Source organism: Lissotriton vulgaris, chromosome 2_1 (assembly GCF_964263255.1).
Source record: "Lissotriton vulgaris chromosome 2_1, aLisVul1.2, whole genome shotgun sequence".
Lineage (NCBI taxonomy): Eukaryota > Metazoa > Chordata > Amphibia > Caudata > Salamandridae > Lissotriton > Lissotriton vulgaris.
The window spans coordinates 371,312,301-371,456,479 of NC_141687.1; the positions used below are offsets into that span (position 1 = coordinate 371,312,301).

At 45.5% G+C, this 144,179-nt stretch overlaps 1 protein-coding gene across 1 annotated transcript; it reads right to left on the bottom strand.

The window, feature by feature from the left end:
• Positions 1–27,494: 27,494 nt before the first annotated feature.
• Positions 27,495–111,473, bottom strand: TSR1 (TSR1 ribosome maturation factor). The gene is made up of 15 exons (XM_086955184.1): positions 111,286–111,473; positions 104,129–104,232; positions 99,870–100,083; positions 86,409–86,543; positions 85,374–85,804; positions 73,141–73,291; positions 71,028–71,206; positions 69,224–69,420; positions 67,861–68,023; positions 67,627–67,737; positions 50,066–50,198; positions 49,851–49,967; positions 49,391–49,531; positions 29,058–29,132; positions 27,495–28,052 (listed from the first exon to the last, which is right to left on the bottom strand). The coding sequence occupies exons 1-15, from the start codon at positions 111,395–111,397 to the stop codon at positions 27,874–27,876; spliced, it is 2,442 nt and encodes an 813-aa protein (XP_086811310.1). The 5' UTR covers positions 111,398–111,473; the 3' UTR covers positions 27,495–27,873.
• Positions 111,474–144,179: the final 32,706 nt, after the last annotated feature.

A 144,179-nucleotide genomic window follows, 5' to 3' on the forward strand; every position in this document is an offset into this window, starting at 1 on the left:
ATGTGACTCTCTTGCAGCTTTCTTTGTAGAGAAAGTGGACAAGATATACCAGGGCATAGAACAAATCACAAAGGAAATTGACAACACCAAGGTGATTTTGCCTTCTACTGACATTGGCCGTGAAACTAATATTTCAGCCCCCATCATCCCGGTGAAAACAGAGCTGTCCTCCTGTACATTCCCCTCTGACGTAACATCTCCAGCTACTCTAGACAAATGGCCGCTGCTAGACTCAGACCTGGTTCGTAAACTATTAAATTCCATCAAATCAGGCTCTCCAAATGATCCATTACCTTGCTCTGTCCTGAAAAAACTTAATAATGGTGCCCTGGAGACAATTACCAATCTTCTTAATAAATCATTACAGGAAGAAACCGTACCGAAGGAGTGGAAACATGCAATGATTCACCCCTTGCTGAAAAAAGCAGGAACAGATCCCAACTTGCCATCCAACTTTAGACCTATCTCCTTGTTACCAACCTTTGCGAAAATATTAGAAAAACATGTTCACAGAGTCCTCACTGATTTCATTACCACCCATGATCTACTTCCCCTTCACCAGTCAGGATTCCGCACAGGATTCTCTACAGAGACGACCCTGTTAGGTGTAACTGAGAACATCCGTTTAATGTTGGACCGTGGAGAAACGGTTGCCCTGCTGTTACTGGATCTTAGTGCAGCATTTGATACTGTGTCACATGCTGTACTTGAGCAAACACTCTACGCTACCGGTATCAGAGGCGCTGCAAGCAATTGGATTAAATCTCTATTAGAACAACGCACTTTCCAAGTTTTCTCCCAATCCGCCTGCTCGGACACTATGATCCTTAAACATGGAGTGCCACAGGGCTCTATATTGAGCCCACTGCTCTTTAATATTTACATGAGTCCACTGGCCAAAATGATAGAAGAGACTGGACTACTCATGTTCTCTTATGCTGATGATTCTCAGCTTATTTTCTCTCTATCATCTTCTGATTCCAACAACATCTCGTCATTAAAGCTCGGCCTTACCAACATTGCAGAGTGGATGAGAAAAAACGTTCTCAAACTTAATGGCGAGAAAACAGAGCTACTTGTATTGGGTAAGAATAAAGAACTTTGGGGACCCCAACACTGGCCTGATGTGATGGGCACCCCACCCGACTCCAGTCAAATCAGCCCGCAACCTAGGAGTCATCATTGATGAATCACTTAATCTCAACCAGCAAACTGCAAAGACATCAGCCACATGCTTCGCGATTTTAAAGTGGTTGAAAAAAATCTGTTGGATGCTGCCCAAAAATACCCAAAAAACGGTCATCAATGCTCTGATAACCTCTAGGCTTGACTATGCCAACGTGCTATACCTGGGGGCTAATAAGGCCACAACCCGACGACTACAGACAGTGCAAAATGCTGCCGCAAGATTACTGTGGAAAATTCCTATTTCCACACCTACCACCAAGTATATCCGCGAACTGCACTGCTGAAAATCGAGAATCGGGTTAAATTCAAATCCTTATGTATTATGCACAGGATCGCAACTAACAAGGCACCCAAGTATCTGCAAAATCTTATACATCCTTACCGTCCTGCCCGTACCCTCCGCTCAGCTACAGCCAACCACTTTGTGATTCCTAAAATCAGGCTGGCGAGAATGGGTGGCAAATCTTTTTCATACCTCGGACCCTCCCTTTGGAACACCCTTCCATTAACCCTTAGGCAGGAAACCAACCACTTGAAATTCAGGAAGGCCTTAAAAACTTGGCTGTTTAATATCTAAAACCTGAACTTCTCAATGCACTGGATCTTCAGCGCCGGGAAACCCTTTGTTGGGTAGCTGTAGCGCTATAAAAATGAAATAAATAAATAAATAAATTATTACGAAAATTGAACACACAATATATTTACACTTGTTTCTAAGGCAAAACATATTTGTCTAGACCCAGATTATATATAGCCAAGTTTAAAAGTTCAGCACAGAATTCTACCCCCCGCCAGTCCTGGCGGGGGGGGGAAGGGTAGAATTCCACCCTTCTAGAGGGAGAAGACATGTGACCGGTAATAGTGTAAAAGAGCCCCAGCATAACAAAATGGATGCTGCAGCCACAGACACGAGTCTGACCTCCTGCTGCTGGACGAAACTCGGGCAGGGGAGGCCTGGACAATAGGTTTCCTGTCACAGGGAGGTGTAACCACCTCCCCAGACAGGCTTTAGTGTATTGGGGTTGGGTGGGTGCATTCAGTGAATGCTTTTCAGACAGTGCTGGGGGCACACTTGGTGTCCCTGTGCATACCCCAGTTTAAACCGGTTGCATGGGCACTCAGCCCCTGCTCTGGCACGGAACTGGACATAGGGGAAGCGGTGTAACCACCCCCTTCCCAGGTCCTCCCATAGGTGGGACCTTAGAGTAAGTCCAACCCTAAACTTAGTATAAGTATAGGAACCCAGTCCTTAGGACATTTAGATTATACCTGGACAAAACTCTGCAACAAATATCCTGGAACTTCGACATTCTATTTCGACTAGAAGACTGAAGAATCGCCCTTGGGTTAAAGGAGTGACTCCTCTGTTCAAACAGGCACCAAAGAAGCATCTTGCCAGTCTACATTTCCAAGGCTCGAAGGTTTTGCGACACAGGACATGGACTTCCAGACAACTCCGAAGCCTACAAGAGATCACAGCACAGCTGAGACCTGTAGCCATCACGAGAGACGTGGGACCGGAACTCCTGGACACCGTGCACATTTGCAAGTGCATCTACATCCCGAGGTTTTCCGAACTTGTGCATTTGGGCTACTCGTAGTCCAAGCCCTGAGCACCATCTGCACCGAAGATTGTGGGCCTATACTCCACGAGTGTTCCGTGGGCCCGCTTCTAGCATTTCTGCTCGAGGCCACTTCCCGATCCCTGGTCCGTCGACTGGTAGGTCCCCATGAAGGTAACTCTTTTGTTTCTTGGGCTTTCCTGGTTGCTCCAGACGTGCCCTGACTCCCCTCCAAAGGGTGAGTCCCTCAGACCTTGCTGGTCTGCTCCGAAGCCAATCTTTGCATTCTGCATGGGTTGCTGTTGCCAAGGCTTGTTGGGTCCAATCCGGATGCCAACACCGCAGTACTCAACATCTGACGTGGGACAGCTCAAATCTAGCTCCTGGTTGTCGTCAACGCCTCCTTGTCCTCGTGGCTGAAGAGTCAAGCTTCACCTCCTGCCCTTGAAATCACCCGAAATCGGTGGGCATCTGCTCATCGCCTTCCTGGTCACTGGCAAGTGACCCAAACTCTGTCCCCTCTGCTTTTTCAGATCTTCGATTCACCCTTGGATCCATCCGGATACTTTCCACTTGGTCGCCTGCAGCACTTCTTCGCTGCTCGCTATCGGAAACGACGCCGAAACCCGACACGAAAAGACACCTATGCACCCGGATTCCCTCGGTGAGGTAACACGAGTACTTTGGTGCTCCCGTGGGTCTTGACTCTCAAACTGTCCAGTTCTCAAGGGGTTTGCTCCCAGTCCACTCCTAAGTGTCCCTAATCTTTCAAATTCTAATTGCAACTTTCTCCATAGAAATCAATAGTGATTCGCGGTTGAGTTTAGACACTGCACGTGTCCCCCGTGGTTCTCATGCGTCCCTACCTTGGGTGGTTCCTGGTTGCCCCAGCGGTTCTACAGGCCCTAGACCTTGTCTCTATGTCTGCTGTGGTTCTTATACCACTTTCTTAGTATATGGTTTGTGACGCCCCTAGGGCTAAACGTATACTGTGCTAATTTACTGTGTTCTAAATAAGTATACTGTATGTACTTTTGCCTCTAGCCTCAAGAGACTAGAGGGATGTGTTTAGATTAAACCTCTGTGAAGGCCGAAACGTTATGCGGAGGTGCGCCTTCATCACGATTGAATAAACCACTGCTCACCGGCTCTTCTTCTGCGCCGTTTGGTATCCGTGATTGGGCTCCAGGCGAGAGAAAGCTGAGATATATATATATACACATACACACACACACACACTACCGGGGTGGTTCTCCTTTCATTTGGTCATTCACGAGATTATAGACTGGTAAAACAAGCTGCTTTGCATTCCTTCAAGACTTATCCTGAAGGCTGCTCTCCACGGCTACCACTAGGATAGCTTTCTATATAGGTTGTCTTTAAATCTACCATCAATAAGGGTCGTTTGGATTGGTGCAAGGTGCCCAATAGAATAGGGGACAGCATATTCCAGGCCAATTTCTCACATCCGGCGAATGACATTATTTGTGATGAAGTTGAACATGATTGCTTAGATGTCACGGATTTATGCACAAAGCCTAGACCTGATATTAAGGTTGAACGCCTGAATGAATCAGATTGTCATTTTTGTGGATGGCTCATATATGAGAAACAATGAGGGTAACCCGAGAGTAGCTTATGCTAAATGTACAATAAATTAGGTCATCAAAGCTTCATGGCTTCAAGGGGTTACCTCAACACAAGTTGCAGAATTGATTTCCCTTACCAGAGCATGCAGTTTAACTGCTCAAATGAAACTAAATATATTTACAGACAGTCAGTACGGCTTTAGGGCTGCCCATGATTTTAGGCAATTGTGGTCACAAAGAGGTTTCATGACCTCTTGAGGAACCCCCATTAGAAATGGGGTACAGTTAAGAAATTTGTTGAAAGCTCTCCAGACACGTGGATGTCAGCTGATGGGAGACCAGTGTTACCTGATCGTTTGTTGTTTCCAATGACAAAAAACTTCCACAGGTACAAACATTTAGGGAGAGATGCAACGATACGTCTCTTTAGACAGATTGAGGATGCTTGCAGAAGTGTGGCATTGATGTGTGACATGTCACAAATGAATGCAGGGAAGAGGACACAAATTACACTGAGTCACATAGGGAGATCAGGTGGTCTTTCAACAGAATGTAAATGGACTTCATTGAGATGCTTATCTTTACGGGCTGAGATATGTTCTGGTCATAGTATACATCTTCTCAAGATGGATGGAAGCCTACCCAACCAGAAGAAATGACAGTCGCACTATAGCAAACTGGTACTGTGCCGGTTTCTCTAGAATCAGATCGAGGTACCCACTTTAACAATGAGGTCCTGAAGATGATTTGCACAGCATTAAATATTGAGCTAAGACAGCATAGTCGCTATCAATCTGAGGCTTCAGGCATAGTTGACCAATTCAATGTGGTCACTAAGTCTCAACTAACTAAAGTTGGTGCTTCAACATCTCTAAAATGGCCAGATGCTTTACCTTTGGTACTGATGAGTATTCAAAGTATCCCTGATAGAAAAACTGGTCTACCACCTCATGATATTCTGATGGGCTGTGCAATGAGGCTACCTGCTGCACCTGCAAATACACGTGTGAACATCAGAGATGATATGATACTCGGTTACTGTAAAGGACTGGCTGATGAGGTACGTTCTGTTTCTTCCCAGATTGCAGCTGCCACTAAAGATCTATATCAAGAACAGTATCACAATCTCATTCCTGGTGATTGGGTTGTAATCAAGGAGCACGTTCAGAAGAGTTGTTCAGGACCTAGATGGAAAGGCCCCTTCCAGGTTATGTTAGCAACCAACACTGCTGTTAAATGAGCTGGAGTTTTAAAATGGGGCTATGCTTCACAAACCAAGAAAGTGAGAAATCTAAAAGAAGTTGTGCTCTTTGAACCTGAACGAAGAGCTTTTGTGGCTGCATCACCACTAGCTGTGAGACCCCAAAGAGCAGTTTTACCAAGAGCAAACCGCAGCAACAAGAAGAAATGGGAGAAGAAAGGGGGGTGGGGTGGCGGTGGGGGTAGGATTCCAAAGTGTTTGACACCAAACAACATGTTTTAATGCAGCCATTCCAAAGTTGCCATTTACCGCGAGGTTATAATGCACGTAAGAGTATATGTTATGGCTGTATCACAGAACAGCCTCCGAAAATAAATTCCAAAAGCTGCAGAGGGCCTCAGCTCATGCTTTGGCACCATCTCACACAAAACCAAGCACTGCCTTCAGGATTGTTAAGGCCTGCCATAGGAGTGACTTATATATGTCTGTCATTAAAGGTATATATAGGTAGCCTAGATCTTAGTAAGGGGTGCAAGCACCACCTAACCCAGGCTGCAGTAGCAGACCTGTGGTGCCATTTTGGAAGGCTTCCCAGGAGTGGCATGATTCAGCCCCTGGTAGGCCTCTGGGGTACCAATGCCCTTGGTACCTAAGGTACCATATATTAGGGACTCACAAGGGTAACCCAGTAACCAATCTCGAGTGTACCTAAAGTACATGCAATCAATTTAGAGAGGAAGCAGCTAGGCTGTGGTCCTGCTTAGCAGGGCCCCAGCCAGACTAAAGTTGACAAATCAGTGAAACACCAGCAAAAAGTGGGGGTAACCATAGTAGGCAGATCCTACTCTCCTACACAGGCAACAATATCGACAGATTCAAAACTTTACATCTTTTTAACCAAATATTTTGAGTGGACATTTATTGGGTCTTTGTTCGTGTCACTATCCTCTTACTCTTTTTCGGACTAGTGCTCAATGCGGCAACTGCTTTTAGGCAGCCGGGCAGTCCTGCGGCAACAGGGTCAAGGGTGGTCGAGATGCATGCCACAGATGTTCGAGAATCACTGTGGATCTGAGGAAACACAGAGAGTACAGCCCTCCTTTTCACTGCAAAACAATGTAAACTCTTTACTATAATCTGGAATTTCTAGTGCTGGGGCATGACAACGCTTTTATTTCAGCTCTAGGAAGGCTTTCAAACAATTGTTGTCGTAAGGAAGCGGATCAGACACATCCTTGTTTGTACTAGGGAAAAGTTTAGTATCCACGGTCTACAGTAGCCAACCATTAGCCAAAACATTCTGACTTTTTTCTGAGTTCGAGGTGGAGTCATCTGTAGAATCACTTCCACTCTCTCTGGTGACATGTTTCTAGCTGCTTTCTCCATTATGTGTCCAAGATATTAAACTTCTTTTTGACAGTTCTGCAGTTTAACTGGAGACACTTTATGTACATTCTCAGGCAGGTGATTCAATAACACAATGGTATCTTGTTTACAAGCTTCTTGTGTCTCTGGTGCCACAAGTAGATCATAAATGTATTGCACAAGTACTTATCTGTAGGGCATCTGTAATGACTCCAGATTCTTTTTCAAGATCTGGTTGAAAATGGGTAGACTCTCTGTATACCCTTGTGGGACTCGACACCATGCAAAAACTCTCTGCTGAAACACAAAATAAAAAAAGAACTGGCTAGCTTTGCACAATGGCACAGAGAAGCAAGTCTGTCAAAGCTCAATGACAGTAAACCATTCTGCAGTGCATGGATTTTGGAAAAGTATTGTGGCTGGATTTCATTGATTTTCCCAGAGTCTTGCACTATCCTATATTTTCGATTGGGTTTCTGTAAACCCATGATCAGAGAGTTACAAGCACTCCCAATATACTCCCTCAAAATTCCTATCTGCATCATGTCTTTGATTACAGGTGTTATTCCTGCAATTGTTTCTGGGGTCAGAAGGTAGGCGGTGTTCTTGGATACACTGCATTTGCCTTTAAGGTAATTCGGACTGTTTCTACAACTTTAATCTCTCCAATATATTTCCCTGTGAGATCCCACACTTCTGGATTCACAATTTCTCTCAAATCAGAGGGTAATTCTTCAATTGTCACAAATGGAAATAAACCTTCAGCTATCTTTTCTTGAACCATTTTAAACTCTACATCTTCATCTTGAGTCTGGAATTTAACTCCATCTGGTGAACAATAAATTGTACAATTTAACATGCACAATAAATCTCTACCTAACATGTTTACAGGGCTCGTATCACACACAACAAACTGGTTATTTCCCTTAAATGTACCTATTTTTACAGGTACTTTCTCTGAAACTGGATTTGTAATTTAGTTATTTGACACTCTTACAACAAGGATCTTCTTTCCAGAGAGGGTGGGTCTGGGACTTCCACAGATCTGATAGTGGATCTGGTAGCCCCTGTACAAATTAAGAAAAGATATGGAGCAGCCATTCACCTCACCTTCTATGAATGGACCACTTTGGTCTATCTCTAAGACTGCACCAAGTACACAATCTTCCTCTCCCCTCAGGCCCAGTCATTTAGAAATATTGATTCCTGAACGGTCATTATCGAAAACAGGAAATTGCTGGAATGTATTTGGTTTAGATTTTAGAAACGGTTTAATTCTAAGTTTTCTTTTGGCATTGGATTCAAATTAAATCTCTGGTTTCCCATATTTTGGGTTCTCATTTGCGCTTGTGGTACTTGCATCAACAGAACTTGTTTTTGTATTGGCGTCTGCAACTGTTGTACTGGCATGTTTTGCATCTGCACTCCTCTCTGCAATTGTACATTTGCATTTGCAGCATCAGGATTAAACCTACACTCTCTTCTAATGACCGACCCTGTTACACATATGACAAGGGGCTATCTTCTTCAGCATTGCAACATCCATACCTGAACCTGGATCAATTGGAACACCTCTGCCTCAACCTTGTGAAACACCAAACCCTCCTGGATTACCCTGAAATCCTGCTTGTGGAACAACAACACCCTGCATACCTCCTTGATTTCCTGCAAAAAAAAAGAATTCTGAAACCTTGTCTGAGCAAACATGAATTTCTCTTTAATCTTTTTATGCTTCCTCTCTTGTTCATCACAGCAAAATGTTGCATATCTCAGGATTTTATCAAGTGATTGATTTTGCCAGCAGTTAGCACTTTGTTATATAGGCGCACTGATCTCTGATCTGATCCCAATAACAAACTGAAATACAAAAATCTGCATGTCACTTTCATCAGGATAATCTCTTCCATTAATCTGTTGAAACACAACACTACTGCTCATAGTACTGGTTACGTTGTCTCTTGTGTAGTTAGTTTGATTTTCATCCAATTAAGATCTTTCAGAGGAACTTTGCCTTTCAGGAAAGTAGTCACTGCTTCATATTTCTCCATAGCTACAGGAGATGGTGCATTAGTGCATACCATTCTCGTTGGCTCTTCACATGGCCATTGTACAGCAAACTTACATTCAGCCCACAAATCACTTGGCACCACAATATCAAAGAATGTATTCAAATCAATCTACAGCACCTTTGAAATATTCACAAATCGATCAACTTGTGTATAACACTGCACAGAACACCAGGAGCCTTCACAGCAGCGCGAGACGCCATCGGGCGGTGCCGTGACGGGAACGGCTTGACAAACTCGGAGGCGGAGGCGGGAGCGGACCGGCAGAACAGCTTACCGGACCACACTCCCCAGCAGCCCCAGGGACAGCGCGCCCGTGACGCGCCAGGAGGCGCTAGAAAACGGCTGACCCCCGCAAAGCTCAGGGGGAACACCAGGAGCCTTCACAGCAGCGCGAGACGCCATCGGGCGGTGCCGTGACGGGAACGGCTTGACAAACTCGGAGGCGGAGGCGGGAGCGGACCGGCAGAACAGCTTACCGGACCACACTCCCCAGCAGCCCCAGGGACAGCGCGCCCGTGACGCGCCAGGAGGCGCTAGAAAACGGCTGACCCCCGCAAAGCTCAGGGGGAACACCAGGAGCCTTCACAGCAGCGCGAGACGCCATCGGGCGGTGCCGTGACGGGAACGGCTTGACAAACTCGGAGGCGGAGGCGGGAGCGGACCGGCAGAACAGCTTACCGGACCACACTCCCCAGCAGCCCCAGGGACAGCGCGCCCGTGACGCGCCAGGAGGCGCTAGAAAACGGCTGACCCCCGCGAAGCTCAGGGGGAACACCAGGAGCCTTCACAGCAGCGCGAGACGCCATTGGGCGGTGCCGTGACGGGAACGGCTTGACAAACTCGGAGGCGGAGGCGGGAGCGGACCGGCAGAACAGCTTACCGGACCACACTCCCCAGCAGCCCCAGGGACAGCGCGCCCGTGACGCGCCAGGAGGCGCTAGAAAACGGCTGACCCCCGCGAAGCTCAGGGGGAGCACCAGGAGCCTTCACAGCAGCGCGAGACGCCATCGGGCGGTGCCGTGACGGGAACGGCTTGACAAACTCGGAGGCGGAGGCGGGAGCGGACCGGCAGAACAGCTTACCGGACCACACTCCCCAGCAGCCCCAGGGACAGCGCGCCCGTGACGCGCCAGGAGCGGCTAGAAAACGGCTGACACCCCACTCGCCACGCGAGTCGCGTGCGGGAGAAGCCCGGGACAAGGGCGGGCCCTCCGTGGCCCTCAGAGGCCTGAGGAGACTGGACTGGGCCAGGGACCCTGTAGCGCCTCAACCTGACTGTCATCGTGCTGTGTGCACGTAAGACTTATTTATCATTAATTGTTAGTATTGATGTTTTAATACTTAACTGTGAGTAAGTACACTAGTGCGTATTAGTTTGTAAGTTGATAGCCTCATTGTTTATGATGTCTAAACCCAAATCTGATAAGGTTATGGTAGGCCTAGCGTCTATGGATAATTTCCTGGTTAGGAAAGTAAACCAGATTAACAATAATAGACGTGCATCGTTGGGGAAGGCCACTGTGACAGGGGACTTACTAGAAATACCCCCTGATATTACCCCGCCCATAGACTTTGTTGCTAATACCAACGATATCATCTCTATTGACCCCCCAGTGCCCATTACAGTGAGTGCTGAGGTCTATTCTGATCCACTAGTGCAGCTAATTGACGATACTGATGTTTTGAATGAGACCCAACCTACAACCCAACCTGAAATTAGGCCCATGAGAACCTGTAGAACAGTATCTCAAAAAGCTAATGGTAAACCTAATAACTCCAAGGCTAAAAAAAAGGATGGTAAGACGACTAGTGGCCCTGCTGCTATAACCCCTTTTGTCTTTACGGGCATTAATGGTAATGGGGGCCATCTAAATTCTGATTTGCTTGCCTCTTTAATAAAAAATCTTGAAGTTTCATTAACATCAAAAATTGAAGAGCTTATCAAACCTTTAACTAAAAAGATTGATAACTTAGCAAAGGAAGTTACAAGGCTGGGTGGTCTGTTATCATTACAGAAGACTGCAATACCTGGTGGTACAGCTCACTGTGGGGGGAAAGGGAAAGAATCTGTTGAAGCCAAAGACACACAGAATAAAGTTAGGGAGAATACTGTTATAGTGGCACCAGTAGAGCCTGATAGACCTAATATATTGGATGCCCCAGTGGTATCAGCCCCGCAGTCACAACCACCTATAACATCTCAAAACAGTAGAACCCTTAGTCACCCAAGGCATAATCGCTATTTAAACTTACCACCTGACTGTGCTCCATATGTGGCAGTGTTAACTAATGTCCCTCCTTGCGGCACACATCCTGCATCTCCTTATGATGAATCCCACAATTCCTAAAAAACAAGACTGTAGCGTGGCTTAACAAAAATTGTGGTTTTCCCATAGCATATTCAGACCAGATAATGGTAGTTAGACGCGTCAATTGGGTGGGACCTTCTAAAAAATCTAGCTCTGGAGACTGTATAGTCATCAATTTCAAACACCCTCAGCATGTGGCAACTGTTCTCTTGAGAGCTTCTTCACTGGTCTATAATGAAAATAGTATCTGTGTACGCCCGCTAGGCTACTTTTATGCGCATCTCTGTAAACCTACACCACAACAGAGCTTAACCAGGCGGGCGTTTGAACCATATACCCCTGTTCAAGATTCTCAATTCTTCTATAACATCATGAATCCTTGTAGGTCAGACGGACCCATTGATGTTTATAACAGGAGTAATAGTGTTGGTCCTTATCGTTATGGCACGGATCTAATTACACAGAACAGGTATGAAGCATTATCTGGCCTTGAGCTGTGCGACTGACGGATGGCACCTGCGGCTCAGGATACTGTGGCTACAGGTGAACTTACAAATATAAATTCAGATATCCCGGAGGTTACTAACCCAGGATGCCAGGCTGTTTCTTGGAATATTGCAGGTCTTGCGGTGAAAATGTGTGATGAAAATTGGGTGACTTATATCAAACAGTTTTCGATCATTTGTTTACAAGAAACCTGGGAGGTGGGCTGTAACCTTTTCCTGGAAGGTTACAAGGCTTTTTATGTACCCGCTTTGCCATCTTTAAGGGGTAGGCCGAAGGGGGGCCTTGTAACTTTTATCTCCATATTAATACCTTGCGGAGTACGTAGAGTTGAAGCCAAGCACACAGGTGTATTGGGCTTGGTCTTATCTGGAGGAAATGTCAGTGTGGGTTTGGTGAATTTCTACAATGCTACTTATGACAGTGAGGCTAGGAATGACATTTTTATTCTACATTCCTTTCTTACCAATAATATGAAGGACCTAGGTCATAATTTGTTGATTATGGGGGATTTTAATTTGCATCCCTGTATAGATCCTCTATACAAATGCTTACCAGAAATGTCTTGTGAACGTGCATGTTATCTCCATATGGAACACACTAAGGAGGGGGAATTGTGCAACAATCTAATGGACGATCTTGACCTTTCATTGGCGATGTCTTTTAAAGACCCTTTGTATTGTTTTGATATCCCAACCTTTAAGGGACATGGTAGGGGTACCTTTATAGACCATATACTGGCCTCTCAGACGATGCCAATTTATTTAGACTCTTTTTTGCATTGTCTCGAGCGAATTCAGTGACCATAATCCCTTAACAATCTGCTTGAAATGCCCTTGGGCAAAGAAGGGAAATAAGATCATTAGTCAAGGCAGTTTGGGAACAACTGACGGGAGGAGGAGGTTAAAATGGTCATTGGAATCTGCAGATATCCTCTATAAAAATATTGTTGAAAGCTTTACAGAGGACCTCAAAGTCTGCATGATTGAGGAGGGCGACCCCAGGCTAGTGTTAGAATCCTATCAAAATGTGTCGGAGAAGGTGTCAGCGCTTCTTACTGTCCCTAATAAAAATCAGGCTAAAATAGGCCCGAAATGGTTCAGCCATGACTGTACCAAAGCTGCTCGCAATTTAAGGATCGCTTTGGCAGCCTCACCGAGGAATCAGGAGGAGGTAAAAGCCTGTAGGAAAGAATATAAGGCTATTACTGTCGCCCGAAAGGAGCTCCTTAGGAAGGAGGCTTGGCAGGAATTACTTGATCCCTCCACCCTGAAGAGCAGCACCAAGTTCTGGGCACTGGTTAAAAAACCTTTTTTGACCGATGACCCGTGTGATAGACTCGCTTGTTGTATAACAAAAGATGAATGGGAAAGTCACTTTAAAAGCTTGTATTTTTTAGAGGGTGTTGGAACTAGTGCTGCTGCCCCCCTTGTGGTAAGCAGTAATATAACATTTGAAATAAGCGAGGTTCGGGTTGCCATTATGGGCCTTACAGCAAATAAAGCGCCCGGTCCTGATGGAATTCCGCCGGACCTTTACAAATATGATCCAGTTTTCTGGGCTCCAATTCTGGCTACCGTATTTAATGCTGCGGCCAGAGTAGGTTGTCCGGGAACGTGGGGATTATCAACCATAGTCCCTGTTTTTAAGAAAGGTGACAGGGGAAGTCCTCTTTGTTATCGACCAATATCCCGGATCGATTCAATGGTTAAAATTATGGGGAGAGTTTTACTTCAACGTTTAGTAAGCTGGGCGACTGATAATATGTCGACTTGCCAATATGGTTTCTGTGAAGGCCGCTCTACCATAACCCAATGCCTTAATTTGTTTCTTATTTTGAATAAATATACTGTTGTACAAAAAGGAGCAATTGACCTAGCCTTCATGGATCTGTCGTCAGCCTTCGACTGTGTCAACAGGGGGAGGCTGTGGCAGACCATGAGGGACAAAGGCGTTGACAGGGGGATTGTGGATTTCCTCGCGGACCTACATAATGACACACGAGCCAATGTGAGGTTCTCAGCGAATGGGGAAACCACAGGCAAGTTTAGTACTAATAAAGGAGTACGGCAGGGGTGTATCTTGGCCCCATTTCTTTTTAACTTTTATATAAATGACCTAGAGTCTGAATTGCAAAAGATAAAATCAGATTGTCCTAGAGCTGGAGAGAGGGGCATTCCTTTACTTTTATACGCGGATGACGCGGTTTTAATATCACGAACAGAGAAGGGTCTCCAAGCACTGCTGAATGCTTTTAACAATTTTATGTTTGACAGGGACCTTATGGTCAATAATTCGAAATCTTACATTATGCATGTTGGCCGTCAACCAAAAAAGAAGTTCGTTTTTAAATTAAATGATGTTGTGATCCCTGTTACTAATACATTCTCATATTTGGGTGTTTTATTTGATACTAAGCTCAGTTGGGCTCCGCATCTGGCCAGAAAGAAGGGTGAAATGACCAGAGTGAATGCCTCGATTTTTAATTTTGCCAGTAAATTGGGGAAAAAGCCGATGGTGGCCATGATGCAACTATATAGCGCTAAATCCATATCCACCGCAGTTTATGGCAGCGAGATATGGGGTTACACAAATGGTGAACAAATACAAATAACCGAAAATAATTTCTTAAAGCGCCTGTTGTGTGTCCCAGGTAGTACTCCGAATTTAGCTGCACATGAGGAGCTTGGCTGTCAGTATATTTCAGATATTGTTGGCTTGAAACCACTGTTATGCTGGACAAAATTATGGCTAAGCCAGGATATTCCCTTAACCCACCAGATATTGGAAGATCTTGTTTCAATGGATTATGCCATGTGTGTACCCTGGCTCAAATATTTGAAGTCCCAATTTTTGAAGCTTGGGCGCCCAAACATGTTTGAAAATCCAGGGGATATAGTCAAGGGTGATGTTGCAGCAATTAAGAGGGCCTTTTTTATGAACCGTAGTGCCCTAAGAGATGAAGTTGAGCTTTTGAAACCAAATGTTAGAAAGTATATCATGTTGAGAACATGTGACACTATGGAATTGTACCTAACAGGCTCCTTTACTTCCCATGACAAGTTTTTGCTGACTCGATTTAGATTCAACATCTTTCATCACATTTTAATCAGACCAAAGCTGGACATTTTTAAAAAATCTGCAGCACCCTGTGGCTGCGACGGGAAGTCTCCACAGGACATGCTGCATTTTATATTTTTATGTACATTTTATGAGTACCCCCGTAGGCGGTATCTTGTTACTCTTTTAAGGAAATTAAATTTTAAACAAATTAGACCCGCCCTTGTATATTTACAGCTACTGCATTCTGATTGTGTTCTCCAGGTGTTAGAATATCTAAAATTATCTGTGAGAATAAGAAAATGCCTAGATGAATAACTGTGATTTTCTGCCTGAAGTACTTTTTTGCATTTTTGTATATGGGCTCGACTTGCACTTGCACTTTCTTCGTATCGATCTTGTCTACTCACTCTGTTAAGAAATTCATATATCTTATGTACTTATTTTTTATTGACTTTGTAATTCTGTGATGTTTTTAAATGAAATGTATAATGTACTGTACTTTTATGGATTGCAATATATCCGAAATAAAGTCAATTTGATTTGATTTGATTTGAACACTGCACAGATTTGTCTCTTAATTTTGGAAAACTTTTCGTAAAAGCTGCAAGATCACCTCTGCTGCAAGACACATGGATATACGCTACTCCTGCTATTGCTCTCAGTGGATAAGCTGAAGCTCCTTCCTTATCCTTTTATTATTTTCACCAACTAACAAGTTTTGTTTTTCTTTTCATGCTTTCTTGCTCATTTGTTCCCTAATTTTTCATAATCGCTCCATTTAAGAACACATTTTATTAATTCTGTAATGTGCAACCACATTCCTGAAGAATGCATTATTTCAGTCATCCAAATTGAACTCTAACTTCTCTGCAAAGGATAACTTTTAGAAAGATCAACCTCATATTTTCAGTCCAACTAAGTCAGTTTATCATGGGTAACTGCTGCGGGTCTTGCATTTACACAGGTAAATCAATTATTTCTCTTGATATAGATTTAAATACTTGAAATCTAAACACTCCTTAATAATCTCTTCTAGTTCAACTTTTACCTGTGGAAGATTTAGTGGCTTCCCTTGCTCAGGTTCTAGGTTCACCATTTGCCCATTGTTCTCTTTCATTTTAATCCCTGCAGGTTCTTCAAACAAGTGTTTCCCCCGGTGCTATTGATGTTGTAAAAATTCTTCCCCATCTCTTAATGCTTGGACCATATAAGGTGGTCTCCATCAAACAATTTGTGAATTCTGAAAAGTCAGAATAAATCCTGATGAAGGAAAACCTCCTATAGCTCCTTGAGACTCTGGAGTCAGGTCAACGTTTATCGGGACATTTGCAATTGGTATAGGCTTTGTCTGCACAGTTGCTGGTTGCGGTATTTGCACCGGACCATTCGTAACAGATGTGGTTATCATAGGTGGAATAATGGTCCGTGGTTTAGCAACCCATGATCGGACAACCTGAAGTATTTGGAATAGTATTTCAACCTGCACAATGCTAGTTTCTACAGGGGCAGTGGCTATTCTACTGCTCATAGTGGCATAATTTCTAATACTAACAGTTGGGGTTGCATAGGGCAGGCATTGTGCTGCTAACATTTGTTCTAAAATATCATCCCCTGAATCCCTATCTGTCTCATTTTCTTTTTCTCTTTTCTCTGTGTCTTTCTTGACTTCCCTTTCTCTTGTATTTTGTGAAAATAGTTGGATTCAATCTAGTCCCTTCAACTATGGCTTTCCTGCATCGCTGCTGTTCTTCATCCCATCGAGCTAACGCATAGTTACGCATTGCTCTCTTTGGGGCATATGTATCATTGAAATTCGCATTCGCAAAGGCCGAAATTCGCCGAATTTCGGCCTTTGCGAATGCGAATTCTCAATATGGTATGTATAATGCAAAATGTGGTTCAAAATAAGGATTCGCAAATTTTGCGATTCCTTATTTTGCGATTGCATTTAAGGAATCGCACAATGTGCGATTCCTTAAATGCAATGTATCATGCAAAAAAATATTGCTAATTGTCCCTAAGGAATCGCAAATTACCACCAACTTCAAGTTGGTGGTAAGTTGCGAATTCCTTACAAAAAGCAATTTTTGTAAAAACAAAAGGTGCCATGTGACGCTCATACATGCCCTTAGGGCATGTATGTGCGCCATATGCGCACACATGTCATTTTCAGGGGTGCAGCAGGGTGTCCTTTGGACATCCCTGCACCCTTGCGAATATTCTCAATTTGCGATTAGCTAATTGCTAATCGCAAATTTCCCCTTCATTCCTATGGGCCTCCTGGCCCATAGGAATGAATGGGAAATTATTCCTTAATTGCGGTTAGCAATTTGCTAATTGCAATTAAGGAATCTTAGGAATTCGCTAAAAAGTAGCTGATTTCTACATACATACCATTTTGCGATTCTCAAATACCGATTTGCAAAAAATCGCTATTTGAGAATCGCAAAATGCTATTTGGATACATATCGCCCCTAGTCTTTCTCTGACATTTTTCCCTTTCTTTCTCTCTGGCAACTTTCTCCCACATATTTAAAGCTTCATATTGAGTGGGTATAGTGGGCGGTTTCATTTCTTACAATTTTTCTCTCAATTTCTCAATAATTCTAGTCTGAAAGGTACCGTATTTTGGACATTTTAATGAACCTTCCTTTAAAGTAATCTTGCACCATTGACGAAGCATAAGCATGTATGTAATCCAAATTCAGTTGTCATGTAATGTGTAGGAGGTCCGTCTTCACCTTCCAGTATTGGAATTGTAACATCAAACTATACAAAAATTTTAAATTCTTTAAAGAATTTCATGATTCTCAGAAAATTGTAAGGTAAAACAATCACAATTCAATATTTTGATTCTGTTCCTAAAGCGTCAGATTTCATTTACTCCAATCCTGTCACAGTTGCTATTTATAAAATGCCTGTTATCAAATCCCAATGCGATATTCACACAACCACTGCCTCATCAAAGAGCGGTACCCTGACGTCACCAATCACAGCACAAAAGTACACCAACCAACCCTTCCCAGCGAGAAACACGATGGAGTAAGATCTCACTCCTTGCAGCAGCTCATCCTTCTTTATGATTTCGCTTGTACTTGCACAAATCAATAAAAATCTTTTAAATGACAATAACAAAACATAGAACAGTTCTAGTTTGCTCTTCTAAAGAAAAATAGTAATTCAATAATGGAATATTAAGGTTTTAACACCTTCAGACTTTTCCCACACAAAATAAATTTCACATTTGCAATCAAAATCTCGGCCAGTGTGAAATTACCCTAATCCATGCAGCTTCACCCTTTGTGCAATCAGGTTCTGCTAACATCAACCAATATTAGTACAATCACAACAGTTCATTAGTGTCCCTGTCTCAATTGTGTAGGTGACGGCAACTCAAAAATTACACCACTAAAACCTGCAAACAAGAAATACCATTTGACAATGGCTACTTGAGCATTTTCAAACTTGTGTCAAAATCCCAGGATCTTAGTCAACGTCCAGCCTGAAACTCTTCAAATTCTTTAAAAGTAAACAATAAACATCTCCATTCATCAAACCATTCACTCTCATCTTAACCCCTTGGCCGCGGCATGAAGTCCGCCGCAGCGCTGGTGGGGGTGGGGGTGGGGGTGAGCGCGGCGCTGCCAAGCTTGTGACGGAACCACGCCGTCATGAGCCACGGGTGGCGTGTGCTCATGACGGTGTGGTTCCGTCACGTCCCCGCCCGCTCATTAATTCGCCCACACAGGCGGGGATTTAATGCCGCGTGGGCAGAGCGGCCGCAGCATGATGGAACTACGCCGTCATGAGCACACGCCGCCCGTGGCTCAGGACGGCGTGGATCCGTCATAAGCAGGCACTGGGGTTAGTAATACACCAGTAAACACAATGGCAAGCGACAGTGCATCACTCTATAAATACTCACACCTTTCCAGAAAAAAACAAGCAATGGAAATGCAATAGGTCTCGCATTAGAAAAGTTGGAGCTATTGGTCTTGTAAATGTTATAATTTGTTAACTTATGTTTATGTTTTTATAATAGCAAATGTATTAATTTTGTTATTGTAAATGCCAATATTTATAGAATTTGCAAATGTGACACCTATAGCATTATTAAAGCTACATGTTTATTTTTTCACTGACGTACATGTATTGATATGACAAATCCTAATGGCTTTTAAATTTTATAAATAATTAATAATTACATAATATGTTTGTAATGTATAATGGCACTACCTTAAAAAAAAAATTATGTGAGAAGATTGTGTAGCGTATTGTAATTTCTAAAAAAAATTAAGATTAAAAGTGTAATAATAATTTTTTTTTGTACTGTTGTAATAAAGTTTTAAACATTGATACATTGCATTTTTGCTGAGAACTGGGACTTAGGGAGAACCCTTGACAGCATATTTCACACGTTAAATATTTCACAATGGCACGAAACGCCATATTCATAAAAAGTGTGTCAGCCGTGAGCCGTAGCGAGGTTAGATAAATGTTTGATGGGAAAGGTCTCTGGAGAAATCGCATTTTTAATCAGGATTTCATGATGGCGCAATGGAACACTTTCTTCCAGACGGACCAGTTAACCTCTTTAGAGCCAGCAGGTCTGCATTTAGCACGTCGCCTGGGGCCACAGAAACGGTGAGAAGGGCAGAGGCGGGAAAAACGAGAAAGAACACTGGAATAACAGAGAGAAACAAGTCTGATGACGCGAGGCACAAATGAATAGGAAAGGCGCGATGCGTGGGCAGAGAGGAGGCAGGCGCTGGAGAGGGAGGGGGTGGGCTGCCTGCAGCTCGAGCGACCATATGGAGAGGGAGGGGGTGGGCTGCCTACTAATGTGACGTGGCGGGGTGGGGTGGGCGGGGGAGCGGAAGGGATTACTTTGAGGTGTGGTGCTGAGGCTCCAGTGGGGGCAAGGGGCACACAGCTCTTGGCATTGCTGTGTGGGGGGCTCAGTTTCCCATCAAACACCTTTATTAAAGCCACTGACTGGAGTTTAGGTTCCTGAAGAGATTCCGATGTCCGCTTTTTGTGGAGTGATGTCACAGGAGCCGGGATACTCACCACTCCAGCTGACACAGCTTCAGTTTCTGTCCGCCAATCGAGTAAAGCATTTCTTGTACCAGCCAATCTTCACCATTAAAAGTAAACACTTCACACAAAATCCATGTCAAATGCTAAACCGCACAGACTATGAATGTGTCAAATGCGGAGAATGGTTTCCAACATGCTAAGATGCTGGGAGCCAGCCGTGAACAGCATATCTTTAAACAGAAGCAATTGCTTTAGCCAAGCAATCAAAGAAAAGTTAGTCAAGCGGAAAAAAAGAGAACAGTTCTAACCATGAGCAGACAGTAATGCACGGGTGGCGACTGGGCTCAGGATTTTTCAGATTCTGCCAAAAACTCTGTGCAATTCAAAACCAGCTGTTAACGAGAGTGAGCAGGGCAACCTCGAAAATATAAAGCAGCATAGCGTACAGGTGTGGAGCAGCACAGGGACATACAAATCCCAGGCGGACTGAGAAGCGCGGCCTACGTGTCACGACGATAAAGCATCATTATTCTACCCACCAAGACAGCATTGCAATGGGCTACTCGTCTAAAAAGAAATGTAAATTAACGTTTGAAGGTTATTAAATAAAACACTACTTAGATAGCAATCAAACCGCTAGTCCATTTTTAAACGTAATCAGCACAGTTCTGAAAAAACACGGGAAAAGGGTGACATTTGAACATAAATTAACAGACTTTAGCTGCACCGGGCACTATGTGCATTTAAGCTTTAAATCTAAGCAGGCGCAGATCATTCTTCTGTTAAAATACGTAAGCAACACCTCAGATTATTACCCGTACATCTCCTGGAAAAACAAGTACTTATTTAAAGCGCGGACAACAGAAGAGGCACAATGTAAGCAGGAACAGAGAAAGGGTAGAGAAGTTAAGAGGGTGCGAGAAAAGATGGAAAGAAAGAAAGAAAGAAAGAAAGAGAAGTGGAAACGCGAGACACGGCCTGGCGGCCATGAAAGTACAGCCGCCCGGCCGTGGGCAGTGAATAAATTCGGGGAGGAGAAATGCCTGAGGCAGAGCGCACGCTGGGGGAAGATTGTGGGAGGGAGGCTGGTGGCTTTGATGTGCATTGTGCACGCGCTTTTTTCACGGGCACAGCATCAAATCGCCGCCGATGGTTAAGCTCTGGTTAAGCCCCAATATCTCTTGCAAGCTCAATGCGCAAGCACATTGACTGGCTCGACCTAAAAAATCAATCTTTGTAAACACAATTACAATAGACTGTGCATCACTCTATAAATGCTCACACCTTTCCAGAAAAAAAAAATCAATCTTGCTACTGTTCTTCCTCTGGCTGTGCCCCATATAAGCCTGTGGCTCTTTTAATAGTCATGTTGTACAGTGCGATGTCACCGGGTGGTGAAGGCCTTGAAAGGTAGGATTTGGCGCCCTCCTCCAGGGAATCAGTGTTGATATTGTGCCCGTCTTCCTTGGTGCTCATGAGGCCCCAAAAAAACAAAACCTGTTTGTACATCTCCTACTCGAAGAAGACTTCATGATCTTCCTCTTGGAGAACAGGTGCAGCTAGTGACTATAGTTCCATCAGCTCATCTTGTAGAGCTTTTGATTTCACTGGCTTCAAATGCTCATAGCAATTAGTCTTTCTGTAGGATCACCGCCATTTCAGCCTCAAAGCATCGCTTTTCCATTTGACCTTCAGTGCGAGGAACGGTTTTGTTTTCGTAGTCGGCGTGTCTTGCCTCGACTCCTTCTCCCACTCTTGGTCTCGATCACCTCTCGCCATCAAACATGCATGCGAGGAACATCCACCAACGGTGTCATTGTGTTAGGACCTGCGGGTCTCTCTTCATTTCAACCTCCCTTTGTTCATCAAGTGTTTTGTTGTGGAGGGTGTCTTCGGGGTCCTAGAGTACACATTTTAATCTATGTCCTATGTTTTTTTGTGGGGCTACCTTCACCTGACTTGTGTTCTTACTCTTTTGACATATTCAGTAGCTCTTCTCCTTCTGGTTCGAGGTCTTCCTCAACTTTAGACCTCTCTCCTTTCGCTACCTTTGCATCCATGTTGTATTGTTATCATCTTTGACAGACAGAGGTCCCTGATCGTAGGTTGGTCCTTTTTCTGCTTCTGCATTGTGGCATAATGTACCCACAGTGGTTAGTAGTTGTTCTCGATGGATCTTCCCTTGCACATGTCTTTTAACCATATCTCAATCAGATCCATCAATTCTTCCCTGAATTCCCCTAGACAAACCTGGCGCTCTGATTTCTACTTGGAGACCCATTAGTGGTACAAGCATTGGCAAAGCCAATAGGCTGTGAGAGCTATTGGCTTTGCTAATATTTTAGTCATGCTGTACACAGCGTGGCTGCTGCTTAACATGGCTAAAAGGTAGTGGTAAGGTGTAGAGAAGAGTGGCATATAGTTTCTTAGAATGGAGTAGTGTGGCGTAGAATGGGGTAGCACAGAGTGGCACTGTGTTGAGTGGTTGGCGTTAAAGAAGGGGGTGGAGTAGAGTGGCTTGCCAGATACTGAAGTGGCGTACAGTAGATTGGTATAAAGTTGAATGGCATGGAGTCACCACCTTTGGAAGAAATAAAGCACCACTTTATCTATGAAAGTCATCATATGGGGGGGGGCTTCCATGGTGCCTGCAATTCACTCCCCCTCCGGACAGATGTTATTGCCACTAGATAAGTTGTCTTGATGGTAAGGAGCTGGAGGAGACAATTATGCAATAGCTCGAAAGGAGCACACATGAGAAATGTGAGGACTAAATTAAGGTCCCACTGAGGCATGACAAAGGGCTTCGGTTGAAACAAGTAACTTGCCCTTTTAAGAACCTATTTACAATTGGAGATTTAAACAGTGAAGGTTAGTCTGACAGGGGTAGGGTGTTGGCTGAGGAACTTTGGGTTGCCCGGAGTCAGGCAATTGTGGCATGCAATTGTTCTACTCACAGAAGCCCCTGTACTAAGCTTGGACCTCAAGCCTAGTAGGACATCAGTAAGTGCCTCGTTGAAGGACAATAGGGGATCAGAGGTGGAAGCCCAGGGCTAAAGCACTTCAGTCAGAAGATTAGTCTTGACCTGCACAGAGTGCAACTCCAGTCCAAGGACCTCAGCTGCCCTCCTTACCACCATGGCATAGAACCCACCTCTTCCATAGTCAGAGTTGGCGGAGAGAGCATGCCAGCATCTGGGGATGTGTCCAGTCCACTGGCCTCCCACGTTCCTCATTCCAGTCCATCTGCTCTGTACCCTGGTGTTCTAAAGGGTCCATAGACTCCTACCAGTCCTCTCCCTTGTCTAAGATGTCAAGGAAACTGCTCAGGCAGCAAAGTAGAACCCCTTGTCTCTAGCGGTGCGATGTCGATCAGACTCCATGTTAGTAGAGGATAAGGATGGGGCTGGAGCCAACCGTGGGCACCAGCTGCTTCGTATGCACCAACTTAGTGTCCGACATCCAGGGGAAGGTTGCGTTTGAACGTCCAGCACCATCCCAGATCCAGAATCAGATTGCCGAGGCCCAACCGGCATCATGGCCAGAGCCAACGACGTCAAATACGATGGGCCCCCTTCTGATCTCAAACACATTCCTTGACACACGATGAAAAATGTTTTGAAGTTGACAAAAAGTTGAAGAAACCTGTCAAAAAGCGACAGAGGTAGCTTCTCTTGGATCGGTGCTTAACTGGTGTGGAAAGAAAAGAATTGATGTCCACGCTCCTGGGTGGCGCCTATACAGGTGACTGCAATGTCATAAACAACGCTAAAAACGCCATCACACAGAGCCGAATGGAGCCACCCAACGGCACGCTCGAGCAAAAGTTTCCGGATCTGGCCGGACGCCTGTGAAATTCTAATGTAGGGAATATGCAGCTTGAATTCTCCATCAGATTATCCAGATTGTGAATATTTCCATCAGCTGAGTCTGCACAAGGTGGGTGTACTGGGAAAGACTGGGAGAATCTTATGAGAGGTTGCAAACAAAGACCATACAAGTGCATTCTGACTGCCATTTTTACATGCAAAAACCACAGTTGGGGGACATAATGCAGAATAATGTCATACATTCACCCCAGTACAGTGACCTGGGCCTAAATCCATCGTTTTTTTGAACTCCACACCACCCCAGTTCAGACATGGCCATATGCAAATCAGCCTTGACCCTGTGCCTCATGGGAACAGTCCAGCCCGAACTGCTAAGCCATGTCTTTCCTGGACCGGAATCAAGCATCCTAGGACTGGTTTCTGGCTATCAGCCGTCTTCAGCCAGGATAGCTTGACTCCAGTGGTGTGGAGAGCATGGGACTCACATCTGAGCATACCCATCTCACTCGGGGTGACAAATGCAAAAACCACAGTTGATGGACAGAATGCAGAACAATGTCATACATTCACCCCAGTACAGTGACCTGGGCCTAAATCCATCGTTTTTTTGCTCACCAAGCCACCCCAGTTCAGACATGGCCATATGCAAATCAGCCATGACCCTGTGTCTCATGGGAACAGTCCAAAAACAACAATTGATGGACAGAATGCAGAACAATGTCATACATTCACCCCAGTACAGAGATTTGGGCCTACATCCATCGTTTTTTTGAACTCCACACCACCCCAATTCTGACATGGCCATATGCAAATCAGCCCTGACCCTGTGCCTCATGGGAACAGTCCAGCCCGAACTGCCAAACCATGTCTTTCCTGGACCGGAACCAAGCATCCTAGGACCGGTTTCTGGCTATCAGCCGTCTTCAGCCAGCGTGCCATTGGGATTGAACATAAAAACGAGGGGCTTGTGGTCAGTGCACACTGTGAATTTGATTTTCCACAGATAAAACTTAGTGTTTGATTGCCTAGAAGCACGAAAGTGCTTCTTTCTCCTCCACTGAGAAATTTTTCAGAGTTGCTCAGGGTGCGTGAAGAAAATGCTACAATGCGTTCTTTACCACTGATGACTTGGGATTGTGTGGCACCAAGACCTTTGTTGCTTGCGTCCGTGGAGAGTATGGTTTTTCTGCACGGATCAAAATTACATAGGTATGGTGCAAAAAGAATGGCATACTTAACTTTTTCAAAAGATAATTGGTGCTCTTCTTGCCAATTGTACGGTGTGTGTTTTTTTCTAAGTTCTCCAATGTTGTTGGTTAAGTTGGCAAAGTTCTTGAAATATTTTGCCATGTAATCCGCAAGGCCTAAGAAGGATAGGAGTTTTAGTTTAGAGGTAGGCGGAGGAGCTTTCTCTATCGCTTAATAAGGCACATCTTGGGTTTGAATCAGTCTTTAGAAATAGTGATCCCAAGGTAATCCCCCACTCCCACCCAGATTTGGCATTTTTCTTCCCCGAGTGTTAAACCCGCACATTTGAGTTTTGAGAGAACCTGTTTCAGAGAGTCATCAAGCTCTTCAGTGGTAGCACCGTAAATTAAGACATTGTCCTGGAAGCATAATGTTTTGGGTATGCCCTCCAGAATGCATTGCATATTTCTTTTTTAAATACTGCAGTCGCTGAGCCTAGCCCGAATGGCATCTGGCAAAACATGAATGATCCCAGGGTAGTGGTGAGAGTGGTGAGCTCCCTGGGGTCAGAGTGTAATTCCACCTGGTGGTATGCCATCGAAAGGTCAAGAACATTGAAGCAGGATGCTTCCCCCATGGTGCTCAGATTTTCGTGAATGCGAAGCAGAGGATGTCTCTCAACGAGTATATAATCATCAAGGTCCTAAGATCAATGCAAAGTCTGATGTCTTCTCCTTGAGCTTTTTTTGCCAATGACAACCGGGGAAACCCATTCGGAGCAGTCAACAGGTTGGATAATGCCTATATTTTGTAATCTGGCCAATTCTTTTTTGAGCAGTTCCCAAAAAGGTGTTGTATGGGTCTGGGATTGTGAACTACGGGTTTGGAATTCGGTTTAAATTTTATTATATGTTGGAAGTTTTTGAGAAGACCTAATTTAAATGTGAACATCTCAGGGAATTGATTACAAATCTCTTTGCCTGCCACAGAGTGGTCTATGGAGAGTGTCTGTTCTGGGTTATTTGGGTCAAGAGTTATTCCTAATTCTTTTTGATGCGGCCATCCGAGTAGTTTAGACCCTTCTTCAACTACATATACCTTACCCAAGGTGGAACGGTCCTTGACCGTGGTACATGATTTAATCATGCCTCTTAAAGGGATGTAATCTCTGGTACATCTACTAGGGGAGATGTCCGCAGATAGAAACTTTTTTTCCCCCTCGCAAAAATTTATTTTCCTGAAATTGGAGATATTGATGAAAATGAATGGCGAGCACGAGTCAGGAAACATTTTGATAACCTTGCCATTCAAACCAATATCACACTGGGGATAATGAACTTGGTTTACACTTATTGCCTCTTACTTGGAAAATAATTTTCTTTACTGATTGGGGTTTATTATCAGTGACCTTAATAACATCCTTTAGTTTTCTGGAAGAGCCACGACACACTCTAGCTAAATGCCCTTTTTTGTTACATTTTCTGCATGTAGAGTTCCTAGCTTGGCAGTTAGCATGGTTTGCCAAGTGGGTACTACTGCCACAGTAGTAAAATTTGAGTTAACTAGCTCCTTGATCGTGTATGTGCTCACGACTTTTCAAATTTCATTTTGCATATAGTATCTTCCACAGGGAGGTTGGCAATTTCTGATACTTTCTCATTATTGACTGGGTATTTAATTTCCTTAATTCACACATAGCAGTATGCCCAATGGATTTAGCAAACTCAATAGCGTCACAAAGATAACGTTTTTTCAACAGTTTCTCTTGTATTTTTGGATTATTTGTGCACCTTACGAGTTAGTCTTTTATGAGGGAATCATTGAGATCCCCGAATTCACAGTTAGCTTAGCCCCCTTAAAACTGCAACGTAATTAGTAATGCATTCTGGTTTACCTTGAACTCAGCTGAAAAACTTGTGTTGTTCTAGCACAATGTTCACTTTGTCTGAAAACTCAAGTGACTCAGGTCAAGTTAAGTTAAACTCCTTATTCAGACCTCCACTCATCCACAACAGACCGCCTCGGGTAAAACAACTCCACATTCTCTAGTCAGCTCTCCTAGTGCCAACATTCTAAGGCAGCCTCACAGGTAACGGTAGGGAAATACCAAGTGGAAAGAGGAAGGAGGGGGATGGGGAAGAAAACAAACAAGGAAGATACTTTTACAACTGATCGCTAAACTAATGCTAAACAATAAATATTTTAACATTGCTCAAGAGAATACAACAAGGGTGAATGCATAAAAATGTGAAGCAACATGAAAAGGCCTTTTCTCTGTACTTTAGATAAATTAGTGGAACATTGTTATGGGACTGGAGCTAATATATGAACAAAAAGAATGATTGCACTGGGCTCCCTGGCAAAAATGTAAAGTGGTAACATCAACTAGACTAGCGTTTTTAATTTCTGCCTCTGTTGCAGACATTTACAACCAGTCGGGAAGTAGGAAGATAAAAGAGCAACAACATTCAGTGTTTCTTCAGTATCAGACCTGCAGATTTGCTGGCTACCACAACTTAGAACTGCATGAGAAGGTTATACCCAGTTTCAGCCGAGTCACCAAAAAAGAAGACATAATCCACCACATTCACTTGCCCGATCTAGGCTAGGGTTAAAGCGCTTTTATTTCAGCAATCACCAAACTGCCCCATTTGAAAAGGGTACTGCATCTGTTAAATAAATACTCAAGTCCTGATAGAGAGACCATCTCGAAAGTGACAGAAGACATGATAGCTACAAATTTATCATGAAGGCACGGACGTTGAATACACACCTCCAGATCTTGTTTTTGAGTGGTAACCATTGGGACCCTTCCACACAGTGTTCTCCTGGGCGGTCTTAAAACAGTGGTCAATGAAACTTGTAGGCTCGTGCACCAGTTAACATTTCTTGGCCTGGTGAACAGTCCACAGACCAGAATGGAATACTATCAAGAGTCACTGGAAATAGGGAAATGTTCAGAAACTTATTCCATCTCAATCTCCTGCACATTCACCACGTTCTCGTTTCTGATCCATGGCACTGGCTCTTGCACATAAGGGTCATACGTCCATTTGGGGAAAACACGTTTATAAAGGTTCATCAGCACAGTGTCCTGGGACTTTAGCTGCCCATCAAAATGGCACTTCATGTGGCCATGGGTGCCTGCAAAAAAAAAGATATTCAAGGCAGACCATTACAAACTGTCTCTTAGCACAAATCCACCAATGATTTACATAAAAATATCAGAACTATGTCAGATTTATATAGGACTTGTACTGGATAGGGACATAAAATGGATGCCGTATCATACCCGCCACCATCAAAATCCATATTTACAATTAGGAAATTTTTACTTTGTCATATGATGTAAGAGGTAAACGGAGAGGGCAAGTGGGGCTTCGCAGAGATCAGTCTCAGCTCCATGCCAGAGAGCTATTTGGCTAGTGCCAGAGAGCTATTTGGCTAGAAGTGCCCATTTGCAGATAATACAATTATTTGAAATGCACTAATTATGGAATGAAAAAGTGGGAGGGTTTTAAAATAAGAGTGGAATGCAAAAGTCACTTATTCTACAGAAAAAGGAGCAGCGCGGTATGGGAGGTGAGATTATTAAATTTCAATTAACAGGAGTAGGCTGTGTGTTGGGGGCTCTGGAGGAACATTAAAATAAGTACGGAAATGGTGGTAAAATGTCTAACCTGGAAAGGAATGCAAAAGCAGTAGACACCAAAAAAGATTGAACTTCAATGGAGAAAGAAATGTTGAGAAACAGTGGTCTTTTTTAACCCAAAGAGGGAAAAGGTCAGGCGAAGGAATACCCATGATCTGTGTGTTGCAATTAGACAACAATGGGCAGACTGATGTCCGTGGGCTTCCTCAACGGAAGGTACAGTCTAGTTTTCTGACTTCAGGCTGCCTGAAACATGTGCGATATAGACTACATTTGAACTAAGGAGGAATATCTACCGATCAGAGCTATAAGTCTGACCTCTGTTGAAATGCCTGTCCAACGGCTGCTTGTAATGCCAGCTGCCAAAAACCTAATCTCAAGTGCAAGGTCCGATTCCAAATACCACTATCATAATGTTGACCTCATATGCTTATAATGTGAGCAGAAATTAACCATAATGCATTGAATAAGGCAGTAAACAAGGTAGCTTTACATACCTAGAGCCTCTTTGATGTGCCCTCGACGACCCCATTTTGTTCGGAGCTCTACAGGCTTAAACCACAGGACATCCTCTGCAAAGGAATAAGGATAGTAGTAAGGTACATCACAAATCAAACTCCACATAGTTAATGGCCTCCATTACCGCTGCATAATCCCACTCCAGCTGTCTATATCTACTGTACACAGTGACCTCAGACTACTAAAGATTAAATGAAGAAAAATACAAGATAATCGTCCTGTAGAAGACTGCCATCTCCATTTGATATTTATAGTTATGAAATCAGATATTTCACTACTGTCAAGATACTCCCCCTCTAAATCTAAGTCTTATTCAATAACGCAGTTTCCCTTCCATACAACAAGCCTAGTTTTTCAATAATTTGTTTTACAACATGACTCTGCACTAGGTAACCTGTGTCCTTCGTACTATCAGATATTCTTGCCCCTACAAACTGTATGCAGCACAGAAAATGAGCTGGAGGCCTGTCAAACTGAGGCGCATAAGAGATTTTTGGCCCGCAGCTACTGCCCAAAAGAACTGAAATATTCCAGGGAGAGAGCCAATTGTATGAGCAGAGAAAAATACCTGGCAGGTAGCACTAGTGTTAGACAAACACACACAAACCTTGACCCATACAAGGAAGGAGAGAGAATTTGCCTCATTACAACTTTTAACATAGAGGAAAGGAAAATAAGGGGGATACTGAAAAGACATTGGCAACTGCTCAAAACGGATATCAGTTCGGCTCCATTGATACCTGATTAGCCGTCAATCACCTTCAGGAGGGCCCATTCTATGAGGGATTCCCTTGTTAAATCTAGTCCTGAAGTAAAGACTGAATAACTGGTTATCCAATAAAACAGGTTTCCACAGATGTATTTCACGTAGGGCATGCAAATTCGGTATTAATACCAGTGAATATTGCTCCGCTTTTGACCCCAATCAAAGGGTTGTACACATGTCGCACAGACTTTGCTTGCACTTGAATGCACCTGTGGGCTCAAATACATTGGCAGCACAAAGCTCCAGACCTTTAATCGTATCCTCCAACACTTGAGGGCAATTGTTAATTCAGATGCCAATTATCCAGTTGTGCGCCACTTTGAATTAGTCCATGGAAAGAATCTTAATGATTTAAAGTACTTTAGAATTGATGCGGTACCAAAGAATATAAGGGGAGGCAACAGGAAAGCAAATATATCCTTTTATTAGACACTAGGATCCCTAATGGGATGAACACAGGAGAGGACACAGAGTTTCTGTAGATCCTTAACCTTCGTTCAATCCTACTGTGTACTAGCAAGACAATGAGATTTAGTCTTGTCGGCTCCCTGGTGTATACCTAGGTGCTGAATGTAATTCCATTTTCCATATGAAGGGACCCCAGTATATGGTCAGCATTAGGGTCTGGCGAATACAGCTGCCTCTCCAATAAACCTCGCATCTATGTACGGACAATCATATTCAGTTAAGTCAATTCCAGCCTAGAGTTTGCACTTAATGAATCCGGCACTTTCACTTTCAGGTTATGATCAGTTGGTTCTTAGTGCTTGGGATTAACAACGAATCTTAGTGATTATCACTTTTTAGATGACTTTTACATGCATTGATGTGTTTAAACATTATGTCTAGATTACCATTTGAAATATGTCATCCGTTCATGTGTTTTTTACTGAGACCTTATGAATTTTAATGCTTTTTTCTAACTTGGAATTTTGATATGTTGGTTTTAATATCCTTTTATCCAAGATTTTTTTAGAAATTTGCGTTTTTGCACTTTTTTGCCCTTTATTTACACTTGAATTTTTTTACAGAGTACATCAGATTGTAATAGGAAGTTTTAAGGACTGAGGCCATTTATTGTGGAAACGCGGATATAACCACTTGATATGAGGTGAACTAGGGTACAGCTCTATGAATTAGATGAGATGCTGCGTTTCACCCGAACATATAGCAATATATGTATATATGGTTGTAGGAAGGATTATTTATTTACCTCCTATTTTTCAAGTGTACGTATTTATTTATATATAATGAATTTATTAGTATTTTTTGGTATATTTAAATTGCGATTTTGCACACGTATCTGTTATCCATTATTGGTCCAATGCCCTGAATACGTTTTCTATGTCTATACATCTGGTGACCTGTGTGGAGCTCTTTTCACAGTATATAAACACTCCTATTGGCCCTTTACGGTCATGTGATCAAGGCTGCGGTGACGTAGCCGAAACGCGTCATGCTGGTGGCAATGGGGAAATAAACCACGTATATTGCACATTTTTGGCGTTTGTGTGATCCGTACCTGTGGAAGACATCAGCGATTGCGGCCGAAGTTCAGGACTTTGGAACTTCATACACTAAGTACTACAGTTCTGAGAAGATACAACACCTGCGATAAGCTATAGGAATGCAGTACACTCACCTAAATGTGTTGCACCACATGACATCTTGATTCTTTCCTTAAACCCACCGAAGAAACCAGTTCAAAAGAACTAGTTAGGCTTTTCAAATATGAAATTTACCAAATTTACCAAAGCTTATCTCATGGGCAGCCTAGTAAACTTCAAGAATGAAAGGACTACAAGACTTCCAGGATGACTACCTACCCCAAATGGAAAACTTGAGGAAGGATGTAGATTCTTTAGGAGAGATAATATTAGACTATCGGAAATCAAAGCAGAGCCAAATGCTGCTTCTGAAACTTCCTTAACAGTGGAGCTCGACGTGCTACTTAACTTCACGGAATTAACTCTATGTTAAAACGAGGAATGATACCCAGGCATGTCTTGTAGGTAAAGGTAGTAGATTTATTCTTCAAGTTACATCACAGGTTCTAAGATACAGGAAGATGTTCTGATCCATAAAAGTGCCCCAACCAGGAGCAGCCTCCTCGCTGCTCAGCCCTTCCACACCAACTAATTCTCTCTTACATACAAACCCACTCAACATTCTATATGACCTCATCTTAGGCTGAGCAGCAAGGCAGAGAACCACTATAGGGAGAGTGCATTGGGTAAGTAGTACATCACAACACATCTCCCCCCTTATAATGATCGGAAACATTCAAAAGGACTGAATGTGATGAGATACACATCAGCAAAGGAGGATGCATTAATAACAATACATATATCACATCAGTCACCCCTGATAATGATCATATACACAAAAATGCATAGAGATAGTAAAACACACCTTGGACAGAAAAGGAGGATCCATTAGAAAAAAAAACATAACACATCCTTCTCCCTGATAATAATACAACAAAATGTATAAAGGTGTTAAAACTCATATCAGAACAGGAGGATGCATTAACAACAAAACATTATAACACATCCTTCCTCCTGATAATAATCATAGACAACAAAGAATGCAAGACAAGAATATACATTCATAAACTACACACTGCGGTTACAAATCCAACTCGCTACACGAAGTACACATTGCGCCACAACTAAGGCACAAGACTGCAGCAAAACAGGGATCTACAACCCTCAACTGCACAAACGAATGGCAGGACAGGTCTACCTCAAAGAAGAGGAATCTGACTTCACCCATACCAAGACAGAGCACTTATAATCCCAACACTCTAGAAACTGATATGGGTATCCTTAAACCCAAAGTAAGACCAGGGTATCCTTTAACCCAAAACACACTCAAAATATTCTATGGGTAACTATAAACCCAAGACAATCAGATTATGAGTATCTATAAACCACAGCAAACATTATTGGTTTCCCTAAACCCAAGGCAAATATATTTTGGGTATCTCTAAACCCAAAACAAACATATTACGTGTTTCTTTAAATCCAAGGCAAACGTATTATGGTTTTCTTTAAACCCAAGGAAAACATATTATGGGTTTCTTTAAACCCAAGGCAAACGTATTTTGGGTATCTCTAAACCCAAGGTAAACATATTATGGGTTTCTTTAAATCCAAGGCAAACATATTATGGGTTTCTTTAAACCCAAGGCAAACATATTATGGGTTTCTTTAAACCCAAGGCAAACATATTATGGGTTTCTTTAAACCCAAGGCAAACATATTTTGGGTATCTCTAAACCCAAGGCAAACATAATATGGGTTTCTTTAAACCCAAGACAAAACCTGGGTATCCTTAACCCAAGAAAAAAAAAAACTCAAGATATCCTTTTAACCCAACACACGCTCAGGAGATAGAACCAAGGGATGGAAAGTCAGTGATACAAGTCCTATTGAGGTCTCTCCCAGAACTAGTTGTTGCAAGTGAGGGAAAAGAGTGTGTCTTTGCTTCCATCTTGGACAGTGAATTGCAGCGAACACACTCAGGCCACAACCTCCACACAACAGGGACACACCTCCTTATGAAGCAAAAAGTGGGGAAGCCACCGCCCCACACCCTACACACCTCATCTAGATACAAAGCAACCATAGAACCAAAATAGAGCAAAGCACACATCGACACAATTTAGTACTATGCATAGAATTGAACATTCGAAATCAACAATGTGTTATGTTGCCACCAGTGAGCAAGATCTCCCTCGAGATGACAGATGGAACAAAGCACCGTAATGAGTGCACTTCTGACCTCATTGCGCTATCATCTTTAACAGGAGCAGTAATATTCGATGGGTAGGTTTCTCCAGTAAACCAATAGTTTGTCGCTCATTACCCAAAGAACTCGCGTTGTCCAATTCAATCAATATAGATAGCTTCCTCCACGTGTAGTCTGGATTGCGTGCCACAGGCAGATCCACAATCTTCTATGACGCAGTGCAAAGAGGTTGCAAAACCAACATCCAGCGTCCTTGCACGTCAAATCACGATAAGTAGCAACACTGCCAACGACATCAGCGCTGTGGATTTCCAAAGCATTGTTCATTTTTATATTGCGGCAAAGAAAGAAAACAGCGTGGTTGGCAGCGCAAACAGGACTCAAGGAGTAAGGAAGATGCAGCTGCCCTCCACAAGACGGCGGCACGCAGCACACGTTATGCAGGAAGGATCACAGCACGATAGTGCATGCTGCTTTCACAAGCAGGCAAGAAATCTATTACGAGAGAATCCCACGAAGAATCTCAGCAGAGCTCGAGATAGGATTGCGTGAAGAGACTCACGCGCAGCATATTTTTTTTAAATCGAAGACACATCAGTTAAACTGCCAATCCCCTAAACTTGCGCAAATTTGTGCTAAAAAAACAATACCCCACAGTTCTTCTAGTCACTTACAGCATACTTAGTGGTGCAGTCCAATTAACGAGGGTCAGCCAGTGAGAACAAAATTGTGGACAAGATCAAACAGCTCACATGTGAAATTTCGTGATGTGAATTCTCAACCATAATAACTCCAAAGTAAAGCTTGACCCAATTCAAAACAGGTGGCACACAATACCACAACACTTCTCTTGTGTGCTAAATATCTTACAAGGACACAGCAAGCAAATCCACACAACTTGGCTGGAAATCACACGCTGCCAGTACACTGCTCATCCAAGGTTGTAGATAAGAATTAAAATCAATGATGTTGCTAGTGCAAAATCGTTACAGTTTCCTTTCACTGGGGCATTCTCCAAAACTGTTAAACAGGAATCCATCATCCAAAACAGGAGGGTGACAGCAGGCTCCACAGAAGTAACAGCAGGAACTGGCAGGCCCAGACTAGGGCTGACCCTTCACAGATGGTGAGGAATGTCAGGAACTTTTGTTAGTCTAGTTACTTATGTGGGGAACACTCACCCTAGTTCAGGAAGCACTGGCACATTCACTATGGGGCTGACCGATCTTTGGTCACTGGTGGGGCTTCTGGAGTGCCAGCTTGCTTCTTTTAAATACGCTTCTTCAGTTTCTTAAGTACAAGTCCATCCAAGGTAGCTCACGTAGGTTCTTTAAATCGTCACCAGTGTTAAAACGAGGAATGATACGCAGGCATGTCTTGTAGGTAAAGGTAGTAGATTTATTCTTCAAGTTACATCACAGGTTCTAAGATACAGGAAGTTGTTCTGATCCATAAAAGTGCCCCAACCAGGAGCAGCCTCCTCGCTGCTCAGCCCTTCCACACCAACTGATTCTCTCCTACATACAAACCCACTCAACATTCTATATGACCTCATCGTAGGCTGAGCAGCAAGGCAGAGAACCACTGTGGGAGAGTGCTTTGGGTAATTAGTACCTCAAAACACTCTACTGTGATGTAAAGAGATTCCAGGGCCTAGCTGAGGTTGATGAAGGGCCTGACCTTGCAAGATTGAAGTCAGATTAGAAAGAGTCCATAGAGCTGGTTCACAAAGCTGATACAATAACAGAGATCATGTTACACTACTTTTCTGAAAATAGAGATATTCTGAGAAAAGTTAGGAGCGAAGAAAGTCTCATTCCAGGACTTCCCATGTTAATTACTTTAAGACACTCAGGTAGCCACACTATAGAGGAGAATGTCAAAGAAAGCAATCATTGATAATCTGAAAACAATGAGTACCCAGTATGGATGGACCATTCCAGTCACAATTACATTTGATAAAGAGCGTTTATTTCACAGATTGTGTAGGAACTGCATCCTTCCTTCAGATAGAGGTAAAAGAAGAAAAAAGACAACATTGTGTGAGACAATGCAAGAGTGTAGAAACGTGCCCCTTTTTGGCATGGTCACCCCCACTTTTTGCTTGGTATTTGATGCAATATTGACAAGAAGTGTACTGGGTTCCTGCTAACCAGATCCCCCGTGCCAGATCACTTTACTGTACAATTGTTTTCCCCAATTGGCAATACTTTTAGAACTCCCTGTAAGTCCCTAGTAAATGGTACGCCGGGTACCTATTATTATATTTAAGTTTATAAAGCGTGCAGCTACCCGTAGGTTTCCCGGCGCTGAAACCAAGTGAGAGAGGCAGAGTCGAAAGGAGGGCAATTACAGGTTAAATAACCACGTTTTTACCAGTCTGCGAAACTTAAGGTAGCAGGGTTCAGTACGCAACAAAAGGGGAAGGGAATTCCAAAGTGAGGGGGCCAGCCATGAAAAGGAACGGCCACCCATTCTGGATTTTTTGATTCTAGGAACCGAGAACAAGTGCTGATTAGATGATCGAAGACTGCGGGGGGGACAATAGTGCTGAACCAAGGAGTTAAGATAGGGAGAGGCCAGACCAGCATTTATTCTGTACATGAAGCAGAGAGCCTTAAATTTTGTGCGGCTTTCAATGCGGAGCCAGTGCAGAGTACGTAGGGAATTGGAGGTAGAGGATTTATTGGGGAGATTACAGAGCAGTCGCACCGCCATATTCAGGACTGTCTGTACTTTACGAATCACCTCTTTGCAGGCTCCCAGGAGAAGAATGTTCCCGTAGTCCAGTCTAGAGGTGATTAAAGCCTGGACTACGGTTTTCTGAGTATCCTGGGGGAGCATCCAGATGATCTTACGCAACCACTTAATGTTGGCAATACAAGTGGAGGAAGTTTTAACCACGTGGTTCTTCATAGATAGCTGGTCGTCAAAAATTACACTGAGGTTGCGTGCTGTTTTAGATGGAATAGGTAGCGTGCCCATTTGTGAGGGCCAGTGTTGGGGTCCCCATAGGGTGGTGTTATGGCCAAACAGAAGAAGCTCTGTTTCCCCCCGTTCAATTTCAGTTTGTTATCATACATCCAGGCTGCGATGTTACTGAGTCCTGCGCAGAGAGAAGAGGAAGAGGAGTGAGAACCCGTAGAGAGAGAATAGATGATCTGGGTATTATCGGCGTACGAGTAAATAGTGAGCCCAGCTTGCTCCGCAATAGTAGCCAACGGTCTGACATACAGATTAAAAAGCAAGGGGCTCAAGATGGAACCTTGCGGAACACCGTACGCCGATTTATAGGTTTGGGAAGCTGATGAGGAAGAGAAGACATGGAAGGTGTGATCTGAAAGAAAACTGGCAAACCAGTTGAGAGCTGAGCCGGTGATGCCAGATGATCTAAGGGCATTAATAAGGATGGGGTGGGAAACCATATCAAATGCGGCACTCAAATCAAGCAAAATGAGTGCCACGGTTTCCCCCCTATCCACTCGGCATCGGATGTTTTCAGAGACCCCCAACAGAGTAGATTCCGTCGAAAAACCGGACCTAAAACCGGATTGGGATGAATGTAAAATTCCCCTAGATTCAACATGGAAAGAGAGTTGAGAGTTGATATGCTTTTCCAGAATTTTTGAAAAGACCGGGAGAAGTGAAATAGGGCGGAAGTTTGATGGAATGCTAGGGTCAGCGTTCGCCTTTTTTAACAGAGGCACTATCATTGCATGTTTCCATGCAGAGGATACTGTAGCTTCTCTAAGGGATGAGTTAAGAAGATCCACGATGAGTTCAAGGGAAGAATTGTCCAGCATTTTGTAAGGGATGCAGCATATATTGTGCCTCCCTAAGGGGCCCCTCACCAACTCATGCGGACTGCCATTGCAGGCTGCGTGTCTTGGTGCAGGCAAAAGTGAAATTATTACATGGCACACAGCCATGTGTGCCGTGCCTACAGACCGTGCATGCAGGATAGGTAAGTCACCTCTACAGCAGGCCTTGCCCCAAGGCAGTGTGCCCTATGCTTGCTACATGTGTGGATATAACTGAATGAGCTAATATGCCCTTATGCAGGCCAGTCCAATTACTGCCAGTACAAGTGACCAGAGAAGCCATTTTAAGTACATATGATGGGTACGGGTCAATAACGAGTTCCAAAACTACCTGATGGCTTCACTGAAATTAAAGATGTTTGGTATCAAACATCTTGTATTAATAAACCCGCAATGATTCCAGTGATGGATTTATTAATACATGCACCCTGAGGGCACCTTAGAGGTGCCCCCTAAAATCCTACGAACTACTAGTGTGATGGCTGATTGGTGTAGAGCTACCTGCCACCACAGATAGATTTCGGACTCCCAGGGGTGAGAGCCTATGCTCTCAGGATGTCTGGAAGCCTGCTCTGGAGAGGGTGTTTTAAGCCCCTTCCATAGGGATGATCTGTAAATTAGCATTCCAAGGCAGGGAGTTTCAAAGAGCCCACAGACCGCCTTTGAGGAATGCCTGATTTGCATACCGGAGACGAGGAGATGCCACCCCTTCCTCCCTGAACCATTTGGCACCTGGAGAGGTGGGAAAATTAGCAGTCAGAAGTGTGTCTACCCTCAGGCTAGTTCCACCCCTAAGGTGGAGATGAAATTTAAAAGTCTACCATCTTGGTGATGGCACAATTGGGAACTCTGGGACAGATTATGCCCACTTCCCACAGGAAGTGGTCATACAGTGGGTGTAGTGACCCCAGGGGTAGGTAGTCCATTGGCTACTACCCTACACTTCCCTAACGCCCCTAAACCTAGTTTTATGGGAGCTCCGGACACCAGGAAATCAAATCCTGGTGGTCTGAAAGGAAAAGATGGACGCTGAAGAGCTGCAACAGCAAGAACAGAGGAGTTGCTTCTGACTTGGCGCCAACCCTGTAGGCTTGCCTGCTGTCCTCAACCATTGCGCCAGAGTGGTCCACAGGTTCACCAGAAACTAAGCCTACCTTGGGTTTGCCAACTGTGGATTTTCGAACGCCGCCAGCAGTCTCTTTGTGTAGGCTCCCTCTACCGCAAGTGTCTCCGGTGACAAAAACTTGACACCTCAGAGCACCATTGCACCGCCCAAGCCAGTGGACAAGAGGACCAACGGTGTCCAAAAGTCCCAGAGTATCATGAGACCCGAGTCCACTTGGTGGTTGAACCCAACTGGCTTTCCAGTCCCTGCCTGCAGCAACTTTGTGACCGGACGGATCCCCATTGACTTACACAGGGCACCATACTCTATATTGCACCTCTGCACCCGGCTGCCACGAAGCTGCCAGAGGTGACTTGTTGGTGCTGCCTTGGACTTTGGCCCACCATCCCCTTAAGTCCTGAAGATTGGTCCTGTCCGTCAATTTGAAGCACCTGTATGCAGTGTGTCTTTTTTCCATAGGATAACATTACCACTTCAGAAATTGAACTGTCACTTTTTGAAAACTATAAACATTTCTGGCTCGAAACTTACTTACATGACTTTGATGATCTTGGTGACAAATATTATAGAACGGTAAATATGTTCATAAATTGGAGTGGATCTTCTTATTGAGTTATGTGTACCATTTATTGAGTGTATGTGTATGGCACATGTCTAACACTCCTCTATGGGGTAACAGGGTTGCACTATAAAAATGCTGACTGATTTATTGATTGACTTTGTTGCTTGCCCCAGTCTTCCCTCCCCCCCCCCCCCCCCCCCCCCATTTCCCTCTCCCCAATTGTTGCTTGCCCCTCTTGTTCAGGCAGGAAAAAGAAAATGGTTCCCCACATTCCCACACCCCAATTTTCAGTCTTGCTTCAATGCCGTACAACATGGCTAAAATACATTGACAAAGCCAATAGCTCTTGCATAGGCGAGATGTATTGCCTTTGCCCATGCTTGTTTCTTTACTGACTGCTTTTAATGCTCATCCATCAACAATCATGGGTTCTCATGCAGTTGCTCATTAAAATTCTATCAAATAAATATAATGGGCAGTACCACTCCTATCCATTTCTGATTTTACGGCAGATTGTAAATCAAACTGGCACTGTTTGGTTTATTACTCAGGTTTCTTTAACTTGGAATTTGAGCAGGGCCATCAGGAACTCACTCTTGTGGAAATCCATCTCTTCTTTGGAAACCTCCTTCATTCTCGGTTGGTAATGCAGTTTCACGGGAGTAATCAAGAGGATATTCTGCTGCCATCCTCCTGAATGGTTTGAACAGGGTTTTGACAGTGCCTCAACTGGCCTAAAATATCAGAAATGTGGCAGCCCTTACTTCAGTAACTACTCAACATTATTTTTCTTTGGGAGATGCCCCTGAATCATAGATTAACTGAAATAAACATACTATATAACACTTCAAACTTTAAATATAAATGGGTGGTTATTTATATCCACAGAAACCTCCACTTTAATAAAGAAAAAAGGTTAGAGAAGGTAGAATCCTGTTGGTAAAAGGTATTTTGGAGAGATTCCGAGACACACACAAGTGACACTGGCAGTGCCTTATGCCTATAATAAAAATCGAGATGCCTTTCTATTTAGGTTATGATGCAAATGAATAGCAAAGGGTTATATCATTACCATAAGATCAGCGCCATGAAACCGCTAGGTAAACGTGCGCTATACAAATATTTTTAAATTCAAATTCATAAGAGATTTTAACCCTTTCGATGCTCATGACGAGCTCAGCTCGTCATGATGCACAGTCGAGCTGTGCTGATGACGAGCTGAGCTCGTCATGACACCAGCAAAATGGCAATTTCCAGCACAGGGGGGGGGGGGGGGGGGGGTGGAAACGCCTAGCAGCCAAGGTGTTAATTTAGTGTGGGACAGAAACCTGGATAGATGTATTTTTCTTCATTTTAAAAGTTTTATATAGCAGTAGCTTGACCTGTGGCTATCACAGCGCTTTACATATACAAAGGAAAGAACATTGCATTACATAGCAGGACATAAGAAAGCATAAAGATATAAGCAAAACATAATAATTAGGCATAGTGAAGGGTGGGGGGGAAGCAGGTGGTTGAAACAGTCAAATAACCACCTAGGCTTGATGGTCAGGTGAGAGGGGAGTCAACTAGGTTATTGAAGTCTAGGTTAGTTGACTTGTTCTGTAAAGTATTTGTTGAAGAGAAGGAGTTTCAGGTCCCTTCTGAAGCAGGAGAAGGAGGGGTTGCATCTGAGGTCTATATGGAGTGCATTCCACATCCTGGGTATGTTACCAGAAAAGGATTGGAACAGAGCGGTTTTCCTTTTCCATTTCTGGGGGATGAGAAGAAGTGAGTTGGAGCTTCTCAGACTTCTGGATTTTCCTGCTTTCGTCAGTTTGCTGTTTAGGTAGTTGGGGGGGAATGTGAGTGAAGGGATTTGTGTGTGTGATTCAGTCCAATTTGTAAATGTATCTACTTTCCATGGGAATACAGTTGAGGAAGTAAAGGGTTGGTGTATAGTCCAGTATGGAGAGGCCTAGAGATTGGACTATTGTCTTGAGATCATCCTGGGGAATGAAAGATTTAATTTTCTTCAGGTGTTTTAGTGAGTAAAGCGCACATTTTGTAGAGATTTTGAAGTGGTTCTTCATTGAGAAGTTCTTGTCCAGGGTAATGCCTAGTGACTTTACAGAGTAGGAAAGGACGAGGGAGCAGTTTAGGGCATCAAGATTCTTGAGCCAGTCTTGAATTGGTTGGTGGTTACTTTTCGGAGAGAACAGTATTAATTCAGTTTCGTCCGGGTTCAGCTTTAAGTGGTTTGCGTTAAATTGGGGGACTGGGAAGGTCTCAGCTAACACATTTTCAGTACTGTCTTGCTTCCAGTGCCCTGAGGGATATTTGGTGAGAACATAACAAAAGCGGAGTAAAATTTAGGCATTCTCCCAAAATTAAACTCCTAAGGGCAATGATGACGCTCAAAGGGCATTTAACACCTTAGCTGCGTGTAAACATTTCTCCCCAGTGCTGCGCTGTCCATTAGAACTAGTGCTGAATGGACGTTCAATGGTCGTGCGCAGCACTGGGGAGGTAGCGCTGCTGACGACCATTGGCCGTCAGCAGCACTTAAGGGGTTAAGGACCCGGCTTAATAATATAGTAGAACATGCGCTACTAGAAATAAACTAGGAACACATTTAACATAGACAATTGAGAGAAAAAAGTTGAAATTGTCTTTCACCATAAAATACAATCTAGGTTATGCTCTTATCTGACTGAGAAGGAGCAAAAATTAGAAAAATCTGGAACGTTTTATAAAACCTTGTACTCTGCAGCAAAGTACCTTCTGAAAGTACTTCATATCTAATAAGCATACAAGGAACACTGCTGAGCAGGTCAAAACAGTGGAAACGTCTACAATTAGCTATCTACAATCCAAGGACAAATGGAGTTCATGTCCTAGACAGCAAAACAAGTAACTTTAATAAAACTTTTGCCCACTCTTACTTCCCAAACTGATGGCTCCGTAAAACCATATTGCAAAGGTGGAGAGGGTGATGCCCTCAAAGTTCGAAGAGGATACTTCAAATATTCTTCGACTCAACACGGTTCACTTTGCTCCTCATTTAGACCAATAACTCCCCCTTATATCATGCAAAATTCTGCAGATATCATGATTCTTGGGCTTCAACAACTGATTCCAAACCAAATTCATCAGGATCAGTTGTGGTTTGTTAAGAGACAGGTAAATACACAATGTTGGATGTGTAGTTCACCCTGTTGAAAAGGCCCAAAGTAAAATAATACCTGTATTATTGGTATCCTCGAATGCCGAAAAGGCCCTAGACCATGCATACTAGATATTTCCTAGACTTGTTCTAAGAGAGATGGGTGTAATCCCCAACTAAATGAAGATGCTGGCTACTATAATTTCTTGTCAAGAATAGCACTGAACAGTCAGAAGTTGGGTCTAATAAAGGTGAAAAGAAGCACTAAAAAGAGATTCCTCCTATCCCTGCTTCTTTTTGCCTTTAGTACTTAACTGCCTGCACCTTGTATCAGAATATCTAGTGATATTCAATGCTTTACAAGTGGGCCAGATGCACATAAATTAATCTTGTTCACAGGCCGATTCTTAACATGAAGTCGCTAAGAGACCTACTTTAAGGCATGGATATTTCAGTTCCAAATATAGCAAAAACCTGGCAGGATATGAAATGTGTCTTTTAAAGACTTGAAGTTAACAATACAGGGTGATGAGCTGTCGCATCTTAAAGATGATTATGGTTTTCAGTGGGTCTTTCTTTATTTCTTTTCTAAGCATAATAGGTAACAATTAATCCATTGTCTAGAGTCCTGTTTTCCTCCAGGCACTTCCGCTAAAAGTAGACCCTCCCCCCCATTTAACTTTAACAAAATAAAACTTTAACAAAATAACTCAAATTTCGTATAGAAAGGTTCTAAAGATAGTCATATTAAAGTCCCTTTAGAGGGAAAAACAGCAGGGGGTGTGGCTTTACCAGACTTTAAAATACACTTTCAAGAAATCCAACTGAGAATGGTGTTTGTATGGCAATACATGGAAAAAGTAGTCATTGGGAGAAGACAATGGGAAGTTATGTGGTTAAGAGAGCTCTATGACCACCTAACATGTTTAAGCTCACCGGTAGAGACTATTCTCACAACTTGAGATGTTACTATTGCCCAGCAACTTTCCTTTTTGCCAGCCTCATGTGTGCTCATCCACTTCAAGCCAGATTTCACTTGGGCCCTCCATAACAGACCACTTGAAATACGGTGTAAAGGGGAGGGTAGATTTATATCCGATATGTTTCATAGAATCAGAATTAAATCATTTACGCAAATCTAAATTAGTTTTTCAACTAAGCGAATAAGAGCCTCTGCATTATAAACAGATAGGTCACTGGGTAATCCATTCAACTAGACGCGGGTAGCGATAAAGCCATGTTTGAGGCCCTCAATTTAGGGGACTAGCTCAAAACTGTATAAAATCTTAAATGCTATATCCTGTCCCGCTGAATGTACAATTTGAAGAGGGCAGGGGAATCACTATGCAAGGATATTCATAATAGCCCGAGAATGGGAAATTAAGAGTTTAGTCGCAAAATGGTGTAGAATTGGTATCTAATTCCAGAAAAGTTGCACCACGTTTCGTATACCGTTCCCAACTGATGGGGAAGTTATGAACAAAAAATAGGTATGTTCCATATTTGGTAGGGCTGCCCAAAGCTAAAAAATCCTTTGGAAGGTGATACTGGGGTCATCAAAGAAAATTCTGGGACACCTACACTCAGAAGTACCTAGTTTACAAAAACTGGGATTTTAACCCACCACCCCCCACCTCCATATTCAAGAACGATACCCAGACTCTGCCATTATATGGCAATGTATTGAGGCAGGAACATCAGTCACCATTGTCAAGTTGTCAAGTGGACCTTGATACAACCTCCCACTATGACACAGTGGCAGGCAAAACTCTCACCGTTATCAAGGGGGACACCTGAAATACAAAGCAGTATGGACACCATTGATGAATTTTATGATGTGTCAATCAATCAATCCGGGATTTGTACAGTGCATTACTCACCAGTCTGGGTCTCAAGGCGCGGGGTGGGTGTGGGCAGCTCCGTTCTGGTAATTCGAAGAGCCAGGTCTTGAGGTCCATCCTAAATTGGTGCAGTGTCGGGCTCCATCGGACTTGAAGGAAGAGCTTGTTCCAGGTCTTGGCTGTGAGGTAGGAGAAGGATATTCTACCTATTCTGGTCCTGAAACAGCGTAGGACAGTAGGTAGGGAGAGGTCTGCTGAGCAGAGGTTTCTCTTGAGGGCACGGTAGGAGATTCGGTCGTTGAGGTATTGCGGTTAGCTGTTGTGGAGGGCCTTGTGGGCGTGCGTGAGCAGCTTGACAGTTATTCCTCTTTCGTCGGGGAGCCAGTGGGGGTCACGGAGGGGTTTGGTGATGTGGTTGTGCCTTAGGTCATAAAGGATTAGTCTGGCTGCATTCTGGACGGTCTGCAGTTTGTGGAGTTTTATGTTGATTTCGGCGTAGAGGGCGCTGCCGTAGTCTAGTGTGCTGATGATGAGTGAGTGATTGTTTTCCGGGAGTCGGGGATCCACTTGAACGTCTTCTGCAGTACGCAGAGGGAATTGAAGCATGCAGAGGAGATAGCGCAGGGCTCGACAAATCTAAAAAAAATCTTACTCGACCTGCAGGTCGAGTTAAGTAGACTTTTCTACTCGACCTAACATCAATTGCACTCAACCCACAAATTGGCACCTGGCACTGCAGTGGCAGATATCACTCGCCAGGCAGGCCAAGTAGGCCTGAAAACTGGTTTTCCCTTTAGGAAATTCACTCGCATTTGCGAGTGGTCGAGTACATTTGTCGAGCCCTGCAGCGTTGATCTGGTGATTCATGGTGAGGGATGAGTCTAGTATGATGAAGATGTTTCGTGCATGGTTCATTGGGATGGATGAGTTTCTGGTGGGGTGGGGTGGGAGGGGTCAGGGGAGGAGGGGTACCAGGCTTCATCCTATGCAGAAGGGGTGGAGCCAAGGATGAGGACCTCTGTTTTCTTTGAGTTGAGTTTCAGACCGCTGTTCTTCATCCAGGTCGCGATACCTTTCATCCCTTCTTGGAAATTGTGCCTAGTGTTGTTGGTGTAAGAGTCCATATTGAGTCAGTGTTTTCGGACGATGGTTGCGAGGGGGGCCATGTAGACGTTGAAGAGTATGGGGCTGAGAGAGGATCCTTGGGGTACTCCGCATCTGATCTCTGTCGGTTCTGAGAGAAAGGGTGGGAGTCTTATTCTCTGTGTTCTGCCTGAGAGGAATGTTCGTAGCCAGTCTAAAGCCTTTCCTTGGATGCCAGCATCGTAGAGCTTTGTGGCTAGTCTGCAGTGGGAGACTGTGTTGAAAGCTGCTGATGGGTCCAGGAGGATGAGGGCTGCCATATGGCCTTGGTCGAGGGGGACGTGGATATGGTCGGGGGCAGCGAGGAGGGCGGTCTCGATGCTATGATTGCTGCGGAATCCGGATTGAGAGATGTCTAGGATGTTGTTGGTTTCTATGAAGTGTGATAGTTGGATGTTGACGGCCTTTTCAATAACTTTGGCTGCAAATGGAAGCAGTGAGATGGGCCTGAAGTTCGTCGGGTCTGTTGAGGGATTCTTTAGGAGGGGGTTAACTTCGGCACGCTTCTAGTTGACGGGGAATATGGCTGTCTCAAGGGAGTAGTTGATAGTGCGACGTAGCTCAGGTGCCCTTGAGGGGATGGTCTTCAGGGTGTCTTCTGTCGTGAGAGGGGTCCAGGTAAGAAGGGTCTATTAGGTGGCAGCATTTGGGTTTGGGGCAGTGCAGGGGTCTTGGTCGTCGAAGCTGTCGTAGAGCGTCTTGCTCTTGATGTGAAAGAAGGAGTTAAATCTGTTGCAGAGGTCTTCGAAGGGACGTCTGTTGTTTTGCTGTGGGTTTGGGTGAATTCCTGTATTATTGCGAAGAGTTCCTTGGAGTTGTGAGCTTTGGAGAGGACTCTGTCTTGGAGGAAATTCTTCTTAGTGGATATGAGTTGGTGGTTTGCTGTGGCTTTTTGCTGTTTCTCCATGTCTTTTCCAGTCATTAGCAGGAGTGCATGGATTCAGTGAGTGTCATGGTGAACCAGTTGGCTTTCTTGTTGTGTCACCTAGTGGTGTTCTGGAGGGAGACAAGTGTATTGGTGCAGTTGGCAATCCACTGGCGGAAGTTTATTGCTGCTGTGTTGTCTGACATAATTTGGGGTAGAGTGCAGGTGAGGGCAGCGGTGCGGTGTCCAACCATCAATGTCACTGGAACGCCAACTAAGAGCTTTATATCCATTTTCTTGATGTATAAGCAATGCCCAATGTGACTTGGTTAAAAAAGTGGCAATGATCCTGTAACTTGCTTGAGAAGTTAGTTCAAAGACTGCAATTTGAGAAAAGTTAATGATTGCATGATGTTGGATCTCCACATGGAGAGGGAGTGAGCTCCGGGAAGGGCTTTGGAGGGAGATTTAATTTTTGCATATGACGGCACATTAAAATTCTGTGTAATTAGTATAAGAACTGTATAGCAATGTTAATCTTATCCATTTATTGAAGTATTCTAAAAAAATACAATGTAAAATGTGTTTCACTCTGGCATCTGCTCTCCCTTCTTCCTAACTGACTGGGGAATTGCCTTTGTCGAGGACCAGAAAACGTTCTAAATAAAAAAGAAGTTATTTTATTAGACTATTGGTGACCCCCATGCACAAGCAACACACAATGAGTGTCAGCACCACAAACTGCTGCACCCAATTCCTGATTCTGCCCATCGCCAAGGGAACATCAATTAACTTCTCTGCACTGCCCTTATTTTGGGTGCTTTTGTTTTTCCGCTGCTCCCCATTCTGAAATAGGCATATTTTACTGTTTTTTTTAAAATTCAGTTCCTTCTAAGGACTTGCTCGCTTTGAATAAGCATGTAATTTATGAGGGATTTCAAGCTGTTCATCAGATACCGAAAGCAACACTTGGTGGCTGGCCCACACAGAGCATGTTCTTCAGGTCTGGTAAAATCAGCATTCAGTGAGCTCATGTGTTGTCTACAGTGGTATTTATCAGAGGTCAAAGAATGAAACACTAACTTAGGAGACCAAGGAAAAGTGGGTGTGGAGAGAGAGAGTAATCTCTCTCAGAAAGAAAGCGCCAAATTACAATTCCTGGTGGTACTGTGATACTGGACAACTTTATAAAGCCACATGCAGTTCGAAAATACCTATTTCTAGTATATAAATATCAAAGCAGTTATAGCTCCAATGGTTTTAATCAACTGCTGCTAATGAGGAAGGATATGGATAATGTACCCATTTTAAATTAGAGTATCAATGGTACTGCTGTCTAATCATTTTTTAATGCTATTTAACTATTTAACTGTGTATATAATATTGAAAACTTCGATGCTACTATGGGAGAAGGTGGATACCGGACCCTTTTAACAATGTGCTAAGCTAAGCTAGTTCCAAGGAATCATATGGTTTTATTGGTTTACGAGATCCTTTTGTGTATGATTTTATTGCTTACGAGATCTTTTTGTGTTTAAAGACTATGGTCTAAATAAACAGAGTTCTCCATCTATCTCTCACAGAGAGATGCTCTTGCCTTGGAACTCCAACCAAAACAAGACTGAGTGGGCAAAGGAGAGAAGAAAAAGAACTAATCTTTATCAAAGCAGGTAGCAGTAAATTCAGTGACAGATTTGAATCCTTTTACCATTATTAGACTGCAAGTGAGATTACTGGGGAGTATTTCTGCCTCTTGGTACGTTTGTTTACCAAGCAATACAGTTTCCTCTGAATTGCTTGAAAAAACATGCACTTTTTCAGTTTGATTAGGGGAATTATTTAGCACTCCAATGAGAGATAGGTACTGGTCAGGGAATAAGTCCTTTTAATTTGGGTATTCTCTGGCCTCTTAGCTAGCATAAGTTGGTGCAAGTAATAGTCTTCTGTTTTTCTTTACTTCTTTTCTATACAAGGAACACTTGCTCATATTTGTTTTACCACCTATACACACATACCCACTTTTTCCCCCCCAAGGAACCATATTTATAAACCACATTGATAACCCTAGCCCCGCTGGACACCTGCTGCCTACAACACCTGCAGTTATGCAGAAGCACCACTCCAGCAGTCAGACAACCAGCCTTGCATAGCCACAGCAAGCTCCAACAAGAGAATGGGAGATTGGACTGTCCCTAAGCTACGGAAGAAGGGGACGTACACACTATGCAGCTATCGCCAGGTAAGGGAGAATCGGACTGCAGAGTCCAACACAGAGAATAACAGTGCCAGAATAGATAGTCTGTCTTGAACACTCCAGACTTACTTTATGAGGCTGCTTCTACACATTAGTAGGAGCCCACTTCAAGAAGAGCCCTAGCAAAATTGAAGCCTCAGCACAGCACTGGAGCTATTCACATTGGATTAGCCACTTCTATGTAGTCCATAGCTAGGGAGACATTGTCATACACTTTCCCAGAATTTCTAAAACTCTTTCCACCAGAAATAAAGCACAGATGGGGTTTGCAGAGCAGCCAAATAATAATCTTTTATTCCCTTTAGGAGATGCCCAACTCTGTAAAAGCCTGGTATCTTTTATGATTTTCCGTTCTCTAATCAATTTCCTCCCAGTTTTTACACCACCACTGCTTATGGATATGCTTGGAATCCTATTAGGTGTGTAAGAAAACTAATGAAGATCCCAGGATAGAGGATAAAAAATATGCATTAGTTCTACATCTCATAATATTATTTTCATTAAACTAGAAAGAAATTAACAGCCTCCCTTCTAATCAGCATCCTAGTTAACTATCATCACATTGCAGAGGCCTGGCAGTTTTAAAGAGAAAGAACAAGTTTCCTTTGCTCTGAATTTTAAGTTAAAATAAGAAACGTTTACTTGCTCCCATTTTGTTTACCTCAACACTGAATTCCCTCCTCCACTCCCTCTCGCCTCTCCCAGTTTGTTTCTCCTTACATAGCCAACTTTAACACTGCCCCTTCGCATGCTAATCATACATAAATCTCCAAGGCTGCATCATGACGAGTCCCTCTATTTCCAATCCTTCACTGGCCCAGTCACTGTCTAAAGTCCCCTTCTTTCCTAAACATGTCTCCTTCTTAAAATGTCTTCCATTCTACTTAAAAGTTCCTTCCCCAGCTCTGTATTCCTGTAACACCACCATCTCAAACATCTTGTTCTCTCCTCTACTGTCATTCTCTGCCCTATCTCCCCTTCAAATAGCTTCTCCATTCCCTCCAGCCAGACCCACACTCTCCACAAAGTTCATACCTCGATTGAAGAACATGAATCTCACCACCGCTGTGCGCTTTAAGATCTTGAAGGGGTGGCCGCTGAGCACAATTCGTTTAACAATGATTCTGTCCGGATCCACAGACAGAAGAGAACCTGTGGCCATCAAATCCTGCATTCCTTTAAAAGAAAGTCATTAGATAAAGGTCAGCTACTCGCACAGCAGGACAAGTCTTCCAACTACATCTCATCCAGGCTTAGCTACCCCATGTTGCTGCCTTCCATCTCAATGCATACAGTTATTCTTTAATCCAAAGGTCCCCACACAGTACCGCATTAGGTTCTTGCATCACCTAAAGCAGTACGTTCCTCACAGTGCCTCGAGTCACGGTCATTAGTTTTGGATAACCCAGCATGTTTTGGTCATTAGCATTTCGCTGCCTACACATTACAATAGTCCCGTGTTCTTTGTTGATGCTGGTTATGGCGCATCTCTTACCATTACTCCTCTGCTTGAACAACAGCACAGAAGCTGGAGGGAAAGTGATTGGAGCATAAACGGTCACTACCACAGTGGTTTCTGAGGGCAGGAAACGCTCACATTTGTGCTTATTGGCTGGAAAGGAAAAAAATAGAGGCTTTTATTCAAGTATTACAAGCCACACCAGCTATGGCGTTTTGAGGTGTACAGTAGAACATAGTACCTGTACTGACCTGTTGTATGCTGAGAGTACAGTGGGGATGCCCGGAAGCGCCTGAAGCCACAATGGAAAATCAGCTCCTCCTTAGATTTTAAAGGTTCACTGTTCCCTGCATGTCGTCTCACTGCCATGTTCACCACCGACATCTGAAAGTAGAGATCTAAAGATCGTAACATTATCACAGGCAAAACACATTTTCAGCCACTACTACATCCTAATAAAAAAAATCCTTGATTTGGTATCAGGATGCTGCTTCCTTACCATACCTACTTCTCTGCTGGATAGCAGATATTAAATGGTTTATCTCAGGTGAGTTGTTGATGTGGTAAGATTGTAGCCTCCTCCATGTGCCAGACACCACACACATATGATAATCAAACCATCATACTTAGGACACACAGCCAAACACCTATCCATGGAAGTAGTCACCTTTCCACTGCACCCTTCCTATGATCGTATACCCCTGGTTCCAGTAAACTCTTTGAGAGGGCGGGGGAATTGCAAAATTCATCAACACAATCTCCATCAATCATTCAACAACGTTTAGAAATCTTCAGCCAACTGCAAGACCCCCACGGACTGTGAATGTGGAATAATATATGATGTTACATGTGGATAGAGGCTGCAAATTCACAATTGATGCAACATATATTCCCAACAGAAGAGTGGAATTCCCCAGAAAAACATCTCCACATGAACATTGGGTGTCAACAACCGTTCTCAAAGAGATTAAGTAGGCACGAAAATGTGCAGGTATGCTCACAACTAACAGACACAGAGAAATTGAATGTAAAGAAATAATTGCTGTTCCTCTGACAAGTAACTGATGAACCCAAAATGACATTGATTACACTAAAAGAAAGGTGCAGTTTCCTTGTTAGGATGCAAACAAGCTAAGGGGTATCCTCACAGAGATTGCAGTGATGTACATGACTATCATAGGTCCAAGTGCTGTCGTTCTACTCTAAAAGATCGCAGTCAATAGGGAGTCTTCAAGATTAGGTTGCAGGTGTCAAGGTGGAGTCCGACCGGAGTCAGCCTTTGGTCGACTCTTGCTCAGAAGCGCTAGGCAACTTCACAGGACCGCGGTGTTTTTTGGACTCAGGTTGTGTGCAGAGAGAGGATATCTCCTCTTCTCACTTAATTTTCCCACTGTTTCTCCCGTTACAAGAGGGGGTTTGAACAGGGGGCTGCCATCTGGGGTCCCATTTAAAATGCAGCAAGGCCTTTGAAGCTTCCCTCTCGAGCACTGTGTTTATCTTGGGTGAGGAGGTGCAACACCTCTGCACAGGATGGGCTTTGTTTCTGGCCACAGGCAGCAGGAGCTCTCAACCTGGGGTCCAAAAACATGTCTGGTGGTGGCAGGTTGCCTGAAGCCAGTCAGTCAGAGACCACACCAGGGTTGTTAAGTTTTCAAGAGGTAACTCTGAGGTGCCCTCCGAGTACATGTTTCAATAAATCAAACACTGGAATCAGTGTAGGTTTGTTAAGAGGAGTTGTTTGGTACCAAACGCTCCTAGGTTCAGTGTAGCCATCATGGTGCAGGGGAACTAGAATTGTCGACTTACCAGTCCATGTGCTCTCTGTGGCCTCCCTGGCACTAACAATATTAAGACTCTTAAAACAAATAAGAGAGTAACCCTTCCGACAAAATAGGGACAGGGTTAAAGCACCTATAAACAGAGATTGTACCCCTTGTATCTCTATTAAACTTGAGGATTTATATCCCCAACTATTCACTGAGCATCCATTCATAAAGTCAATCATGCACTGAAACCGGTTTGTCAAATATCTAATCTTATATTAAAATATCTAGCTATTTAAAAAAGTATCATAAAAGATCGATAAAAACATCAAATATTATCCATGAACATTCTTGGTATAATGAATTCAACATATCATGACAACAAATTTAATTATTTTTGTTTCGTCCATATTTCTTCAATGATTTCTAACTTAGACTGCATCATATAAACAAGAAGTCATGATTTTCAATTGTATTTTATACATATAATCAGTACAAAGAATTCTGGATCAATAAATAAATACACACAATGTCAATTTATCAATGTTATATTAAAAAAAACTTCAAAACAAGTTGTCGACAGTGTTTTGATGGAACACAGTTGGTTTACAACACCTTCTTCAGGACAATATAAAAATAATGATATTCTCTCTAAGAATAGAAACATTTCAAATGTGAGAACATGAAGCGATCAGTTATGTTCACAAAAACAGGCTCAAATACATGCATACTAATTTCTACATATCCATCAGTCCAATTTATATCCTGATTTTCACCATATTCTGATGTCCATCATATACCACATTCACTCAATTTATACTCTTTGTTAACTTGTTTTTAAATCGGCTTCAGGATAAAAGGATGCATTTGAGCCTATTTTTTGTGAACATAACTGATCGCTTCATGTTCTCACATTTGAAATGTTAATATTACGGTTAGCTCCTTGACATCGCATTTGAGTTCCAAGACTGAGTCTCCTGTCTCAGTGACTCTGTCCGCTACTTTCCTGAGATCTGTGTTCAGGAGGTTCACTTTGATGGCCACAGAATCTATCTTAATCACCAGCTCTTCTTGTGAGCAATTAATTGCCGCCATCATGTCCACCAGAGCGAGGGCATGATCCTCTTGCTCCCCACTCCTGCCCACTGAATCGGTTCCTGCCCCATCCAGATGTATCAAATGTGTATAATTCACAATTAATTTGCCTGTGACGGTCTGGCTCATTTATCCTTACCCATTGCGGTGTACAGTTCAGGATAGCTCCCCGAGCCCGGTGGTGCTAGCTATCTCTGGTCCCCTGCACCCAACAAGTATAGGTGGTGCTTGTTCCATGTACCCCAGTTGGGCAGCTCGGGCAGTTCTCCGGGGTCAATTCTTGGCTCTCGCTCATGGTATGCCACGCTTCTGTCTGCGTTGCAGCAAAGGAGCAACCTCAGGGTCCCTTTGTTCACTCAGGCTTCTTCTACTGCCGCCCTGGAAGGGGGAGGGGTTAGGGGCCTCCCGGTCTTGTTCCCTCTTGGGGCTACTCTTGTTCCTCAGAGGTCCTAAACTTACTTCGCTGGCCTCCCTTTCGCTGGCCACCACCTCCAAGTTCCATCACTCACTGGCCTCACAGAAGACGCGTTCTTTAGCCTTTTACATGCATTATATTACCCCAGTCGTGTTCCTCGTGACCTGCCAGGCCTCTTGGAGTGCCTCAGTGCTTCCCAGCGTACCACATGTGTCCGGCGCTTTTCTCAGCCCTCGCCCATATTGGAGTCTAGGCCGTTGCCCCTGGGTGTTGGGTCCCAGATGACAGCTTGGTTCACCTAACTGCCCTCCTGGGTCGTCAGGCAGCCCCTCTGCTCCCCCTCCTTTCAGTTTGTGAGGTCTCCTTCAGGGCATGTGTACTCCGGTTCCCGCTGCAGTCTCCCTCACTGCCGGGCTGCCGTGGTGTTGCTCTTGGCCGTCCCAACTCACCACTTCTCTACGTCACTTCTGTGTGCGGGAAGCTGCTGTGCCCAGTGTGCTCCCCCTCAGTGGAGTCAGGCCCCAGCACTTCTGTAGACCACACCAGTCAGCCGCAGCAGCCTGGATTCAGTATGGCTGTGTCTCCGCTGCGGCCTATAATCTCTCTAGTTGCACCAACACTGGCCACCGATTCCGCCAGCACTCACTCCCCGTCAACCTGTGTTTTCAATAGGATCATTTTATAGCATCATTGATCCGGATGCTGCAGGATTTCTGTAGGATAGCTGCATGCTAGCGGGAGATCTGAAAGGCGTTTCAAATTGCCATGTTTCTGGGACACGCCCCCTCCCTCCCATCTAGTTAGATTTATTTAATAAAACCTAGTTATGGACAGATCTGCTGACTCTGTGGATAATCCAGAAAGATCCCTTATGGCTGGAAAACAGAATAAAGATTTTTGACTGAATGACCCAGAAGGAGTATGCTCTAAATTATATCTCCCACTCCATGGTACATTGATCTTATGCCTGCCTTATACATTTTGTATTGGAATGAGTCTACAACAACATGTATCAGAGTCCTTGCCTAACATCATCATGTAATGTCTGCAACACTAACAAAGAGTTGTCCCAAAAATCCTGATATCCACTATTTAGAACTAAACAGAAATATTACACGTCTTGAGACACGGCACAAAGTCTACTGACAAGTAGGAAAAGTGTAAAAGTGATGAATGAGAGTGACACTGAACTGATGTCAGGGGGTGGGGAGAGGGCAAGTGATATTGTCAGGTGATGAGGACACTGCAGGTCTGTTCAGGGAATTTCACCAGATGCTCTACAGCAAAGAGCCTTTCAAAAAATGATGTCCACAGTGCATACAAATGAACAATGACTACTGCTCAGGCATGAGACCTAAACAAGCCGGTAAAAGAAGTTTCCAGTTGCATTCATAGACTAAAATTGAGCACATCACTGGGCCTGGAGGACTATGCAGCCTTATTCTATAAAACCTTTAAACCCCCTTCTCTTATCCTAAAAACACAAGACTTTTTTTTTTTTAACTCAGTTGGCGATTCTAGTGCCCCTTTGAAAACTAGGATTACAGCAGGAGTCTCAGAAATACTGACCCCGGCAAAGACCTGCAGAACTGTGGCTATAGTAGTCCCCTAGCCCTACTGATTTTGGATGCAAAGATCTTTACTGAAATACGTTCACCCATCTTCAATATTTGAATGATAATTTTATGCTCCACTTAGGTTTCATAAGCTTACTTACGTACGAGCAACAAAGTCACAAAATAACAACAATGGCATGGTTTTACCCATCAGATTTAGAACCTTGGATTTAAACATATATTTCACCATCAATGGATCTAATAAAAACACCAAAGTGGGAGAAGGAAAATGCTACTTACCCAGTATGCATCTGTTCTGGGTTTATAAAGCTCTAGACTCATATGCGTTAGCATATATCGCCATCTGGTGTTGGGCCCAGATGTTTGCACTTTGTTTTTCTTCGGGGAAGTTCTTGTAGTCACGAGGTAGGTGATTCCTCCCTTTGGCGACAGTGCGCATGGGCATCAACTCCATCCCCAGATTGTTTTGCCGTGAGGTTGATGATGGAGTTAGTAAGAGTAGAAAGAGATGTCCATGTATAGTGTATCTAAGTAAGATAATACTGCAACAGATAAAGGTACCCGAGGAGGCAGTGGGTGCATATGAATCTACAGCTTTATATGGCAAGAACAGATGCATACAGGGTAAGTAGCATTTTCTGTTCGAGGCATATGAGCTGTGATCATATGTGTTAGCATAAACTATACAGCAGTTATCTTCCCAGCAGTGGCTAACCTGTATCTGCTGCAGTGGTTTGAATTAGTGTTCTTAAAACGGCCTGGCCCACACTAGCTGCTTGTTTCGCAAACATAACTACATAATAGTGCTTTGTGAATGTGTGTGGTGTAGACTATGTTACAGCCTTGCAGATGTCATCTAAGGTTATGTTCCTTAAGAATGCCATAGAAGTCCCTAGTTTGCGTGTAGAGTGTGCTCTAGGGGGAATTGTTAAGGTACGTTTAGCTTTGAGGTAGCATATTTGGATGCACTTAACTATCCAACGTGCAATACCTGCTTTTGAAATGGGATTGCCTTTATGTGGTGGGGAAAAAGCAACAAAGAGTTGTTTAGTTTTTCTAAAAGATTTGGTTCTTTCAATGTAATAAAGTATTGCTCTTTTCACATCCAACGTGTGAAGAGCACATTCTGCTACTGAGTCTGGTTGAGGAAAAACACGGGTAACTCAACTGACTGAGGTGAACGGCAGAAAGGACTTTGGGTAAATATTTTGGGTTAGTCCTAAGAACCACTTTATTGTGGTGAATTTTTTAAAATGGTTCTTGCTTGGTTAGTGGCTGGAGCTCACCAACTCTTTTAAGAGATGTGATGGCTATAAGGAAGGCTACCTTCCAAGTGAGAAACTGTAGTTTGCATTTGTGCAAAGGCTCAAATGGGAGGCCCATGAGTCTTGTAAGGACTATATTAAGATTCAACACAGGAGAAGGTGGAAGTCAAGGAGGAATGATTCTTTTGAGTCCTTCCATAAAGGCTTTGATAGAGGGTACACAAAACAAAGACAAGTGTTGTCTATTTTGTAGGTAAGCCGCTATTGCGGCAAGATGTTCGTATAGATGTATATGCTATATGCTAAGTTAATACGTTGTAAGTGAAATAGATACCAAATTATGTGTCGAGTAGAAACATCTAATGGATTGATTTTATTGTTAGTACAATAAATTACGAATAGTTTCCATTTTGCTGCATAGCATGCTGTTGTAGTAGGCGTCTAGCCTCTTTAATGGCGTCCATGCAGTCTGGCGGGAGATTAAGGTAGCCAAACTCTGATTTCAGGTGCCAGATCGCAAGGTTGAGTTGACTGGGATCTGGATGTCTTATTTATCCATGGTTCTGAGTGGGAAGCTTGGGGGAGAGGTGCAACTTTTGATGAGGAACTACTGATAGTTCCAACAGGGTTGTGCACCATGGTTGTCGAGCCCATGTGGGAGCAACTAGAATCATTGTGAAGGAATGTTGCTTGAGCTTCCAAACCACTAATGGAATTAGCAAGAGGTGGAAAAGCATAAGCAAATTTCCCGGATCAATTCATCCATAGAGCATTGCCTTTGGACAATGGGTGTGGATACCTGGACACGAAGTTTGGGCATTTTGCGTTGAGGTGTGTGGCGAACAGATCTATTTCTGGGTAGCCCCACATCTGGAAGAATGGGAGGAGTACTTGAGGATGTAGTTCCCATTCGTGGATCTGTTGTCTATGATGACTGAGCAGATCTACAATCGGATTGTTTACTCCTGGGAGATGTTCTGCAAGGAGATACATCTTTTGAGGTATGGCCCATATCCATATGCTTTGAGCTAGATGTGAAAGCTGTGGAGAGTGTGTCCCCCCTTGTTTTTGTATGTAGTACATCGCTGTCATATTGTCTGTACGGACTAGTACAGCTTTGCCTACTATATGTAGCTGAAAAGCTTTCAATGCCAGAAAAATTGCTAGCTGCTACAGATGGTTTATGTGGAGTTGTTTTTGTTGTAGTGTCCATATGCCCTGAATGGTATGTTGTTGAATATGAGCTCCCCAACCAGCAAGGAATGTGTCTGCTGTGAGTACTGGGTCGAGGAATGCCGACCTTTGGAAAGGTTTTGTGTGTTCCACCACTGCAGAGATCGATGAGTGCGGCCGTCCACCAACACCAGATCGGTTAACTGATCTTGAGCCTGGTTCCAGTGACTTGCTAAGCATTCTTGTAGGGGACGCATCTGGAGTCTTGCGTAAGGAACAATTAGAATGCAAGACGCCATCATTCCAATCAACAGCATAAACACTCATGGTGGTAGCGAGTGCTGCGGTTGGAACTGTGATATTAGTGTTTGCATGTTGCGTATTCTGACTGGGTTGGGGTACGCTAGATCTTTGCAAGTGTCTATTGTGGCTCCAAGGTACGCTTGTGTATTGGAGGGTTGAAGATGAGACTTGGTGAGGTTGACAGTGAATCCCAAGTCATGAAGCAGCTGAATTGTCTTGTGAGTGTGATGTATGCAGCTGTGTTGTGACTTGGCTTTTATTAGCCACTAATATAAGTAAGAGAAGACATGAATTTGCTGTCTTCTTAAATGAGCTGCAACTACTGGTAGGCACTTGGTGAAGACTCTTGGCGCTGTTGTTACCCCGAATGGGAGGACTTTGAATTGGTAATGTTGTCCGTCCACTACGAACCCGAGATGTTTCCTGTGAGAGGGGTGAATGGGAATATGGAAGTAGGCGTCCTTTAAATCTAGGGTGGAAAGAAAGTCGCCTTGTTGAAGTAATGGGAGCACCTGCTGAAGGGTGATCATATGGAAATGGTCGGGCAATGTAGAGGTTTAGTTGATCTTAGGTGCAATATGGGCCTGAGGGAGTCGTCTTTTTTTGAATAAAAAAGTATAGGGAGTATGACGTAATGCAGAGATCTTCAATCTGTGGGGCGCGACCCCCAGGGGGGCCGTGGAGGCATGGTAAGGGGGTCGTGCTCTTCATTTGCAAAAAGAAAACGTCCAAGACGTAGCTGAAATTCTTTTCCTGAAGTTTTATTCGGGTACTGGGAAATCTTAGCCAGACAGACATCTAAACAGCCTTTCTACTGGTGTGTTGCTGGCCTGAAAGAAATACAAATATGCACAACAAATTAATCTACAAATGTAAAGGATTTGCAGATTAACTCGTTGTGCACATTTACATTTCTTTCAGGCCAGCGGGCACACTGGCAGAAAGGTGTGTTTAGCTGTATGACTGGCTTCAATTTCAGAGAGTGCTGTTGCCGGTAATAGGCAGTGGCTTAACAAAACGTGAGGGGGGCCCCCTGGAAGATATGCTGAAGGAGCCCCCCCACATGCGGGGGCCTTTATTAAGTCTCTGGTTGCCCTTAGTAGCATAGGCATCTGTGAAGTAAATGATGGCAGCAGTGACCTACGTTTAGTCGAACGCTGCACCAAACTTCACTTCCATATGGAAGATAATTTTTTGCGTTCAAATGTTTGTGATTAGAGGAGCAATGTTCAACACGCTATTTATTTATATGTAGGCACTTCTAAAGTGCTATAGCCAGGTAGGTACCTCAGCTCTTTTTTCAAAGCCCATTTCTGCAAATCACTAACAATGTTTATTTAGGCACTTTGAGAAGGACTGATGCAGTGTAAAGCAACACACACACTTGCGCTGCGTTGACTTTGCATGGCTTCCTAGATATAGGTCTGCACTCTGCGCAACCAGAGCGTCATAAAAGATGACGCACCGGTACTGCAAGAGGCTTATAAATAAGCCTGTATATTTTGGAAGCAGCCCAAATATTTAGGAAGCACCATTTTATCGTGAAACATTTTGCACATTTTGAAGCGGTCTATCTTATACTGCATGTAATGCAAGTATAAAAAAATAAACTTACATATTCACAGTGCCCTCTGTCACAGGCTGTGACTTCATAGCTCTAAAGATGCACAAGTCACTTTTCTCCACTGCACCAGCCACAATTTAATTCTGTCTCTCTCTGGTTTCACACAGACTTTTGCAGTGCATTAACTAATTGAGGTTTTATAATTTATTATAGTGCTTTTCCTAGTGAGTAACAATAGTTTTAAATGTATTTATTATTCATTGAAGCTGCCCTTATTTTATATGTAGCTACCAGACGACGAAAGACCTAAAAAAAACTAGGTATTTTTAATTATGATGATTAATTTTCATCGGCCTCCAGTTAAAGGCAGCAGTAATTGCCAAGCTGTCAGCATCCCATGAAATAAATATGGTTTTCCTCTAATGCCGTGCATTAAAATTGCAGCCCATGTATTACATCTATTATACCAGGGGACACGGGAATTATGTGATTGTGCGGCCGCAGCGATATTAGCATAATTATACATTTGCCATATAATCCATCATCTGCCGCATAAACTACTGATTTTAACCCAAAAAAATGTATTTACTAAAAAAGGTTTTAAAGTTACTAAAAAGCAGCACCAGGTGTTGCCACTCTGTAGAAGGTCCTTTGTAAAGCTGTACTGGTCCCCTTTTTGTGGCTTATTGCTATATTCTGGTTTTAAACTGGTACTAATGAGGTGCAACCACAGATTGACCATTTCTCGGGAGATCATTTATGGTTGTCAATGATAAGGACTACCAGGTTCTAGAAATTTGTGTCAGGAGGTGCTCCTTAAGCCTAAACAAATTTGATGGGGAGGGAGAGGATCGAGGGGGCGGGGCTTGGCATCAAAAAGTTTGAAGACCACTGACGTAATGGGACCAGTTCTATTGCATGTTTGTGTAACAGAGAGAGAACCTCTTGTTTTAACCCCTTCGATGCTGGTGACGGAACCATTCCGTCATCAGTCACGGTTGAGCTGTGCTGATGACGGAATGGTTCCGTCACGACCACACCCATTAACATTGGGCCCCAGCACACTGAGGAAATCGGGGCCGCACGGAAGGTGTTAACAGGGTGAGGTGTTATGATCAACAAAAAAACAAGAGTTCCCTTTTCCTGGTTATATGTGACAGATTGGACTAGCCTCGTAGTCCTTGCTGTCAAATCCTATTTTGTGATGGCCTACGAGTATCATCAAATTTGAGTTCCAATCCACAGAGCAACAAATTTACAAAAATATCATCAGTATAGAGCATTACTTTACCACATATTAATTGGTAAAGTAGTTCTACATCACTCCGGCACTTATTACAATATAAGTAAACAGGATAAGCTCAATTTAGAATACATTCATAACGTTTTTCATTTACAAACACAACAGCTCAAGTTGGCGGCTCGTTCTTGGGAGTAGAGTCCGTCTTTATAAGCAAAACCTAATATCAATACGAAATCTCCTGAATGCTCGTAAACATATAATCTTTTTGAAACCAGCCAGTGATGTTAACTTTACTCACAGGACTGACTCAAAAACACGATTAAAATCTCGAAAAAGGTCATTGAAATTACAGTAACTCTTGGTAGAACAGGGATTCAAATGTAGAAATAACACGTTCCAAGATGGCCGACGCATTGAAATAAATAGACACATCGACCTGAGTAAAAACCTTTAATACCAATTAAGGTCAATCTACCCAATCAACAGGAATATAAATAGAAGAGCAAAACTGAGCTTCATTCTCAGTTGCAGCCACGAGACAGGACAGTTGTGGAAGTAGTGCTCAAAGACCAACAAGTAAGTGGAGTGCATTTTAGCCCTTTAGCACAGCCAATAGTTCTATAACTAAAACTAGAGGCTTGACACTTATAGATCTACTCAATAGATAATAATTGTCCCATTTTTTCTGCACGATATACAGAATATCCTGAAAATGTAATATCAGGCCATCCAAAGATGCAGACCAACATCAAAATAAAGAGGTCAACATCAGCACATAATTCTAAGGTAATATATAAACCTACTATATGATTGATAAACCTCATTAATAAATCTTATTGATAATCCAATTTGGACTAAAATAAAGTTGTGTTTCCACAGTAAATTGAATTCTGGACCACAACCGCCCTGAAAGAAAGACTTTATAAAGATCCTAGGCGGAAATAATTTGAGGTAAGAGGGATAATATAAACATTAATATGATCAAGAGTACTGCACAGTAGGAAGTATAACTCTGGACTGTACTTTGCAGCGCCCTCAAGAACCAACCGAATGAAATACAAACTGCTGAATAGAGGATATTAATAACCCACACTGCCTGAGCTCAATATAATTTAGGTTTGTTTAAAAGTTTTTTGAAGCAACTTATTCAAGATATGAACGTAGTAAATAAGGAGCAGGATTCAACGCAAATATTCCTTGTTCCCACAGTTGACTATACTCAGCAACAACTATCTATATGAAAATGACTTCAATTTATCAGGAGCAGAGGATATACCTAAAATCCGGCCCTAGATATTAACTAGTAAGTGATTATTATCTTGCGAACCAGATATGAGTGCCCAGAGATAAATCAAGAGTGGCAAATAAAAGACATCTTTCTTTATGTTACAGTCAAATTGAACAACGGGTACCCCAAGAAAGTTTTAGTACCACAAATAGAGGCAAATCTAGTTTAACTGAAACCAGAAAATTATTACATCAGTGAGTATTGTGCTCATGATTTTAATCTATTAACAGAGTACGTCAAGGAGTGAATCCCACAAAGTAACAAATAATAGCAGATGCAACAGAGGAATACTCATGCTCATGTGTATTAGTCCCCTCTTTGTAGAAAAATTCTTTTTGGTTGTCATCCGCATGATTCTACTAGCCTTGTATAAAATGATATAATAGGAGCAAACATGTACATTGTGTGAACGGGGATAATTAGCAGTTAAGATTAAACTCATGAGTTAACTAATTTCAAACAGAAATGTAGCAAGCCAGATACTGCATTTATAATAAGTAGCAATAAGATATAGAACTTGTTTAATAAGAATGTTTAGTAATACATTTTTACTTCTTTCTATACAGATTGTTTTTAACCCTAGAAAGCATTGTCCGGAAGGTGATCAACGTTTTCACCGAAACGCCGCGTCAACAGTTTGTGTGCTTTTTTCTTGAAGTTTTTTTTTTAAAAAAGGAATGTAATATTTATATATTTTTTAATAAATTGTATGTGTTAATTTGTTTTTTATGAAATGTTAACGTAGGTAAAATATTGGCTTGTTTTGCTATAATAAACCTCATATGAAAGTTGCAAAATCTCCTTCCTATATCTTTTTTGTTTACTTTTCAAGCAGATCTGAAATTGTTTAAAATCACGAATATTCATGTGGAAAAGCTAATGCTCTATACTGATATTTTTGTAAATTTTTTGCTCTGTGGAGTGGGACTCAAATTTGATGATACTCATAGGCCATCACAAAATAGGATTTGACAGCAAGGACTATGAGGCTAGTCCAATCTGTCACATAACAGGAAAAGGGAACTCTTGTTTTTTGTTGATCATTTACCCATTCCCTTTTCTTTAAAAAGGGTGTCTCCTTATATATTTTTACTATGAGGTGTTATGATGACATTGCACGTTGTCTCAGAAGGATTGTTGGTGGAGTGCTGGTAAGTTTCAGGCAATAACCATGTTGGATATTTGTATTACAAATTTGTCTGTGGTGATTGAATTCAAGACAGGTTGGAACTGTGAGAGGCGACCCCCGACCGGTGTTAAGTGATCGTGGGTAGTGGAGGGAAGTCACTGTTTATTGGCAGGGGAAGTGCGGGTGGAATTACCTTTGCCTCGTCCCCTATTATTTCCCCTGTAGCCTCCTCAAAAATAACCTCTGGAGGAGGTGGATTGGTTGTTTTTACAAGAGGGTGAGGTTGTCTCCGACAACACTGTTTTTGAGCCACCTCAAAAAAAGGAGCAGCAAAAGGAACCCCTGCTGGAAGGTAATTGCAAGGCCCATGGACTTAGCAGTTTCTGTGTCCTTTTTCATCATTTCAAGTGAAGTGCCGACTGTTGGCCCAAAAAGATGCTCTTAATCAAATGGATGATTGAGTATGTAGGATTGGACCTCCTGCTTGAATCCGGAGATTCAAAGCCAAGCGGGCCTGCGTAATAGTATGCTGGTGTTGATGGTACAAGATGCTGGGTCTGCTGCATCCAGTGCACATTTTATGGAAGTATTGGTGATAAGCTTCCCTTCTTGAGTGAGGTTGTTAGCCTTTGTCTTGTACTCATCAGGCAAGTGTTGGATGAGTTTTTCTAACTCATCATAATGAGCTCTGTCGTATCATGCTAACAGGACCTGAGCATTGGCGATTCGCCACTGTTTAGCCTGTTAGGCCACTCTTTTGCCCGATTCATCTATTAATTTAGACTCCTTATCAGGAGGAGGGGTGCCGCCTGTAGTTTGGGAATTAGCTCTTCTGCTGGCGTTAGATACGATAAGAGAGTCTAAGGGCAACTGACCCCTAATATATGCAGGGTCTGTAGGAGGGGGCTTGTACTTTTTATCCACTCTAGGGGTCAGCATTCTGACTCCGATTGGGTCCTTAAAGACCTATTCTATGTGTTTTATCATGCCCTTGAGCACGGGTAAAGTATTAGTGGACTTCTGTGAACGAGTGAATGTCTTTACTAGAAAATACTCTTCCATCCTGTGGTATTCAGCAGTCCTGTTAATAAGCTGTACAAAGCATATATTGTCATCAGGTGGGGGGGGTCTAGAGCAGAGATCTTCAATCTGTGGGGCGCAACCCGCAGGGGGGCAATGGAGTCCTGGAAGGGGGTCGCGCATTTCCAGGTCTCACTTTAGCCTGGAATTTAAAACATGTGCTCCTCCTTTTGAAAACCAGGATGCAGTGGTAAAGATGCTGCAGCTGAAGTTTATTGTCTCCTGTGCTGTGAAACGCTGGGCTTGGGCCTGAAACAATCCTTCGTGCTAGGGTGCCTGAATGAAATGCAAATGTGTGTTTTGAGGTAATCTGCAAATGTAAATGGTGCTTGTGAGCGGTTCTGGCTTTTATTGCTTTGTGATGGCAAATATTTCTTTTTTTAGTGGTAGTAAGAAGACATAACATGGCTGTGAACTGCATGCTTTTAATTGCTTGGTACCTCAGAGGAGGTGCTAAAGGGACAGTTTGCAAAAATGCATTACTTATGTTATGGTATTACTAAAATCTACACTTCGGAAGCTCCATTATATCCAAAAACTTTTTGCACAGTTTGAAGCAGTCTACCTTATAATGTGTGCAATACAAGAATAACATAATTACTTACACTTTCACAGTGCTTCCTGTCACAGGCTGTGACCTCGTAGCACTAAACATCCACAAGTCACTATTCCCCACTGCACCATCCAAATTTAGGGGCAGATTTACAAGGAACTGATGCATCTGCATAGATGCGTCAGTTTCCTTGCACCAGCGCCAAAGGTCCTTGCCCCACCATGGATGCGCTGTATTTACAATACAGTGCTCCATGGCACAAGGATTAACAGATGAGTCAGAAATACTGACGCACCTGTTGGCACTAAAGTGACGCATCGCTGAAATTGCTCATGAATGTTCCACAACAGAGTGAGTCTCACACAAAAAGCCCAGCGTCATTCCTTACGCCTGGTCTGAGCAGGCATAGGGAATTTGAAGCAGTGAACGCATAGAGGGACGCAGTGAAATGTTGTAAATTTCACTGTGTTAGTTCTACATGGTTTTTTGCATGGGAAAATCTAGCCTGTATACATTATACCTGGAACAAGTATAATGTGCCGCAGGGCGTTACAACGTGACACATCTCCCTAGATGCGTCACATTGCAAATTGCCAGAATTATTTACGCCGCAGTTGCGTCAAAAAAAGTGACACAATGGCAGCACTAGGAGGCGCATATGGCTTGTAAATCTGCCCCAAAATTCTGTGGCTCTCTGGTTACACACAGACCTCTGCAGTGCATTAACTAATAGCGGTTTCCTAACGTACTACAGTGCATTTCCTACTGAGTAATAACTTTTTAAAATGTATTTTTAATTTAAGCTACCCATTATTTTATATGTAGCTACCGGATGGTGAAAGACCTCAAAAACGTAGCAAAATATTTTGGGGCTGATTTATGAGAGGCTTGAGCCGCCAGAGCGTAATTTCTTTTAAAGCTCCAGCAGCACAAGCGCTGCCACCGTATCTATGAGATGACGCAAAGTCCCCTTGCATGGCTATGAGTGCCTTCATACATATGGAGTAAGACAAAGCAGCGCAAATCGCTGCCTTGCCTTAGTCTGTCAAGTAGGAGTTCCATGGGCACTGCAGTGGGTGTTCCGACGCAACACCCATGTATTTTGACACTGCCCCAGATTTACCAAACCATGTAAACCTGGGGCAGCGCAAAACCTTACGCTTTCCAACAGCAGGCGTAATGAGAAGAAATGTTTTGATGTCCCCTCTGATTTTTTCCTCTTTCCATGTGTGCTGCATTCTGCAGCTCAAATAGAAAGAAGAAAACCCCTCTCTGGGCACCTTCCTGCACAAAAACAATTCTGCCTACATTGGCGCTAGGCAGCAATTTGTGTACCAAAGCAGTGGGAAAGGACAAGAATGCATCATATTTCATAAATAAAGGTGCATTTCTGCCCTTTCACATTGGCATAGGGCAGCGCAGCAAGCAGACTCCCGGCGTTGCCATAGGCCAATTCCTCATAAATGAGGCCTTTTGATTTTAGCCACACCTTTGACCACGCCCACTGATCTTTCATTTGATAAACACGGTTTAATATTATTTCCCCACTGGAAAAATGATTTGCTGTGGGAATTGGGGGCGTTTAAGGGGGTTGAAAGTTGTCAATGTTGAGTACCAAATTCTAGACATTTTTGTCAGGTCCTTACGCCTAAAACATTTTGACAGGGGGGGTCTTGGCATCAAAAAGTTTGAAGACCTCTGGTCTAGAGGGGTACAGGTCAGGGTCATTATTGTGATCCGGCTCCTTATTGTAATCTTCTCATGGATCAGGGTCATGTGGAATGTCTTGTGGTATGTCCTGATCCTCGTCCCCCTTCGCCATAATCATCATCCTGTGGTTCAGGTGAACATGGGGGTGATGGTGTGATTAGTAGATGTGGGTTAGGTGGAGGAGAAGGAGGTATATAAGTAGGAGAACTGTTAGTACCTATATCCATTTTCATAGGAATAGGACAGTCCTCTGAGAGATGCAGCTTTCGTTTTTTTGGAAGAGTGGCTGTAAGGTGTCCAGTATTGGGATCGATACGGAGTCTTTTCTGTTTTGGGTCCAAAACTTTGTCTTCAGATAGAAGTTCCTTGGAAAGAGTGTCTTTGTCCTTAGGAATGGGTTTTGGAGTGGGAGATTTATGAGGGTCTTTGTGTGCCGAATGTTCAAAGTCCGAATGCTTACTTTTGTGTTTAGAACCTGAATCTTTCGGAGCAAGATGTTTCGGCTCCGAGTGTTTTGGTGCGGAGGTGGACTGTTCTGAGCTTTTAGGTGCGGAGGATTTTGCTGTGGACAATTTTGACTCCGAAGCTTCTTTCGGCTCCGAGGCATTCGGTGCCTTTTGTGCCGGCGATGTAGGGAGTGGCACATAAGGCAGCCTATGTTTCGGTGCCAAAGGTGATGTTTCGGTACCGGAATGGGGCTGGCTCGAGCCAGAGTCGGAAGGCTTGTCCTTAGGTTTTGTAGCTGGGCCAGAGGGTGGGGCATTAGAAACTTTCTGTGGGCATCGACCGAGAGCGGGAGTGACGCCGGAGCATTAGGTTTTTTGGGGTACGTGGTCACATGGGTATTTGTACTCAGGGTACACTGAGCAGGGGTGATGTTCAGGTCTTCTTCCATGTCGGAGTCAGCTTCGGAGACTGAGACCGGTTCTTCTTCCTCTGCCTCTACGTCTACGCAGAACCTCTGAATCTTTGCCAAAGATGTCCAGTACGAAGCTGTTGTCTCACTGCATTTCATGGCGTTGAGCCCGACTGTCATGAGTCTTTTTCGATCGGGACGATCAACACACTTCGCAGTCCTTCTCGTCGTGTTCTGGGGATAAGCACAGGTTGCAGACCTTGTGCAGGTCAGCGCGTGGGAACTTCGCATGACACCCGGGACATAGTTTAAATGCAGTCCGTTCCATCGACTACTGGCATGGTTGGCATGGGTAGGCCCGACGGTCCATCTCGAAGTTCTCGATCAAAGGTTTTACAAATTCTACGATGAGCATCGAATGGGAAACCGCGATCAAAAGACAATACTGTCGAGGGTTGAGGAATGCGCATTGAAGGGGTTCAAAAACAATACCGAAGCACAGCAATACACACCCGAACCCAATGGCGGGAAAAAAAACAATCTGGCAATCGAGTCGATGCCAATGCGCACTATCACTAAAGGGAGGAGTCACCTACCTCGTGACTACAAAGACTTCTCCGAAGAAAAACAAAGTGCAAACATCTGGGCGCAACACCAGATGGCGATCTATGCTAACGCATATGATCTACAGCTCATATGCCTCAAACATTTATTTACAAGCAAATAAACTTTTCCTAGTAGAAGACATGGATCACAAGGAAGGTTAAAAAAAAATCTCCAAGCCTGTGGACATCTCACCTTCTGTTCATGAGGCAGCAGAGAAGACAGGATAAGTGGTCTTCCATTCAGGTAACTTTCAATCACAGACTTAGGGACTCTGTTGATGTGAACAGTCACGTACCAGCCCACCTGATTGAATGAAGAAGGGTAAAAGTTTAAAATAAGACGAACTAGTTCTCCTGAACAAATGTCTAAACACAAATTAGGTGGCCTGGAATGATAAACAAATCCCTCATTCTACAGCATTTTTACCATCGCTCCTTGTGCCTCTTCTGCCCGAATCTCTTGGAAAATGCGTTTCCTAGTTCTGGAAAAGTCATGAAACTGGAAAATACGTGCATAATCTCTGGGGAGGTTTTCCTTCGGGTCCCATGGGGAGGTCCGGAAACTTTTCAGTCCCCGATACTTCTGGTACCTGCCAAAGAGATAAAACAAAGCAAATTTCAGACCAGTGAATCACCTATAGCTGAATGTCTTGGGAAACCAAAATCCTGCCAGTAACATAATTGCATATGAGCGAAATAGAAGGGCAAACATCAAAAACATTTAAGAGAAAAAGATTATGGTAAGACCCACAACTAGCAGTAGGTGTAAGGGTTATTTTATCTGTAGTATTGTATCTGCCAAAGTTAATAATGTTTGCACTTCTTAAAGTGGTCTACTTTGTGTCAAATTACAATCTGAGAAGCATTCACAAAAAATAAACGTTTGGTGGAAAATTCACCTACGAGTCTTATTTTTAGAAAAAAAAAATGCTAGGGGTAACATTTCTTTTAACAAATAAGTCTTCAAATGGTCATTCATCAGCTTTTTCTACCAAAAACCCATAGCTGCAGAAATATATTTTTTAATACAAAAAATACCTCTTGCAAATTTGATGAAATGTACATGCAGAGTTATTCCCACAGATTCACAGTGTGCAGGATAGTCCTGCAACTTTACACACAAAAACCGAAGTCAGAAATGCAAATGCACTAAACTGCTTGGATACAACACAAAAAAAGAGTCAAGACACTCGAAATTGATGATACAGGTAAAAACACTTATTTTGAATTGTGGAAAATGAAGAACCAGCGAGTCTTCGAAAAAAATAACAGAAAAGCGGCTGCTTCAACTGAATAACACAATAAGACGATGGTGACATTTCCGCTATCATAGCTTGAGCAGGTTACTCCACTGTAAAAATATATAATTAAAAAAACACATTAAAATCCTCAGAAATATCTCTTAGCAGGAATCGGTTTACCTCTGCAAGCCATTAGGCATTTCAAAAGGAGCATCAACTCCATATAGGTCATCCCTGACATTTTTCAGCCTACACAAATTCCCCTAAATTTTATGGATTTCCAAGAAGGCTCCATTGCGATATAAAGGCAAAAACTTAGCTGTGTTAGCTGGTGTAAGTGTTGGTGCAAATTCCACATACACAGCCTGGACACTAAATATGTAGAAGACTAGTTGTCTTAGCATGCAGGAATACTTACAGGATATGGACCAGCTATTTACCCCTCCTATTCTCATCTAGACATCCTGCGGCACTTTAACCAGCCATTTTCCCTCCCTCTCTATTGTCTTCAATTTCTCTGCACAGCTTTTGCTGCTCAATATTCCTTACCGCACTCGTACAAGCTGGTCCCGTGGAGAGTCTACCTCGTCAGGAAACATCTCCTCAGATCTCTGCTGCTTGTACTTCTGAAGCAGCTCATCCTCCTCTCCATCCGCATTTTCATCATATTGCTCATCCCTTAAGCTACCTGCTCCAGTTAAGATTTCGCTCTCTTCTAGCTCTTCGTCCTCACTGCCCTGATCCTCCTACAACAAGTAACCAAGAGAGGAACTTAGTGCACAAAAATTACACAAGTTATCATAACTATATACAAGATGCTATCAACACCCATTAAATGTACAACTGAAGGGCTGCACACAAACCTACAGTGACATGTACGTACATTACATAGAAGGAAATATAATGTCAAAAAAGAGGGGGGACCAGGAGCTAGTTAATGGTCCTGTGCTCCAAGCTAAACATGAAGTCAACAAAACAGGGGGGCGGGGTGGGGACACGGTTTCTAGGCGAGTAGTGCAAAAAGTCACTGCCTCACTAGAGGTAAAGGAAAAGGAAAGAGGTATCCTAGGTCTAGGACTCACTCAAAAGAGGGAAGAACAAGTCTTGCCTCTTGTAGCCCTCACACACACACCCACACTGAAGGATGTCATGCTTCATCATCGAGCAGTTGCTTCTCGTTGGGCGGCGCTGCAATGCCCTACGGGTCCCCCGAAGAGTCACTTTAGAGGAGATCTTTTGAGAACTGCCGTTTGGTGCATGTGAGTGTGTGGGGTGAGCCCTATGTGGAGGGTGACAAAGTGCATGCAGAGAAATAAAACTGACTAAGGGTTGCCAGAAGAAATGTTTTTAATGTGGTGGTACCCTTGCCAGAATAAAAAACCCGTAGGTTAGAAGTTACCCCTGTAGGAGTAATGTGCCGCCGGTAACTATGAGGTCGACATGTTTCGCGCCTATGTGGTCATAAAGATCTGTGGTGTTTCATCAGGACCGAGTAAACTGCGTGTGATGAGTAGTGCACGTGAATAGTGATATAAGGGTAAAATACCCTCTAGACGATCAGTGTAGGCCAGAAACTAAGAACCCTTTAGTTAAGGCTACAACTAAATAGTCGAGTCCGCTCCTGATCGTGACCTAATAGAAAGACAGCAGGCGTCAGGACGGGGCAGGGGTGAATGAGCAGACACGGGAGCTAAACTCCCGGAAAGGTGTGGGCACCCTACGCCACTAGCCCTTGGAGTACTTCTTTTTTTATTAGGTCACGATCAGGAGCGGACACGACTATTTAGTTGTAGCCTTAACTAAAGGGTTCTTAGTTTCTGGCCTGCATTGATCTAATGAAGAGGAATGGTTCAAAAGTGATTTGCGATGTCCATGTCTAGATGTGTGAAAGGTACAGGGAACAACACTGAGAACATTTTACAGGCTTTAAATGACTATGGCGCCTTCCGATCAATCTTTAGTTGGGCCTCTCATCTCATCTAAAGATTTTTCAAGAAAACATATTACTTTATACACATCTTCAATTTCTGAAAGACAGCCAACTTCAGTGATAAGACCCTCTGGCTAATAATTAATGATGTGCAGCCCTGTGCTGAGGCAAGGTATTCTTCTAATGCCATGGAAAGCCTATGGGAAGCCCTGTTCAATACTAACTGCCCAAGGTCACACTAAGATTAAAATACTATTTACCATTTGTGCTGCTGTGGGAGACAATGGTAATTCAAATGAACTCTTCTTTAAGAGTCAGCAACATCTTTTTAACAGAGGTAGTGATTTTCAACAGTGGTGATAGACAATTTCACCTTTTTAATGTTCCAGATTAAGTTTACCCCGTTGGAGTTGATGGTCTCACCTCAGACAAAGGTTCATCCATCACACTTCCTTCTTGTGCGTCTTCCATGTCATCATCCTCATCACTCATATCTTCCTCTGATCCACTTTTTTCATCATCATCCAAAATCCAAGCCGCCTGGTACTCTGACGTTCCTTTTGGTACCTTCCTTACAACTTTCTTTGTTTCCTTGAGGAAATCTAGAGAAACAACTATAGAGTAATTCTCTGATATGCAACTTGAACCTCTACCCAACCCACAGGCTCACACTTGGTTGTGGTAGTCAGTAGCAATTCTGCCAAACCAATTGCAACTCTTGTGCAGGGAAACATATCATCCATCCCCACACTTAAAGATATATCCTACTTTACAGGCGTAACGTATGTAAGATCTCTGTAAATCTCATTCTCCACCTACCACCACACAAAAGTAACTCTAAATGGATCCACTCAATCTAATATTTTGGAATATGTACTGTCATGTGTTAGCAGCTAAGCTGCAGAGGGACTCGCCTTCTAGACTGCTCTGGAAAGTATCTTAACTGCACTATAATCTTTTACTTTCCAATTGTGTTTTTAAGATATCTGCTTTTACTCTTTTAACCGCACTTTTAAAAACACCTGCTTTCTTTCTCTTGCAAGTTGTTCCCACATACCTGCTGTCAATTCCATGCAAGACGCTCGCCGCCCGTTGGGACTGCTATTCTGCCTCCATTCCTCCTCCAACGCAGCAGCTGTTGCTGATTGAGTGGAGGGAGGTCTGGCTAGGCCTGCACCCACTTCCGCTGTGCCATTCCGGATGCCGTCTTGGGAGTGAGACTGTCTAGTCTCCCTCCTGAGCCTTTTGCCTCAGTCCATAAAAATGGAGGATGGCGCAGATGTGAAGGTGCGCCAAATGCAAGTACCCCCGCCTGTGCCAGTGGGGATTATCAGGTACTCTCGGGAGGCTCCATTGGCACTGAGACCCTATGGTAAAGGTCCTGCTGACTTAAGCACTAATATTCCCTTCCAGACCTCAACCCACCCAACCTCTGTCGCCCTAACCTAACCAGGTGCCTTATACCCAACTTTGCAAATAACCCAGTCGAATCTGTGGCACTTGACTAGCAAAATATGAAAAGCTGTAGCACAACAACTGCAAACATCTCATGTATACTATTAAAGACTGGGTCCCTAGTAACACATCACTTAGAGTTCTTTGACCTTATCCAAGCGCAGCACGTGGATGTCGCTTTTGTACCAGAATCGTGGGCAGACAGTGGCTCTGGTAATATCTTATGCAGAGGACACACAGCTAATAGGGTCAATCACTCAAGATTTGAAGCCTCAGCCGCCAATTTTAATAACTGTATGAAGTTGGTGGCTCTCTGGATGAGAGAGAACTATCTTCAATTAAACAGAGGTTCTGATGTTCGGTAATCCTCACCCAGAATGGACTCACTCATGGTGGCCATAAACATTGGGGTCATGCCCATCACCGGTTGAATCTGCAAGAAACCTTGGTGTCCTATTTCACACCAGTCTATCTTTCAACCACCAGGTTAAGAGGATGGTATCCTCCTGCTTTTGGATCATAAGGACCCTTAGAAAGTTAGAAAGTTAATTTCCATTTCATTCCCTTGGTGCTAGAGCAAGACTAGTACTGGACATTCCTAAATACCAGTCATTCTCGGCTGCCATCAAAAATCTGCATTGGCTTTCAGCACGAAAAATAATTTTATTTAAAACTTTGTGGATTGTGCATAAGGCACTACACAATATAGGACCAGAGGGGATTAGGAACATCTTCCACCTTGACAATTGCGATCAACCAAAAAAAATCTTGTGGTCGTTCTGAGACACAAAAGAGCACAATGGGGAGGAAGAGCTTTCTCGGTCGCGGCAGCTAAGCTCTGGAATACTCTTCCTTTATCCATATCTGGCTTACAGTTCCACCTTGCTTTTCGTAAGGCTTTGAAGACCTGGCTTTTTGCCTTGGAAATTTGATCCTCCATACTCTGCTCCATCAGTTAGCTGTAACTGCATTAGCGCCTAGAGGCCTTAGGGTATTTGCACGTTTTATATAAATAGTTCATTCATTCATTCATTCATGTGCCTGTATTTCATTCATTAATTGCAATGAGAAACAAGCTCACCTTCAGCCTCCTTCAGTTCGTCCTCTGTGGGCCAGGTCTGCTCCCCCTCCATAGGGTCAGGTACTACCTCCGTCAACAAGGGCTCCTGCTCTTTGGGATCTGCCTTCATCAGCACTTTCACTTCCTCCATCTCCCCTCCTATGGTCTCCTCCTAAAAGCAGTTTAGCAGAAAGGAAAATGCTACTTACCAGTATGCATCTGTTCTTGGCATGTAGAGCTGGAGAGTTACACGCTGTGCATAGATGGCCACCTAGTGTTGGGCCCGGATGTTTGCAGTTTGTTTGTGTTGTAGAAAAGTCTTTGGAAGTCACAGGATATGAGACTCCTCCTTTGGCTCACACTGCGTATGGGCATCGGCTCCATCCCCAGATTGTTTTTCGCCATTAGGGAAGTGATGGAGTCTTACAAGAAAGTAGTGATATCCGTGTAATTTGTATCTAATTAAGATAATACTGGAACAGATAAAATGTAGCCGGGGAGGCAGGTGGGCGTTTGTAACTCTGCAGCTCTACATGCCAAGAACAGATGCATAATGGTAAGTAGCATTTTCCGTTCGAGGCATAGGAGCTGCAGATTACACACTGTGCATAGATTATATAGCAGTACCCACCTTTAGCGGCGACCACCAGTATCTATTTCAGTTGTTAGAAACAGGGTTATTAGTACAGCCTGGCCCACAGTTGCTTGTTGTTTGGTTTGCATATCTACACAATACTGTTTTGTGAATGTGTGCAGTGTAGACCATGTAGCTGCTTTGCATATATCATCTCGGGGATTGTTCCCCAAAAATGCCATTGAAGCCCCTATTTTTCTTGTAGAATGGGCTTTGGGAGGAATAGATAACGTATGTTTAGCTTTGTGGTAACAGATTTGTATGCATTTAACAATCCACCTAGCTAACCCAGATTTTGATATGGGGTTACCTTTATGTGGTGGTGAAAAAGACACAAAAAGTTGTTTCGTTTAACGAAATGTTTGTGTCCTTTCAATGTAGTAAAGCAATGCTCTTTTGACATCCAAGGTGTGAAGAGCTCTTTCTGCGACTGTTTGTGGCTGCGAGAAAAATACGGGCAGCTCAACAGACTGATTTAGATGGAAGGGTGCAATGACTTTTGGAAGGAATTTAGGATTAGTACGTAGAACCACTTTATTATGATGCATTTGCAGAAAGGGTTCTTGAATGGTAAATGCTTGTAGTTCACCAACTCTTCTGAGAGAAGTAATAGCTACTAGTAAAGCTACTTTCCAAGTTAGGAACTGCAATTCACATTTATGTAACGGTTCAAAGGGGGGTCCCATTAACCGTGTGAGAACAATGTTTAAGTTCCACACTGGTGAAGGTGGTGTTCTTGGAGGGATTATTCTTTTGAGTCCTTCCATAAAAGCCTTTATGGCAGGTACTCTGAAAAGAGATAGATGTTGTCTATTTTGTAAGTATTATGCAATGGCCGCAAGGTGCAGTCTGATGGACGTGTACGGCAAATTACACTTTTGAAGGTGTAATAGGTGTCCTATGATGTGTTGAATAGACACATCTTAAGGATTGATGTGGTCGTTTTGACAGTATATTACGAACTGTTTCCACTTAGCTGCATAACATGCTCTAGTGGTGGGACGTCTAGCTTCTGTAATAACGTTCATACAGTCTGGAGGGAGGTTAAGGTAACCAAACTCTATGACTTCAGGAGCCAGATCGCAAGGTTGAGATGCGCTGGGTCCGGGTGTCTGATCTCTCCATGGTTCTGTGTTAATAGGCGTGGAGATAGGCTTAGTTTCTGGTGTGGTACCACAGAAAGTTGCAGCAGCGTGGTGTACCACGGTTGTCTTGACCAAGTTGGAGCAACTACAATAAGCGTTCGGGAATGTTGCTGTAGTTTGCATACCACTAACCAAAGTAGTGGGAGAGGAGGAAAAGCGTACGCCAATTTTCCGGACCAGTTCATCTACATCGCATTGCCTTTGGACAGTGGGTGTCGATATCTGGCAGCGAAGTTTGGGCATTTTGCGTCTTCGTGGGTGGCGAAGAGATCTATCTGTGGTTGTCCCCACAGTTGAAAGAACGGTTGAAGAACTTGCGGATGAAGTTCCCACTCAGGGACCTGCTGTGTCGGTCGACTTAGCAGATCTGCCATGGTGTTTTGTACTCCTGGAACATGCTGGGCTAAGAGGAAGATGTTTAGTGGTATAGCCCATCTCCATATCTGCTGCGCTACCAGAGAGCTGCAGAGTGTGTCCCCCCTTGTTTGTTTATATAATACATTGCTGTCATATTGTCCTTGCGGATTAAGACAGCTTTGCCTGACACTTGCTTTTGGAATGCTTTCAGGGCTAGAAATACAGCTAGTAACTCCAAGGGGTTGATGCGGAGTAACCTTTGCTGTGGTGTCCACCTGCCTTGCATGGTGTGATGCAGTAGGTGAACTCCCCAGCCGGAGAGCGATGCGTCCGCTGTTATGACTATTTGAGGAACTGGCTCTAGAAACGGTCTGCCTTTTTGAAAGGTTTTTGGTGTTCCACCATTGCAGAGAACTAAGGAGTCTGACTATCTACCAACACTAGGTCAGTTAATTGACCGTGAGCCTGGTTCCATTGTCGTGCTAAGCACTCTTGAAGTGGATGCATTTGTAGTCTTGAGTGAGGTACTATCAATATGCAAGATGCCATCATTCCTATGAGCTGCATGAACACTCGAGCTGGAAGCGAGTGTTGCAGTTTGAATTTTGTTAGGAGAGTTTGTACACTTGTTATCCTGGCTGGAGAGGGATACGCTAGTGTTAATTCGGTGTTTATTGTAGCGCCCAGATATTGTTGTACATGTGATGGTTGCAGATGTGACTTGGTGTGATTTACTGTGAATCCCAAGTCGTGGAGCAGTTGAATTGTGTCATGAGTGTGTTGTACACACTGGCTGTGTGAGCTGGCTTTTATGAGCCAGTCGTCTAGATATGGGAAGACGTGAATATGCTGTCTAAGTGTGCTGCAACTACTGCTAGGCATTTGGTAAACACCCTTGGTACTGTTGTGACTCCGAATGGGAGTACTTTGAATTGGTAGTGCTGACCGTCTAGTACAAATCTGAGATATTTTCTGTGCGCTGTGTGGATAGGAATGTGGAAGTAGGCGTCCTTGAGATCCAGTGTGACAAGGAAGTCGTCTTGTAAAAGGAGCGGAAGGACCTGTTGGAGTGTGACCATGTGAAAGTGGTCTGAGGTCTAGGATAGGCCTTAGAGATCCGTCCTTCTTTGGGATTAAGAAATACAGGGAGTATACTCCTTTGTTTTGCTGATGCACTGGAACTATTTCTATTGCATTTTTCTGCAGGAGGGATAGAACTTCCTGTCTGAGCAGTATCAGATGTTCTTGTGACATTGGACGCTGTCTGGGTGGTATGTTTGGGGGGGGGGGGCGGTAGATGTTAGTTTGAGACAGTAACCTGACTGAATTATTTGTAGCACCCACCTGTCTGATGTGATGTTTTCTCAAGCTGGTAGGTATTGTTGTAGTCTTCCCCCAACAGGAGTGGCATGGGGCGGGGGAAGGGGAGGAAGTCATTGGGCAGGGGTTGAGGCAGAGCAGGAGTTGTTGTTTTTCCCTCTGCCCTTATTGTTGTTACCTCTATAACCACCCTTTTGGTAGCCCCTACTATAGGTGGATTGTGTGGGGACTTTGTAAGAGGTAGAGGGTGTGTCTGAAGAGTATCTTCTTGTGGCGCCTCTGTAAAAGGAGCGGCGAAATGAGCGTTTGGGAGCCTGTAACTGCAGGGCTCCCATAGATTTGGCTGCATCTGTATCCTTCTTTATTTTTTCAAGGGATATGTCTACATTAGGTCCGAATAAGTGTTGCTCATCAAAGGGCTGGTTAAGTATAGCACTTTGGACTTCAGGTTTGAACCCTGAAATACATAGCCATGCATGTCTAAGTAGCAAAACACGGTTGTGGTTGTTAATTGCTCTTGAGGCAGTGTCTGCTGCATCCAATGCACGACGAATAGAGGTGTTTGTAATATTTGTTCCCTCTTAGATATAAAGATAGAGCAAATTAGCTTATCCATCAGGGAGGTGCTGCATTAATGATTCTAAGTCATCATAATGTGCCCGGTCATATCTTGCCAATAATGCTTGCGTATTGACAATAATCCACATGTTTGCTGCCTGAGACGCCGTCCTTTTACCTGATGCGTCAAGGAGCTTAGACTCTTTATCTGGTGGGGAAGCTTCACCGGATGTTTGTGAATTTGCTCTTTTGCGTGCATTAGAGACCACAAGAGAGTCTAGTGGTACTGGGCCTTTAATATATGCTGGATCTGAAGGGACAGCTTTATATTATTTCTCTATGCGTGGATTGATGACCTTCGTTCTAACTGGGTCTTTGAAGACTTCAGGAGCATGCTTAATAACTCCCTTAAACATGGGTAAAATTGACGATGATCTTTGCGAATTATCAAAAGTATCCATTAGGAAGTCTTCCTCTACAGGGTCAGTGTGCAGGTCTACCCCATGGTATTGTGCAGCCCTGTGTACTAGCTGATTAAATCCCATAGTGTCTTCTGGTGGGGAAGGGCTAGAGGGATATATGTCGCCTTGAGGGACGTTGGGGACGTCTGGAGTGTTTTAATTATCCCATGGGTCAGGTGAGCCTGGAGGAATAGAGGGATCATCTGGGCCACCCCCCTGTATCGTCAGAGCCATCATCCCTGTTGTCATCATCTGGTATGATAGAAGATGTAGGGGAGTGCTGTGGTAGGGGAGCAGGTGGTGATGGCATAGGTGGAGGAGTTGGGGAGGGGATCCTTAGAGGAGAGGTAGCAATGTCCTTCTTTGGATGAGGAGCCGGTGCAGGTGTATCCAGTGGTCGTTTTTTTTTTAACTAAGAGTTAGTTGACCAGTGGTTGGATCCTTAACAAGAGTCTTTTGTGCAGGGCCTGGATGAAATAAGTCCTCTGCAGGAGGCTGATCTTTTGGTGCGGAGGGAGTTCTTGGCACCCAACTGGGGGCTTCTTTTGGCTTTGAAACTTGTTTGGTAGTGTCTTTAGCCGGAGTCTATTTTGGCTCAGGTGCTTTTTTCTGCTCTAATGAATGTTTCGGCTCCGATGGTGTTTTAGTATCCAATGTTTTTTTTCGGTTCCGATGGATTTTTCGGATCAGATGATTTTTTCGAATCTGAAGCGTATTTGCGTGGGTCCGATTTGGGTTTCGGTGCCGAGGGACTAGCAGTAGGCCTCGGTGCCGATTGTTTCGATGTCGGCGTGGCGGCCGATGATATCTTTTTTGGTGTCAGAAGGTGTGCGCCGGCACCGTGGGCAGACAGACTCGAGCCATAGTCGCCAGAAGGCTTAGTAAGCTTCTTTGCCGGGCCCGAGGGCGGGGCAGTGGAAGCAGTGTCCCGGTGTGCACCCGAGCCAGAGGGCGAGGGTGTGACCGAAGCCTTTTTTGAATGTGTCGAGGAAGGGTTGGGGTCAACGGTCTTACTTACGACCCGCTGTGCTGGAGTGATGTCCTCGACTTCGGAATCTTCGGCCTCAGAATATCGGTCGACGCCATGATGTTCTGGGACGTTGACGCCTTCTTGGAAGAGGTCGTCTGGAATCGGAGCTGATGAACAAGCCATTGTTCTCCTTGCTCTTCGGTCCCGGATCGTCTTTTTGGAGCAGAAGGAGACACAAGCTGAACAGTCTCTGGCCTCGTGCTCCAGAGAGAGGCAACGGTTACACACCTCATGTAGATCGGTGTGGGGAAACTTCGACCCACATTGAGGACACTTTTTAAATGGAGTCCTTTACATGAGCTGGAAGTTGAGGCCTAGGTGGGCCCAAAGGCCTTCGTCGACGACCGGAATCGAAGTTGAAGAGTAGCGTCGACTGGAAACGCGTTTGAAACTATATTGGCGAAGCTGGTGAGGATTGCATGCCGAAGGAAATTGGTTCCAACGCGAAGCGCTGGAAGCACATCCGAGCCCAGTGGCAGAAAAAAAACAATCTGGGGATGGAGCAGATGCCCATGTGCAGTATGATCCAAAGGAGGAGTCACCTATCCTGTGACTGCCAAAGACTTTTCTACAACAAAAACAAACTGGAAACATCGGGGCCCAACACTAGGTGGCCATCTATGCACAGTGTGTAATCTGCAGCTCATATGCCTCGAACACATTGTTAATGATCATATTGCAGAATCAAACAAAACTGTAAGTGCTCAGTGGTATCCTTAAATGAAACATTAATATCCCTCTTGTAGCGTCAATTGGCAAGAGCTCTCCATTTACTGCACAGCTCCTTTTACAAGCACTGCCTTTCATCTGTGTGTTGTGAGAAGTGATGTAAAAGGCTGCAGAACTGCTTTTAATTTCAAAGTTGGGAACCTGGTAGTATGAAAGACTCAGGCTAATATACAGTCTCAACTGCCTATGTCCACATATGTGTTATAATGGCTTCTCCTGTTCCTCCCTGTTCCTCCCCTTTCCTCGACCTCCCCCTCCACCCCCCATCCCTGTCAATCTCCAAGTCAGAATCAACTTCTGTACAATATAATAACGAAGCCTGGTATTTCCTGATTGTCGGAAGCTAGCTCTTTATATAGTAGACCAAAACGAAGTACATTGTGTAAAGAGTACAGGCAATCCTTATTTGTTTACAGAGGCAAAAGCTCTTTTGTGGTAGTGTGGACTAGAAGTTTTGGCTTATCAGAGGGTAGTGCTAAGCATTTGTTTTAGTCGGAGAAGCAATAAATAAGATAGACACCCAAGAATAAATCTGAGACTAATCAGGAAAAATAAGTTGTATTTTTATATTAATTTTGATACCAAGAACTTTGTTATCAAGTACTGTTTTAGCTGGTTCACCAGTTGAGGGTGCACAAATCAGGACAGCTGGGCCACTCTGGAAGTGGGTCTCTAGCAGTGCTGACACAGCACCCCTCAATGGCTGCTTGGTCTCAGTGCTGTTAGAATTCTGACTGGACCTAAACAACCTTTGGTTGATGCAAGGGGTCCAGTTCTCCTTGTATTGGTGCAGTGTGGCTCCGGTCGGTCCTGGTTTCCTTTCACTTAGTGGAGTGATAGATCTGACCTTCTTATTTTGTGCCACTTTGTATTCTGCATCTGGTTTAGTGCCTTGTTCACTTTTTTGCCAGTTGTCCTTTTCCTCCGTGCCCCTTCATTGCCCTTTTTCCCACCGCTGCTGCCCCCGCAGCCCCTCCCCGAAGTTTCCCGCTCCTGCCTCCCAGCTGCGCTTCCCTCCCACTCCAATATTTAATGGCGACAGCGTGCAGCGGCTGCTCCAAAGGCAAGACGTCTGCGACCAGCGCCAGTGACCCTGGATCTCCAACTCCCTCCGCTACAACTCTGCTACCCTCCTCGCACTCAACCCCAGAAGAAACAACAACTGCCAGTTGTTGACGCCGACACCACCCAAGGCCAGTTCTCCTGGCAACAATCCTTCACCATCCACAGCACCCCCATGACCGCCGCACGCCCGGCCCACAGAAGCCTTTAAGTGCATCCTCCTTAAACAGATACAGTGTTGAGGAGGTCTCAGATCTCAACAGCGTATCGCAAGACGCTGCCTTCTTCACAGAAACCTGGAGCAATGCCTCCTCAGCTCCCGACATCGCCATCCCCGACGGATACAAGATCCAGAGGAAGAACCGCCCCCACCGCCCAGGAGAAGGACTCGCCATTACACACAAGAGCTCCCTCAGACTCTCTACCTCCAGCACTAGCAACTTCCCTTCCACCACCAAACCCCTCCATTTCCAGATCAAGCCCAGCCCTAGAACCCCTGCTTCGCGGCAACCTTGCCTACAGACCACCAGGGCCTCGTGCCTCTTTCACCACCACCTCTGCCAACCTCATTGCACCACACGCATTGCCTCCACGGACTACAAAAGCATCAGGGACCTGAACTTCCACCTCTACAACGACAGCAACCCCAACTCCACTGCCCTTCTGGACAACCTTGCCAACCTCAGACTGAAGGAGCTCATCCCCACCCCCACCCCCAACCACAAGGCAGACACACCCTCGACCCAATCTTCACCAGAGGGACCAACATCCGCTTCAGCCACACCCTGCAGCCCCTCTGGACAGACCACCACTGTGTACACTTCTCCTTCAACACCACTACCGCTCACAAGCACTCTACGCAGGGATTTGAGCAAGGTAACGGAGGAGCACCTCAACTCCACCCTCGTCCACAATCCCCTCACTGCCACGACTGACGCCAGCTCTGCAGCCAAGGAACTACACCGCTAGATCACCAGCTGCGCAGACAAATTTGCACCTTTCCGCAACCCCAACATAAAACGCCCCCCGAAGGCCACCTGGTTCACCTCTGACCTACAAGAAGCTAGACGCTCTTGCAGACGTCTTGAAAAACGGTGAAGAAACAGCAAAACCACCGAAAACCAGACCACCTACATGAACACCATGACAGAATACCACCAACTCATAAGATCTACCAAAAAACCTTTATCCATAACAAAATCCTCTCCAACTCCAGCAACTCAAAGGAACTCTTCAACATCATCCAGCAACTCCCCAAACCCCCCTAGCGAATCCATAGACGTTACTCCCTCCCAAGACCTCTGCAACAAGCTCGGCACCTACTTCCACCTGAAAATCAAGGGCCTCTAAGACCACATCAGCGAAAAGACTCCAGAAACCACCCTTCCCTCCAGGAAGCCCACCATCACCACCTGGACACCAGTAACCACCGAAGACACCACCACGACCATCTGGAACACCCACTCCTGAGCCCCCAGAGACCCCTGCCCGCCGCACATCTTCCATAGAGCTGCCGCCTTAGCACCCGAGATACGCCGCTTCATCCATGCCAGCTTCGAATCCAGTTCCTTCCCCAACGACTGGAAGCGAGCAGAAGTCAAGCCCTTCCTCAAGAAACTCTCGGCTGAACCGACAGACCTGAAAAACTACAGTCCCATCTCTCTCCTTCCCTTCGCAGCCAAAGTCATCGAAAAAATCGTCAACGCCCAGCTGACTACCTTCATTGCAGAAAACGCCATCCTGGACTCCTCCAGGTCCAGCTTCCGCAGTAACCACAGTACAGAGACCGCTCTCCTTCCCACCACGAGAACATCTGCACGCTCCTCGACCAGGGCAACAAACACCGTAGCCCTCATTCCAATAAAGACATCTCCGCAGTCTTCGACACAGTTTCCCACCGCACCCTTGCAGCAAGACTCCACGATGCCAGCATATGGGGAACCGCCCTCGACTGGATCTGCTCCTTTCTCACCGGCAGAACCCAAAGGATCAGACTCCCACACATCCTCTCCGAACCCACAGAGATCAACTGCAGAGTACCCAAAGGATCATCGCTCAGCCAAAAGCTCTTCAACATCTACATGACCCCTGTTGTCGCCATCGCCAGACAGCACGGACTCAGCATAGTATCCTATGCCGACGACACCCAGCTCATCCTCTCCCTCACGAAGAACCCCGAACACACCAGACTCAGCTTCCGGGAAGAATTGAAGGATGTTGCAGCCTGGATGAGCAGCAGCTGCCTAAACCTCAACTCGGAGAAGACAGCGGTCCTCATCCGAAGACCCTCCCCCACCGCCTGGGACAACACCTAGTGGCCCTCTGCCCTCAGAAACTCACCCACCCCCATGGACCACGCCCGAAACCTTGGCATCATTCTAGACTCCTCCCTCACCATGACTTGCCAGATCAATGCAGTCGCCTCCACCTGCTTTAACACCCTCCGCATGACCTTCAAGTGGATCCCACCCGAAGCCTGGAAGAAAGTCATCCACACACTCTTAACTAGCAGACTGGACTACGGAAACGTCCTCTACGCTGGAATCAACAAATCCCTGCTATACAAACTCCAGACCATCCAGAACACAGCAGCCAGACTCTTCCTCTGCAACCCACGTTGAGAGCACATGACCAAACACCTGCGAGACCTCCACTGGATCCCCGTCAAGAAGAGAGTAACCTTTAAGCTGCTCACCCTCGCCTACAAATCACTCAACATCGTACCCAAATAACACAACGAAAGTCTCTTTCCGTGTACCTAAGAGAAACCTCTGCTCCGCCAACCTGGCCCTAGCAGAAACCCTGCGCTTCCTCAGAACCAGACCAGATGGAAGAGCCTTCTCCTACTTCGCACCCAGGGCCTGGAACGAGCTCCCAGTCAACATCAGATGCTCCCCATCTCTGCAAACCTCCAGGAAGAGCCTCAAGACCTGCTTTTTCGGCTAACCCGAAGCTGCACCCCCTCCCCCCCCTTACCCCACTCCCTCTCCGCCACCCCCCCAAACCGCACCGCCAGAGACCCTTGCTGGTGAGTAGCACGCTTAAAAATTCCCCGATTGATGGACCTTCGGGAGCACAGGCATTTCTTCCAGGGTGGTTTCTGCTTCGGACTGGCCCGGAAGTGGCAGCACAGTAAATTGGACTCTGATTCTTCTGTGCCTGTGGACTGCAGGGGAGTAGCTCCTCTGCTCCAGTGGAGATTACTGGCAATTTGGGAAGGGCTGGCAGTCTACCGGGGTTCTTGGCAGTTGCTCAGCTGCAGGAGTCAGTTGGTCATGACAGTCGAGACTGGTGCAGGCAGGCAGAGTTTGGCGCCACAAGTCCACAGCAGTCTTCAGTTCTCGTTCTCTCGCTGCTCTTTTTCATCCTCTTCTTCTGGATCCCTTGAGTCAGAGTTCCTGGTATCAGGGGTGCCTCCTAAAAGCTCAATTTAGGAGCGTTAAGGGGAGTGGCAGATAGTAGCCAACAGACATAACCCTGACCCAGTGTGCCTAATTCCACCCAAAAACAAGATGGTGGTATTTTAGCTTTCGTGTTGACATAAGGTAGCCCACCTTAGGGGTGGAACTAGCCTGATGGGGGAAACATGCCTCCTGACCAGCTAATTTTACCACCTGTCCTTGTGCCAAATGACCTCAGGGTAGGGGGTGGCATTTCCCCATATTAAATTCAGCAGAGGCTATTGAAGCCTCATGCCTTGATTTTCAGGTTACTTAGCCATCCTGCTTGGAGGAGGGGAACACACCTCGTCCCCAGAGCAGGCATTCTTTCTGCCCTCAGAAAGTGCAAGAGGCCCGAAACCCATTGTGTTTGCAGGCTGGTATACATCAGTCAGCCAGTACACTAGAAGTCAGTAGGTTTTCAGGGGCATCTCAGAGGTGCCCTATGGGTGCATGCATTAATAAATCCATCATTGGAATCTGCGTGGGCTTATAAATACAAGATGTTTGCCACCAGACATCTTTCGTTTCAGTGAAGCCACCATGTAGCTGGGGAACTACTAATCACCACTGCCCAGTAAATATGCTCAAGATGGCTTTCCTGTTCACTGGCCATGTCCAAGAATCGACATGGACATCACAGGGGCATATCTGCTCATGCAGATACATCCTCACATGTAGTATAATGCACCCTGCCCATAGGGCTGTAAAGCCTGCTGAGAGTGCGACTTACCTATACTAAATGCATGGCACACAGGAGATGTGCCATGTCAGGTCTTTACTTTTCTCTACACCTTTACACGCAGCCTGTAATGGCAGTTTGCACGAGTGTGCTGAGGGTCACCTACGGTGACAATACATGATGCAGCCCTTAGGGACCCACTTTAGTCTCTGTGCCCCAGGTACCATTTACTTGGGACTTCGAGGTGGTGCCAAAGGTATTGCCAATTGGGGGAACAATTGTACAGATTTAGGGAAAGAGATCTGGTACTGGGGGCCTGGATAGCAGGATCCCAGTGCACTTCTGTCAAGATTGCATCACATACCAGGCAAAATGTGGGAATGACCTTGTCAAAAAGGGGCGCTTTCCTACACTTATCTTCTGACCACTGAACTACCTCAAATGAATTAAATTCTCAATCTCATTGTCAGAAGTCCTCCATGAAATAGAAAAGTAGCACACACATACTTGTGGAATAATTAAATGAGAACTATGCAAATATAGGGCACTTTTGCATTATAAACGGAATGGTCTATAGTGGCAAAAAAACAGACCACATTACCTAATCTCAATGATAATCGGAGGAGCGGACCTTCAGGTTACAGATTTACCTTTGTAGTGGATGCAAGACTCCACTGTACTACAGTACTCTGCCAAGCAGAGAACACTTTCTGTACAGCAAAAAACCTTAAACACCAGAGAATAATGCATTACCCATGGACCAGCCTCTTCAAAGTCAATTCTGTCCCGTGTTTTCCAGGATATAGTGTGGATAGAGCTAAAGCTGTACCTCCTACCTTCATTTCTGTGTCTTCTCCTTTCTTGGTGTGAGTTCTGCTCCCTCTAGGATTAAGTGGATAGGGGTCCTCTGAGGCATCTATCTGAGACATCTGAAAGTCACCATGTCCCACAATATGCACGAGACTGTTCACATTCAGGGTTTGGCCACGGATGTAACCTGACACTTTTAGGGTCCCAACCAGACCACTGCTGTCAAGTGGCAGGAAATCTGCCCTCTGCGCCATCAGGTAAGAGCGACGGTCCCGAAAGGCAAGGTGCCGCTGTTTCTGAGTGGCCACCTGCCGCAGTAGCAGTGCTGCATCCTGCACAGAGTCCAGGCTGAAGATCTTAGCATCCGGGAAGCGCTTCTCCATGGTTTTGCCAACAGTCTTCTTCACATCACAGCGCTTCCTTAATGGAATGCTGTCAATTCCCTGAACTGCAAGAACTACAGAGGAAAAACAGCAAGTTACATCTACAAACACATTTTACAGCAATGTAACACGTATTACAGCACAACAATCCAAACAATCAAGTATTTTGTGACTCACACTTTATACTAAAATTATCTCAATGCTCAGGTTGCCATAGTCTCCATGACAAAATTCTTACCTCAAATGACAAATTAGCTTACTTTGGTTCCTTTACCTGCCATCCCCTAAATCCACAACTCAACTAAAGGGGCATATTCCACACATTATCCAAAAGACACTGCAACAGAGTAACAATACTACATGTTATTTGGCCAACCTAATGCTGCCTTGAATAGATCCCACTTGAGATTTGCAGAAGTGGCCTGCTCTACAGTTAAGTTGAAATGGAAAGTGGGACAACTTCAATGCCACAGGTGTTCAACGATTTACTAAATAGAAAACATCACCACCAAGTTAAAGAAACGCCACATCAAAATGAGAAAGTGGGATATTGTGTGCTTCTCTACAGGTAGCGGTCAGGACTTTGTCTTTTCTCCAGGGAACGCAGGCTGTCCAGTGACACCTACTGTAACACAACACACACACCTCCCCTCCACCTAAAAGAGATATTCAACCTACCATAACTAGGAAGCCCCTGTGCAAAGAGGCAAGAGAGGCAGTAATCTCCATAACTGTCCCAACCTTCATTTGGATCCATCAAAAACAGAAGAGTATCGGCCACCTTTGCCAAATCCAACAACGTATGAAAATGTCCTAAAGAAAAACAGCAAAACACAAGAAAAGGTTACTATTTCCTAACTAGAAGTAGGTCCAGGGTTACTGTTTTAGAGTGGCATGCCTGTCTGAGCCCAAATGCTCTGGGGAAGTATCCAGGAACGATCAAACAGGTTAAGCATTGGAGAGGACAAAAGCATGCGACACCACCTAGCATATGCAAAGGCCATGCTCTACTGATTATATATCATTTGTTTTCCAAAACTGCAATACACCAGTTCTCTGGTTTCTAAATGCTATAAATAGCTAGGAATGCATCATGAACAGATGCTGTGCTAGCACAGGCAAAACTGGGTGCCTATTTTTAAGACATTGAGAATTCTGAATTAAACATGTGCTCTTTAAACTATGCAAAGATTGTGGGTGAGCTACAGAGAGCACATCTTGGAAACAATGTGGTAACACTCCTGCCTGCTTCTAAGCTGAGCTATATGCAGCTCATTCCCTAAAATGAAGACTGAGTTAGGTTCATATTGACTTTAGACAGAGCAAAGTTTTTTTAAACAGGTGTGCAGCCATGCTCTGTACCCTTACACATGTTCATAATACAGCCACTGGTGATATCAATGGGTTTGAAAGTAGTATGACTGCATCATGGGAAACTTGAGCAAACCAATTTTCTTCACAATACTAATGAACCTTGGAATAAACAAGTGAGGATCACAGGCACAACCATGAGACAGTTGAAAAGAAAATACTAGACACACAAAGAAAACACCTGAAGATAGGAAAGGGGGCAAGGCCAGATACTCCACAGTAGGCAAGCAAAATATAAGAAAATTTGTTCAGAAGAGCACAGAGAACTCTTCTTGCACTAATGCCCTCTGGGGGCCATTGATTATTACTCCAAATGCAACGTTGTGTCCTTTCCCTTAATCATTTGCCTTAAAATGCTCACATATGGCTACATGGCCTGGGAGGCCAAGATGGTGGACGCTCGGATTTGAGTTCCAGTCTCCCAACCATGATTGCCAGGTATCCTTGGTACTGGCAGGATCAGTTCGGCTCTCTAATGGCACCTTACCTTCCAGAAAACTTGTGAGGATTGCCAAAGATCCAGGGGCTGACCTACCTCATAATTGCAGGCTACCAGTGTAATGGGCACCAAGATGGTGGACGTGGCCGCTTTACGGGGCTAAGGCGAAGGTTTGCAGACCTATGGACCGGGCCTGGCCAGTAGTGCAGAGGTCAGTGGTGACTGCTGGGGTCAGGGGCTTCTAACGTGCACCTCTCGGTGACGGCACATAATCGGACCCGTGCAAAATTCGGACCCAACAAGTAGCATTAGGAGTGACCTGAGGACCGTTGTCAGATCCTGGACCGGTGCGGAAACCCTGGACTGTGTGAGACAAAGAGTGCCATGGCAAATTATACAGCCACCAGAAGGCTTTTCCTCTTCAGCTCCACCAATCCCAGCAGTTCTGTGAATATTGTGGTCCCTGAAGGTGCTTGGGAGGGTCTTCCTGTGACTCTTGCTTCCCTCCCTATTTCTCCCTACCCTAGGTGCTTCTATCGGGTCTCTTCAGGCCTATGGTACCGAAGGTGGGATCTTGAGAGGTCAAAGAGAGGGGGCGGGTTCTACAGGGAAGACCCCTGGAGCAGTGGACTACAGGTCCCAGAGCATTGCTCCTGAACTTTCCATCTGTATGCTATCCATCCCCAGAACCGTAAGAAGGACGCTATACCCTGTGGAGTTTTTTTGGTAGACAGTCTCTCCAGGGGCCAGTCATGCTATCTGTTGTGGACTCTACTGTGCCCCACGACCGGTCTCCAATAATCATTAGGCAGTCCTTGGAATTTGATGAAAACCCTGTGACTAAATCCCTGACATGTGGCTATTTGTCCTACCGCTTGGGGATCCCTGCTGACCTTGAGACTCCCTGGTCTCAGCCACCAGCCCACTTAGTTTCTCCTTTGCTAGATGACTCCATAGGAGTCCCCGGCTGCAAGTGCTGACCGCATCCTGGACACTTGCAGAGAAAGTAAACCAGAAACCACCGGGTGCGGACACATGATTGCACAGCTCCGGGAACCCAACGGTATGGAATGTAGTGGCCAGGCACAAACTGCTGCCATTCCCTTTCCTTCTGGTAGCTCACTGGTGGAGGCGGGCACCAGTCATTTGGATCATGGGGCAAAAAATCCTGGACCATCACCTCTGGAGCAGTGAACACTTCAGATAATCCCCGTGTTGTAGCAGCTCAGGAGCCCTGGAATTACAGGACAGGGCAAACACACTTCTTCTCAAGCACAGATAAAAAAGAAAATCGATAAGTACACATCCCCGACATTGGGGTCTCGTGAGCATGTGAAAGCAATGACCGGCCTACCCAGCTCCCTAGCATGGGGGATGCTGGGGCAACCTTCTAGCTACTCACGCTTCCTACTTGGCGCTTGTATCTAAGGTTGATGAAGTTTGCACTGAGGTCACTCCCCTGCAACAAGACCTTTGTGGCGTGGCTGACAGCATCTCAGAGGCTGAGTGGGCATATCTCCAAACTGGAAGATCCAATACAGTAACTCAGTTCTACAGTCTCTCCTCAGCATTGAAAATCTTTGAAGATTGCATGGAGGATGCTGCAACGTCCGTTTTGTGGGATTCCCAGATGTGCAATGGCCTCTGCCGGAGGGCTTTCTGGAGTTGTGGATTATGAAACGGACGCCCACGGATCAGCTCGCCACCCGTTTTTTCTTTGAAACAGCTCATAGATCCATGGCACATAAACACCCTCCTGGGTCTCACCCAAACCCTACAATTGTGAAGATATTGAACGACAGATACAGAGATGCGATCATTAGGGAAGCCCGCAGGTTGGGGCAGCTCTCATATGTCAATCAAATAACATTATAATCGGGGGCGTGGCCTGCAGCCGGACAAGATGGCCGCAGACTAAAGGAACTCGGAGACCGAGACTAACTCCCCCGTAATCCGTTTCATTATCCGTCCTTTATATTGTACCTAGAGCCCAGAATTACGAATCGGAGGTGAAGCGGCGTAAGGCAAGCCAACGCTGGAGACTCTGTGTGCTCCGTGGAGCGAGATATCGGCGCTTACAGATTGCGGCCTGCTTATGTGGTGGAAACCGGGGACTCGATTTGCGGAGCGGCAAGAGGGCAGTGCGGACTTTATGGCGGCTGAGAGGGAGGCGCCTCCTCTCGAGACCACAAATAAATTTGGTCCCTACTGACTGATAAAAGAGGCTGTTGTGCCTGATTGCCGCAGTGAGAAGTGGGCGTTTTCAGGGGGCCCGCACAATGCGGACCGGATCGTGAGTGACGCCTGGCCAAGTGGTGGAGTCGGAGGTCGGAGCTCCCGTGGAGCGAGCCCCGGGGCCATATCCTGCACGTCACGGCGGGAGATCGCGCTGCATGTCAGCCCACTGTTTGGGCTGAGAAAGAGAGGAAACAGACGCGCCTGGCCCAGGTAGGCCCTGGGCCCCATTGATGGGAGCCCGGGACTCAATTTTGAGGGCTGGCCAACACAGCAGGAGACTGCGTGGTGCTGGATGATTCCCTGCTGAGAATGCTTGAAGGAGTGTCTACGGCGGCGGCGCCAACGGCCTGAAATGTGAACGGAGTGAGGCCCATATGCAAAATGGTGTAGTAGGGGCAGACTAGGGCGAAGAGACTGGTTGTGTCTAACCCTGAAGAAAGCACGCCCTGGGGTGTGACACTGCGATATTGCTGGACACCTTGAGGGGCCATGGATGACAACCCCTGGCTGAGGCCCTGAAGAGACACTGGCAGAACTAACCCGGGTGGATCCGGAGCCCTACCAAGAGCAGCCTGGGTGTGGTACACGGGCGGACATGATTACAGGCGATACGCCCGGGCATAGGGTGTAATAATTCCCGACGAAAGTAGTGTCTCAGTCCCACAGCACGGTACCAATAGACTAAAGCCAGGGCATCACGGCATATGTGAGTACAGCAACATAGAGATTGTGGGCCTTTTCACGGATTAGGTACTGTGGGAGTCAAATTGCTGGATGCGCCGTATGGATAATCCCCTGAATAGTGCTGATCTATAACAGACTCCAGACGACACCCATTGCGGCGATGGTGTCGCGAGGGTTGAGACCCCGTGCAGGTGGCAACCAGTGGCCCAGCAGACGACTATAACAGTAGACACTGACCGGGTGGCATTGGGGTGACGCGGAGTACACGATGAGTAGCAGAGGGTCCCGTGTGACCCAAGAGGTGAAGTTATACAAATTTGCCTTCAGTAAGGACTTCCCGCCGCTGCTGGAACCGAAAGGGCAGGTAACTAAAGGAGGAGAAGACGTGAGTGCGCCCAAAGTAACGCTAGAAGATATTATGGCGGCTCTCCACAACGTACAGATGGCGGTGGGCTCCATTTCAACAGATGTAACGTTCCTACAGGCGGATTTTCAAAAAATGTCCGCCAGAGTCACGGAAGTGGAACAGCTGACAACGTCCCTCACTAAAGATACTACCATCCTAGCTAAGAAGGTGGCACATTTGGAGGTTGAAAACAAACGAATGGTGGCGGAGCTTGACGATCAGGAAGGGCGCTCACTCCGGAATAACGTCCGAATTACGGGGATTCCCGAGAAGGAAGGGGGCCCCCGCTATGGATCTGTACATCGAATACTTGATAAAAACGAGACTACAACCAAAAGGTCTTTCTAACTACTTTTCAGTAGAACGCGGTCATAGGGTGCCGGGTGGCAGGCCGAAACCCGGTGCCCCCTCCCACCCCCCCAAGACCTGTGCTGGCCCGCATATTTAATTTCCGTGACAGAAACGCCATTTTTCAAATGGCCCGAGTGGCACCACCTATCCGACTTCACAACTCTGTAATTTCCTTCTTTCCGGATTATACAGCAGCGGAATCAGCACGTCGAAGGAGCTTTCTAGAGGTCAAAAAGGCGCTGAGGGTCGTGAGCGGCCTTACTCGATGCTCTTCCCGGCAACGTTGCGGGTAGTGGCGGACAGAAAAACATGGTTCTTTGAAACTCCAGAAGAGGCGCATGAATGGCTGGAAGATTGGCGACAAGTGGGGAAGCCTGGCCGAGAGTGGAAGGGGCGCCACCGTCTTGAGAGGGAGGACAATCTTGTGATCGCTGAACAAGGAGAGGACGAGGATGCCCAACTGCATAAGGAATCCGGGGAGTGACGGCGCAGGTGCTGCATCTGACCCGCTTGTAGACACTGTGGACAAACCGCGCACCTGAACTCATGTCGGCTACAGACTTGATACCGACATCGCACAAACTATGGACTCTGGGACAGGGGAGGAACGGGGTCTTCCTCGGACTTCCCGCTCCTGTACACGCAAGTAATGTTTGAGGGATGGGGTCTTAAGCACTCTGCTGATTTGGGGTGCCGGGTAGTTTCAAGTCCTCTAGGCAGCGAGGGGGTGGAAGGGTTGGGAAGGTTGCAATGGGTTTTTTAAAGTCTTCGTTCACAGGTTGGCTATGGTACACGATTAGGCACTACCAGCACACACTGCGGCACAGGCGAGTCACACTTACAGCTAATAACCCATTCGAGGAGCCCCACTGGATAAGGCAATACACGCTACCACAACTAATAAGGTGAACGGGGACCCCCCAGGAATGGTACCACCCCTCACCCTGCTTACGTGGAATGTCCGAGGTTTGGGGGACAAAATAAAACGGGGCTTAGTGCTACATTGTATTAAAAGAAAAGCACCAATGGTAGTATTATTACAGGAGACACACCTTACAGGGACTACCACTAAAGCGATGGATAGATGGGGTTACAGGATGGTGGCACACTCGGAGTTCTCTTCTGAGTCCAGAGGTGTGGGCATAATGGTTAGAAAAAAGTTTCCCTTACTGGTGCATAGTGTCAAAACCAACGGTGCACGGTGTTTTGCTGCTATTATCGCTCAATGGGAGGGACGACCCCTTAGTATCGTATCTGCCTATGTTCCCCCAGCACTGCACGCAGTGGCACTTCCAGATCCAAGTGCATTCTTGCTAGACCTGCCGGAGGGGGACTTACTTATCGGGGCGGACTTCAATGCCATCATGGATGACGCCATGAACAGATATCCGGTAAGAGCAACCAAAGGGGGGGTAACACGTTTCAGGTTTTTTTTGGACGCACTAGGACTTACCGATATCTGGAGACTGTATCACCCAACGGAATGCCAATACACATATCACTCTGGGGTACACTATAGTTTGACACAAATAGATTATTTCCTGGGATCGATTGGCAGTCTGAATAAGACAGAGAGTGTAGAAATTACACCGAGAGGGGTATCTGATCACTCACCACTGATTTTGACATACACCCACCACCATCTGACATGGCACCGTATATATCCAATTCATTCCGGATACTTACAGGTTCCCAAAATTAGGAAGGCTATCGTTACAATGTCCAGCCACTACTTTCAAGAGAAAGTCACGTCAGTCGATTCACCGTCCATTCTGTGGGAGGCTTACAAAACGGTGCTCAGGGGCCAAGCTATAGCATCCATCACGGCGCATAAAAGGTAGAAACAGTCAGAGCTCCACGCCTTAGAGCTAGACCTACACAATGCGGACACCCAACATTCTGAGAACCCCACTGCAGAGGCATCCCATAATTTGCATCTCAAACAGCAACAATACCAGACACACTTACTAGACTTAACCAAAACCAAAATGCAGGCCACACGTCATAAGGTGTATGAGGTCGGTGATAAGGCCGGGAAATTACTGGCCTGGTTGGAAAGAAAGATAATGGTAACAGATGGATAGTGCAGCTCACCTCAGAGGATGGGCAGACAATAACAGACCCACAGGCGATAGTGCTCGCACAAGCGCAGCACTTTCGGACAGTCTATGTGTCTACCTCTGACATGACTCTAGAGGAAGCATTTACTTATGTGCAAGACATTAATATGCCCAAGCTCACCCCAGAGGTGGCGTATGATTTAGAAGCAGATCTCACTGTAGAGGAGCTGCAGACGGCAATTGGGGCACTGCAGTCGGGTAAAGCACTGGGACCGAACGGCATACCCATTGAGCTATATAAAAAGGCATCGGGAACTATCGTGCCATATCTTCTTAGTATGTTTAATGATAGTTTTAAAAAGGGTGATCTCCCATTGGATCAACGCACGGCCACCACAGTGGCTATACCAAAGCCCACTAAGCCGGCGGATCAGTGCACCGCATATCGCCCTATATCTTTGATTAATGCTGAAGCCAAGATCCTTGCAAAACTACTAGCAATTAGGCTGACGCCCCACTTAAATCCCTTAATACATCCAGATCAGTCTGGCTTTATGCTCGGCAGAAATACGGCCCTTAATTTGAGGCGCTTACATGGAGTAATCGCACGGGCAGCCTATTTACAGGAGCCAGCTGTGGTGTGATCATTAGATGCACGAATGGCATTCGATATGGTAGAATGGCCATTTTTATTTGCAGTGCTCCAGCATCTTGGTTTCGGCACCACCTTTTGCGCATGGGTCCGGCTCCTCTATACCAACCCAGTGGCCCATGTTACCGCTAATGGTCACATCTCAGAGGATTTCCCCCTGACGCGTGGCACACGTCAGGGCTGCCCACTGTCGCCACTCTTTTTTGCCTTAGTGCTGGAACCGTTGGCAGCGTGGATACGGTGGGATCCAATGATAAAGGGGCTCAAGTGGACAGAAAGCTGGGAGGACCGAATATCCCTTTAGGCGGACGACGTACTGTTATATCTGACCTCCCCTAGACGATCTATACTGTCTTCTTAATATATGTACGATTTTCGGGAAAGCGTCAGGCTATACCATAAATTGGTCAAAGTCGGTTATGTATGTCCTCTATGATCCGCCCCCACAACTTCCTCCGGATTGTCCACTTAGACTTTCGGAGGGAGCATTCAAGTATCTGGGCATATACATTACTAGGGACGCGGCGGAGTTCTTTGACAAAAACTTGCAGCCGCCTTTGGACCGTCTCAAGAGGGATGTGCGTCATTGGGAAACCCTTCCGCTGACCTTGCTAGGAAAGGCGGCATTATTTAAAATGATGGCACTGCCCCGGTTTTTATCTGCACTGGAGAACACGCCTTTTTCGGTATCCCCAAAATACTTGAAGGCTATTGAAGCACATGTCTCTGGCTTACAGTGGGGCAATAAGCCAGCACGCATAGCGCAGTCCAAGTTAATGCGAGGGTGGTACGATAGAGGGATAGGCTTTCCAAACATACAATTTTATTACTGGGCTGCTCAACTGAAGGTAATTAACCAATGGCTGCACGCTCCACAGGATGACCCGGCATTCCAGGCACATAGGGCGCTATTAGGCACAAGAGGTATGTTATCGCCTCTCTACGATAGAAAACTAACACTGGCACTGTTCGGTCCTCTTAGACACACAATGGTCCTTTGGCATACTGCTCAAGCCAAGCTTGGATGGCGCGGGGTCCTGACCCAACTTCCCCCTTGTGGGATACTAAACGTCTAGGTAAGCTTCATAATACCAAAGGTTTCGACAAATGGGATGACATAGGCATCTCCACAGTAGGCGACATATGGCACAACGGTGAAATGGTGCCGTTCAAAAGTCTCCAACAAGACTATGGACTGGCGCCTGGGGAGCGATTTTGATACGTACAGATCAGGCACGCCCTGATGTCAGCACTGCCTCCTGGTACGGAGGTCCCGGAAGCTTCCACCCTGGAAGATAGATTGCTCACAGAATGTATACAGAAGAAAGCCACTTCCCTCACCTATCGCAAACTGGTAAATAATATGCCGGATCCAACGGGTTCCCTGCGCGACAAATGGTCCCACGACGTGGGAGACCTTGATGAGTCTTGAGTGGCAGGAGGCACTGGCCTCTCCGCGGGAAGTGGGCATACCTTCTAGACTCAGGCTAGTGCTGCTTAAAATATTGCATCGCTCATATTACACTAGGCGCACCCTTCATAAAATAGGCAGAGCACTTCACCCATTTTGTTTGCGAGGCTGTGGAGAGGAAGGCACCTTTTTCCATACTAAATGGGACTGCACTAGGATAATGGAGTTTTGGAGAAAGGTGATGACAACGATCTCACAGATAGAGGGGGTTTCCCTAGTACCGGAACCGAGACGATGCTTATTAAATGTAGGGGAACCAAATGATTTAAATCGTCTGGCTCAGGTGTCGTAAATATTTAATTTACCATCTTAATTTCTATGCAGGTAAGTACTTAATCAATAATAACTCAATCGGAAAGAAAGAAAACAGAGTCCGTGGTGTTAGAGTTCTTAGGGGTTTTATTCCTTAAAAAGGAATCGTTCCGGAACTGGACATCATGTTCCTGCAACCACACAGGGTTCAGGAAGGGATAGAGCAATGTTTTATTGACAGTACATAGCTTATATACTTAATTTACATCATAGAAAGCAATATAGTAGGCGTAACAGCTGAGAGAAGACAAGATAACAGCATCCACGTGTTACTAGTACGTAATCAGAAGGCGTGGACTAGGCGTAACTGGAGGTGTGCTCTAGAAACGTCACAGGTAGGTGTCACATGTGGGTGGCACTTAAACAGAAATGTTGCAATGTCAGCAGAAATCGGAGGCTTGGATGCGCGCGCAGCTGCATGACGTGTGATTGGCGTGAAACTGGAGGGTGCAGGGGGCTTGACATTTACACTGACGGAAAGAGACAGAAGTCTGGCATGTCAGATCAACTTGTGCTTCTATCATATCTGATATCTGATGTTTAGGAACTGAGCTATCTGGGCGGAAAGGTCTCTGGGGCAGAAGCTATTCTATACTGACTGTGAGTGCGTGTATAAGCGCCTGAGTGTCTGCATGAGAAGCGTGGGGGCATGGGCCTTCCATGGGAGCATGGTAACAGAGGCTATGAATTACTTGCACGGAGACAGGCCGGCCCTTCGGCTCTGCAGCTGGGGAATGTTTACTGAAACTAGTAGGCAGGAATGTATTTTCGGGGAGCGGAACAGATAACTCGAAGGTTGTAGTCAGTCTTGGCAGGCAGCAGGCTGAGCTAAGCGTGGTGGGCCGCGCTGGAAGTAAGGCAGAGTTCACAGGTACGGGGGCAGCCTGGGCAGCCTGGGCTGAGGCTTTCAGAGTCAGAAGAAAGAAAAAGGCTTGATGGCAGAAATTCAGGGCCTACTTTGCCAAAGCTGAAAAACATGTAAAGTACACTACAAAAAGACGTTCGCATAGCATACTTAGGAACGGACTATTCAACCCATTCAGGGTGGGTCTGAAAGAGGACATGTTAACGTTGGACGCAAATGTATTTGCGTCTTCATAGCTGGCACAGGAGGGAAGTTACATGCACTTTAACTCGTACATGGAGACGGTGGGGTACACGATAGGGAACATAACTTGACCAAAAATGTATATTTCCTCACAGGGCTGGGCTACACTGAGTATTATAATTGCTAAGCGGAACATTGCCCAGAAATGGGCCGTGCTGGAGGTGCCTACCCTGGCCGCATGGGGAAGAGATATGGATACTACCATGATTGCCGAGAAATCAGTATTTATTAAATCGGGGATGCCCCAAAATGTGGAGTAAAATCTGGGGAAAGAGGAATAAATTTAGGGGTGACATCTCTGCGATCCCCCGCCTGATCAAGAAGATGAAGACTGATGTGGATTGAAAGGGTGGGGGAGCTGGGTTCACGATGGGACAGTGAATACAATGATGTAATAATGCACTGTTATGTACTTGTGATTTTGGCTGTGCTTATATGTGCTTAAGAACGAAATGTTTTTAGTAAGATCTGTACCATGCCTGTTTGTCTGAGGTGTTTATGTCTCTCTTTTATTGGCCAAATCAACCTTCAGGTTCTCAGAGATGAGGTGCTGGGGTTAGCCTAGGGTGTCAGTCACAGGTGATTTTAATGACATCTTGGCTCCTGAAGTATACTCTACAGGACCCAGAGGGTTGAAAAACAGGACTAGGGGAGGACTGGGGGACAAGGCCGAAAGCCTAGGGCTCAATATAGCATAGCGGAAATCGAATCTGCAAGCTCTGGCTGATGTCTCGCACTGATTTACTGTTGCCACTAATTTTATGTACACAAATGGCTCATTCATTTCACTTTGTGGGATATCAGACAATTCCCCCGTGGTGTTGCACTTTGGCTTCCATTTATCAGACCCCCCCCCCACCCTCATCCCATATGGTAACTCGTCGCCTGGTGGTTAGTAGATGAGCAATTTACAAGACTTCTAGCTCAAGAGCTGAAGACCTATCTAGATCTTAATAAAGGACAGATTTGCCTGGCAAGATATGGGAGCCTGGGAAGGCTACCTTGAGCAGGATTGCCAAGTCTTATCGGAGAAGCAAAGAAAAGGAGAAATATAGTCAGATACCAGAGCTAGAAACTAGTACCATGGCCCTGGAACGAAGAATCCAGGGACACCTTTGCATCGCCTAGATTTTAAGAGGGCATTCCTTAGACAACTTCCTCTCTGGGAGGTTCACCAATGTTGGATGACTTTGACGAGTAGAGTCTATGAATGGGGGGACAAATTGATTAAATTGCTATACTGCCAGCCCTCCCTCAGGCGTTTGGCAAATGCATGCAATCGCTATTTGATGGGGGATGGGCACGATGGATATACGTTTGTACTACTGAGAGGCACAGATGTTAGCAATAAATGACTGGTTGAGTGGTGAGAGGCATAACCCTGCCTTTCGGGGGAAGGAAACACTAGTGGGACGAGACACTATTATGGGGGGGATCACCGACAGAATATCGGAAACAAAAATATCATGTGGACAGAATATTGTGTCAAAATATCAAGGACCAAAATAGAGAAGGTAAATGCAAATAGGTAAGTATAGATTTACTGTTCTTAACTCCACATGTACATACCTTGAAGATATACATTATATATATATATATATATATATATATACACACAAATGTGGCGTTATATAGAGTCAAATTTAGCTTACCAATAGAAACGTACCTTCCGGATATGTTCCTGATACAATCTTTTGTCCCACAATATTTTTATTTCTGACATTCTGTCTAACCACCATTCTGGGGTTGCTTTATATAGACACCATCCTGTAGACCTGACCAGAAGTTAATAGAGTAGTCCTGCTTGTATAGCAGTCTCCTTTGAGATTAACTGGAAGGGATTATGTCACGTTTGAAACACCCCTATGGCTAAGCAATTGGATGAAACACTAGGCAGCCCTTAAAGGATTTGAGGGGTAGGATCTAATCAGTACATCGATGGTAGGTGACATTTGGCACAGTGCACAAATGAAATCATTTTCCAACTCCCAAACTGAACTCGAAATACATAAATCTCAGTGTTATCAATACTATCAAGCTGCCATGAACTCATGTCCCACCGCTAATCTCTTGGATCTATATCCGAATACAGAACACTTGAAGCAAAAATCATAAAGGGCCCTTTAGGGAAAGGGGGTTATAACAGATGTCAGACGCTTGTGATCAACATCCCGTACCTCTTCTCAAAACTGAGAAATCTCTGGGAGGAATGGTTTGGACTGCTAGATGATAATGACTGGAGAGATGCTCGTAAGTCCCCACCGGTACAAGTTATCTCCTTGTGGCCCTGACTTACATACTGCTTAAATATTTACACATGACTACCTATCTCACACCATTACGATTTTGGCGAACCAAAAAAGTTCCTGAACCCGAATGTTTCCGTTGTTCATAGATCGAGTGATTTTTTTTCCATATGGTATGACGATGTTCTGCTCTTGCATTGTATTGGAAAAGGATGTATGCAGCTCCTTCTCGGTCCTCGAAGGTAAATTCAAACCTTTCCCCCTGTGTCACATTATTGGGTATTGTGGACGATATCAGGTGAAGCAGAAGAGCTTGTATATTGCTGGGAATTGCAACCATCTTTGCTACAAGAGATATTGCTAAGCACTGGAATTCAGCAAGCCCTCCGTCAATGGGTAAATGGCAGGCGGCAGCGGACTGGAGAATGAAACTCGAAGCGACGATCTATGTATTCAGGGGCTTTCTTCAGAAACAAAATTTGGGGGAAGTCGTGGACATATTATGGTTTGGGTTAATGTAGAACTATATTCTTTCTGTGCGTTGTTTGAAGTGAAGACTCCTTTACTATAACAGCACTGTGTGTACGTTTTTTTCGTTTGCCTTGAAAGCAATAAAGTCTTTTTTTTAAATACTTCTATATGACCTTTGAGCAATATAGGCGTTATCAAAAAAACTAAATAAAATTAAGTACAAATGAACTGAAAACAAGAAAGTTAGGCTGCCTTGCATCAATAACCACTGGTCCTTTTTTCACTTAGTTATCATGCAAGAATTTTACATCAACGTTCATATTTACTCACCGTCTGCCTGGACAAAGAACCATCGTTGTTTGAAGCGGGGGCTAATCATAGCAAAGCTCCTACTGGCCTCTTCATTCTGATGGATAACGATGGAGTCCTGGCCTTGAATAAGTGTCAAGGCTTTCTGGGCATCAATTGAAGCATGTAGTGGGACTATCACAACAAGATGTGGAGGGCCATCCTTACTGCCTAAACTCCTCTTCTCCAAAAGGACCTGTGGATGAAGCGTCAATGGATAAATATACATCGAGATCATCAGTAACACCAGTTCACAAATTAGCAAGTATGAGAGCATGGTCCACAGTATTAAAAGTACAGTGAGCAACAGTAACGTCAAGGCAATTAAACCAACATGCTGATAAGGAGCCAAATTTTAATAAAGAGGGTAAGTTATTGCTCAGTCTTGAACTCCTAACTGTCTATCATTCACTGAGATGCTTTCAGGTTTTTGACTAGTGTCGATTAACCAAAATGTAAATAATTATCAGAATCCGCTCACAACTTCAAAGGAGACCAATGACTGACTCCCATCTCTCATCCAGAGGTGTGCTTCTAAAGTAATTCTATGGATTCTTTGCACTCTCTTAGCAGACTGTCTTTTTCTAACTGTAGAGTGATTTTCTGGAACTCCCCTACACATCTCTTCTGCACAAACCAGGATCTTCTTGAATTCCCTAACAAGTTTAATTCTTCAAGACTACATCTCACTGCGAGTCTCTGTTATCTGAACACCCAGGGTAGCACTGCATTCACCAAGTTAGTTCATTCACCTTTCAAATGACAAACCAAGAAGCCCATGAGAGAATATCCCCCTAATCAACAGGGAACTACAAGCTACTCAGTGTGTCCTAGTAAACACTCCAACCCCTGCCAACAAGCAAATTACAGACTCCTAGATCCCATTCCCACTTCTCAGCATGTACTGAAGAAAAAAAACCTGTAAAACATGGCCACTAATACTCAGGCACTGGCCTTATTAACCATTACACCTTACCTAAAAGGTCTCTCTCTCTTCTGCAGCCTTTATAATCTTAAAGAACAAGTGAAGGCGGAATTTGGGCTGGTGTTTTTATAAAGCTCTAAGCAGAGATAGATATATTGATACAGAAAGGTGAGTTTTTATCAAAGCTTCAATAAGAGACGGGGGAAAATAGGAACCAAAAAGAATGAAGCCCTTCAATTTCAGTCTTTGTAAAAGTTAAAAGTGAAATATATTTATCAGTTGGTGTAAGCGATATGACCATCCACCATCTAGGCGCTAGCTTATTCAGTCCAACATCTTTCATTCTTTATCTTAGCAACTAGGCACTCGACTTGCACGATTAGGAATTGGAATCAAAACAAAAAGTTGGTTCACTTTCAAATTGTTTTCCTTTACATTTATAATTAAACTCTGCCTCAGACATATATTTAGACAGTGAATTAATTGTTTAGGATTTTATAGTGAGGAAAGAGAGCAGCGAGAGAGGTTGAGGGAGTTTTTATTTCCCACCCTCAACAGATATCCTATTTTTGAATTCAGATCAAAGGGTATGTTTTGGTACAATAGCACACCAAACAGGTTGATTTCTTGAGAACTATGAAGGAGCCCTGAAGGAGTCTAATAACTAGAAACCCCAGACAGAGAAGGCAATAGGAAGATTTTATATTGTCATTATGGTCAAAGCCCTATTGAAGAAACTAAGAGCAGCATCTCGCGCCTGCCATTCCAGCTAAAGCAGGGCACGGAAAATCCACTCACATTGTCCAGCAAGACTAAATAAGGACAAGCTATTTTTAGGGATTACTTGCCCTTTCTGGCGAGCTGAATATCGTCTAACTTCTGTGGAAGACAAACTGACTTTTGGCCTCCGTCTCTGAAAGTGAAGCAAATGTGACAAGATAAGATTTAAAGGCATCTGTATTGCTCATAACATGAAGGAGCGATAAAGATGCCTTTACATTTTATCTTGTCACATTTGCTGGCTTTCAGAGAGAGGTCAAAAGTCAGTTTGTCTTTCTTCATTTCTTTTTCTGTGACTGAAGTTAGAGGAAATTGAAAAGTGAACTGTGTTACAATTGAACTGTACAGAGCATGTGAAGTTAAAGGCTGTAAGATGTCAGACAACACTGAAATAGCGAAGTGAACTGTTCAAACAATTCAAATATATTTCATTAGTTATAAAGACAGATTTTTGTAATTCTTCTGTAAAAAAATATTTTTATAGGCTCATAAGAAATAAGAACCCTTTACTTGGTGATGTGCAAATTTTAAATATTTTTTCTAAAACCCAATTTTTAAACATTGTTTGTGCACCATTCTCAGTGAAGCTACATGTTAGTGGAAAGGTTTTGTGGCAATTTCAATTGAAAATATGCTATCTGTAAATGGCAGTGCAGTACCACATCATGCTTTAGTAATTTATTTATGAAATGTGATTTTTTTTAACACGAACTGGGAATTATTACTGCTCCTGCCCAGATGACAGTGCTATTCTATTAGTGAACTAAGGGGTAGCTGTACGGCCATTCCATTTGCAAGTCGTAAATTGCAGAGTTTTGCGACTCGCCAAATGAAATTTGCGATTGTCAATTGGGTCGCAAGGGACCCATCTCATTAATATTCATGAGGCAGGTCGTCTGTGTTTGATTTTGCAATGATGCAACTTCTTTCTTTTTCAAATGCAGCCTATTTTCCTTAAAGGGGTGAGTTTAAAGGGTAAGCGGTGGTCCCTGGGACCACTGCCTGCTCTTAAAAATATGTTTTGCACCCATTCACATAGGGCAAGGGCTCACCTGGGGATCCCTTCCTGTTTGCGAGTGACTAACCACCTACTTGAAGTAGACGATAAGGAAGGGACGTCTTTGTACGCCCCTTTCGAATAGTGGTTTGCAAACACCATTTTGCAAGTCACCTACTCGCAAAACAGCTTGTGTACACACACCACCCTTTTTTGTGGTCGCACAGGGGCCTATTTCCATTTTGTGACAGCAAAAAACAGTCATAGATCTGCCCTAAAGAGGTAAGCCATGGATCATGTGTACCCTATATATGGGCTCGATTCTGGTTATACATGGAGCAAACATTTATTCTAGTAAACAAAAAGTTTTTTTGTACAGCAAACATGGTGACCTTGCATATTTGAAGGTGCTCTATTACGTGATCAAGAAAAGGGCGGCTCCAGAAGACAAAATTTGCCTAGGATCACACAATTTGAGACCAGATCAAGTACATTACGGTTAGGTCGAGTAGAGCAGACAGATCAACGCAGTCTCCTCATCATGCTTTCACATCCTGCGAATGCTATGCAAGATTCTTGGGTGGATCTCACAGAACGCCAGACCAATGGTCACCCAAGCTCTTATCATAAGTACACTTGATTACGGAAACACCCTCTACATCTGAATCAGAGCCCATGTCCTACGCAGACTTCAAACCTCTCAGAATGCTGTTGTCAGACTCATCCTGAACATCCAGCAAAATAACCATATATCTCTCCACACCTCAATCTCCGCTGGCTCCCAGTCCATGAAAGATGTATGTTCAAGCTACTTGCCATGCCCACAAAGCTCTCCACAGCACTGGTCCAGTTTACCTCAACCACTGCATCAACTTCTACCAACCAACCAGACACCTTCAATCTGCGTCCTAGGCAGGAGTACCCCTCACTCGCAGCAAGACCACCAGTAGCAGAGGACGCTCCTTCTCATACCTTGCACAAACACCGAGAACTTCCCACTCCATCATGGACTTCAGAAGGAACCCCAAGACATGGCTCTTCCAGACCAAACAGACATGATCTCCTTCCACTCTCAGGCCTGTCCTACTCAGCGCTTGGATACCCTCACAGGGGATATGCCATCGTCGACAAAGCCACATAACATTGCTTGTTTATCTAAACGTGTTAGCTACAGGGCTGGAATTTTTGAATGAACACAAGGTTTCATTACAGACACCATTACTGTTCAAATAGGCATAGGTATTCTGCAACTCACCACAAATTCCTAGCAACATTCAAGCATTCCTTACAGCAAAGGAGGAAGATCAATGCAATCAGACCTAAAGCCGTGCAAAACATTTGGAGCACCATATTTTGGATGGAGCCACAAAAGAGTCATATCATTGACAAGGTAGACTTTAAAGGTTGGCAGAAAAATACACAGGTGAAATTGATTGTCAGTTATAAATCGGCATTCAAAACCTTGATATGTTTCTAGTGGTCTGTTCCAGTCAAGTACACTCCTTCTTTGCTCAAAGCTTTCAAGGAATAGTTACTCACAACATCCTTCCGCTGCCTCCGGAGCTGGCTGGCCTTGTGTCTTCTGTCCAGTTTCTTAAGGTCTTTTCTCAGTTTCTTACTCAGGAGTTTAGCCTCAACCCGGCCTGTAAGAGAGATGGCACAGCACTGAAGAGAATATGAAATAAATGCAGTAAACATAAAATACAAATAGTATCAATGGAAGGAAGCACAGACCCATTGAGGCATTGCATTGAGTGAGTAGGCACAAGTGAGGTAAGTCAGGAGGCCCCATTGACAGCAACCAACAGTCAATACAAACATGAAGCACATCATATAAGAAAGAAACAAGCATTTGCAATGCAATAGGTCTCGCGTTAGGAAAGTGTGAGCTATTGGTAGTGTAAATGACATTTTTTTTTTAATATGTGTTGGCTTTGAAAATATATAAATTAATAGCAGTTATTCACAAAGCCAATAGCTTACACTTTCCTAATGCGAGTCCTATTGGCAATGGCATTGCTGGTTGGTAGCAAGCAAGGACAGTGCTGTTGTGATGCTGTTTTGGTGCTGAGTGATGATGTGGTTGGGCTGAGTGAAGCGGTGGTGTCCCAGAGTGATGCGGTGGTGTCCCAGAGTGATGCGGTGGTGTCCCAGAGTGATGCGGTGGTGTCCCAGAGTGAAAACAACTCAAAACTTGGATATTTGATAAGTAACGTTACCCCCACCCCCACCCCTCCCTCAAGCGCCTTGAGACCCTCTGGGTGAGTAGTGCTCTATACAAATTCTAACTTGACTTGACTTGATGCTGTGGTGTCCCAGAGAGATGCGGAGGTGTCCCAGAGTGATGCGGAGGTGTCCCAGAGTGATGCGGAGGTGTCCCAGAGTGATGCGGAGGTGTCCCAGAGTGATGCGGAGGTGTCCCAGAGTGATGCGGAGGTGTCCCAGAGTGATGCGGTGGTGTCCTATAGTGATGCGGTGGTGTCCTATAGTGATGCGGTGGTGTCCTATAGTGATGCGGTGGTGTCCCCGAGTGATGCGGTGGTGTCCCCGAGTGATGCGGTGGTGTCCCCGAGTGATGTGGTGGTGTTGTGAGGCGTGCAGCAGTGTGAGGCGTGCAGCAGTGTGAGGCGTGCAGCAGTGTGTGGCGTGCAGCAGTGTGAGGCGTGCAGCAGTGTGAGGCGTGCAGCAGTGTGAGGCGTGCAGCAGTGTGTGGCGTGCAGCAGTGTGAGGCGTGCAACAGTGTGAGGCGTGCAGCAGTGTGAGGCGTGCAGCAGTGTGAGGCGTGCAGCAGTGTGAGGCGTGCAGCAGTGTGAGGCGTGCAGCAGTGTGAGGCGTGCAGCAGTGTGAGGCGTGCAGCAGTGTGAGGCGTGCAGCACGTTGAGGCGTGCAGCAGTGTGAGGCGTGCAGCAGTGTGAGGCGTGCAGCAGTGTGAGGCGTGCAGCAGTGTGAGGCGTGCAGCAGTGTGAGGCGTGCAGCAGTGTGCGGCGTGCAGCAGTGTGTGGTGTGCAGCAGTGTGTGGCGTGCAGCAGTGTGAGGCGTGACGTGAGGGGGTGAGAGGGTGAGAGGGTGAGGGGTGAGAGGGTGAGGGGTGAGAGGGTGGAGGGGTGAGAGGGTGTGTGTATCAGGGTGAGAGAGTGTGAGGGTGAGAGAGTGAGGGTGAGAGAGTGAGGGTGGGTGAGTGAGGGTGAGTGAGTGAGGGTGGGTGAGTGAGGGTGAGTGAGTGAGGGTGAGTGAGGGTGAGTGAGGGTGAGTGAGGGTGAGTGAGTGAGTGAGGGTGAGTGAGTGAGTGTGAGTGAGGGTGTGTGAGGGTGAGGGGGTGTGAGAGGGTGTGAGAGGGTGGGTGAGGGTGGGTGAGGGTGGGTGAGGGTGGGTGAGGGTGAGGGAGGGTGAGGGAGGGTGATTGTGTGTGAGGGTGAGGGGGTGTGAGGGTGAGGGGGTGTGAGGGTGAGGGGGTGTGAGGGTGAGGGGGTGTGAGGGTGAGGGGGTGTGAGGGTGAGGGGGTGTGAGGGTGTAAGGGTGATGAGGTGTGGGGGTCTGAGGGTGTGTGGGGTGTGAGAGGGTGAGGGGGTGTGTGAGGGGGTGTGTGGGTGAGGGTGTGTGAGGGTGAGGGTGTGTGAGGGTGAAAGGGGGTGAGAGGGTGGGTGAGAGGGTGGGTGAGAGGGTGGGTCAGGGTGAGGGGTGTGAGGGTGTGGGGCAGTGAGGGTGTGTGGGGGTGTGAGTGGGTGAGGGTGAGAGGGTTGTGAGGGTGTGTGAGGGTGTGAGGGTGAGAGGGTGTGCGAGTATGAAAGGGTGTGTGAGGGTGAAAGGGTGTGTGAGGGTGAAAGGGTGGGTGAGGGTGAAAGGGTGGGTGAGGGTGAAAGGGTGGGTGAGGGTGGATGAGAGGGTGAGGGTGTGAGGGGGGTGTGTACAGGCAAGGTGGGACTAGCCCAAAATTACAACTTGGTCCCGAGCATGGGGGGGGGGGGGGGGGGGGAACTGGAGAGTGCTGTTCCGTGGTGCAGTGAAGTGCACCGGAGTGAGCGGGCAGTCAGATCACTTACTATGGTGGTCCCAGCATGGTGACCTATAGGTGTGAATGGGTTACCAAGATGATGTATGCACTTGGAGTGTAATTAAAAAATATGCACTTGGAGTGTAATTAAAAAATATAGATAAAAAAGGTATGTGAAAGGGCACATACAGAAAAAATGGAGGCCTATGCATGATCTTTATTCTACGTCTATGCTGCTATAACAACCAATGCTAGTTCATATTTCTGCACTGCAAAGTATGTTCACGTTTAGCACTTCAGTCTCTAATGCCTGTTCATGTCCTTAACTCCATACACCTACAGGTTTGTTACATCTGAGGAGCGTGTGCATGTGTACACTGTACAGTTGCTTCTTCAGGGGTGAATGCAGTAATGCACAGAGTGCTTGCGCCCGATCGTGGAATTAAAATGTACACATTTTGACAGATAATACATGCAAGTCGATTGGGGGTCGGAAAGAGGTAAAATGTGCACAAATCGGGTGCAGTAACCTGATTCTGTACTATGTTCATGTTTCAGCTCCCTACCTCTCAAACTTGGTGGGAGAGGGGTGGTGGAGTGCAGGCTAGCTTGAATCCAGTGGTAAATTGAGCAAGGGACCCACGTCTGGGCATACCCTGCCAACATAGGGCGAACAAAGAAAACACAAGGAGATGATGGACGGAGAGCTGAAACTTTTCAGACACTAACCCCCAGTCACAGATCTGGATTTAATCCATCATCGTTCTTTAGCTCTCACGCAAAAATGGCTTCTCAAATGTAGCAAACCCAAAAGGCGATTTGGTAACCAGCTACCGAATCACAATTTGGGTTTGCGATTCGGTATTAGGAAGGGGCGTCCCTTCCTAATAACGAATCGCACCTGTATGTAAGAATGTTTTGTGACCGTAAATGCAGTCGCAAAGCATTGGCATATTACCAGCTACTTAAAGTAGGTGGTAACCCATTCGCAAATTTGTGAATGTCTGTAAATGCATTTTTAAGAGCAGCTAGTGGTCCCACAGACCACTACCTACTCTTAAAAATGAAAAGAAAAGTTTTCATTTTTCTTGTTTGAATGCAACCTGTTTTCGTTTAAGGAAACGGGCTGCATTTTAAAACAAGCATTTGCAATAGGTCTCGCATTAGGAAAGTTTGAGCTATTGGTATTGTAAATGACAAATATTTTATTTATGTGTTGGTTTTGAAAATAGCAAAATTAATAGCTTTGTCATTTACAATGCCAATAGTTGTAAATTTCGCAAATGTGACACCTATAGCATTTGTAATGCAATATGTGTTGTATTTACGTACCTTAGATGTATAAATATATCGTAAAATGTTTGTATTAACTATGTACAAATTGACCGAAATTATTTGGGCAAAGAAGATAAAGGTGCGAGTCGTAGGACATTGAGAAACATATGCAGGGCTTTTATTTATTCGTGTGATACACCAAGTTCTACAGACAACCACCAGAGGGCGGCCGAACATTTCCATTGTGATCCTTATGGGATTATTTTATAGCTTGGATGATCATTCAGGAAAAAGAATGTATCTTTATTTTAAATTACTGATTTTGTTTTGTTTGCCTCTGTTTGAAATGCTATCATAATTAAACACGTCATGTCTTAGCTTGCAGAAGGGAGGCAGGTTCTCATTGGAACTGTGATTGGCTTTATTGTCCTTAATCTAACCAGCACGTACACAGAGGTGAGACCATTTAAACTTTGATAACAACTTGTAAACGTTTATGAGTGAAACGATCTAAACTTTGATAAACACTTGTAAACATTTATGGCAGAGCAATATTTAGGGAAAGAGAGGTCTTCCATTACGTTCCGGATATTAACGCGCCTGCCTACCGTAAGATTCAGCCTCCAAGTGACGTCAGGCGGGCGCATGCACTTCCGCGCAGGCTCAGAGTGTTCTTGGCCGCTTCTCCGGCTCCGCTTGCTGAGGCGTACAAGAGGCGATAGACGGCACTCGAGTCCCTGGCCCGCCATAGCAGCACTGGAGCCCCTGGCCGCATCGCCCCCGCCCGCCCGCCAATCCATTGGGAGCCGGGCAGAAGGAGCCCACAAGAAAACAGGGCAAGAAAAGAGCCTGGTGAGGTAAGGGGGGGGGGGGGGGGGGGGAGTGTGTGTGTATGCAGTGTGTGTGCGCGCGTGTGTGTATGCAATGGCAGGGGTGGGTTCTCTGTATGTATGGGTGCTCGTGTGTGTGTGTCTCTGGGTATGCGCATGCGTGTTGGAGCTTCCGAGGCAGGAGATGGGCACGGCCCCTTGCGCGCCCACGAGGTGAAATCCGCGCGCGTGCCCATCTCGTGTCCACATTCTCAAAAACGGCTGACAATAGTCGTCGAGCAGACACAGCAATCAATGCTTCGCATTGAATGCAGGTCGAGCTCGACCTAAAAATGATTGCTTTATTTAAAGGCAATCACGGAAATGGTGGTCTGCTGACTCCACCAGGCCACCATCCCCGTGATTTTAGCAATCTCTAGGGTGTCGCAAATTGCATCCTACCTATTTAATATTCATGAGGTAGGTCATTTGCAACCCCTTAGGAATCGCAGAAAGTGTACTACACAATTTCATGCATGCCGTTTTCCAATTCCCTAATTGCGAATCGCAATACTTTTTTTGCTACTTCTGGCCCACTTATTTACAACATCAATAGCTCAAATGCGCGCCAACTGCGAGACCTATTGCAGTGCAAATTCTTGTTTTAGCATAGAATTAAACAATGCTCAGATAATTAATTTTTCGCAGTTGCAACACTTTGTCCCAAGTAAGTCTATGTTCTTTTACTAACCACCATTGTTTGCCCTCCAATTGTCAGGTTGCACGCAGTGATTTCTGTGACGGTTTTGTCTTCAGAATTCATGCATCAGTATGGGCATAACTTCTTTGACATCTGTTGGGGGCAGGCAGCAATGAACGAATGGCGCACTCTGCATTTACAAAAGTAAGCATGTGCGATGCTTGGCCATTCAGCGCATGCGCAAAGAGGCCTTCACTGTGCCACTGAAGGTACTTCCGTGCATTCTGCTGCTCGGAGTCCGATTCCTGCAGCTTAGGGAATCAGACAAAGCTAACAGCAAGCTCCCAGTGCTGTAAGAGCTCCTGTATCCCTTGAAAGCAGTGATGCTGGAACAATTTCCAGACTGGAGGTGCTGCCATCAAGGTTACAACACTGAACGCATAGGGATTCTGAAAAATCTAAGTATCACACAAAGAACAAGTATCGCAAATAATATTCACTCATCAGGAGAGTGGTAAGGGAGCAATATGTGTAAATGTAAATGTATTGGCATTTATATAGCGCACTACTTACCCGTAGGGTCCCAAGGCGCTTCGACCGCTGCGAAACCCTTCCTGGCTTCCCTGAGAGATTGTCCCTTAATGGGTATCTCCAGGGTGAGACCAGGCATCCCCGGCGGTCTGGTGGGGCCGTTAGTGAAGATGAGGCAAGCTAATGCCCAGAGTTGCCGAGTGTGATCGCTGATCAGAGTGGGCACCGAGGCGAGAGAATTATCGAGTCCGCTGACCCTGGTCCAGAAACCTGCCACGCCGGGAATCGAACCCTGGTCCCGGGCCGTCCTCTGCTCTCGGGTCTGCCGCCTCTAACCAGTGAGCCACACTACTTCACGCAACCACGGAGCATTTAGGCGCCCACTGTTACAAATATATTACTATAGCATGGTGTGGCAGCGTACTATCATTTAAAAACTGTACATTTTCTATTGAAATAATCACTAAATTTGCAGACTAAAACTATATAGTGCACAAATTATAATTTGTGGAAATCAGGTTTAAGCAAATATTTATCATTTGTGCAGTATCAAATAAAGTTTCTCGATCTGTTTTGAGCATCTTATAATTGTTTCAATCTTACTTCAGCATTAGAAAAAAGTGCTTCATTTGTGCTTTCCCAACGGTTTATTTCGAATGAAATATTTGTACAGTACATTTATTGGTATTTTAAGTTTGTTGCACGTTTTAGAAGAAAACAATATCCTGCAGCATTTCCTTCTACACTGGCAAGATTACCACATTGTTCACTTTACAAAATCCTCATACTTACCATTAAGAAAAAGAAAAACACCAGACTCCATGTAAAAAGAAAAAGCAGCAGTTGTCAGAAGACTAGACTGACATGTGACCTCTGCATTAACACACAGCAAATGTGACAAGAAAGAGTTGAAGAAGTAGTTGGGCGCCACCCCACCTCTGGGTCCCTGTCCACTGCACCACTGGTAGCTATGCCCCTGCATAGGTACCTAAACATTTGCAGCCTTTCTTGATTCAAATGTAACCTCCATACCTAGGGCAATCTTACCTCCTCCCTTAGAGAGTTATTACAATGATCAAAATGGGCTAATTAGTTACCATAACCTGGGATATTTTGCTTTTTGTTTCGCGTGATAGTGTCACTCAAAGTAATGAAATGTCACACATAAGTAAACTGAAAACTTGGCAGCTATACAAAATTCTACTCGCCGCATGCGATACAAAGCCTGTTGAGGGAGTCTCATTCGCAATTATGACAGAGACTTGGTGATGTCTCCCTAACTCTTCCGTTACACCCACTGCTCCCAATTCGCTTTCTGTAATCGCATTTTTTTTTTTACTCCGTTGACAGTCCATGCCCAGATCACCATTCAACGTAACGAATTTCTTACCTTTGTTCTCCCGTTCCAAGCTTCTCTTTCTGCGGTGCTTCCCTGCCTTGTGTTGCTTATTCTGTTGCTTCAAAGCACCGGGTCGGTGCGGTTGCTGCTCCCCAGACACCATTTTCAGTCAAAAGAACTAACATAGTTCTAGGGCAGGATGCGCAGGAAAACACGTGCACGGAAAGCAGTTCCGGGTCACAGTCGATCGAGCCCAGCACTGAGCCAGAGTGTCCAACCTGTTTGATCATAGAGATGGCATTCACAGCGAGGAGCGGCTAAGTGGTTGAGGCTCGTTAATGTTAAACACTTCAGCTCAGTGTGTGTGTGTATTTAGAATATTTAGGACCAGTGGAGGATTATCCATAGGGGCTTTGGAGCGGCGCCCCCGCTATATTTTGTGAGCTGCATTTGGTGTACTGGAAGCTCAATAGATGCCTGCCTACAAAAGTGGTGCATGTTAATATGCACTTTGTTTTGTGTCTTTTAAAAATCAAACTCACTGTGCGCCAGTAAGTGCCGAGACTGTTCTTCCGATGTTGAACTGCAGGGAGAGCTGTCACTTTAAATGCGATCAGCGCGTTACAGAGTAAACAGACGTCACTCTGTAGATATTCACTGGATTGTGCATGTGAGGGCGTAATTTCGAAACGTCCCTTCACATAGGCACAATCCATGTTCAATACCAAACTGCACTGCGCATGACTACAACAGCATACAACATGCGCTAAATAGGAATGTCAACGGGCGGGCGTCAAAAAAGCCCCTATTGCCAATTAGAATCAGTGTAGGAACAGTAGGGGGCGGGATGATACACTCACTTCCTGCTCGTTATAGGAGTAAAACTTCCACCCTTTTTTGTCAGAGGATGTATTTTATTTAATTATTTATTTTTGCGATTTTATATAGCGCGAACATTACCCGAAGGTGTCAGAGCGCTTTACATAAGGACCAGTTGAAAAACATAAGGACTTAGGGTTACATGCGTTACATAAAGGATACAAACAGAAAAAAATTGCAAATGTACAAGATGTAAAGTCACACAAGGAGATACAAATGGATATACTCTAAGAGTCACATAGGAATGGTAGATAGTACAAAGGTCTACTGCATATACTAGTGATTAGATCACTTCCTGTGAACTCTTCTGCCTCGATATCTCCAGCGTAGGCAAACCTGTCTGCTCTTTACATGTCTTCTACCACCCGCCCGGTGACAACCTCACCTTCACCCAACAACTCATGGACACGATCTCATCCAATGCCGGTCGACTGATCACTCAAATTTTCCTGGGTGACTTCAATCTACACTGGAATGATCATAAAGACGCAGTGGTGAATGGTCTCAAAACTTTCCTCAATGCGCTTGACCTCACCCAAATATGCAATAGCCCGACACACGACAAAGGCTCGATCCTTGACCTTATTATCGCCAAAGAAGGCTCTACCCAATTGGGGTCGATCCAACCCTGTGACTGGTCAGACTATCACATCATCACTTTCTTCATCAACGAAAAAGTTAAACCGATCACGGTTCAACCCACCAAATCCAAGATTTGGAAAAGGGACTTGAAGAATCTCAACCCTATCTCCCTTCCGTCTCACACTTGCAGTCTCCTCCTTCCCCCGACTGGTGCCCTTGATGTCCAATCACTGACTGACCACTACCTCGACTCGTGGAACTCAATAATCAACGAAGCAGCCCCCCTGCAATTGAAGAGAGTCTCCACCAAGAAGTCGAACCCTTGGTACGATGGCAGACTCAATGAAGATAGACGGGCTATGCGAATGGCGGAACGCACCTGGAGATCTGATCCCTCAGCACTGCACCTAAAAACACTGAAGATCAAGAGAAATGCCTATTTTAGGAAAATCAAGCGTTCGAAATCTAACTTCTTCAGCCTCCAGCTGGACCAAGCAAAGAACCGTCCAAGAAAACTGTTCGAACTAGTCAAAACTCAAACTAAGATACAGCCGCCTCAATCAAACAGCGCAACAAGCGATATTCCACACTGTGAAGACTTCTCTGCATTCTTCAAGCTAAAGACTGACAACATAAGAAGTGATCTCCTCATTGATGTAAGCCGATACTCCAGACCCATCAGCATGACCACCACTCACCCGAAAAACAACGCTTCATGGACGTCATTCGACACCTACACTGAAGAGACAATTCACAAGCTGCTTAGCACCTTGAAGCCCGCTAACCACTTCTCAGACCCCCTACCTGCTAAGGCTGTGAAAGACTTCACACCCCTGCTCCTCCCACTCTGGACGAACATCATTAACTGCTCCCTTCAAGAAGGTCGCATCCCTGACTCCCTCAAAGAAGGGCAAGTCACACCCATACTCAAGAAACCTACAGCTGACCCGGCTGACATGAACAACTATCGCCCTATCACCAATATCCCCACCTTGGCAAAGCTACTGGAAAAATGTGTACAAATCCAATTGACAAAACACATCGATCAGTTTGACCTCCTCAACCCTCATCAATCAGGCTTCAGAGCGAAACACAGCACGGAAACGGCTATGACGCACATAATTGATGACGCCCTCCAAATCCTTGATCGCAATGATTCCTGTCTACTCATCCTTTTGGACCTCTCCTCAGCTTTTGATACTGTCAAACATGAGAACCTACTGGAGCTGCTAAATACCAGAATGGGTCTATCCGGGACTGTCCTCAAATGGTTCACTTCCTTCCTACATAACCGGTCTCAGAAGTTCAAGATCAACAACGTGCTGTCTTCATTGGTGCCTGTAACCTTAGGCGTCCCACAAGGCTCATCCCTATCCCCTTCTTTGTTCAACCTTGTCATGGAGCCACTCACCACCTTGCTTCAAGCATCTAATGTACACTTCCATATGTACGCCGATGACACTCAACTGTACCTCAAGCTACAATCCCCGGAAGACATCAAGCTTCTGAACGCCACACTCAGAAACACCCAATCATGGTTGGCCGATAATCACCTCAAACTAAATGCTCTGAAAACTGAGTTCCTTCTGATATCACCTCCCACGAAGATTGCCATCACCCAGACCTGGCTCAAGGAACTAACGGCGTTCAATGTCCAACCCACCATCGTGGAGTCTGCGAAATCCTTAGGCATTACACTGGACGACAGGCTCAACATGCAGCAGCACGTTAGCAAAGCTACTAAAGGAGCTAACTTCCAAATCAACACCTTGAGGAAACTTAAACCTTTCCTCCCTGCTAAGGACTTCCAAACTGCTGTACAGGCCCTAGTTATCCCCAGCATAGACTACGGAATTGTGGCCCTTAGCGGACTCCCCATTACAACAACCGCTCCCCTAAGAGCCTCATTAAACGCTGCCACGAGACTCATCACTGGATCAAGGAAACATTCGCATATATCCCCGGATTTAAAATCCCTGAACTGGCTGCCCTTTGAGGCCAGAATACAGCTGAAAATTGCCGTTATGACACATTCGGCCATTCACCACAAGTCACCCAGCTTCCTCACCCATAAGTTGACTATATCTTGAGGCTCGAGAATCAATAGAAGTACAAATAATCTACTCCTAAAACCTCATAGATTCCGGAAGGAAAAAACATGCAAACGCTCCTTCTCAGGAATGGCCCCCAGAATCTGGAATGCACTTCCTCCTGAAACCAGGCTCATCTCCTCTACAGCACTTTTTAAGAAAGAGGTAAAAGCCTTCCTTATGGCCAAGTACACCTGAACTCTCCCGCTGCTGGAACAGAGACTGCTGCACCATTGCCGCTGGATTGGTTACCTGATTGACTATTGGTACTACCCTTGTTTATGACTGATATCCTAGTATGCTACCGTCTACTATATTGCTCCTAATAGTTGTTCCAACTACCCTCCTGCTGTCCCTACCCCCCCCCCCCTCCCTGCGAGCTTTAAGAAAGAGGTAAATGTCTAAGTACACCTAGGCACTATTGCTGCGGGACCCACGACTCGGGACTGTGTCGCTATCATCATTTACATGTCGTTTATTGGTTTTATATATGTATTGCTGCTACTCTTTACTGCTAGGCTACCATATTGTACCCCATAGTGGGTTTATACACCCTCCAGTTGCCCCTACACCTATTTCTGTAAAGCGCTCTGATATCTGCAAAGATCTTGTTCGCGCTATATAAAACTTTAAATAAATAAATAGAGTTATCTCTATATACATAGGGAAGGGATACAAATGGATATACTCTAAGAGTCACATAGGAATGGTAGAGAGCACAAAGGTCTACTGCATATACTAGTGATTAGAGTTATCTCTATATACATAGGGAAGGGATAAGACTGGATATACTCTAAGAGTCACATAGGAATGGTCGAGAGCACAGCGGTCTACTGCATATACTAGTGATTAGAGTTATCTCTATATACAGAAAAGCAGAGTTCCATAAGTGGGGTCGGAGGGGGGATGCAGTCAAAGGGAGGGTGGGAGGGATGCAAGAATATGGAGAAAAGGCAAAGCAGAAAAGGGAAGAAACATTTGAGGATCATCAACGGGGAAAAGGGTTAGAGGACGAGGGAAAGGATGGAGGGTCAGAGTCCATAGAAAAGTGTCCGAAATCAGCAGCAAAATGGCAGCCAGGACAAAACAAAAAGTAAAGAAGTCCAGGAGAGAAGGTGGTGGTGTGGTACGGCTGCCCGTCACCCACCAGCAGCATGTTGCCCAGGTGGGAGATGAGAAGAAAGACCACAGGCGCCATGGCATGGTGGGTTGTTGTCGTCGGGTGGGCACCTCACATTAAGGCACTGCAAATGTCAGGTACATCGTGGTAGCAGTGTGACCAGTGGCGGCTGGTGACATTTGAAAGTGGTAGGGCGTAGCCTTAATTACCATTTCACAAACCCCCTGGGCTGTTGGAGATGCTTGTTTGTTTGACAGAGCTATCGATCTAAATGAAGTAATTGAAACAACCTTTGTGCCTACGCCACATGACTCCACGGGAATGCGGCCGCCGCCTGCACCTACAGCATGGCGCGTGTCTTGAAATACACAGGTCAGCTCAAAGCGCTACAGCTCATTCAAGCAGCAGCAAAAGACACCTTTAATTTGACTTACTCGCTGGGCTTCAAGAATGCTCCTCAGACAGTCATTATGAAATGTAAAGTGCAAACACAATTTCGCTGCCGAGGCAGACCTGTATCGCTGGCACTGTTTACCTTTGGTTCAGCGGGCTGAGGAGTACGCCTCTGCCTGAAGTTATAATAGAAATTCAAACGTAATAACTTTGCAAGGATAACTTTTAAGCGCGATGCTGCTTCAGGCTATAAACCACTATTTCCCGATAAGAAAACCTAGTTGTTTTCTCTGTATTAACGTCATCCTGACCCTTAGTCCAATCCAGTCGCGGCCTGCATTACGGGGGGTAGGGTGGAAATGGGGTTGTTGCGGTGGAGTGGATGGGGGGAGGTGGGATAAATAACTTACCTTGGATTCCCGCTTTTCTCTTAAGTCCAGACTGAGACTCGAGACTTGCGACTCCCGCCGTCGCTGCATTCGAATTCCTCTGGGCTGAGTTCGTCATCAGGAAGGCGGCAGGCAGCCTCCCTCCCGTCCACAGCAGCCAGCGCTGTGATTGGTTCGGCCGGCTGCCCTACCGACGTCATTTCTCTCTGTATGCTGCAGCACAGCAGCATACAGAGAGACAGAGAGAGTGGGAGGGCTTACTCGAGGGCAGGGGGGAGCGGCTTGCCTACTGTGTTAATACTGTCTGTTTGGGTAGCCTCTCAGGCTGCCCAAACAGACAGTATTACCAACAGTGGGTAAGCCGCTCCCCCCTGCCCTATTCAAATCAGCTCTGACCCTGTGCCTCATGGGAACAGTCCAGTCCAAACTACCAAGCATGTATGACATTGTTCTACATTCTGTCCATCAACTGTGTTTTTTGCAATTTTCACCCCGAGTGGGCTGGGTATGCTCAGACGTGACTCCCAGGCTCTCCACACCACTGGAGTCAAGCTATCCAGGCTGATGAAGGCTGATAGCCAGAAACCGGTCCTTGGATGCTTGATTCCGGTCTGGGAAAGATATGGCTTGGTAGTTCGGACTGGACTGTTCCCATGAGGCACAGGGTCAGAGCTGATTTGAATATAGCCAGTGTCTAACCCAGGGTGGTGTGGAGTGCAAAAAAAGGATGGATTTAGGCCCAGATCCTTGTACTGGGGTGAATGTATGACATTGTTCTACATTCTGTCCATCAACTGTGTTTTTTGCCATTTTAAGGTCAGGCAGGCTGTGGTTCTGGAATATTCTGGACCCTGCCGTTGTATGGTACCGAAGCTCTACACTCGTGTCAGAAAATATCATCGTACCATGTCGTATTTGGTATCGGCAGACCGGTAATGATTAAGACATTATACCTGTGCCTTTGCGTCGCGATTGAGCGACGCAATCACCCCTAAATCTCAGTACTCGTCATGGACCCTCGGGTTCCATTTTGTGAGCGGCATCCATTTTGTGGTTGCCCTTACATAGTCAAAATGACCGAAACCGAATCCCATCTGAAAGGACACGTACACCTTTTTGACTCCTCTGTGACCTGGGCGAGCTGACTCCACTGCTTCAAGCCGAACATGTTTGGGAAGCTCTCGTCCCAATGGTCAAGCGAGATTAGCATCAAGGCACAGCATGTTATAAACCATCCATCACATACCAGCTACGCTAATCTCACACACACCTGTCCCTGTTTCTTCTTTATGACTAGTTTTACGAGGAGGAGGTGCCCGATTTTATTAGGGGTTCATTGATATCTGATGGAAGTTCTGGGCCCGGCTGGGTAATCTATCACGAACTGGACAAACAAAATATAGGCTTGCCATAGTGACTTTGCTTTTCTATTGTTGTGAAAATATGTATATGGTTGTACCATAAAACGAAGAATTCTTGCCCGAAGCTGATATTTTTGCATAAAAGGAGAAGGCCGGTTCTGTAAAAACGAACAGTCTCCTGAGAATATACACCCCGTGTTGTTGTACTTCTAGGACGCTTGTTACTTGGTTGCAGCCAATAAAACTCGATCCTTGACATCACCTAGAAGACTCTGTGTTTCTGTGGTCCAGAACAGGAAGAACTCAAGAGGTCTCTGGGTGTTCTCCCCTGGCACCGCCGGGTTCCTAAAAACCCGGTACCTCAGTTGGCGCCCAACCCAGGGCGGTATCAAGCGGTATCAGTCCAAGCCAGATGTTCGTGAGGAGCTTCGTGTGAAAATTCCAGAGGACGGCCAGCCACTTCAGCGACCCCTGTATGTCGACGTGGTTCCGAAGGTCTTTGCTGCGAGGTTCCCCGCGTCCCGACGGCTACGAAGGACTGCTGCCCTGACTATCTCCCTGTTTTGGACCCATTGATGCTTGATAGAGCGAAACGATAGACGAGTCTTCTAGTGACGTCATCGATCTTCAATACTTCAGTTAAGTATAAGTGGAGCGTCTCCCAGTCCTTAGTTTGATTCTTAGTTTTTGGTATCCTTGAGATACGTTTTGTTTGGAACTTGCAAGCGCCAAAACCAAGGGACTCGTGTATTCGCGAGAAATATCGTAATCGATAATCCTTTGAAGTTTGAAGCTAGACTAGAGAGCGAAAATGCCTGCTTTAAGCAGACTTGGAAATTTGTTTTGTCTTGGTTGTAATAGGGACTCCCGATTGGAGGGCTCGTGTCCGGTTCCTCCGATTGGAACTCCAACATATGAGCTCTACGTGAAGCATGGCGTAGGCCCTATCACGTATAATGAAGCATGGATAAAGTACACCAGAAAGGATGGTGTTTTAAAATGGCCTCAATATGGTAGCTTTGATACAGAGATTTTAGATAATCTAGAAGTGAAACTGTTCAAGAATAAAGCCCGGCCGGCGATGTTTGACTCCTTTCGCCTATGGCGCAAAGAAGCCAAACAGAAAGAAATGAAATTAGCAAAGAAGAATAAAAGATGTATGTCAATGGTACAAGCTGCCGTTGCATTTAGGGATAATGAGGAAGAGCAAGAAAGTGAACGAATGCTTAGAAGTAAGAAATTAGCGGTGGATAAGTGCTACCCAGTCTTGCCACATAAAGGACAAGAGTCGGAAGAAAAAGTCGACCAAGACCCTTTAATGTCTCATCTATTGAGTTTGCCACCCCCCTATGAACCTAATGCTACTGCACCACCACCACGCTTTGTTATTCCACGCCCTACAGCACGAACACCAGTTCTTCCACAAACGCCAGCTCCTCTTCAGCTGGTTTCTACTCCTCCGGCGCAGCCCTCTCAAGGGCCGCCGCCTTTGCTACCTACTCCTTTTGTTTTTTCGACAACTTCGCCTACTGCTCCGACTGTTTATCCTGCTACACCTTCTGTGTCTGTCTCCACTTCTGCACCACCTTACCCTATCCCTTCTCCTGTTCTTCCGTCAGCCACTCCTTCTGTTCGACAGAGAGTGACCAACACTGTTACTGGTCTTTTCTCACCTTTCTTTGGGTCGCCTAACATGACCCCTAGTGCAGAATGAAGACAGTTGCGAAGTCAACTGCCCGACCATCGAGAGAGAGAATTACTAGATCGCTTAGCGCGTAAATGGGTTCTCGACAGTGCAAAATATGATGTACAGTCTTTCATGGAGGTTTTCCGACAGTGGGAAGCACCGAAGCAGAGATACGTTTTTGAACAAATGTGTATTTTCCTCTGGGAGGACTTGGAGGGAAACGATCTAGAATGCCATCCACCTGAGTTGTGTCGCGTGCGGTTCGATTTTTCAGAAGGTATGATTGTGGGTCCCGACGTTGAAATAGCAATTGAAATATTGTTGCCGTATCGGAGTAGAGGAGCGACTTCTCAATATGAGGCACCTGGTAGGAAAAAGGCACGACAGTACCCCATGAGAGAGGTTCCTCCAGTTTGGAGGGAAGGTGACGCAAACGCTAATCCAGTCATTCCGCCACATTTCCAGCGTGTATGGGTACATGCTCCCTGGAAAAGATCTGAGGTTCTAGCGCTAAAACAGTCATTGCCTGATCCCCGCAAAAATCCTACAGGGTATTATAAAGAGTTGTCACAGACTGCGAGCTCCTGTATCATGAATCTAGCTGTTGTAGACATGTTGTTTGGGAATGTTGTTCCACAGCCGTTATGGGGAAAGATTCGTCATTCAGATCATGATCAAGAGTTAGGTGACACCTGGGTTAATATTGCTGCTGCTGATTCTAGACAAGTTGGCGGTGCTAAACCTGAGCCTTTAATAGCAGAACTTCCTGGTAGGATTATAACATACATGAAGACTTTAATGCCCGAATTGCGTGTGAATTGGGACAAGTTATCTGCATGCAAGCAGAAGAAAGATGAAAATGTGTCTGACTTCTTCACGAGGTTTGTAGACACTTTCGCTGATCATAGTGGTCAGGATATGGCTACTGAGGGTGGCCAAAGATTGTTTGTTGACAAGTTTGTACATAATTTGCTTCCTGAACTGTGTAATAAGGTGAAAGACTCAGAAAGTGCATGGGCAGTTTCCACGTCAGCGCAGATTTTAGCCACAGCCCAGTACTATGAGAATAGACGCAAAGATGAGCTAGAGAAGGCAGACAAGAAGACTAAAGACTTGAAAACTAAAGTCCTTCTCCAGCAAGCTTATCCGCCTCGTACTGCTAGTCAGCACGATTATCAGCAACCTCAACAGTATTCCGGAAACTCGCAAAGAAACCAGTCTTTCCAACAGCGTTTACGGTATGGTCCCAATCAGTGTGCGTATTGCACGGAAGAGGGTCATTTCAAGAATAATTGTCCAGCATTACTGCGACGTTTGAATGGTGTTTCTGGTGCAAGAGGTAGAGGTGTTCAACAGGCTCCTAGAGGTAGGGGCCGTGGAAATTTCCACCAAAATGCTCCTTCTTTCCCGCCTCAGAAATCTATGAACAGCTTTGACCAACAAAATAATGCGTCTTCTAGGACAGCTCAGTACTATGCTGATGATTATTATGCAGAAGATGAGTATGTGGAAGGTAATGATTGCTAGGACAGCCATAGACAAAGAGAGGGAGTTGTTTCAGTTCCAGTAGATCAGAGTGGACCATACGTTGAGGTGATTGCATCAGGTGTGCCAGAGCCTTTTCTGCTGGATACTGGTGCTACCAAGAGTTCTATTATGCACTCTAAACTCCCTGGCGCACCTTTGTCTGGCGAAATGAATGTTTCAGTAGGTTTTTCTGGCGCCCCGGTTAGGAACCCGATTTCATGTCCTATGTCCCTGTCTGTTGGTCCTTGTGAATTCGAAGCACCCCTTATTCTAACAACAGGTTGTGGTGAAAACTTGCTGGGATTGGACCTGTTAAAAAGATTATATGCGACTTTGTACTGTTCTCCCTCTGGAGTACAACTTACCCTAGGTAAGAAAGTGGTTTCCCCAATATATTTGTCAAGAGAGGAAATTCCAACAGAATTATCTTCTCTTCCAGACATACTTTGGGCTACTGGTTCGAATGATGTGGGTCTTTTAGAAATAGCGCCATATGTCATAACATTGAAAGCCAATGTTAGGTTGCCACGTATTCCCCAATACAAGATCTCTAGCGAAGGCGAAAAGGCTTTGTTAGCAATAATTTACGATCTGATTGAGAAAGATGTCATCGAAGAGACAACAGGCAACGTTTGCAATAGGCCTGTTCTGCCTGTTTTGAAACTAACTGATCCCTCTCAGCCACCTGTCTATAGATTTGTGATTGATCTTAGAGAAGTGAATAAGATTGTTATGCCACAGTTTCCAGTTGTTCCTGATATCACTGCCCTATTGACTATGGTTCCAGCTTCAGCCACTTGGTTCTCGGTGATTGACTTGAAGAATGCCTTCTTCAGCATCCCTATTGCTGAGGAGAGCAGAGATATTTTTGGCTTCAATTTAGGAGGTCGAAGCTTCCGCTTCAAACGCGCTCCTCAGGGCTACTGTGAGAGTCCATCTATATTCAGTCAGGTTCTGAAATCACAACTTGACACGATTGTTCTACCTGATGGTGCGACTCTTAATCAGTACGTAGACGATTTACTGGTCGCTGCAGATACTGAGGAGATTTGCAAGAAAGCCACTTTGTCACTGTTGCGTCATTTAGGTGATATGAAGCACAAAGTCTCTCTTTCAAAATTACAATATTGTCGACAAGAAGTGACCTACTTAGGTCACATCTTATTGAAGGAGGGAAGGAAGCTGACCCTAGAAAGAATACAGGCAATTGCAAGATTGGGTGTCCCAAGGACACAGAGAGAAGTTTTTGCTTTCTTGGGCATTACATCATATTGCAGACAATGGATACCGAATTTCTCCTTGTTGGCCAAACCTTTGGTGGCATTAACTTGCAAGGATACACCGAAACCCATTCCGTGGTCTGAAGATTGTCAGAAAAGCTTCTACGAATTGCGTGGTGCATTATGTTCGGCTCCTGTGTTGGGTAACCCCGACTACAGTAAGCCTTTTATATTGTATGTCCATGAGAAGGAAGGTTGCGCATTATCAGTCCTGACACAGTCCTTTGGGGACAAACAGCGTCCATGCGCGTACTTTTCAGCAACTCTAGATCCTGTAGCTAAGGCATTGCCAAGTTGCTTGAGGGCCACTGCGGCAGCAGCTGTCTGTATTCGACAGTCTGCTGGGTTAGTAATGAATAACACACTGATCGTTATGGTCCCGCATGCAGTAGACATTTTGCTAAACAGAACAAGGACACAGCATTTAACTAGTGCTCGACTATCAAGTTATGAGCTGACACTGTTGGCAAGTCACATACACATAAAGAGGTGTGATACATTGAACCCAGCCACGTTATTGCCTATTCCAGTAGAGATAGATGAGGTCGAACATCATGACTGCTGTTTTAGGACAGAAGAAGAGACAAAAGGGAGAGTAGACCTACAGGATACTCCTCTTCCTGAATGTAACGATGCTTTATGGGTTGATGGTTCGTGTTTTAAGTTGCCGAATGGTGATATGACTGCAGCATATGCTGTGACAACGTTGCGTACGATTGTTGAAACTGCACGTATCCCACATAATTCTGCGCAGGCAGCAGAGCTGATTGCACTTACCAGAGCATGTGTGTTGGCAAAAGGAAAACGAGTGAATGTGTACACGGACAGCCAATACGCCTTTAGCGTGGCTCACAGTTTTGGACGATTGTGGCATGAACGTGGGTTCCTGACTTCGCACGGTACAAAAATACAACATGGTCAGTTAGTAAACGAACTTCTCGAATCACTGACCTTGCCACTACAAGTTGCGATTGTAAAATGTAGTGCTCACAAGAAGGTGACCGACGATGTTGGTCGTGGAAACGCATTTGCAGATGAAGTCGCGAAAGAAACTGCAAGGAACGTGATGAGTCGAATGTATGTTGCGGGTCCGGCGAGATGGGTTCCGGATAGAGGGATGTGCGAGGACACCATTGAAAGTGTGAAATCGATTCAGTCTGAGGCTGCAGAAGGAGAGTTGAATGAATAGAGAGAAAGTACGGGTAAACTGGATGCGAATGGTTGTTGGGTCGAATTATCAGAGCATCAGAGATGGCTGTTACCCGATGCGTATGTACTTGCTGTGGTGACAATGGTTCATGGAATGGCTCACATCAGTGCGAAAGGGATTTGCAAGTCGTTGGCTCCAGTATGGCAGAATAGTGGAATCCCTAAATGTGGAGAGAAAGTCGTCAAGAACTGTATGGTGTGTTTGAAGTACAATCCTGGTAAGGGAACTCCAACTCCAGCTGGTCATTTTGCGCCTCCAACGTACCCGTTCGAGGTTCTGCAGCTAGATTTCATCCACATGGAAAGGTGCAACAATCTGAAATACGTATTCGTTGTTGTTTGTGCCTTTTCCAGATGGGTTGAGGCATATCCCCTTAAGGACAATACTGCCTTGTCCACAGCTAAGGCCCTCGTCAAAGAGTTCTTCCCTAGATTTGGAATGCCGAGAATGGTCTGAAGTGATAATAGGAGTGAATTTGTGGGACGAGTGATGAAGAGAGTGTGCGAAGGGCTAGGCATACGCCAGAAGTTCCACGCTGCAAACCACCCCCAATCAGCTGGACTGGTAGAGTGCTACAACGGCACGTTAAAACTGAAATTGGCCAAAATCCAAGCAAGCAAAGGTCTTAAATGGCCTGACGCTCTGCCCTTGGCACTCCTATCCACAAGAACGATTGTGCACTCTAGAGTGGGACTTAGTCCCCATGAAATCGTGTTCGGCCGCCCGGCCAACATATGGGGAGTGCCAAGGCCCACCAGGTTTAGTGAGGTAGAGCATCCTGTACTGCTTGACTATCTGTATGAATTGACGGCTAAATTGCGTGTTTTACACCAACAGGTCCACGACAGTCTGCCTCAGGCCTCTGAAGCTCCCGGACACCCCATTGATCCTGGAACTTATGTCCTCCTGAGAAACTTCCAGCGGACAAAGAACGACGAACCCCGCTGGACTGGTCCTCATCTAGTCCTTCTCTCGACGAGATCTGCCGTCCGAGTGGAGGGAAAGAAACACTCCGTGCACGGACACCACTGTAAAAGGGTCCCTCTGCCCCTTCCGTATGACCGGTGGGTCCAGGAGGAAATTGCCGACTCTGAGGCCGAGACCGTGCCTCGATTCATACCTTTCAGCGACGCACGTGTAAAAGGGACACGTTCTGAAAAAGAGAGTGACGACATTTTGCAAGAGGCTGTGCCTCCGTCAAATCGATTAGACACCACCGAACCTGAACTCCTGTTTTTGGACCACACAGTACCTGGTCAAAACCGTTATAACCTGAGGCCAAGACCCGTGACTATAGACAAATAAAACAGTTTTTCCTTTTGTTGTGCAGCTCTCTCTCCTCCAGGAAACTTGCAAATTTTTTGATTTTCGAACGGCCACCCGGTTCTGCTGCTAGGGCCGCGGCTGCCACAGTCTTTGGAGTGCAGCTGAAGACGGTTAGGTCGACAGTTCTGGTTGGTCTAAGGGAGTTGCCCTAAACTGACAGAAATATTTACAACAAGGGGTGGTGAGGGACAGAGTCTCTGAATTAAGCAGAATACTCTCACCCAGTCAAGAGATCAGGGCTAGATCCAACACCGTTTTTTAGCTCACTGCACCATCCCAGTTTCAGAACCTGGCTGTATGCAAATTAGTCTGTTCCTGTCCCAGTGCATGATGGGAACAGGGCAAACCAAACTACAAAAGCCAATTCTTACACTGGGAAGGAAACAAGCTCCCGGGGACCGGTTTCTGGCATTACAGCCGTCTTCGGCCTGGTTTGCTTGAATCCTGATGGTGCAATGAGCAAGGGTCTCACATCTGAGAATACCCTTCCACGCTTAGGGTGGACAAAAATATTTACAACAAGGGGTGGTGAGGGACAGAGTCTCTGAATTAAGCAGAAAGCTCTGACCCAGTCAAGAGATCAGGGCTAGATCCAACACCGTTTTTTAGCTCACTGCACCATCCCAGTTTCAGAACCTGGCTGTATGCAAATTAGTCTGTTCCTGTCCCAGTGCATGATGGGAACAGGGCAAACCAAACTACAAAAGCCAATTCTTACACTGGGAAGGAAACAAGCTCCCGGGGACCGGTTTGTGGCATTACAGCCGTCTTCGGCCCGGTTTGCTTGAATCCTGATGGTGCAATGAGCAAGGGTCTCACATCTGAGAATACCCTTCCACGCTTAGGGTGGACACAAATATTTACAACAAGGGGTGGTGAGGGACAGAGTCTCTGAATTAAGCAGAAAGCTCTCACCCAGTCAAGAGATCAGGGCTATATCCAACACCGTTTTTTAGCTCACTGCACCATCCCAGTTTCAGAACCTGGCTGTATGCAAATTAGTCTGTTCCTGTCCCAGTGCATGATGGGAACAGGGCAAACCAAACTACAAAAGCCAATTCTTACACTGGGAAGGAAACAAGCTCCCGGGGACCGGTTTCTGGCATTACAGCCGTCTTCGGCCCGGTTTGCTTGAATCCTGATGGTGCAATGAGCAAGGGTCTCACATCTGAGAATACCCTTCCACGCTTAGGGTGGACAAAAATATTTACAACAATCATCTGAAATGCCAGAAACCGGTCCCCGGTAGCTTGTCTCCTTTCTGGTGAAGATTTGGCTTGGTAGTTTAGTCTGCCCTGTTCCCATGATGCACTGGGCCAGGGACAGACTGATTTGCATATAGCCAGGTTCTGAGCTGGGATGGGGCAGTGAGATAAATAACGGTGATGGATCAAGCACTGATCTTTGGACTGGGTAAGAGTGGTCTGCTCAATTCAGACACTCTGTTCATCACCACCCCCTTTTGTGAATCGTTACAGTAAATGGGACATCACCGAATATGGAATTTCCATGAGTGAGAGCCAGAAAGCAAAGAAATCATCCCCAATCTGGATAGTACCTCATCAAGGTCACCTATGTCTGCAAGGAAATGGCCGGAACTCCAAAGCACAGCTAGGGAAGAGTGTCTGTACTGAGACTTATGTGTTTTCGTCTCAGACATCTCCTTCATTCTTAGCAGCTAAGGGTACCTACTTCGTCTGCCATGATAGAGCATACACATGGTTGCCCCCTGACTTTTCGGGCACATGCTTTGTCTCGTTTCTGCTGCCAGCCACCTATATGGCCGAGGCAGATTACCATCGGACAAGGACAGTTAGGGGTGTCGTGAGTCAAGACGACACCGCGGAACAGGAATTTGGAGATTTCGCAAAAGGTTTTCTGCCGTTTTGGGGGCCTATGGTGAACAGCAGGAACATTCGCCAATTGACGAGAGTAGTTGAATCGGCCGTGATCGAAACGGCTGGTGCCCTTAGTAATTTGACTGCGGAGCTCCAGTCGGACCGCCTTATGACACTTCAGAACAGGGTTGCCCTAGATGTCATACTTGCAGACCGTGGTGGGGTATGTAAAGTGATCCAATCCAGTTGCTGCGTTTTCATCCCCGATAACGCTCCGACAGTTTACCAGGCCATCTCCAAATTGCATAGGATTTCTGAATCCATTCACACGGATAAAGGGGACTGGTCCTTAATGGGGTGGTTCTGGGAACTGATATCTGCCTGGGGATGGAAAACTATGATTTTCGTTGGGATGGTCTTAGCCATTCTGTTTATGTTCTGCTTGTGTGTACAGTGCGCTCCTGCAATATGTGGCCTCTGTGCTACATCATGTGTAAGGAAACCTGTATCCAGAGATGAACTAAGCAACAGAATGATGCTACAGCAGCATCTCAATGACTTTATGCACACGGACCTGGACTCAGACTAGCAAGAACCTAGGTTATTGCCTATATAAGGGCAAAAGGAGGGTCTGTGGTTCTGGAAAATTCTGGACCCTGCCGTTGTATGGTACCGAAGCTCTACACTCGTGTCAGAAAATATCATCGTACCATGTCGTATTTGGTATCGGCAGACCGGTAATGATTAAGACATTATACCTGTGCCTTTGCGTCTCGATTGAGCGACGCAATCACCCCTAAATCTCAGTACTCGTCTTGGACCCTCGGGTTCCATTTTGTGAGCGGCATCCATTTTGTGGTTGCCCTTACATAGTCAAAATGACCGAAACCGAACCCCATCTGAAAGGACACGTACACCTTTTTGACTCCTCTGTGACCTGGGCGAGCTGACTCCACTGCTTCAAGCCGAACCTGTTTGGGCAGCTCTCGTCCCAATGGTCAAGCGAGATTAGCATCAAGGCACAGCATGTTATAAACCATCCATCACATACCAGCTACGCTAATCTCACACACACCTGTCCCTGTTTCTTCTTTATGACTAGTTTTACGAGGAGGAGGTGCCCGATTTTATTAGGGGTTCATTGATATCTGATGGAAGTTCTGGGCCCGGCTGGGTAATCTATCACGAACTGGACAAACAAAATATAGGCTTGCCATAGTGACTTTGCTTTTCCATTGTTGTGAAAATATGTATATGGTTGAACCATAAAACGAAGAATTCTTGCCCGAAGCTGATATTTTTGCATAAAAGGAGAAGGCCGGTTCCGTAAAAATGAACAGTCTCCTGAGAATATACACCCCGTGTTGTTGTACTTCTAGGTTGCAGCCAATAAAACTCGATCCTTGACATCACCTAGAAGACTCTGTGTTTCTGTGTTCCAGAACAGGAAGAACTCAAGAGGTCTCTGGGTGTTCTCCCCTGGCACCGCCGGGTTCCTAAAAACCCGGTACCTCAAGGCGTGGGAAGGCAGATTGTGACGGGGGCCGCCCCCGGTTTCTTGCCGCTACAGAGGCCCCCCGAGATTATCCTCAACTAGAGGCAGCCCCTGCGTCCCTTAAATTTTGCCCGTTAAGCGTACCTCCCACTGAGGGTTGAAGTCATCGGCGCTCTCATCAGGGCTCCGGCCGCCATTTTGCCCGCGGCCGTCCTCTCCTCGCGTCTCCTCGCAGATCTAGCTGTTTCAGCGGCACCAGGGGCGATTGTAGTAGCCTCGCAGGTGCCCTGCACCTTCTGCTTCCGAGGCATGCTAAAAACAGCCCCCGGGCCACTGGGGAACTGCCAAATTAAGCTCCCGAGCAGCGCTGAAGCCGGGAGCCGAGACGGATTACGACCGCCCGGCTCCGGCTCCGAACTGCCGAAAAGGGTGGCAGGCCTCTTCCGCTTTATCGGGTTTCCCATTTCACTACACGTGGCAGAAGAGATTAGGGAGATAACAACACATTACCGAATTATCAACTGCGGTCAGTAGAATTTAACTCCTTCCATTCTCATGACGAGCTGAGCTCGTCATGAGCCACGGCGCTCCGGTGCTCATGACGAGCTCAGCTCGTCATGAGCCGTGGAACGCTCGCATGCGGGGATAATTCCCCTGCTGTGCTGAGCGTTCCACGGGAACGGGTGTGGTCATGACGAGCTGAGCTCGTAATGAGCACAGGAGCGCTGTGCCTCATGACGAGCTCAGCTCGTCATGAGCATGCGGGCGCCGTGCGCGCCCCCCTCACCCCGGCACAGCGGGAAAATAACCCCCGCAGCGAAGGGGTTAAGGAAAGTACACGAAGAGTTTCTAATTCTATTTCAGGACAGGAGGCTCCGATTATGCTATTCTCATTTCCTTATTAGAAATGCCCAGCAGCCAATAAAACAAGTAAAAAACCACAATACCCATGAACACTTGGGTAACAACCTTAGAGTCTGTCGTATATAAGGCCATGTAGATAGTCACACTTCCTCTTTCTTTGCTGCTCCGCAGCCAGTTAAGTACCTTTCTCTTACCTCATTGCGATTTTGCTGTGTTTTCATTGTGTTTTGATTAGCGCTTTGCTCGCGCTTTGTGCCGCGTTTCTGTGCCTGTGTGCCGCTTTCTCCGCTTTTCTTCGTGTTGCGGCGCTGCGCGGCTGGGAGCGTGTGTCACCTCCCTTTGTGTCTGGGCGCTTTGTGCCCGTGTCCTTTTCTTGTGGAGTGGGAGTTGGGGGTTGTTGTGGACTCGCGCTTGTAGCGTGAGCTTCCCTCGCTCATTTCGAGGCAGCCAGTGTCTGCGCATGCGCGGTGGCAGTTTCTGGCGCTCCGTGTCTTCACAATACCGGAGCTTGTGTGAAGGACGTCCCTTGCGACTGAAAACGCCCACAGCCTCGGAATTAACCCCTGCTGACGCCGGTGGTTGGCAAATGCTACCGGCTGTACAATTTTGGCATAGGCTCTGCCTAGAGTGCATTTTTTCTACACGGCAAGCCCTCCCTCCACCTTCTAATTATTTTTGTGCCAGTTTTCTGCATTTTCATTGGCTTGCTGTGGGGTTTTTGACACTCCCCCGGAATTTGGCTTTGGGAAAGTATAAGTTTCTGTCATCTTGTGGGCATATTTACACTTTTGGTGTATAATGAGTGATTACTATAACAAAGATGACTGTGACTATGACTAAGAGGCCTCTGAGTCTCTTGAGCAGGACTTGGTGAAAGCCCTTGATAGAGGTGTGCAGCATTCCATGAATAAGGTGCTAGTTCGCGCTATTACTCCTCTGAAGAGACATTTGGCTCAGTATGCTCAACAGCAGGGTTGGGAGCCTGCATCGCGTAAGTCCACTTCTTCCCCAAGTAATCCTCATGCCTCTGACTTTCAGAGGTTGGCAAAGTCTCTGTCCACTTCCTAATCCAAGTCTGCGGCGGCTGTAGCTGACAGTGATGACCAGCTTTCCTCGTCGTCCTCTGACCATGTACTGCCTCCTCCGAAAAAGAAGAAGTGCAAAGAGCATTTTGTGGGTGCCCCCTCTCATCCACCCGTCCTACCCTTTGACCCCTTGGACATTGTCCATCCCAATTCGACCGCTTGGCTCCTCTCCCCGGCGGTGGCAGAGTATGTACAACAGCACATCCGTCAACCTTTTGAGAAGGTGGTCCGTGCACGTCTCCGTTCAGAGTGCCCTAGACCGGATCTGGCGGACAACCTGGCAGACACACCGGAGGTGGATCCCACCATGGTGACTTACCTTCGTAAGTTTGCTAAGGATCCAAAGAAGGGTCTGGACCGTTCATGGCGTTCATGCCAGGACAAAGTCCTTGATCTGCTGGGCCCGCTTACAAAGATTTTGGATCTCGGCTTCATGGCCGAGGAGTCATCTGCGATGGTAGATCCGGATGAGCTTATCGAGTGGGCTCAGAGGGCGATTTGCCAACTTGGCAACGCCAACTGCGCTCTTTCCAGCGAGAGGCGTTGTTCTATACTCCTTAAGCTCGATCCTAAACTGGCGGAGCTTTCCACTTCACAAGTCTACCGCCTACCACCGTACAAGTCAGAAGCCACCGAAGTCATCTGCGGCGTCCCTCAGGGATCCTCGTTGAGCCCCACCCTCTTCAACATCTACATGAGCCCCCTCGCGGCCATCGCACGCCAACACAACCTCAACATAATCTCCTACGCCGACGACACCCAGCTGATCCTTTCCCTGACCAACGACCCCACCGGCGCCAGAGCCAACCTGCACGAAGGGATGAAGGAGGTAGCCGAGTGGATGACTACCAGCCGCCTGAAACTGAACTCAGACAAGACGGAGGTCCTCATCCTGGGCTCCACGCCCACCGCCTGGGACGACTCCTGGTGGCCCCCCGCCCTGGGCACCGCACCCAAACCGACTAACCACGCACGCAACCTGGGCTTCATCCTGGACTCCTCCCTCTCCATGACCAAGCAAGTCAACGCCGTCTCCTCGGCGTGCTTCAACATCCTGCGCATGCTACGGAAGATCTTCTGGTGGATCCCCACGGAGACCAGGAAGACCGTCACCCAGGCCCTCGTCACCAGCCGACTGGACTACGGCAACGCCCTCTACGCCGGAACCACCGCCAAGCTCCAGAAGAGACTTCAGCGGATCCAGAACGCCTCAGCCAGACTCATCCTTGACATCCCACGTAACAGCCACATCTCCGGACACCTGAGAGACCTGCATTGGCTCCCCGTCAACAAAAGAATCACCTTCCGTCTCCTCACCCACGCACACAAAGCCCTTCACGATCAAGGCCCGAGCTACCTCAACAACCGAATCAACTTCTACGCTCCCAAACGCCACCTCCGATCATCCAGCCACTCCCTCGCCGCCGTCCCACGCATCCGTAGAGCGACAACAGGAGGAAGGTCCTTCTCCTACCTTGCCGCCAAGACCTGGAACTCCCTCCCGACCGACCTGCGCCTGACCCAAGACCACCTCTCCTTCAGGAAGAAGCTCAAGACCTGGCTGTTCGAGCAGTAACGGCACCTCCCCCCCCCTTAGCGCCTTGAGACCCTACGGGTAAGTAGTGCGCTCTATAAATGTCTTTGATTGATTGATTGATTGACTTCGGAATCGGGTCCTGCTGCTCAGGGCTTGCTTTTTGGTCAGCAGTTTTTTAAAGAACTGACCCAGTTTGTCAGCACCTTCAGTGGTCTGGACAGAGCTCAGGCCTCGCTTCGGCGGGCTTTCCGTCCGGTTTTCAGCAAGGCCGTACGAAATAGGGGACGCTCGTTCGGCAGTCGTTCCCAGCAACCTAACCAAAGAGGGTTTCAGTCCCACAGAGGAGGTCATCATGATTCCGGCTACTCCCAAAAGTCAAATTTCTATCCCTCTAGGAAAGGCTGAGGACAGTTCAAGAAAGGACGTTCCGGTGGAAACTCCGGCAGATATCAGGATTCCGCAACTTCAGGTGAGCCTGATTCCTGCTTGCAGTGTGGTTCTGGGGGGCAGGATTCGTTTTTTCCTCAACAATTGGCGATTGATCTCCAACGATGCTTGGGTGCTGGAGACGGTCCAAGGGTACAAAATAGAGTTTTACCATCCCCAGCATCAGTCCCACCCTCCCTCTCCTCTTTGTTTCTCCCAAAGTGATGAAAGGTTCATTTCCGAAGAACTAAAGTCACTTCTTTTGAAGGGGGCGATTGTTCCGACTGTGCGCCATCCGCATGGGTTCGTCAGCACGGTTTTCCTTGTGGAAAAGAAGGGAGGGGGCTCCAGACTAGTGCTCAATCTCAAGGAGTTCAACAGAGCAGTGGTCTACAGACACTTCAAGATGGAGGGTATCCATCTGTTGCGGGATCTTTTGCGCGAGAAGGACTGGATGGTTCGTCTCGACCTCAAGGACGCTTACTTGTCTATTCCCATCTACCGTCCGCATCGCCGTTTCCTCCAGTTCCACTGGCAGGGGACTTGGTACGAGTATCAGGTTCTCCCGTTCGGCCTCTCGTCGGCACCTTGGTGCTTCACGAAGCTGTTGAGGCCGGTCGTGGAGTCTCTTCGCAGTCGGGGTGTTCGTTTGATCATTTACTTGGACGACATCCTCCTTCTGGCGGATTGTCCGCTCAGACTGATGTCTCATCTGGAGTGGTCCATAGACCTCTTACAGTCCCTGGGCTTTCTGGTCAATGTTCAGAAATCTGTGTTGAGCCCGACTCAGGTGATAGACTTCTTGGGTTTCCGGGTCAACTCTCTTACATGTCAACTTCTATTGCCCAATCAGAAGATTCGGTATATAAAAAGAGAATTGACTTCAGTTATTGCGAGACCGACTGTGTCATTGAGGTCGTTAGCACGAGTTGTCGGTCTATTGGCTTCTTCCCTTCAGGCGATCTTCCTGGCCCCTCTGCATTACAGGGCTTTGCAGTGCCTAAAAATTCGCCATCTCCAAAACGGCCTCCGATATTCGGATCAAATTCCACTCTCGGAGTAAGCAAGGTCGGAGATGCAATGGTGGCTGGATCATATGGAAGCTTGGTATGGTCGAGCCCTGTTCGTATCCTCGCCGGAAGTAGTGATCGAATCGGATGCCAGCCGTTGGGGCTGGGGGCCCCGGTGCGGTCCAGTCTTGACGGGGGGGTCGGTGGTCTCCCCAAGAGCTATCCCTCCACATCAATTGCCTGGAGCTCCTGGCGGGCTCCTTTGCGATTCGTTGCCTCTCTCCCCTTCAGTCCAACTGCTGTATACGTCTCCGCATGGACAACGTATCAGCAGTCCGTTATATCAACAAACTGGGGGGAACTCGGTCGAGGTTACTGGCGGAGATTGCCAAGGATTTTTGGCATTTTTGTCTGCAACAGAAGATCATTGTTATTGCAGAATATCTCCCCGGCTGCAACAATCTCATTGCGGATTGGAACTCAAGACACCTGAGGGACTTCAGCGATTGGAGACTCCATCCCCGAGTCTTCCGTCGCATTCTCCGGACTTGGGGACAGTGTCATATAGACCTGTTTGCTTCCCGCCTCAACACCCAGCTCCCGCTGTTCTTCAGTTGGAGGCCGGATCCAGAAGCCCTAGCCACGGACGCCTTTCTCCAGCTGTGGCCAGCGACTCTGTGTTATGCCTTTCCCCCGTTCATGTTGATCCCCAGGGTTCTGGCTTACAAGAAGCGCTACCAAGCGGAGCTGATCTTGATTGCTCCTCTGTGGAGAGCTCAAGCGTGGTTCCTGGTTCTCCTGGAGATGGCTTGTGCGGTGCCGTTCCTTCTTCCCCAGAAGTGGAATCTCCTGCTGGATCCTCTTCACCATCCGCATCCCCTGATTCTGTCAGGCTCTCTCCTTCTACTGGAGTGGCGGATTTCGGGGAACGCTGGTCGGCCCCAGGCCTTTCTGTAGACGCTTCCAGATTCATCAGTGACGCCTGGTCTCCAGGTACCCACAAACGCTACAGGGGCTCTTGGCAGCGTTGGTGTGATTGGTGTGTTCAACGGAAAGTTGATCCAGCATCAGCAGATGTTTCTGTGATGGTTAACTTTTTGGCCTCGCTTGCTTCGTCTGGTTTGGCATATCGCATAGTGAACAATTTCCGTTCTGATATCTCTGCGGGCCACGTCCATGTGGATGGTAAACCGGCGGGGGAACATCCTTTAGTTGCTAAATTGCTCAAGGGTATCCGCCTTGCGAATCCTCCGCGTCCTAAATACGCTTCTTTATGGGACGTGTCGGTTGTGTTGCGTTTTCTGGAGGCCTGGCCGGTCAATTCTTTGCTATCTTGTAAGCAGCTGTCAGCCAAACTGACTATGTTGTTGTGTCTGGTTTCCTGCAAGCAGGTGTCTTGATGTCCGTGCTTTAGATCTGGCCGGGCGCAGTTTTACTCCTGATGGAGTCACGTTTCGCCTCTCGGGGCGTACCAAGACCAATACTGCGTTCATTTCTTATCCGTCTTTCCCCGCTCGTCCCAACCTTTGTGTCATTCGATGTCTCAAGGATTACGAAGTAAGTAGCTCTTCTTGTCGTTCCGATATGCAAGGTCAGTTGTTGATTGCTTTGCAGAAGCCTTTTCGCCCCGTTACCCCGGCTACTTTGGCTCGGGCGGTACGTTGGCTCATGGCGGAAGCTGGAATTGATGTGTCTGTGTTTGGTGCACATTCTGCTCGAGGGGCTATGGCTTCTAAAGCTTTCTCGATGGGTGTCACTTTGTTTGATATTATGAAGGCCGCTGATTGGTCCTCTGATTCTGTTTTTAAAACCTTTTATTTTGAGCCTATTGATAGTGTTGCTTCTGTTGTGGTGGATCAGCTTTAAACAAGCATAATCGGAGCCTCCTGTCCTGAAATAGAATTCAAAATTTGCAAACATACGTGGCAAGAATTTTCAATTCTATTAAGGACAAGGAGGCGAGGATTATCACACCCATTGTTGTATACATTATTGTTGCTGTACACATGTTCAAGAGTTCCTTGCTGTTGAAATGATGCAATTGACTTGTCTTTCTACCCACCATTCTTTTTTATGCTCATGTTACACGGAATGTGTATTACGGCTCTATGTCTCTTTTCAGGATCTGATCCCAAGTGACGACTCTTCGTTGAGGCCTGGATTTTCCTGCCTGCACCTTTGAGGATTGTAGTTCCTGTCTTCTTCTGTGGTTGGCGTTATGGAATTTCCTTGGCTGCCCTGGATTGGAGATGGTGTTTTCCGTGATTGACTTTCCATGAATGTTTTCTAGTTTACTTGCACAATTTTTTCTCACCAAAGAAAGAGGAAGTGTGACTACCTACATGGCCTTATATACGACAGACTAAATGGTTGTTACCCAAGTGTTCATGGGTATTTTGGTTTTTTACTTGTTTTATTGGCTGCTGGGCAGTTCTAATAAAGAAATGAGAATAGCATAATCCTCGCCTCCTTGTCCTTAATAGAATTGAAAATTCTTGTCACGTATGTTTGCAAATTTTGAATCTTGCCATAGAAAAATTCATCCAGAAACAGGTATGAAAGGCTACGGTTAAAAAGCCAGGCAAGATCAAACTCTTTGTGCAATTAATTAACAAAGCCTATTCGAGACCTCTTATTGTGTGGCATGGTCATGCATTCTACTGAATACGTAGCATTAATGCTTTGATGCAGCATGGACGAAACGAAAGGGAGAAACGAAGAATGAGTGAGAGAGGGAGTCGGAGGCAGGGTGAGGTAGAGAGAAAGAAAGACAATGTGAGATAAATAGGGTGCAAGAGAGCACAATAGGTTTAGAAAGAGACATGGTGAGAGAGTTCATGAACGAGATGGAAATAGTTGATTATTGGCAGGAGAATAGATTTGTTACAGACACCTGACTGACAGGCTCCAAAACAGCTTTTAAAAAAAGTGCTTTTTTTGAACATGTTGTTAATGTGTGACTAAGATTGGACCCTTATATCTGCCTGGAGTGCATGCTATGTTTACAGATATGTGATGCAAAAATGAGTCTTAACACAGTATGTATTAAAGCATACAGTTTTTGTTTCATGAGCTGTCCCCTGAAAACATGTTTGTGTTCTTTCAGTTTTAAAGTTTAAAAAGATTAAATACAATGGCCATTGTTTTTGCATTTTGCACCACTACATGAATGCCTTTTTTTACGGTTTACATGAAGAAGCAAGTGAGAATATGATGTGACATGGCTTTGGATGGAAAATATTGTAATTTATGGTGATATTAAAAATAAGCAGTATTTCTTTTCTGTGTTTATAGTCACAACATGTTAGCACTAATTGGTCATTTTTTCACACTTGTGATTTTCTTTGAGATGTACCTGACCATTCAGACATATGGGCAACTAAAAAACCTATTTAACTCTCCCTTTGATATACTGGTACTCGACAGTTCCCACAAAAAATACAGATGGAATGCAAAGTTGGGTAGCACAGTGGTACACTGCCTTAGTATAAGGTATTGCACCTGTGAGTTATTAATGCTGAGCAGACCTAGTAGATGATGGTTGCAGTGTCAGGAGACAGGCTATTTAAAAAAGATAGTGACAGGCACACAAACTCTAGAGGGAAATCCTGTAAATGGTTAAAGAAAAAAATTATTATATTCAGAGAAGGCATGTGTTTGTGAGCATGCAAAAAAACTGTCTACTGACAGAAACTGGATATATTGGGGCCTTTCCTGGCACATAACTGGGCATAAGGAGTATATAGTCTGCCACAGACAATCAGTATGCATGCAGTATGACCTGAACAGTGATAGGACTGCAACATACATTTGCAGGCTTAAAGTTAAGATCACTAATATTTAAAGAAAACACAGGGACCAATAATGTGACACCTCCATGGTCATAACTACACATAACTGCCACCTATTAAGTGGGGGAAGTTTTCCATCTTGGAAACATGCACTAAGGACTTCTAATAAATACAATATCCCTATTTCTGGTTTAGCACTAATGTGTGCTGGCTCCTAGTTCATGTGCTGTTGTAGAACCTATTGCGCCTTTTAGCTTTTTCTATGATAACTGTACAGGAAAATCCATTATTTTGCCTTATATTTTTAAAGAAGAAAAATTACTGAGGGATAACTGCCGTCACACCACTCTGGAGTATGTCGATGGAATTCGGGCCAGGTATTACGCCTCGCCTTTTTCAAAGATCACCAGCGCCACTGTTTAGGACGCTACATACAAACGCTGCTTTGGAAACATTTCTTCGACGAAGCCACTGTCTGTGGTTAATTGTGAAAATATATATATATATATTTTTTTAATTTTCAAAGACCTTTATTGGTAATAGCACGTGTCATACACAGCACATGGCCTACAACCCGGGTGCCGGCCGCTCGAAATTTCAAGGAAAGATAACTAAACATATCTTGTACAACACAGCCATAAGGCCGACAACCCGGATTGTGAAAATATTTATTGTGTGCAGAACTATCACTGTTGTGAAAGGCTAGCAGCAAACGTTTACGTGCGTTTGTTATATATTACCTACCTTCCTTTGTGTTTATTACTATTTAGAATGTCCTCTAATAAACAAGTTATTTTACTGCACCTTATTGTGGTATTTATGCAACAGCGTTTTAAAACAAATAAATAGATATTTCTTCGGAATAGTGTTTTTCAGATTTCAAATAACTGCACCAATGTTTTTCTGATGTTCTCTGGTATGTCCTGTTACAAGATGCTTCGAACAAGCGAGGACTAGACGTTACATGCGGAGCAGTACGCCATACCTCTTAACCATGGTGAATTAATTCTCTCCCCATGCAATATTTTTCAGCTGCCATGTTGCAGCTCAATAAACAGTACATTAAGGGGCATATTCTAATGTCAAGGAACTATCGCCGCATTATCGGCACTTTATCACAGCCAAAGTTGCGATAAAACTAACGTCCCATTCACAAGCTGGTGCAAACATCCCATGTCACTAGTTTCCCTGAGATAGCAGCCGCAAAAAACATCGCCACAGATGACCCCGGCAACTATCGCTAATGAGATGTAGAGTAGGCGTTCCTGTGCAAAAAGCTGTGACAACACCACTCTGCAACATTCTCAATGACCAGCAAGATCGGCGATAAGATCCCAAAACAGTCGATAAGGCGCGTTAGCTGCATGAAATTAACACCTGCTCTGACCTGGTGTAAAGTCGGACGACAGCCTGCACCAGAAAAGGGAGCCCAACCCAGAGCCACACCTGAAGGGCAACAGATGCCATGGAGCAACTGAGCATGTAGCTCGAAGCCCCAACAGGGCACAACACCCACCGCCACCACCCCCAGGAACACCCCCACCCCCCCGGACCAAAACTGAGGCAGCGCAGACAAAGACAGCAGACCTTCAGAACAGGCTCCAACCTCACAGACCCAAAACCAGAGAATGTCATTGCACACCACAGGCCCAAAAGGACAACCATCCTCCACATCCTGAACATCGTTGCCCAACAACCAACATCCCACCTCAGACAAAGCTGCTGGCCGTGCTGCACCTGTTGGCCTCTGGTACCTACCAACCAACAACTGCCAGAGTCGGAGGAGTCTCACAGCCAACCCAATCCAAGTTCCCCACAACGGGCGTGGATGACATCATCAGCTTGGTACCCCACTACCTATATTTCCCCCACACTACGCAGGAACAGCCGGAGACTAAGCAAGGCGTCTACGCCGTAGCTGGCTTCCCACACGTTCTGGGGGCAATTGACTGCACACGTGTCCTACTGGTGCCCCCTGGCAACACTGCACACAATAACTGCAACAGAAAGCACACACATTCCATCAATGTGCAGGCAATAGCGGTCCCCGGGAATCCTCACCAACGTCGATGACAACTACCCAGGCAGTGTGCATGATACCTACATCTACAGACAGTCCTTCAGCAGCCAGGGCTACCAGGATGGCACCTAAGGAAATGCACTGCTTGTTTGCAAGTACCAAATGAACACAACACACACCTCAACTCCACAATCAAGCAACACACAACACTGGGAATGCACATGTTACAACTCACATACAACATGCCAAACAACATGTCCACCCACCAGACACAACAGCACAACTTACTGTGGGAACCTGGGCCAGCCATGTACAAAAGCCATCAACTGCATAGCATCTCAGCCACACAATAGCAGAACGTGGGGATAGGTGGGAACCAGGCATGTGCGATGAATGAGAATTTACACAATGCCAAGTGTGGCGTGGATGTGATGTCCAGACTGCAGCATGCAGCCCACACACCCATCCATGTCGACATACGCCGCTGATGTATGGAGTGTAGTGGACAGTGGACGCAACCATGTCACCCCAGCCACTGGGGAAGATCGCGGCAATGTAGCTTGTTATGTCCCCCCGTAAGCATGAGCAGAGTGGGGTGGCCCGGCGTACGCCAGGCCATTGTAGGGGTGTGAATAAAAAGCACGTAGCTCTGGGCGTGGTTCTCTTCCGGAATACCCAACGTCTCTGCCAGGACGGCCCCTCTCACCCCGCCATGAGCCCGACGCCGTGAACGGTGTTGCCTGCAATCCTGTGCACCTGCTACACCCCGGGCCACTGGTCCCCGAACCCGTCTTGCCCGCCCTCAGGTCTCACTGCTCACCTGCCGACACTGGCGTGTGTCGAAGAGGATCCACCACGTGCCAGAGCAAACTCTAAGCCCGAGGCACACGAACCTGGCAACCTGCTACGACCATCGCGGCCTCCGCGAACAAGGCCTGCAGTACTCCTTTCTCGTTTACGTACTCTACCGGCATACACAGTGGACTAGTAGGTCACACATTTGGAACTGAGTCTTGATTACACTATGGCAGAGAACATTATTTATGGTAGATTTAACGTCACTATACTCCCTTCGATGTGGTGCCACCAAGTCTGTGCATAGCATTACAACCCTACATGTCTGTGGGCCCACGAGGAATACTGGCCTCGGCCTACGCTGTGCTCGAGTTGGTCACACAATTGGAACTGAGCACTGATTTTTCAATGGCAGAGTAAAAGGATGACGTGTTGCAGTCAGGAAGGGATAAGGATCATCGTTACGGAGGTGATCGAACACTACTGACAACTGCCCTGGTGTCACTAACTCTGTGCACCACAAATCATCGTCCATTTCTGTTTTGGTTATGTGCTGTGGAGAGCTCACGCAGCAATGTCACGTCAGGCAGTGAGGAGACCTGGGATGATGATGAGGAAGATGATGCCGGTGTGACACACCCCACTGCAGCTGCATCAGGAATGTCCCGAAGGGACCCAATCCTAGACATTTCATTCACATGAGCATGCTCACCTCTAGTGCCCCATCCTCAGTGCACTGCAACTCACAGACACTTCTGTTTACTCATTGGGTGACCTCTGTACTTGCTCCAGCTACCTCAATGATGCTCCGCAGTTGTCTCTGTAATGCTCGTGTTTTCTGTTTCTGTATTCATAGTGTTCCCTGTTGTATTTGTTGCCAGCTCCAACAACTCCCTGAGGGCTGGCTTACACTCACCCCACACACATCTAGCACAGGTGTCACTGTACATGTGACCCTGCCAATAAAGGAGCAGGGCGCACGTGCCCGTAACCAGTTCCACAAACTATCTACGTGTGTCCGTGTGGTCATGACGTGCGCATGAGGGCCCCGGGCCCTACAACATTACATTGTGCTGTATACAGCGCATGCAAACCATGTCATCGCAGGCAGTGGGCTAGAGCTTGGAGATGTAGCTTTGTTGTCACCCACTCAATACGTAAGTGTAGTGTACTGGGCCGTCGTACACAGGTCCAGCGTGGGTGTGTGAATGGTAATTCCGTGGCTCTGGGCGTGGTTCAGTACAGGAAATGTGCAAATGCATGTGTCTCTGTCGCAGTGTTGGTCTCCTTTGTGGGGTGTAGGTGGTCTCTGATGGGACTTAGACAACCCGTATGTGAAGTAGTTTGGCTTCCATGAGTTCTGAGCCCACCCACACCTGTTTAGACACCTCCATTTGGCATTCTGACACCTGGCATTGGAATGCGATGTGTGCCATCGGTGACGTGTTGGGAGCCAGCCCTAGTGGCGGGTGCTTCCTGCTATGTGGTCTGTGCAGGAGCTGGGGTCTGTAGTGAAAGAGCCACTTTTGTAGTCTGGCACCCAATGATGACCTCAAACTATCACCATTTTAATTGATTTTAGTGTGTTATTTTACCCTAGCCTTAATGTAGGATGGTCCTGCATTTGCCTGCTTCTCTTCTGTTCTGTAATCTTGCTGTCTTTCAGTGGTAGCTGCTGCTGAGTGGAACAGTCTTGCCAAGAGCAGAGCGTGTGGGATGTGCATTTGAAGGTGTGCAGTTGTGTAGGAATGTGTCAGTGGTGAGAATTATGAGTTCTTACTATTGGCTTTGACCATTCTGTTTTCTGACTTTATCTTGCTTAATGGCAGGGCTTGCCTATTGGCTTTGGCATAATCTTATGCCATCTTGCATTAGTGGCCTATGCTTAAGCGACTCCATCTTCTGAGCCTTTCTAGGTGAGAAGTGATGTTTTGCTTTCACTTGTTTTCTGCACTCTGTGTGCTAATAGAAACCGGTTCTTATCAGAGGAATGTGCAGGCTCCTTCTCGGGGGCATGGCAAAGGCCTGATCAACCGATGCTGTGTCCCCGGCACGGAGTGGTACGGAATCTGATGGGAAAAGGAGGCAGGGCTTGCTAGAAGCTTCGACCAACGTTTTCACTTGTATTAAAAGGGGGAGCCTCCACTGGTCTGGTGGAAGTTGGAAGTGGAAGTTTTGGGAGTTTGGATTCCGAGTGAGGGCAGACGTATCTATCTCGGATTGAACCCTGATTGCTGAGCTCTGATCCCCGGCTGTGTGAAGACTTCCCCCGGCCAGAAGTGGGCAATGTATGCATCAGGTGATGAATTGAGTTTTGTGATTATTGCCATTGTGATGTGAGCCAAGGGCTGTGATTGTTTGAGGTGTTTTCTTTGTGGTGTGGGAGGTGCACATCCAGAGTGATCCTCTACTCTGTATATATATATCTTTCTGATCTCTTGCAGGACGTCCAGTGTATCTTATCTTATATCAGTTATTGCTTGTTTATTAATCAGTATTATAGTTTGCTCAGTTATTGATTCATGCCTTTAGATTATAAGTTTGCTACATATATTTGAATATAATGCATTTGGTATCTGAGACAGCCTTTGTTTAGAGAGTATTATGTAATAAACCCCAAGCCTTATTCTAAAAGTGATAGTCTTTGCATTTTGTTAAATAAAACTCTTTTCCAAAGGTGCTGTTTGTTTTGTGTTGCAGTCTTGTTGTGACCGGGGTGGTAAGTCATGCTTAAAACTGTATATTATTCAAAGGTGTAATTATATATTTGCCTTCCAGGTGGGAGTGCAGTGTTTGGGTGTGGCTTATTGGTGAGAAGCCACATTCAAAACAGGGTCTCCTCTATGTAGCTTGGCTGCCCTGCTCCTGGGGGTGGGTTGCCTGAGATGTCCATGAGCTGTTGTAGGGTGTCGGTGTCAAAGGTGGTCGTCTTCAGCATCACTGATGTGTTGTCTGGTCTGCCCTGCTGGAGGTGTTGTTTGTCCCTCTGCAATGTGAAGGGGAGATGCTTGTTGACATTGTGTTGACATTTATGTTGGTGCATTGTTCTTGTTGACATGCAGACTGTGTGACAATGTACATTGTGACTGTTTGGGCGGTGCTGGCAATTTGATGGGGACAGTGGACATTTGGACTACGTGACGGATGTGAGGTTGTACACGTACATATGCATCTCACAGTTTCCTGCTCTGTTCAATGTGATTGGCCTGTTTCTGCGCATGAGCCAACCCAGTTGTGTCCCCTGTTCTGCAGTGTTGGTGTTGCACTTTGTACCACATTGTCGAGGGATGTGCTGTGATTGCTATGTGTGTGTGCTACAGTGTGGCACGGGGATCAGGGACATGATCCTGGGTCATTGTGGATGTGCAGTGTGCTACACATCATTGTGCATGTGTGCCATTGTGCCCATCTCCCCCCGTCCCCCCAGTCCCTGGTCGTTACTCACCCTGTTGATGTTGTGTCAGGTCCTCTTGAGCTGTGTCCGTACTCTCACCTCCTTGCACCATCTCCTCACTGATGACTGTGGCCTCCATTTCCTCCAGCTCCTCCTGTGGCGCAGGACTCCCACCTCCTGACGCTGTTGCTGCCTTCCTGTTGGCAGCGGGTTTGTGCTTGGTGTGGTATTCACTCCTCCATTGACCTTCTTGACACTTCGACTGCATTCACGGTAGTCCAATTGTGGGTCAGTCGATGGTAGTGTTCTGTCACCTCTGTGACTTTATCGCGGACATTTAATGCGTTGTCGGGGGCCTATCGCATGGTGCCTCCGTGTTGTGAATACTTAGTTAACACGGCATTATTTTCCCGCGATTACCATTAACTCCACTTGCTTGGTCTTTTTATTTGTTTTTTAACATATGTGTATAAACTGAAACTATTGTCATTTATAATATTGTAATTTGTAACATCCATGAAAAATGAATTATATGATTTTTTAACTATGTCAGCGATCTAAATAAATATTTTGTGTATTTTTAATAAATGAATCATGAACAACACTTTTTTCTACTGTTAATATTTTGATGTGCACTACATTAGATGTTCTATGTTGTTTGGCTACAACAATTGATGTTTCACAGTACCTGCTATCCCCTCAGGACATATTAGTTGCCTAGGATAAGTTATTTATATAAAATATGTGGCCTCCATTTCCTCCAGCTCCTCCTGTGGCGCAGGACTCCCACCTCCTGACGCTGTTGCTGCCTTCCTGTTGGCAGCGGGTTTGTGCTTGGTGTGGTAT

Bases quoted from the DNA above. Each gene is read 5' to 3' on its own strand.
- TSR1 (XM_086955184.1), bottom strand. From the start codon at position 111,397: ATGGTGTCTGGGGAGCAGCAACCGCACCGACCCGGTGCTTTGAAGCAA. The intron at 86,544-99,869 runs GTGAGTAAATAT...GTTTTTCTTTAG, and splicing joins GTTCTTTGTCCAGGCAGACG to GACATTTTCATACGTTGTTG. The intron at 67,738-67,860 runs GTAAAAATGCTG...TCATTCAATCAG, and splicing joins AAGAGGCACAAGGAGCGATG to GTGGGCTGGTACGTGACTGT.